The following is a 144,179-nucleotide window of genomic DNA, read 5'->3' as shown; positions in this document are numbered from 1 at the left end:
TTTTCTAACAGGAAAGAGATTGACGTCGTTGCCGTCTCCGTGTAGTGATGTCAGTTCGTCACCGCAAGCTGTGACACGAAGATGGATGCACCGTAAACGACTGCTGGATCAATTTTGGAGGCGATGGCGGAAGGAATATCTTTTGACGCTACGGTCGGCGCACACTTGCGGCAAACAGCAGGCTCGAAAGACCTCGGTGGGAGACTTAGTTCTCAACCACGAGGAAAAGGCGCCGCGACAAATGTGGAAGATGGGGAGGATCGTTGAAGTGATCCACGGAAGAGATAACCACGTCCGAGCGGGTGTTGTGAAGCAGCCCAACGGATCCACATTGCGACGGCCGGTACAGCTTCTCTATCCCCTCGAGCTGTGTGCGTAGCGCCGCCACTGCTGGGGCCGGGAGGTCGTTGTGTCTTCCTTTTTTTTCTTCTTCTTGGGGAACGGGGAGTGCGTCTTTCAAGAACGACGTCATTTACAAGTGCCTGCGTTTCTCGTCACCCGTGTGCCCTCCTTTACGTTTGTGTGTGTGTGTGTTTCCCTACGCCCGTGTGCGCGACGGGGGGCCAAAGGGGACCGGACAGTGCGGGGACGCTCCCTGTTTGAGCGCCGGTGGCTGGCCCGGGATCGGGTTTCATCGGCGGCGCCTGCGAGGCGGGTTTGGGCGCGAAACGGCCTGGCCAGGAAAGAACGGCCGGGCCCCCTCGGCAAGACAGTGGCTTCGTCGACGGCAAGAAAGAAAGACGTTTGTGTTGTGTGCTCCGTCCTACCACTCCTTTGTGTATATGTCCGTAATGTTAATTACAGTTTTCCTTGTTTGTTTGCTAAAGAATTCGTCTCCGTGTCTTCATTTATTTATTTATTTATTCAAAATACCTTACAGGGCCCAGAAGGGCATTGAGTAAGGGGGGCAAAAACAATGGATTAAGCAAGTAGTAAGAATAAATTAAAAACAACGCGTGATACAATGCAAAAATTAAACACAATTATAAATATACAGGGCAAAACGTACTAAAAGACATACATCACCGCGAGCAACAAAAATTAAATTAGTAGCAAGAATGCATCGCATGTGCCCAATTCACATCAAAAGAAAAAGCAGTAGCCATAAAAAAAAACATACAAATGGTTGACATTGCACAAGAAACCAAAACTTTGTAAAATACCAACGAGAAGAAAAGGGAACCAAGGACACAGAACAACCTGAAACAAGACACTATCTCGTTAAAGAAAATGTTTGTGCAGTTGGTCTTGAAATGATTGGTGGTTGCCGATAGATGCGATACAGTTGGGAAGATCATTCCAAAGAATAATGGCACGTGGAAGTGCAGATGAATTGAATGCTAAGGTTCTTCCGTAAATGCGTTTAATGCTATACTGATTATGTAGGCGGCGTGAAATGCGTGAAGGCTCTTCGAGGGGCAAGGGAGATGGCCTGGTGCTATGACGATATTTATGAAGTAAGCATAAAAGAGCGATGGAGCGACGAATATGTAATGGTTCGAGGGAGATATCAAGTTTAATCTTAGTGATACTGGACTGGGGGTGGTACTTTTGTGTGATGAAACGAGCGGCTCTATTTTGTACGGATTCAAGCATGTTGATCAGGTAATTTTGATAAGGGGACCACATAGGTGAGGCAAATTCAAGTTGATAACTGTCATAAATATTCACCATCGCAACATTCGAGTCCTCTCACATTTCGCAACATGGGGGTACTTTTTTGGATGGAGGCGCTGGCAATTTCCCGAAAGTTGTTGTCCAGGACGACAGCAACAGCGTTGGCAGATTTGGGGTAGGTGGTGGTGTTGATTGTTGAAGTGTTGAAAAACATTTATCGTGCATTAAATTTTTACAGAGAGGTGATTGGGGTAGCCCCCATTGGCCCTTTCCCCTAACAATACTAGGTGGAGCCCCTATTCCGGGGCCCCATTGGCAAGCAACGCCGCCCGCGTCTGGTGAACCAAGTCCATGGCGGCGTCTACGTAGACTACATTTCTTGATAGCCGGTGAATGCGGCACGAGTAATCTACTTCGGCCTTCGGGCGCTTCCCTTTTGGCAGAGGGGCTACATGAATGCGAGAGCGAAGATTAGTGTCGACATTCTGGGTGTCTTGGACTTGCCAGAGGTGTGCCAATTCATTCTAGAATGGATCTTCCGGCTTCAGTGTTGAAAATTCTTTCTTTCCGTGAGCCGATCCCAGCCTCACGGACCTCGGCGAAGGTGTTGGTCAAGCAGAGGTCCTCGAGGTGATTGTTGGACGTGGTAATCGGCTTGAGTATTTTTCGCATCCCTTCCTTTCGGAAGATACAAGCCTAGGTTGATGCCTTTTACGCATGGAATGCACACGCGTCTTTGCCGCTGGCGTATGCTCGGAATGCCTCTTGAAAGAAATCAAGGCAGGTGGCCGCCCTGGCGTGGCAGCCGGAGAAAGCTGCAAGAGGCTCAGGCGTACCGTACGTGCACCAGTTGTCGCACCGTCTGAGGAAAGTTGGAGGGAAGTGCGGTTTGGACGTCATATTCACTGCCCCCGAAAAGCTGGTGCGCATGGGCAAAGCCGTCAATGGGAAGAGCAAACCGGTCTGCGCCACTAACCACGAGTGCAAGTTCGTTCCGTGCACTGCTGGCGTCGTATACCGCATACCCCTCTCCCGCGGTAAGTGCTACGAGGGGCAGTCTGGACGCTGCCTAAATGAACGGCTACGAGAGCATCGCACGCTTATGGATTCATTGGCGAGGGGCGGCCATTTGGCCAAGCATTGTAAGCGGTGCGGGTGTTTGCCGGAGTTTGATGCCACGTGTGTGCTTGGTAGGGGAGGCACAAGGTTAGGCCGTGAGAGTTGTTAGGCCTATCACATTAACAGGGAAGGGGATAGCCATGTGAGCACGACAGCACTTGCCCTTACCAAAAAAAAAAAGAAATGTATCTCAGGAGCACTTTGCCACATTGTGATTAGTTTGTGGTCGTTCTAACCCAGCGTGCACATGTGCCCCGAATTGCTTTTGTGTACATGTTAGTCGTGTACATGTTACATGTTACTCAGTTGATGTTTAGCGCTTGTCCTGTCTCCTTCTATGCCTGTGTCCTAGTTTTATGCGCTAGTCTTTTAATTAAGGCCTGCAAAAATCCTCCGGGACTTCCCCCCTCGGATACAGAAAACGCGGCCAATAATATATGTGACGAGATACAGAAAACGCGGCCAATAATATATGTGAAAATTTTCGCAGGAGTTTCTCTGCACTTCCTGGGGATATCTGCATGTCCTTTCAAGATTTCGCAGGGACATCCCTTGGATGCCAGTGTTGTCACTGGGTTGTTGCCTCCGGCGGAGATTTCGGCCGTTGTTTCCATTAAAAGAACCGGATGCAGTCGTAGGTTCTGTGGTCTGTATTCAGCTGGGAAAGGTTGGTGAATATGCTCTCATGCATGGCATTGTCAAAAGGCTTTGTGCTTTTTTTGTCTTCTCAGTACTGAGTGCACACCTTAGCGCCCGTTGTGAACGCGCCGTTAGTGCAGCACGACGTATCGTTAGGTGTCCAACCACTTCGTCGAATCGTGACAGTCCATTTATCTTGCAAGTTAATGTCGGATGGCACTAGTGGAAGAAAAATTAGCGATGATTTAATACTGTTGAACCTGGTTGGAGAGCGAAGGCTGTGGTGTATCGGGAAACTAGACGCGACTTGACGTCTGTAACGTTAAGTGCGTTCTGGACAACTGCCAGCACCGGAGCTCATCGAAGAGACTGCGTCTTGATGACCGGCCCGGCGAGAGCAGCCTCGGTAGGCGCCTTTCAAGATCAAGCTGGAGGTCATGTCACCTGTTTAGCATTTGCAGTTGTTAAATCAACATACATGACTACTGACTAGTTACGGTAATTGGTTTGGTATATGGTAGTATGACGTCCCACAGCGACTCAGGCTATGAGGGACGCCGCATTGAAGGGCTCCGGAAATTTCAACCACCTGGGGTTCTTCAACGTACACTGGCATCGCACAGTACGCAGGCCTATAGAAAACTGTGTTTTTTAGGAAAGAAAACGGCGCAGTATCTGTCTCACATATTTCGGTGGACACCTGAACCGCGCCGTAAGGGAAGGGAGGAAGGTGTGAGTGAAAGAAGAAAAATAGAGAGAGGTGCCGTAGTGGAGGTCTCTGGAATAATTTCGACCGCATGGGGATCTTTAACGTGCACTGACATCGTCCAGCACACGGGCGCCTTTTGCGTTCCGCCTCCATCTAAACGTGGCCGCCGCGGTCGGGTTCGAATCCGCCTCCATCGAAATACGACCGCCGCGGCCGGGATCAAACCCGCGCCTTTCAGGTCAGCAGCTGAGGGCCATAACCACTGAGCCACCACGGTGGTTCAATTAAGGTAATTAATCTGTCTAAATAGTGTTAGTTATGCTAAACTTCCTCTTTTCAATTCTGTATTACGTGTGGACGTTCTTAATGAGGTATGTTTGCTACTAATTATGCTGCTTACTATACTATGACGTCATCATAGTTAGCAACACTAGCGAGTACACGCCAATATACTGTCTTAGTCTAGCGATCCAGTGGAGCTACGCCGCGGCGAAGAGCGGACCTCGGCGCAGCGACCACCTGTTTCTAGACGCATGTACGATTGCTAAGGGCGCCGTTGCTAACCACCGGTTAGGCGCCGTTGCTAACACGCCGTTGGGGCCGTTGCTAACACGCAGCGAAACTTTGGTTCGGACCGTTCGGATTAGCGTAGGAAAGCTAAAACCCTTCAGTCATATTGTGGTGGTGGTGGTGGTGAAAAACTTTAATTTGCAAATAGAGTTTGAGGGTTAAAAAACCCTGCTACATGGTCGGTATCCTTAGTCCGGGACACCGCACGACGAGGCCCTGTCTCGCGCCCGCTTTACTAGAGCCCTTTGAGACTCCAGTGTGGAGCAGTTGAGGAGGGCAGTCTCCCATGCCTCTCGGGTGGGGGTGGGGGAAGGGGGAAGGTGAGGATTCTGAGTACATGCCCACACCATGTGAAAGATATCGCAGATCTCTCCACAGTGGGGGGTGGTGGTGAAAACATTTATTACGAATGAGCAGGAGGTATGTTTGGATCAGCCCGTAAGGGACCGATCCTTACAAACACTAGGTGGAGGTCCCTAGTATGGGACCCCAGTGGCGGTTGCCGCCGCCCGGGCGCGCCCGACTAAGGCTTGTTGAGCCTGTAAGTCGTGGCAGCCGAGCAGGGTCGCCTCCCAGTCCTCCCGGGTTGGGTTGGGGATGGGGGGAATAGCGGGGTTGGAGGGGCAGGCCCACACCATGTGATAAGTGTCAGAAGACACTGCACTACAGTGTGGGCAGCTGCCGCTAAAGGAGGGGTCAAAATGTTTTAGCGCTGCCGGGCACAGCAATGTATTGGTGAGAAGGCGGAGAAGGAGCCGCTCATCCGCCTTCTTCAGGCCTTTACATGGGCTAGGGTAAAGGCGATGACAATTTTGATAATATGTTGTAATATCTTTGAATGTATAGACCGGATTAAAATCGGGCTCCTGATCGGACGGGGAGGAGAAAACAGCCCGGTGAGAGAGCGCGCGGGCGGCTGCGTCTGCTGCCTCGTTTCCTGCCAACCCCTGATGAGCAGGGGCCCATATGAGGTAACGGTGTGCGGGGTCCGTATCCCGTATGCAATTTTGGTATATTCGATAGGCTAGGAAGGGAGTGCAGCCTTGTTCGACGTTCCGACAGGCCCCTCGCGAGTCGGTGATTATGTATTTTTAACTGGAATGTGAGGCCGCGAGAGCAATCGCGACCTCTTCTGCTTGTGTTGCGCTGCGGGCTCTGAAAGTTAGGCCGTTAACTGTGTTGCTGTTGTGAACTACCGCGGCCGTGTACCATCCCCCGTGGTGAGGGCCGGAGGCGTCCACGTAGTATACACCTGTTTTGTTGCCATAATATCGGGCTAGCGCTTCCGCTCGTGCCAGGCGCCGACCATTATGGTCTTCATGTGACATGTTTGCTGGAAGAGGCCGCACGTGGAGGGCACGTCTCCACAGTTCCGGGATGCGAAACCTGTCTTCCATTGAAGGGGTGTGTTGGATATGGAGTCGAGCAAGAAGGCGGCGACCCGACTCCGTTAGCGACAAGCGCGTGTACTGGTTTGTAAGGTGCGCCTCCCGGAGTTCCCGGAAAGTATTCACCACCCCAAGAGCCATAAGCCGGCTGTTTGAAGTAGTGATGGGGAGGTCAAGGGCACGTTTAACAATTTTGCGAAGGATGACCTCAAGGGCGGCGTCCTCCTATTGTTTCCGTAGGTGGAGATAAGGAGTCGAATAGAGAATTCGACTAGTTACGAAGGCGTTTGCCAGCCGCAAGGCATCCTTACTTCGTAACCCTCCGCGTTTGTTGGAAACCCGGCGGACCATGCGGCCCACCTGGTCCCCCACCTTACGTAGTCTGGCCATTGTAGTGTCTGGCCGCCTGTGTTTGTGGATGTAGAGTCCGAGTACCCGTATCTCATCACTTTCGCGTATGGGACCACTCTCAAGAGAGAGAGATATTTTAGTTGTGCACTTCTGTGAGGGGCGGAGGTGCACTAATTCCGATTTTTGAGGGGAACATTGAAGACCGCAGCGGCGGGCGTAGCGGTCTACTATCGTCGCCGCTGTTTGCAGGCTGGTTTCAATGTCTCCTGTGCTGCCCTGCGTGGCCCACAGGGTGATGTCATCGGCGTACAGGGCGTGCTGCACGCCGGCGACACCACTCAGCTGGGCCGGCAGGTGCATCATGGCCGGATTGAAGAGCGGCGCTGTGAGCGCGCGGAGCGAGTGGACGTACAGCGCATCGTCTCCGCCAACTTTTGGCTGGAGCCACGGTTCCTCGGCCGGAACCCCGTCAACGCAGCCGCGTCTGTCTTTGCGAAGTCGACAGCTACCTGTGGACACCACTCACACACAGGTGGGGCAACATTTACGCATTTTAGGGCCGATCCTCACTTGCGTTTCGTGGCGACGGCGCTAGGCCTTACGCCTACGCCGACGCTCGGCCGTGAGTGAGTCGCCCACCCGTGTCAAGATGGCTGCCCAAAAAGTACAACGCGGCTACGACCCGGACGCCATGGCCTGGTCCGAGGTTCCTTCAGCTCCAACGCCTGAGAGTCCGGATTCTGCGCCCATCGAGAACCCGAGGCTCTTCAAACTAGTGGAACGCCGCTCCCGCAAGCGGGACGCCGCCTCCAAGAAAGCGGACGCCACGTCGGCAGGCCGCTCAACACGGGACAACGCTGCTGCGCGCGCTGCAGCGCTTCACGGAGGGGCCCAGTCTAAGACGGGACCCTCTTGGAAACCAAAGCCACTGCCGCGTCTTCATCCAGAAGACATCGTGATCATCATGAAGCCCCGGGTGACCGTCGCCCTGAGGGATGTCTACCAACATGGCGAGCTGGGAGCAGCGTTCGCGGCCTACCTGGGCGCCAAGGCTGCAGCATCCCTCAGCCTGCTCCCCACATGGGAGCAAAACCTCATCGTCGCAGGCACCAGAGAGCAGCACGTCGCGGACAAGCTTCTGCGGGATTTTCAACTAACATCACCGAAGGGCCAGCTCTCTATGTACGGCCAGTTGAAACTCACTGGAGACGTGTGCCGCGGCGTCATCACCGTGGCCAAGCACGAGACCAGTGAGTCCCTCCAAAACAAGATCCAGTGGCGTGCTGGAGAGCTTGCCGATATCCGCAAGCTTGGCAAATCCGACGTCGCGTTGCTCACCTTCGTGGGAAAAGTGGTGCCGCGATATCTGCATTACAACTCTGAGGTGACCCTTGTGCATGCGTACAAGAGAACCATTCCGGCCTGCGTGCGGTGCGGCACTGTGGGCCACCGAGCAGACACCTGCCCCTGCCCGAATGAAAAGTGCGGCCTGTGTGGCCAAACGGCGCCGACAGTCGACGGAGTCAAGGCGCCGCATGAATGTACTCTGTCCTGTGCAGTCTGTGGGCAAGCCCACGCTACCAACTCCCGCGACTGCACGGGAAAATTCCGGCAGCTCAAGGTGTATGGCCCCAAGGCTAAACGCCCAGAGGTGCCAAAAAACCAGAGACCTGGCAAGCAGCCAAGTCATTCAAAACCAGGTGCCGGTGGCGGAACGCCGCGTGGTGCTCACGGCACCGACCACAAGACATCGTCACCTTCTTCACCGTCGGTGAAGCCAGCGCCCGGGAAGAAGACGGCGCCTCCACCGCCCAGCGGCAGAGACACTGGCCACTTCCCGGCCCTCAAGACAATTGGCGCTGCCGACGCCCGGGCATCAGCGCCTCAACACGACAAACAGGTGAGCAGCTGGGCTGAGATCGCCTCCTCTTCCTCCCATCCCTCACCCTCCCCCGTAACCGTCTCCGCACTCGACGCGGAGTACAAAAAACAGATAGACGTGTTCCGGGCACAGAATGAGCTTTTGCTCACCAAAATTCAAAATTTAGAGTCAAAATTGGCGTCCGCCGCACCGAGCCCGCAGAACTCGGACGCAATGGAGAGCGACGCGGAGATCTCGCCTGCCCTCGTGACAGCCATCTCTGCGATGGAGGAGCGCTTAACATCTAAATTGCGATATATGATCGAGACCGCCATGGACCAGATCTTGACAAAGGTCAAATCTGCCGTCCCCGCGGTGGTCTCAAAACACATCTCGGACAACCCCCGCCTCCTCCGTCGGACGGGACCCATTAGGGACGTATCCCGCCCTTCAAAATTCAACCGTTTGATTATTGATTCGGACAATGAGGACAGCTGCCCCGCTCCTTCCGTCATCAACCCCTTGATGGCGCAAGTAGCTGGCTCTGAGGCAGCCAATCCCTCCTCCTCCCCCCCCCCCCCCGAGAATTTTAAATCATGGCGAGACACCTTAATCAAAGGAGTTCCGCCATATACAATTCGGCCATGTCAACTTCAATAACACAGTGGAACTGTAGAGGCTTTAAGGACCGCACTAAGCGGGCCAATTTCCGCCTCTACCTTGAAACTTTCGAGTCCTTACCAGCCGTGGTTGCCGTCCAAGAGCCAGGCCTGGGCGCCACAATTTCAAATTACACGACGTTCCAACAGGATCCCGCGTCTTGTCTTCTCGTTCACAAAGACTACACAGTCAACCTAGTGGATCTCGACCTCCAACTAGAGTACTCTTATGTAATGGTGACCCTCCTACCAGTCCGCCGCAGGGACCCACCGTTGCATATACTCAACGTATACTGCTCTCCCAAACTAAAGCGAGTGACTTTTGCGGACCTCTTCAGCCGCGCGCTAAGAGTAGCGGGCCGTGATCCCCTGCTGATTGTGGGCGACTTTAACGCTCCCAGTCAGCAGTGGGGGTATCGCAAGGAGGAGTCGCGCGGGCGTAAGCTGGCGGAGCTTGCGTCCACGTTGGGCCTCACCCTCCACACGGACCCTGTCCACCCAACCCGGCTAGGAAATTCCGTGACACGGGATACGTGTCCGGACTTAACCTTCACTCGCAACATACGACACACAGACTGGCTCAACACCGAGGAGACACTCGGTAGCGACCACTGCATCATTAACACTACACTACGCACACGCCCCCTCAATCGTCCCAGAACACAAGCCCATATCCCAGATTGGACGAAATTCAGGCAAAATTTTAACTCACTTGATAATACACCCATTTCCGCGCAAGGCTACACAGCATGGTCCCAACAGCTGCTGGCACACCTTTCCTCGCATGAAACACACATCCAGCTCTCAGAGGCGGTCACGGACGTGGATAACCACCTTCTACACCTCTGGGAAGCCCGTCGCAGCCTCGTCCGCCGTTGGCGACGCCAGAAACACAATAGAAAGCTTAAAGCTCGAATTGCCGAGCTTACCCAGAAAGCGGCAGAGTACGCGGCCCAACTCGCCGACTCCAACTGGGTAGATAGATGCAACACGGCCGCGCGACAAATGTCCAGCCGAAACACGTGGCGTCTCTTTCGAGCCCTAATCGACCCAACACAAACACGAACCGAAACACAAAAACATTTGCACCGAGCCCTGCACGCTTTTTCTGGCAACACGACTCAACTGGCACAGAAACTTCGGGACCAGTATCTGTGTACAGCCCAAGACCCCCGTGGATCTGCGTACTCTTATGCAGGCAGAGAGAACACGGAGCTGGATCAACCTTTCCAGCTCCATGATCTGCGGGCGGCTCTCGCCAAAATGAAACGGGGCACTGCGCCAGGACGGGATAAGGTCACCGTCAAGCTTTTGACGAACCTGCCCGACTTGGCATACCAGTCCCTCCTGGAATACGTCAATGCGATTTGGCGCGGGGACACCCCCCTGCCAATCGAATGGAAAACGGCTTTGGTCACTTTTATTCCTAAAGCTGGCAAACCAATTGACACAGATAACCTCCGCCCCATCTCTCTCACCTCATGTGGGGGCAAACTAATGGAGACGATGGTGCGGGATCGGTTATCTACATATCTTGAAAACAAACAAGTCTTTGCGAGCACCATGTTCGGATTCCGCCCACACAGATCCGCACAGGATGTCCTCCTGCAACTCAATCGGGAAGTCCTTGACCCCCTCGAATGCCCCCATAATGACCGGGTAGTACTCGCCTTGGATCTTAAAGGGGCATTTGACAATGTAACACATGAGATCATACTCACTAACCTAAGTCACACCGACTGTGGCCTCAATACATTCCAATACATAAGACAATTTTTAATAGATCGTCAATCCTACATTCGAATTCAAGATAGAGACCATGGTCCTTACCTACTCGGCACGCGGGGAACCCCTCAAGGCGCGGTACTTTCCCCGCTGCTCCACAGTGCGGGCAGCGCCCATCTGTGTTCGGATCGAAGTGTTTTGCTATGGCAGGACAGAGAAGAGTTCCTGTCTGCAGGCGCCGCAGAGTTCGCTCCTCCGCCTTACTCAGCCCCTTGGCAGGTACTGGGTAGAGACGGTGGCTGTCGCAATAATCCCAGTAAACCATAAAACGTACCATAGACATCAGCAAGATATTTACGCTGGACATTAGACACCTCCATTAGACATCCATGTTAGTACCGTTTACGAAAAATCTACGTACCTACAACATGAAAATTGGGGTCCAGTTCACGTTGTAGGTACGTACTGCAGACATCACGCTCTACATTTATCAGATATTTGTGAACATGTAAGTACGCCCAGTCTACGTAGCCTAGACGTCTATATAAAGAGAATATGACTATACATAGATCAATATCCAGGTGAAAATTTCTAACTGGTTCCAGTCCTACTGTTTTAAGAGACACATTTCCAGACTGGAACCAGCTGCAATACGAGATGCAGCTGACACCTGTTACAATTCCAGATGGAACGGAGACCTACTGCATCCCAGCCACAGACTTCCCTATGGAGTCGTCGGGACGTCCATGCACTCCAGCTAGCTCAAATACAGTTGAGTAAGCGAGTACATGGCCATCATGGGAGCCCAAAACACTGCAGATGACTTCCTAGTGCGTCAGTATTTTATTGCGCTCGGCGCTTTCACTGAATCTTCTCGTTGAGCATAATCGTCAGGTTAACAGCTGCGGTGGCATCGATACTCTTCTGCCGAGCCCAATAAGCCAGGGTTGCTGCAAAAGAAAGCATAATTGTTCACTTTTACAGGTGACAAGAGAATGGCACAGCAACCACAACAAACAAACCCAGTAATTTACGCCACTTTTACCGACGCAAGCCTATGAAGCGTCAAAGGTTGCCCTTGCAGCACTAAAAGGCAGTCGTGCTGAGCGGAGTGTGCTTGCACACGCACTTCGGCACACCATCCGAACGCATGCCCACATTTCGGTAGTAGAGGCCAGTTGCATACATCACCAGCCTATGTTTCAATAAGCGAGTTTGGCAAAACACCCAAACGAGTGAGCGTAAAAATATAACGTGCCGATAAATACGTTAGAATTTTTTCATTACGAACGCAGAAATAGCATAAAATACACTTCAATGAGTAAACTGAGACTGAGTACGCACCAAGAAAGGTCACGATCCCAGCCGGTGAAAACGACTTGTAGTCCTAATTCGTACTGACGGGTCCACTTCGCCGAGTAGTAAAAGCAAGCAAACTGTCTTCCTTCAGCTCCATCAAGGAAAGAACGGTTGAACAATCTCGCCAGCAATAATAAGGGAATAATTAATTCTGTGTCGAGGTTCTTCAAACACAATGTTGAACACGATAAAAATCGCACACGCCCTGCGCTCTACCACTGCCGCCATGGCTGAACCTAGCCTCGTGCGGATGTGCGAAACTGTCACATATTTTGTATAGTCTCTTTTTTGTACTTAGTAGCAGGCTTGCTGTGGCACGAAAAATAAGTTAATTATTTTTAAACTGTAGCATATTACTTTTTTCACAGCTGCAATCGCCATGCGCAGTTTGCGCTATTATTGATAAAATACGATACGAACTACAACGCGATGGCGGCTTAGACAATTCACCGCACTTTCCCCGCCGCCGCCCGTCCGCGGCATAGAACAGGCCTCCTGGAACAGGCATATGGGCAGCGCATGTTGCATGAAGGCAAGATAACCAATTATCGTTAGGGTAACGGGCTGGATTCAGAGAGAATGCAAGCACAGCAGAGAGGATCAGGGCAGGTGGGCAGATGAGGTTCGGAAGTTTGCTGGGATAAGGGGGCCGCCGCTGGCACAGGGTTAACTGGAGAAATTTTTGGCCTGCACTGGACATGATTGCAGTGTTGACATGATGATAAAAAGCGGGACTCAAGAAGTTTATTCTCAAGAAATATGAGGTCACACATTCAGCTACACAAATGCCTAAGCTTTCCTCAGCTCAACATTCTAATAGTTATCATTGCTAGCGCGATTAGCAGATTTAAGACATGTTTGAAAAAAAATAACTCACAAAAATTGAACTGAACCAATTCTTGTACTTTAAATAGTTGGATAAGTTGAATAAAACATGCTTAATCAGAAAAAATGGTTATTATATAGTCCTGGCTGCTAAATAACAAAAAAGTTTTTTAGTGTGTCCTCACTTTTCAGTGTGGTTGAGATAGCTTGCAGGCTGTAGCACAAGGTATAAATTGAATGTAAGAATAGTAATGAAATAACAATGCGAATCCTGACCAAAGTGACTGGCATTTCAAGCCAACTGCGTACAGTTGAGTCAGAAACCTGATGCGTGTGCATTCAGATTTGTCTTTACTACTTCCCGTATTTTTCTTCTTTCTAGGTAGGATAATGTTGCCGTGAAGCGAGCAGGAAAAACACAAAAACACAGGCAGCGCTGGTCATGCCTCCAATTTGTAGTCAACAGCGATTTCCAACTTTAAATGCAGTAAGGCAACACGAAATATCGAACGATTGAAAAATATGGAATTCTTAAATTATATATCTCGCTTACATACCCATGACGTGACAAGTAATATCTACGAGGAGTCTAGGTTAAGGCAGATATAATGTTGTGGGTACGTCTGCAGCTTTTCCACGAAAAAAGGTTGGTAGATTAGACGTCTGAGAGATTTTGGTTTGGTACATAGACGTTCAGACTTAATCTGGACATCTATGGGAGGTTTGTGGTTTGCTGGGATGAATTAGGATTTCGCGGAACCGCAGAAGCGCTTTATGAGCTTCTGAGCCAGGAGAGCTAGGATGAGGAGCCCGGTGTTTGAGCGCTCGGGCGGCCGCATCAGCGGCCTCATTGCCTCGTAGACCCTTGTGGCCAGGAGCCCAGATCACTTTTGTGCGATTTGGATCGGCGGGAGCGCGTCTTAGAATTTGGGAGGCAAGAGGGGATATTTCGCCTGCAAGATAATGTTCACAGGCCCGGCGAGAGTCTGTGATAACTGTTCTCGATTTTGGATCGGCGGCAGCGAGAGCTATTGCGACTTCCTCCGCTCGTGTTGAATTTGGGGCCCGAAAAGATAGGCCATCGACATTCATTCCCCGGTGGACTAGGGCAGCCGTGAAGAATCCCGTGGGCGACCGCCCTGTGATGTCCACGTAGTAGACGCCCTCTTTATATCCATACTGCCTCTCAAGCGTGCGAACCCGCGCTTGTCGTCTGCCTTCATGTGAAGCCATGTCCATGTTACGAGGGAGCGGAGCGACCAAGAGCATGTGGCGCCACAGCACCGGGATGTTCTCCGTCCCCTCTGGTATGCATGTGTGTTGGATGTGTAAGCGGTTTAGCAGGCGGCGCCCAGGAACCGTCTGCGATAGCCGCGTATATTGGTTCACGAGGTGGGCCTCCCGCAACTCCTGATAGGAGTTTACCACTCCCAACGCCTTCAGTTTGGCGTTGGAGGTAGCCACCGGGAGGTCCAATGCTCGCTTTGTTGCCTTCCTGATAATGGCGTCAATGCGCTCGTCTTGTTGTTTGGTGGTGCGTAGGTACGGCACGACGTAGAGGATCCGGCTGGTCACGAAGGCATGGGCGAGCCGTAGCGCGTCCCTGCCCCGCAGACCACCCCGCTTGTTGGAAACACGGTGGATCATGCGCCCTACCTGTTCACCTATGCTCTTGAGTTTTGCTATAGTAGAGTCCGGCTTAAGTTTGTTATTGATGAACAGACCCAGGATCCGGAGCTCTGCCACTTCTCTGATGGGACCGCCCGACAGAGGTATGTGTAGAGACGTGTTGTCCTTGTGGTTTGTCGTGACGTGTAGAAGCTCTGATTTGGCGGGAGCACATTGGAGACCACAGTCGGAAGCATATGCATCGACTATGGAGGCGGCCTGCTGAAGGCGGTCCTCCATCTCCCCAAGGCTCCCCTCGGTGGTCCAGATTGTAATATAGTCTGCGTAGAGTGCGTGTTTATGCCCTCCACCTGAGCCAGTCGGCCGGGCAGGTGCATCATGGCGATGTTGAAAAGGAGCGGTGATAACACCGCCCCCTGTGGTGTACCTCGTGTACCCATAGAGTACGGGCCGTATTCCTCGTCCTCGATCCGGAGGAGTGCCTGACGCGCAAAGAGGAAGTCTCTGACATAGGCGAAGACCTTCGCCCCGCAGTTAGTGGTGTTCAAGTTAGAGAGTATGGTGCCATGTTTAACATTGTCAAACGCCCCCTTAAGATCGAGGGCGAGAATGGCCTTGTCGTTTTGTGGCATGGCTGCGGGTCGTATTATGTCCCTGTGTAGTTGGAGTAGGACATGCTGTGCAGACATGTGCGGGCGGAACCCGGACATAGTGTCTGCAAAGAGGCCCTTACCCTCCATGTATGGAGAGAGGCGATCCCGAACCATCGTCTCCATGAGTTTTCCCACACATGAGGTCAATGAGATGGGTCTCAAGTTGTCCGTAGTCACGGCTTTACCTGCTTTGGGGATGAACGTTACAAGCGATGTTTTCCATTCGAGTGGGAGTGGACACCCATCCCAGATCTGATTTATGTATTGTAGCGAGTGGAGGTATGCAGAGTCGGAGAGGTTCGCCAACAATTTCACTGTTATGCGATCCCGACCCGGTGCCCCACCTCGACGCATTTTAACCAGGGCCGCCTTAAGGTCATGCAACTCAAAAGGGGCACCTAAATCCTGATTTGGCTTGCCGGAGTACGTGTACTAAGGCCCAACCGGGTCATTTGTGCGGCAGAGATACCTGTCGTACAAAGTGTCCGCAAGTTGCGCCGTCGTACCTCGGTACCCGTGCAGAACCCGCCGGAGCTGTTTTTGCGTCTCCCCTTTCGTTTGAGAAGGGTCGATGAGGCTGCTTAAGAGACGCCAAGTCCCCTTCGAGGTCATCTGACGCGCTGCCGAGTTGCAGCGTTCTATCCAATTGGTGTCTGTGAGCTGGGCGGCATATGCCGCAGCCTGCTCCGTAAGTTGTTCAATGCGAACTCTAAGCTTGTGATTCGTCTTGTGTTTCTTCCATTAAGCTCCGGCGCGCCTCCCACAAATGCAGGAGGTGATTGTCCACTGCGGGGATCTCGTCGGTGGTGTGAAGTGTTTGCGTGTGTTGTTTCTGTATGTTGGTGACCTGTGTTGCCCACTCCGCATAGCCGTCGGAGAATAGTACGGGAGGGATGTCCTGAGTTCGAAATTGCTGCCAATTGGTTATTTTCGCCTGTCCCCCTTTTTTACGGGCTGCCTTCGCCAAAAGCGTGATGCGGAGAAGGCAGTGGTCGCTGCCCAGGGTATCCCCCAGGTTCTCCCATGTGGCGTTTGTAGTGTTCCTAACCAGAGATAAGTCAGGACACGTGTCACGGGTGACCGAGTTGCCCACACGTGTGGGGCAAGACGGATCCGTGAGCAACGTAAGACGAAGGGTGGAGATGAGCTCCGCCAGCTTGCGTCCCCTAGCTTTCTCGAAGTGATAGCCCCAGTGTAGATTGGGTGCGTTGAAATCCCCAATGATCACCAGGGGTTCATTGTTAGCCGATTTGAGAGCACGATAGAAAATTTCGCTGAAAGTAACACGCGGCTTATGCGGGGGGCAATACACATTAAGTACATGTATTGACGGGTCGCGGCGCCTGAGAGGCAGAGCCCTCACCATGGTGTATTCCTGCTCAGTCTCCAGATCAAGATCGACTTGAATCGCGGTGTATGCTTTATGCACCAGGATGCAGGTCGAGGAGCCCCCCTGAAACGAGCTATACCCAGAGAATTTAGCATCATTGCCGGGCTCTTGCAAAGCAAGAAACGCCGGCATGTCACCAAGGGACTGCAGGTAGAGCAGGAGATGTGACCGTTTTTTGTAGTCTCTAAAACCCCTGCAGTTTCATTGAATGATTTCGAATTGGTCTAATTTTTTAGCTTTCTGGGAAGGTTTGCCAGCCATATTGATGTTTTTATTTTACGGTGCTGGGTAGCCACTCGGTTGGGGGGCCGGCGCAGCCCCAGGTAAGGGTTGCATCAACGCCGCGGCTATCGGGCCGGAACTGCTTTCTTCCGCTGCCTGTCGAGGAGCTATTTTACGTTTTAGCTGCGGGGAGTCGCAGGAGAGAGAATTTTTTATTTGGGAGCTGACCCAGGGCTGCACCGCCTTAAGGACAGAGTAAGTCACCTGGGCCGCAATGTCGGGAAGCATTGCAGCAAATGCGGACCTGAACATGTCCTGAAAGGACTCGCGGACCGCAATCATAATTTGGTTCGGGAGCGCTGCCACCAGCTCCTCCAACTGCTCTGCTTTACGCTCCAGGGCCTCGAAGCGGCTAGCGTCCGCAGGGGCCGAATCGACCACCGTGTCCGCGGTTTGCCGCGAGACGCTAGTTAGGCAGGATGACACTGAGGATCCGTCATCGCTTTCCTCTAGCTCAGCGTTCTGCATGGGCTCGGACTGCCCGGCCTGCTTAGCTTCTAATTCTTGAATTTTACGGGCGAGAATTTGATTTTGGCGCCTGAGCTCCTCTACCTGCCGCTGTAGGGCGGATTCGGTGGGGGAGGGAGGGGGGGGGGGTGGGCCCAGAGACTAACCCACTCCAACTGCTCACCTGATTTTGGCGCGGTACCAGAGGCGGGAAATCCTCGGCTTTCAGGACCGGTGGCCTCGTCGGGTTCCCGGACTTCAATAATTTTGGCGGCCCGGACTGGGCCTTCTTGGGTTCGGGCTTGGGTCCCGGAGCCTGCTTAGGTCCGGCCTTGGGCGTCTGCTTCTGCTATGGGGCGGGTGGGGGTCCCGGCTTGATGACCTTGCGGTACTTGCCCGCGCAGCCAGGCGCCCCGGTGGGATGGCTGCCTCCGCAGATGAGGCAGCACGGGGAGCACTGATGTTCTGCTTGGCCGCCGTCAGGAACAGCAGGAACCTGAGCCCCGCAGCGTTCACAGCGCCCAGGCTGCGGCCGTGGGCAGGCGTCGGCCCGATGCCCCACCGTGCCACAGCGTGGGCAGGCAGGGATCGTTTTCTTATAGAAGCGGACGGGGAGACGCTCGCAACTATAGAGCACGGTCCGCGGCACCCTTGTCCCCACAAAGGTGATCACAGCAGTCTGTGTTTTACCCAGTTTCCACACAGATATCACATTGGGTTCTTCACTCAGTTTCTTCCTCACGGTTTCGGACGTCTCGTCCGGGGAGACTGTAACGACGCCCTTGCAGAAGTCTCCAGAAAGCTTGGGGTGGCCCCGGAACAGTATCTTGCGGCCTCCTACTGGCAGCATGATGTCCCGGAGCAACTTCTCCGCAGCTTCGACAGATTGCAGAGTGCACACAAGAAGGTTCTGGTCCCACACGGGCCACACAGCAAGTCCCACACTTGCCTCGTCCCCGAGGATGCTGCGAACGGCAGCGCCGGCTTCGCCAGGACCTAAGGTAGCCTTTAGGTCGATGGTGTCGCGTGGCTTGAGCACCACGATAATTTCTTCTTTGCCGATGCGGGGCCTGTACTGTGGCCTCCATAGGGGCTGTTTGGCTTGTTGCGCATCAGCGCGCGACGCGTTCGCACCCTGCATATGCGCAGAGCACCCCGCCACCCTTTGCTGGCCGGCGTTCGCGTTGGCGTTCCTGGGGTGGTCTTCGTCTTCTTTCGTCCGCGCCATACGGGAACCATATCTTGAAGATGGAATCTCTTCGCTGGGAAGAAGCTCCTCAAGTTGCACGGTTTCCATATTGACGATCCTGAGGGAGGTTGAATCGTAGCCGGTGACTTGGCCTGGGACCGCCATAGCCGGGGAATCCCCGAACGCGGCCGGTGCAGGCATTGCCACCGTTAAGCTTAGCGCCGCAGAGGCATGGCGGTCTTCAAGGCTCTGAAAATTCAACAAAACCTCAATGAAATCACTTGAAATGGATGAGAATTAATGTAGGTGGAGAATGAAGTGCAGATGTGAATCGACGTTCTAGGCCACCCGCAATACCCTCTAAGGCCTTAGCGATGTCAGCAGGGGATTGAACGAGGGATTCAATATTGACAGCCGGTGGAATCACTTTACTTCTCCTCATAAAATTAAACAAGGCCCGTTTATTCCCTGACTGAGAAAGGAAATCATAATGACTTGTAATATGTTGACGATGAAGATGGAATATACTCCACTTGTAATATACTCCTCCTTCGCGCGGGAGATAGTGCGCTTAAATGTTGCTTCGACATACTTATAATGTAACCAATTTTTTGGGCATTGATTTAGGAGGAATTTCTTCCAGGCTGCTTTCCGCCGTCTATAGGCACGCGTGCACTCTGCATTCCACCAATTATTGGTGAATGCATCCTTGGATCCTGTGACAATGAATTGAGACTGTTGTCTTGCGCGTTCCAACACTGTGCATATATGTGTAGCTTTACATTCGGAATTTGTAGGGGTGTTTCGGTCCGAATCGCTTGTGAGAGCTGATTTGAGAGTGTCTTTAAAGCGACTGTAATTTATGAAGGTGCGCTGTTGTCGTTCGGGAAGAGTTAAGTTACACGCAACCCTGAAACTAATCGGTAGATGATCACTGTTTGTCGCGCAGTCAACAGGCGCCCAAGACGTGACAGAGACTCCTGGGGAGGGAAAAGTTGTCTAACACAGATCGGCACATACCACGTACAAATGTAGGCATTCCTGAGTTGTTGCAGACTATGTTGTTGTCGCAAACCCAATCAAATAGTCTAGAGCCGAAACAATCTGTTTTAAACCCCCACGTCAAGTGGTGCGAATTAAAATCCCCAACTAGCCGCCGCGGTGGCTCAGCGGTTATGGTGCTCGGCTGCTGGCCCGAAAGATGCGGGTTCGATCCCGGCCGCGGCGGCTAGAATTACTTTGGAGGAGAAATTCTAGAGGCCCGTGTACTGTGCGATGTCAGTGCACGTTAAAGAACCCCAGGTGGTCGAAATTTCCGGAGCCCTTCACTACGGCGTCTCTCATAGCCTTAGTCGCTTTGGGACGTTAAACCCCATAAACCAAACCAAAATCCCCAACTAATAAAACCTGAGATCTGCTGCTAGACATCAATGAGTCAAGGGGCCGAGTGTCATGCACACCTGAAGGGAAATATGCGTTAGCTACAGTAAAGGGCTGTTGACCTGGAATATTGAGATCAACCGCAAGTATTTCGCACTGACTGTCCGCATACTGAGAAGAAATCAAGGCCCTGTGACAAAACTTTAAGGAAATCAGCAACAACAGCCCTCCCCCTCGTGAAGACCTGTCTAGCCGGAACGAACGGAAATGTTTAAGATGATAATTAATATCTGTAGTAAGCCATGTTTCCTGTAACGCAATTACATCCGGTTGAAGTTGATTGCATAGGCATATTAAATCTGTTGAAGCTGAGGATATAGATCGGCAATTCCATTGGAGAACACTTAACGACCCTATCTTGACGGGAGTGCTGCAGCGGCAACTGCCGCTTCGAGAATCCTGGTCTTAGGATTTTGATTTGCATGACTTTTCTTGGACTTGGACTGGTGACAAGATGGATCCGGGACACTCAAAGGAGACCCACTTCGTTTTTGGGCGCGGGTATCGAATTCCATCTCAACACATTCATCACAGGATGCGTCCTTAACGCTGTTCGGGAGAGATTTTTCAGGAGTCATTTGTCGCTCATGCTGACTTTGGCCCTGTAGAGCGCTATTGATGTCCACAGATGGTGGAGGAGCAGCCGAAACCATAGAGGACAAGAGCGGAGCGGCGTGCGCTTGCAGCAGATTAGTCATCTGGGTAGCTACTACCTGTGAAATGCACGTGGATACAGTTTCCATAATGCGTTCCATTGCATTCGCCACTGCTTTTTCAACCGCAGCGGTAATGGCTTGTGTCCAAGAGGCGTCCATTGCAGGTGGACATTTGGCAGCCGCACTAGAATAACATGAGGCTCTATCTTTGACTGCGGCAAAGGCCTCTCGTCGCGTGCATCGACGTTTATCTATAATCTCTAGAACTTGCACTTCTTGAGCTCGTGCAGGACAATCAGGACAGTTGGCAGAGTGGGTACCACCACACAGGCATTTTTCTTGCTGTTCAGGGCATTCTTCTCTAGCATGGCTTTCGCCGCATGCACAGCATCGTGAGCCCGATTTGCAGGCTTTGGCGCTGTGGCCAAATCTCCAACAGTTCTGACACTGAAGGGGACGAGAGTTAAATGCGTCAACTCGAAACACCAGTGGCCACACTTTGATTTCTGAAGGGCACACTACTCCTGCGAATGTGGCTATGACGGACTCTGTAGGTATTTTCACCCCTCTACCATTCTGCTGCAACGATGGACCGCAATGACGCCCGCAGACGAGAGGTTCTCCAGCGTTTCCGAAGGGCTCAATCGAGAGTCGACACCTCGGACTAAGCCCTTGAACATGCTAGATGAGGCGGAATAAATGCGCTCACCGGGTGGTTGGCGAAGGAGGTACACTTCAAAAGGTCGGCGACACAATCCTTGTCCGGTGACCTGCACAATATCCCACCCTTGCCGAACTGCCGCACATCTGTGATTCGCATGTAGTGATCGAGGCGATGTAGTCTGAAGGGCCACCTGCACAGCTTCCGGGTTGTTCAAACGAATCGCGCCTCCATCAGCATGAACTAAAGCCACAGGAATGCTGGTTACTCCACTGCGAAAAAAGACATCGATTGGGAGCTGGTCCTGTGGAAGAGAGGCCGACCAAGGGGAAAACCCTTGGCCGGGAGAAGAGGTAGACATTAAGCCGTCGTCCCGCGCCCAATCACCCTATAACAGGAGCAGGCACAGAAAACAAGAAGGAGAAATTCGGCAAGCTAGCACAACACCGCCAGGTACTCAGCCGCTACCCCGCAGTTCACTTGCCCGGATTCGAAGCTAGGCCTAGGGGACGGAGCTCCACCACAGGGTCTCCTCACGAGCGATTCCCTCCGCGCTCAGAGCGATTCCCTCCGCGCTTCTTCCTCTTTGCCACCGATCGGCACTCCGCTAGCTGAAGATCACCTGCAAGATCACCTGCAGAACTGAAGATCACCTTGAGAAAAAACAGCGCTTGCAGACAAAGGACCAGAACAAGAAGGACACACAACTGCGTTGACTGACAACTTTTATTTCGGAAGGGGGCCGATCCGCGCCTTTTATACAAACTAGAGGGAATGTGCGCACGCGCACAGATCAGCAAAGTGGGAGCATGGAAAGAGCTAATACATAGAGAAATAACAGAGAAAGAGCTAATACATAGACCAACTATTCTTATCGTCACTGATAACCAACAACGCAGCCAAAACAAGCGAGAGAAGAAAAAAGAAGAAAGAGATAGAAACAACGGGGGAAACAAAGGCAGGGAGCGTAAAGAAACAATTCCAAAAAGTTCTAAAAAGATCCCGAAGAAGCCAACAACCTACACGGCTAAAGGAATGACGATGAAAGGTGACAAAGATGAACAGACAAGCATAAAAAGTGCAGGAAAAGCCTGCGGAAGATGTAAAAAAGCGGCACAGCTAAAAGATGACGGAATTAAAAGCGTTAAAACAGATACAAGCAAAAACCTGAGAAGCCGATGAGAATAAAAACAAGCAGGAAAGGTGGTCACTAAAACATGAAATTGAACAGACAACAGATCTCTAAAAACAAGCAATGAATCGTAAAAAACGTGTGGGCGATAAAACCTAAGGTGAAATAACAGAGAAGTTTTTACAGAAAAGTTTAAGATGGAAAACATCGCAAAAAGTGGGCGCCAACTTTTTTCTCAAGATGAATCCCAACCAACTCGCCCAGCAACACACCTTGCTGAAGATCACATTGAGTGGAAAATCGCAAATAACACACATGACAATATAACCCTGCAGTATTCCTCTTTTAATCCGAGTTGCGAGAGTAATGTAGCAAAGGAACACGCCGATTCAGCCGAATTCAGAAACATCTAACTTTGAATTGAGCGCGTGCTCTCGACCATGCGTACGTAGCGCCCCCACGTGGCAGCCAAGCGCAGTGCCTCGACGCGTTTCGAAGTGTATTTTGTTTCCAGCCGGCAGAGGGCGCGGTATAACATTCTTGCTAGCAGAACGAAGGCAGGCAATACGTCCAGCAACTGATAATCCCGCGTCAAGGCCGTTGGGGAAAGACGGGGAGCATATGGGAAGCGGATCAGCGGACCGGCCAGCCAGGACAGCGGCGGGAACAGCTGCTCTCGGGGCTCTTGTGCGCGCAGTCACGCGCAGTGTGCTCTTTGCTGCCCTGCGTCGCGAAGGAGATGGCCCTCGCATCGGCGCCAGCCGCATTCTCCAAGAGCGACTCGCCGACGCGTATCATGACCGTCTTCCGGAGCAAAAGCGACGATACGTCGGCGTCGTTGCTCGGCGAAAACGAGTACAGGGAGAAGCTGCTGCGGACAGTCAAGAAGGAGGTAAACATGCCGCGTGCAACAACGGTATGCGCGAGACGGGGCCGTTTTGCTCGAGGCGGGCTTTGGGAGGAAGAAGACGCGCGGCCCTGATTTCGTAGGTTACCATATTGCGCTTGGGGAGTCCGTCAGCCGGGCCTCTCCCGACAGCGGCGCGCTCGCCGCCTGTTGCGCGGGTCGATGAACCGCGTGCTCATCGGCCGGTTTCAGGCAACGCGTCCGCCCGCAGCCCTGGAAGCTGCGACAGACTCGCGGCTACTTCGAAAAGGAGGCACTGTGCTCGTTCGTATGCACTGCAAACGAGAACAACTCCTAGTCGCGGCAATGCGATTTAATTAGGACGCCCTACAACATCGTAATCATGCCCCGTAGTAATTCTTGTGCAGCAAGCAAGCTTCCAGTCAGCACACTGCAGCACCTTGCACAGAAATAAAAAATCGCGTGATATCATTGGGGCTCTTTGCTTTCAAATAAAGCCGGAAACATGCAGACTTTTTCTCCTTAGACAGATCATTAAAAAAAATAGAGGTGAAACTCGATTTTTTGGCGAAATGCCGCGTTTCTGATCGCATAGTTTGGCTGTGCAAATTATTGAAGGCGGGGTAAAGTTGGGCAGTATGGCCATTGGCACATAACTTGAACCAGTCTTAGAATGCCTATTCTGTTTTTTTTCTAGGATAAAAAACCTATTTACCCCAGTCATCCTACGTGTATAGTTTAATTCACAATGAGAATGAAAAGTTTCGGTTTGAAGGATCGCTGCAGAGTCGTCCAAAAGTTCCCTCGAAGGAGGTGTTGAATATTTGAAAGTGGTGCGCAATGTTCAGACAAGGCTTAATGCTACCAATGTTGCAACACATGGCGTATTTCTGATAAAATTTGTTTCAGCTGCTTCATAGCAGAGTACAAGAATTTGTCGAGTCTAAAGGTGTCATAAATACCCAGACACGCTTTCTGCTATGGTTGCCAAGAGAGGGCAAGCGTAGCAGGGGGTGGCAGAAAGTTAGGTGGGTGGATGAGATTAGGAAGTTTGTAGGGATAGGGTGGGGTCAGATGGCGAAGGACAGGGTTAATTGGAGAGACACGGGAGAGGCCCTTGCCCTGCAGTGGGCGCAGTCAGGCTGATGATGATGATGATGGCTTGTCATTTCTGCTAAGCAACTTTGCAGGAGTGGGTTCAGAGGCAGGGAAGATTGAGATACAATATTAGCAATAAGCACGGCAAGGAAGCTAACCAGGCCTCTTCGAGATTCGGACTGTTTGCTGACAGGCTGTGGCTTCCGCTCTGACAGCCAGTATAACTCATTATTGCATGAGCTGGTCATTCAGCAGTTGCCTGCGAATGTGCCACCAGAAGCTGGGCTTTTTTGATTGCGTCTGCTATCGTCTGCTCTTCGCCGTGTACTGCATTCAAGCTAGTTGTAACTGAGTTTACCTTCTTACTGTAGTCATTTAGACATGCACCTATGCCTGGAGTAGTACCAAAATTAGGCTAGTATGAGATGTTGGCAAAGAAACGTTGCCATAATGCCAGCCCTCTCCGTGCAAATGTGTATGAGTAAGCTACCTTGTCATAGCCATTGTGCGCATAGGTGTAGTTACTGGTGTTCAAATGTTGTATATGTTGAAGAATGGCACCACTTGTACTATTTATTTATTTATTTAATAGAGATACTATCAGTCCGGTCTGGACCAAGATAGGAGTCACGCAAGGGTAGTACAGATTACTAAGGCGGAACACAACAAACAAATCACCAGCACCATCCAGTCGGTGCCAGATTTTAACATTTCAAAAAATGGAACTGACCTGTATGCAACAAACAAACGCGCAAAAATCTTGCTGCAACGAAACAGAAAACAATGTGAGAAGACCATGCCCAACACAAATGCAAAACACATTATATCAGGCACTATACCAACCAATCACGAACTCCAGCAGAGAACACATCCACACCCGATGCGAGCACCACATTCTCTGGCAGTCTGTTCCATTCTCTCGCTGTGGACAGGAAGAAGGAATGCAGTGCTTAGAAAACTTTTGTTCTTTTACATGTCTGCAATGTTTACCCCGAGCGATACGTGAAGTAGTTTCGCTTATGTATTGCTGCTTATCAATATGTACCATGTTGTTCATAATCGTCCTTCTTGTGAGCAGAGTGCGACTTGACTGACTGCCTAGCGCTGGAGAATGCAAGCGTACTGCGTCTGCCACAAACATAGCCAACCACTCGATGTGTTGTCTGCAGTGGAGCACTGCACACCCATTCACATCTGCTCACTCACATCCTCCCATATTCACATCTACTCGCACTCATTCCGACTTTGGCATTCAATGTTTTTATGGGGACGGTGTCTTTTCAGAGCTTGTTTCTTCTTTTTCTGCTTTGCTGACAGAGAAAGGGGATGAGAGATTTTCTGCCGTGTTCAGCGAGGCTCGCAGGCAGAGCAGCCTTTGTCCCCCCCCTTTCCTCCCGAGGCGTGTATTCAGACCCCGTACAGATTTATTTGTTTATTTATTTATTTATCATCATACCCACAGCGCCATTGTCTGGCATTACAGTGGGGGGGGTTCAAAAAGAAAAAGTATGCAAATGCCACCTCGTGCAGGTGGTTACAGAAAAAGATAACATTGAGATAGAAAGAACACGGAATTATTATACATAAAAAATATCACAGCATGGAAGAAAATGAAGCATTTGATAATATGGACACTACTTCCTCAGGCAGCTTGTTCCATTCTGAAATCGTTTTGTGGGAAAAAAGACATTTTGAAAAGGACAGTCCGGCATCTGTATTCTTTGACTTTAAGTGAATGATCTCTCCATAAAGACACATAATCAGGGTTGACCATGTATTTGGTTCTGTCTATTCCAGTTCTTGAATGAAATATATCATGAAATAATTTTAGCTGCAGAACTTTCCTACATTTTTGAAGTGTGTCCCAACCCAAAGCTTTTTTCGCACTCGTTACACTGAAATATCGCCCATAGTTATTGAAAACAAAACGAACGGCCAAATTCTGAACTCTTTCTAGCTTTTGAATGTCAAGAAAGGATTTCGGATCTCAGACTGTGCAAGCATACTCAAGTATGCTTCTAACATTTGTATGATACAGCAGTTCTCTAGTCTTTAAAGGGAAAAGGGAAAGCAGTAAGGAGCCACTCGGAGGCTGTGTCGAGCTCTGTGGCCAATTTCCGTGTTGTTGCTGCTCGAAGGGTAGCGGCCACTTGTCACACGGACCCCCAACCCATTTGTCACGCCTGTGCTCCGCGCTGAGACGATGAAGTGGCTCTGTGTTGGGATTAGCGTGAGCTGAGAGGCTGAGTTTTTACACTCGGGGTGTTCTAGAGGGGGCGAGGTGTGTGTGTGGACTAGAACACTGCTAAATGGCTACTCTGGTTCCTATCCCTTTCAGGCACTTTATACACAATTGTGTAAGCGGCAAGCTTAAAGCTTTTTCTGAGAAACTGCAGCACTTAACAGTGATTTCATTATTTCAGTCAGATTGAGCACCCTACTCGTTGCAAATAAGTTGCTTTTTTGTACCGCGTAGCGAATGCAGTAAACAATATTTCACACAAGAGTGAGCTAGGTAGCACTTTGTCCACCGTTTTTGTGCAGACAGAATTTGCCGCAAGTGAGAACATCGATTGTTTTTGCTCAATTTCGAGCGTAATATGCATCTTCGAACCACAAAACGATTCCACGATCCCAAAGGTGTTTACCTGACACACGAGAACATTTCGATGTTACTACTTCTGACAAATCTCTCACTTTGTATGGAATTCTCCATATCGTTGTAAAAACTTATCTGTTGGTCTTTCACCTAACAGTTTCCCTTTCTTGAGGCCTGAATATATGACTTAGGTGAAAAAATAATTGATTTCAGTCAAACAAAAAATGGCGCCTGAAAGGGTTAAGGGTAACACAGCACCGCTCCACTTGGGAGGAAGTGTTTTTCGTGGTGATTTATTGGTGGAGTTGTGGTCAGTACGAGCTCGAAAGGAAATAACTGGCTATGGCTCAGCCAAGGGCGGGGACATCAAGACTGGTCTTGGCGAGATCTGGTACTAAATCCTGGCAGTTTATCTGTGAGTCAGTCTTTTGTAGATTGTTTTATTCTTACTTGTTCCGTTGTCCATCACAAATAGACAGTTAGCGTTCTTGCAAAAGTTCTCCCTAAGTAATGGGGTGAATTAACCATAAACAAATGCAGGTTAATGACATCGTAGTCAAAATCAAGAAGACGAAATGAGCTTGGGCTGGGTACGTAATGCAAAGGAAAGATAACCATTGGTCCTTAAGGATAAAGGAGTGGATTCCAGGAGAAAGCCAGCGTTGCAGGGGCGGCAAAAAGTTAGGTGGGGCATGAGATAAAATTGCGGGGATAGGATTGCCGCTGCTGGCGCAGGACAGGGTCAGTTGGGGAGATATGGGAGGGGGCTTTGTCCTGCAGTGGGCGTAGTCAGGCTGATGATGATGATGATAAACCTGCCATTTGTCATTAGGTCCTGCCATCGATGTACTTTCTGTCGACGCCATCGAGACAAAAGCTAACCTCTTGCACTCGGGTCCACTATCACTCACAGCAGGGCATACTCGTATCCAGTCATTTTAGCACCTTCACACACTCGCCGCTTACATATTCTCTCTGTCTGAGTTTGAGTGAGATGAGTGCAATCCTGAGTGTCATCCATGCTATTGTTGTAGCACACGAGTGGCCTCACTTTCCAGAGAGGTTCTACGCATCACACAGCCGAACACGGAGAAGCACCAAGTAAACAACACACTTCTAGCACCATCAAGTTGATCAACTTTGTGCTGAAGCGCCTGTGAGAGCATGTTGTGAATGTTATGACATTCACAACATGTCTAATAAGGACATGTCAACTAAGGACATGTCAACTAAGCCTAATAAGGACTGCAGGTATTGGCCTGAGAGTCATAAATAGCATTGAGAATTAGAATGGGGTGGGCATTATTAGGTCATGAATAACTGCTGACCAGTATCCCTCAAGAGTGAAGCGTGTTAGAGTTGTCACTTTAAAGTGCTCAGTTGTGAGGCAGTGACCTGAGGGCTTTAAATGGAGTTGGTCGTAATTCTGTTGTTCGCAGATGTCTATGGAGAGGAAAGCAATATTCCTAGAACTGGGGAGAGAGCAGAGTGGGTTATGGAACAAATGTGAGTGAGTGGGGAACTTATGCTTCCATAGGGATTCCACGAGAAGGCAAAAAGGGAGTCAGGTGGGCCGATGTGATTAGGAAGCTTGCAGGGGCAGGGTGGCAGGAGAGGACTAGTGGGAGGTCAGTGGACCCGGTTGGGATTGTGGGGATGATGATGATGATGATGTTTTTCACCAGCCCGTTTCCCCCCTTGCCCTTTCAGGTGAAGCAGATAATGGAGGAAGCCGTGACCCGCAAGTTTGTCCATGAAGAGAGCAGCAGCATCACCTCCCTCTGCGGTGAGTGAGCCCTTCCCGGCTACACACTGGGCCAGGAAAAGAGCACCAGAAGTGAAATTCGGAGGTCATGGGTTCGGATCCCACTGGCGGCATGTGGTTGTTTTTTCTCCTGCTTTTTATTAATCTCCCACTGACAAAAACTACCAAGAAGACATTCCCTATGCTCCGTGGTTTCAGTTGCTGTCATCATGTACGCCATATCAAGCACCTCTTTTTCCTTCACTTGTGTGCTTAACAGGATAAGTTGGCCACTTTACGTTGCTGTTCTGGGCCCTGGTTACAACCCATCCCTCAGAGTGCTCACCAGTTGCCCATAGCACCCGGTGGGGGCCAGCACTGAATATTGTGAGGCACTTGTGACCATTGAGAAGCGCCTGATTTGACGGCTCTCTTTTCTCGGTGTGGAGCCTGCAGCGGCCACAGATTAGGCCACGAGGTCGAGAGGTTCAGAATTGCACCACTTCTGGAGCAGCCATTAGTGCCGTCAAAGCTGTGCTGTTCTCACGTTGCCATAGTTGCATAACAGCTGTGCTTGAAAGCCGCAGCCAAAATTCAGTTGTTGTTGTGAATGATATTACTTCCAAATATACTTCCTAAGCGTGGTGATGATTTGCTAATGATGCCTTTCAGGCTCTGTAAGCCTTGTGCGTGCATGCGTGCCCCAGTCTGCCATACCTGATACGGCAGCTGAGACGGAGCATGGCTAGAAACACCCTTGTGGGTGGCTTTAAAGGGGAGCTGAAATTGTTTTTTGAAAGTTCAAGGTGATTCAACGATTTTAATATATGAAGCTGCCAAGTAGTTTGGCTCCAGCATTTAAAATCATGACGTAACTGCTGATTGAAACAGTGGTGCGGTTCGGGCTTCTCTGCACTGCGTCAGGGGAGTGTGGAGAAACTCGTCGTGACATCATTGTTGCTGAAAGTTCAAATTTTTTTTGCCTTCGCCCACAAGCTGCCATGCGCCATCTGATGCTGCCAAATGACGCTTTATGGGCTTTACCTTCTTCAATGGCACTGGTTTTGTTCCTTCAAGCAACTGCTCCTTTGATGTAAGCTCAGTGCAGCCATCGTTGTGACCCTGCCTGGCGCTATGCACTACGAAGAAGCCTGAACGCCTATTTATTTATTCATTTATTTATTTATTATACCCTCGGGGTACAAACGTACATTATAGAGGGGAGGGTCAGATACAGAGGCATACATATTGTAGACAAAAAAGTTATTAGTAAAAAATATACACAACCTCTGTAAAACCAGCACAAAAACAAAAGTGAGCACACAAATAGAATGAAAAAGAACAAAGGCATAAATGGTAAATTTTGAAGTCAGGAACAGTGTTAATAAATACAGAAAAATATGATAAAGAAAACAAATACAAAACAAGGAATACATGTGTGAAATTGTGTATTCCTTGAAGGAGTGCAGGGAAGTTTAGCTTGATGTCACGGAAGGTATGATTTCAAATTAACGCTGTCATCAGCCACACCCTTCCCCACACCTTAGATGCTGCCAAACAGCTCTTGGCAGGCTTTGCCTTCGGTGGCGTTAGTTGTTTTTCCTTCAAAGCAGTCATTTGTGCATTGGAAATGTACCGATACCTTCGATGACGTCATCATGCACCCCCCACTTGGCGTTGTGCACTGCGGAGAAGCTTGAAGGGCTTCCAGATTTCAATCGCCGATTACTTCACTATATCAGGTGCTAGCCCAAAAAGACTTCGCATGCTTCACCTGCAAGTTTGACACATTCGACCCTCTTAAGCTCGTGAATTTCTAAAACCTATGCAGTTTCCCTTTAATGATGTGCTGGCTTTGTTTCTTGTTCAAATTTTGTTAGCAGGAGACCTTAACTTTCTAAACTTGAACTGGTGTGATGGCATGCATTCAGGCAGAGCCTGTTAAACATTTTTTGATACGGTTGGCAGAAATGGGTTTGAACAATAAGTTAAGGATGAAGTGGTCGCTCCCTAAGGTTCCCATTGTATTTTCCCATTGGATATTCTCGTTTTTTGAGGCGGCTAGGTCAGGCGCGGTGTCTTTGCAGACGCTGCTTCCTATCCTCGTCGTAGTTGTGGGGTCGTTAGCTAACTCCATGCAGCATTTCTCCACGCTTTCTGCTATGCTTTTACCTTTGGCATTGAGTTTTGGTACCTCCAACAGGGGTTTGCCACATTTAAGTCTCCTAGGATCAACAGTGGGTTCTACCCTGCCATATCGCTGGCTTTTTTGAACAGCTTATTTATTCTGGGGTTCTTTTGTTTTGGGGGCTGTACACGTTTATGATGAAAACGCTGTCATCCGCTGGTTTTTCGGGTACAATTTCTAGTACCGTGTGGGGTACGTCCGTATCCGTTATGTTGGTTTTGTAGATGGTTGTAATTGACTCAAGTACTAAGGTGGCGTCCTTGCTGGTACCGTCTCTGTCATACATCTCATATCCTGTTGTGCTTGTTTTAGCCCTGGGCCTGTATTCTTGGATGGCAATGATGTCCGATGGTTTTTCTTGGTTCTTTATGAGATGAATTAACTGAGCTTGTTTTCCCTTTATTCCTCTACAGTTCCATTGCCAGATTTTCAAGCTTCCTTTCTTTTTTAGCCTTGTGTGTTCGCCGTTAGACATTTTATGTTCTTCCTTCCTGTTCGTCGTAATGGATTGGCCTATTGCTCATGTGTTCTCTCATGCGTTTGCTGTGTGCTTCCTTCGTTGTAGTCGCAACTTTCCCTTTGATGTAGTTGTATTTTCTGTCCATTTTCTCTAGGTCTTTACTGACTTTGACATGGTGTTTCATTATTGTGATTAAAGGGTCCCTGAAAGGGGTGTCTGAGGTTGGCAAAAAAATACTTGCATTATGTAGAGCGTAGGCCACTGAACGTTCATGCCGCATACAATACATCAAGAGCGAGTAGATAATTTATAATACATTTTCAAAAACTACCACTCTCGAGCCTCGCGGCGACCAGTGGCGGTGAACTTCCGCCCGAATCCGTACTCATTACGTCACTTTAGTACTCTTTACGTCGCCAGTGCAGGGCTATCATTGGTTCGCGGTGCCAACGTGAAATCACGCATTTAACAAACTAAAAGCTCTAGATACTTCACATTCTTACTCTTTTCGGGATCATTTCGCATTTCAGCGAGGAGAGTTATCGTTTGTATGCATGTTTACATGGTTATTGTGTGTTGGGTGTCAGAAATTAGTACTGCACTTTCGGTTTACCATGTTGTCGTCTGCTTGTACCGCTTGTGTGACTCCGCCGGCGCCGTCGTCGAACCGAATCGAGAATCGAGGTGCGATTTGGAGTCACTGCACTACTGATTTCTGTAGTGACCTCCGTCGCATGCGCAATCAAAATGGATTGGCCGTGCTGTGTCGTTGGTGGCAAAGCCAGGGTTCGGCACTGTCTGCCGAAAGATGGAAGCGAGCGAGCTGTCATCGTCGTCAGGATTCAGCGCCGGATTTCTGAACAGCGTGTCCTTATAAACTTGGCCCACGCGCTGCACCGATCGTCGCTTGCGAACTGCCGCCCAACTACAAGCAGACACACATGGAGCGGTGAGCATCGCTGCGCCGATCTACCCAAGCTACGCCCACAACCAGTGTCGCACTTCACCGCCGTGCAGCAGTACCTGAGTGCTGCTTGGGATGTTGTACAAATAGCACAAGAAAAGACAAGGTCGCCTTGTTATCAGAAAGACTGCTCGAGCAGCGACAAAGCATGCCTGCTTATGTTGCGAGCTTTCGGCAACGGCACCGCTCGCGGGCGCTCCGGGCGACGAGCTCTGCTGCTGCCTGGCTACCGTGGTCGTCGCTAGGCCTATAGCCTCTTTCGCATTGAAGCCGCAGCGGCCGGCACTTCGGAAGTCGCCTGAGCTATAATAAAAGGCTTGCTCTACACATCGCTTTACAGTCAACAGCATCATCTCACAATAAAATAATAGTATGGTCAATCTCCTCGACGCCTTCAGCAGCGAAGCGAGCGGCGCCAGGCGAGCCGGACCCCTTCGTCGGGCCAGCGGCAGGTGCGAGGCGGTTGTGGCAAGAAGTTTGCTCGTAGCACAGTCGTTGCCTTCACCAGCAGCTCAGTATTGTTCAGCGATCCTCAAAAATAACACATTTTTCACATTTCTTATACCAGGGTTTATTGTTTACGTCAAGAACACACTTTAGCTCGTTTTTATGACGCCGGCAGACAGGATCCGGGCTGGCCGGCTGGCCGGCATGCTCGGCGTACCTCACGTTCGCACAAGAAAATACAAAACAGCCATGATACCAGAAAAGATGCTTCCTATATTCGAGCAACGACAATATGCCTGTGCAAAAGTGGATCTTTAGGCGACGACACTGCCTGCGGCAACACCGCGCGACGAACTGCGCGCTGGTCCCAGGTTGCCCTAGTCGTCGCTAGGCCTATCTGGTTTCGCATCGAAGCCACAGCTGACAGCGTTTTGGAAGTCGCCTGCGCTATAATAAACGGCCTACTATTCACATCGCTTTACTGCAAACTCGTCCCATAATAAAAGATATGTTCGATTTCCACGACGCCTTCAGCAACGGAGCTAGCTGACGGCAGGCAAACCGCACCAAGTAGCAGCAGCACCAAAGTGGCTGTGGGATGAAATCTGCTTGTATCGCAGTCATCACTTTTGCCAGCAACTCGGTATTGGCCAGCGATCGTCAGAAATGATGAATTTTTGACATGCATCTATCTCAGGGCTTGCTATGGACGAGAACAAACAATGCTAGCGCGTTTTTCAGTCGCCGGCGGCCGCGCTCGTATCGGCTCCCGCTTCCCGTCGTTGCATTTGCTGCGCGCGGCTCGTCGTTGACATCCAGCAGGTTGGACGCAGGCGACGAGCTGCTATCGGTCGTTGCGACGTCGTTCGCAACGGCACGCCGCAGCGAATTGCACACACTTTTCGCATGTGTCCCAGCCTTAAGGCTGAAATCCCATTTCGGCACTCATCTGCAAAAGTTGTTCCTTCAGCTCGGGGTCCATAGTTCGAGAGAAGTCGCAGCGATGGTTGCGAGACACAGGTAAACACAGCAGACAGCTGGAAAGCGAAGGAGCGAACGAGCGCGTCAACCGGAAGTAAACAAACCGAACTCGTCGATGACGTATTTGTGGGCGGAGCATGGTCCCGGCCTGTAATCTTTATTTTTTTATGGTTCACTCCGGTGTACGAGTTGAGAGGGAAAAGGCTGGTGGTCATTTTTAATAGCCATTATCTCTGGTTCCACACAAGGTACATGAAAAATTTTTGCGGGAGGATGATGAATCGTTCAATGTCCATCAGTATTTCGACTTCTCTTTGCCTACATGGCCACCCTTTCAGAGACCCTTTAAAGTTGCTCTCACCATCTCCTATCTAGTCTTTGATTTCTTGTAGTTGGTTTTGTGCCACTTTTATGGTGGCCATTTCTGCGTATTCTGTCCTACGTTTGTACGTTTCAACTTGTTCGCCCTCTGTGATGGACATGGGTTTCCTGGCATGTTCGAGGTTTTTTAGGGCGTTCACGTATTGCGCTTTTTGTCTTCCGATTTCTGCCTTAGGATTCATATTTTGCTCCTCTAGCTCCTTGAATCTTCGATCGCTTTGTGCAAGCCTCTCTTCAAGTTTTACTATTGTGTCCTCAAGTTGCATTGTCTTAGAGTGTGACACAGTGGTTGCACAGTTATGTCCAATTGGCCAGCTCACCTCCTTCTCCGGTCTCTGCTGTGGCTTCTTGTTTTTGCTCGCCAGGCTTGGGAAGTCCCCTCTGCGTTCCTGGAACCCATTGTTTTCTTTGCGCGTTGTCGACCTGGATCTCGATCGCATCGCCGATCTTGACCTTGATCTCTATTCGTGCGCTTGTTGGCATTGCTGTAGAGTGTTGCATTATTGTCTTAGCTGAGGAGTTGCTTTGTTGCGTCTGCCCCTGTTTTTCTCTGGATCTGCTCGTGCGTGTAGTAGCGAAGTGTAGTTGTTTTCATGTTTCATTTGTACCTAGTGTACTCTGTAGCAATCCTTTCGCACCTTTTTCGCATTTCTGTTTGTGCACAGGTGCAGCTTTGTTATCTATTCTCCGTTTCATACATAGCAGGCAATGCAGCCAAAGCAAGCACGCCTGTTCGCGCAGGCTAAGTCCGCGTGCAAAAAGTAGTTTGCCGTACAACCAAAGCGAACACAAACATATTTCGTAGCGACAAATCTTAAGTGCTGTGACTGGAACCTCCTGGACTTTGTTTTACCTCTTGCCACATTTCCGTCCTGCGACTCGTCGAGAGTTCGAGAAGCAAAAAGTACACGTGGTGGTGTGATACGCGGTTGGTAGGGCCAATCACTCCTACTCAATCCGCGCCCAAAAAATAGTTCACACTCTGTGAAAATTATGGCCAGAGAGCCCGAACACTGAGCACCTGACAGATTCGACCGTTATTTTCAATGCTACCGCATCGTTTTATACCGCTCTTTATTTTCGTCCAAACACTGACCGGAGTTTCGAGAACGAATGATACGTGGCGGAGTAGTATGGTTTCCTGGACGCACTACTTCAGCAACCTCCGCAGCGTTGCCTGCTATGTATGAAATGGAGTGTAGTCATGCAAGGCATAACTGACCGGTCGATGGCGCATGCAGCGGCGGTCGATGCCTGCCTCTCGCATGGCCTCAAGCGGCGTGCCCTGGGCCTCTTCAAGACCAACTCCACCACTGCGCTGTTGCACAAGATGGCCAAGCACTTCGAGCCGGCTGCAGCCATTGCCCGGGCAGTGGCCCAGATGGAGGCCGCAGTCACCTCCGACTCCTCTGCAACGTGAGCACCGTTTCTTCGCTACAACCGCAGACAGTTTTCTAGTTCTATCAGCGACATGCGTTACTGATTTTATTGGTTGAGCCCTTGGATTACTAGCCCCCGAAGCATCATTTTTTTTTTAACTGCTGCATCCAGAGCAATTTTTCTTGCTCTAGCTGGAGCCCTAAAAATTGTCTTGAAATATTGACTTCACTCTGCTTTGTAACTGCTTTTAGCTAGTGTCAGGATTACAAGTTCCAGCATCTGAAAAGTGGTCATTAAATGGGTTTACAAGCAAGCTACTTGTGTAAGGTACGCACTGTATAGTCAGTTCTCTGGTACCTCTTCTCTCGTTGTTTGATGTAAGATTATTAACAGTGTTCCCTACTTTTCCAGGGTTGCTACAAATCTAAACAAGTACTTTTCATAAAACATATTTTGCAGCCATTTGGTATCGGGATTAACTTTGCTTTTAAATTTCTTGAATTGAATTGGATCACATTTTTTATTCTTTCAAATAGTGCTGCATTCATTCACTATCATTGGGTGCTTTGAGTTTTATTAAAATCATCGCCTGTGAATGCAAGGTTATGAAGTGTATTTAGTATTCTTGAAAAACACACTATATGCTGCATCAGGGCCAACCAAACAGTGTACTTGTTCCTAACACCTTTCTGCAACTGAGTTTAAAAGTTAGATTATTTTTCTCCATTTATAATTCTGTACTCTGTGGATTCAATTGTACCATGTGAACGGAAAGTGGGAGAGCGACAGTCTGACGACAATGATGCTTGGTTTCACAGATGGCAGCACTCTGGAGTGGTTTGGCAGTCTCGTGCATGGGAGTCTCTTTTGGTTGTTACTTTCAATTTCTTACAAGCTTATTTTGTGCTTGGAATGTTGTGGATGTGCTTTCTCATGAAGTTCCTCTGTGAGCTTTGCCCTGTAGAACAAGATGAGTGCAGGCTCACTTCCTGTTGATGTCTTGTAGGAAACAGGAGAAAATAGGTCATGTGCTTCCCCCCCCCCCCCCCCCCCCCTCCCCATCATGCCTATTTAGAGGGACCACTGCCCCCCCCTGTCTCTCTCTCTCTCATGGGCCAGGATGAATTTTTTTTCAACCTCTGAAGTTTCTGTGTAGCTTTCCTTTGTAGCTGTGTGGCTGCGCTAGGGCGGATGCCAGTGAGTAATTACTCCCTCATTTAAATGAGTATTTCACATTGTGCGGAGTTTTTGGACCAGATCAGATTTCTTGTTGCCTCATTGTCCCTTTCTGGGGCTGGCATTGGCCAGCATCTGCAAGCGGAACCCCTGCTGGCTGCGTTCTAGCTCATGTTCTCTGTCCCATGGTTGTGTCAACGTTGAAATGTCGTTATGGGGGTGGTGCTGAACTTGTACACGGATAGAGAGACAGAAAACACAGGTGAGCTCCGCTGTCACGGTATTCTGCCGCCATCTGTCCCAATCCACCATCCATGTCTGGATTTCAGGGCCCCTGTGCAGTCTTCCCTTGCACACTGTGTTTCATGCTCTGTGCAGTGGTGGTTTGCACTTGTGGTATGAGTGGCAGCCGGAAGGAGGCAAATGGCAGTGCTGCCACCTGTTGTGGGGGTTCTAGCAGGGCTGGTAGCACCACGCAAGAGGGGCTACAGTGTGTGAAGTAGAATGTTCTTGCGGGCTTGTTGGTTCATTGCAGAAAAGATTAGTACTGCACAAATGGAACAGGACAGCAGAACGAGGAACACAGATGCCTGTGTTGTTGTGCCCCTGTGTTGTCAGGCTGCCGCGGTGGCTCAGTGGTTATGGTGCTTGGCTGCTGACCCGAAAGATGCGGGTTCGATCCCGGCCACGGCGGTTGAATTTCTTTGGAGGAGAAGTTCCAGAGGCCCATGTGCTGTGCGATGTCAGTGCACGTTAAGGAACCCCAGGTGGTCGAAATTTCCGGAGCCCTCCACTACGGCGTCTCTCATAGCCTGAGTTGCTTTGGGACGTTAAACCCCATAAACCAAACCAAACCAAACCTGTGTTGTTGTCTGTGTTTCCTCGTTCTCCTGTCCTGTCCCATTCGCCCTGTACTAATCTTTTCTATAGTGTCTGATGGGGCTCAGTTCACCGGCAGCATTGTGGCACCCCTTGCCACCCGAGTGCCCTTTGCTGTTGTGCTCGCTGCTGCAGCCGTGTGCAGCTCTGGCACTTGCGCTTTTTGATGTGCCAGCACTGGATGGGTCACGAGTGAAAAAGCTGTGGTGTGCAGGTGATGTTTAAGGGGATTTCCCTCTCTTCACCTGCTGAGGTAGAAAGAGGGAAGCCTCCTCTCCTCCGCTCCTGTGGGAGAGGCTGGGGGAATGACTCTGCAAAAATGAAAATGACTCAGAATGGCTTGGCAGAATTTAAGTGTGTCATACATGGGGCTACTGAACAGAAGCACTGGCTTGTGGCAGTGGACGATCATCACCCCCAGGTGTGCATACAATGCACCCCCGTGCAGGGACAGCCGCCTGCGCAGCCAGTCCAGCCGACGGTCGCTGTGGGTGGCCAGTGGGCGCTACCTGTGGATCCGGCTGGCACTCTTTGAGAAGCAGCTGGCCGCCATCGTCGACCACCTGGTGCACAACTGCAGGTCAGTCTGACTTCTAGTGTATTGCTCCCTGCTCGGAGGACATGACAGGGATTATTGGAGCAGATTCACGCATTCAGTGAGCCATTTTCTTGGCATTTGGGCTTTATTCAGGTCGGCAAAGTTCTCAGCATGATTGTGAGCGAGGGAAAGAATGTTTGACATGCTTGTGCTGCTGTCACGATGATAGGAAGGCTGTACAAGACGGAACTCTTTTTGCTTCGTATCCATCAATGCTGTGTGGATACTACTGTTTCCTCCATCTGCCACTTGGGGAAACCACTCTCGTTCCAGCTCTGCTGCATTTGTTGCAGTTGCCTGCTTGCTGGGCTGGTGTAGGAGGTAACATAGAAGAACTTGTTGTTGGGCTAGTTGGTAGTTATTCATCATTAAAATCAAAGGCGCCAAACCATACACACACACACACAGGAGAAGAAAGAAAGAAAGACGAGACAGAGCGCCTCTGTCTCGTCTTTCTTTCTTTCTTCTCCTGTGTGTGTGTGTGTATGGTTTGGCGCCTTTGATTTTAATAGGAGGTAACAGTTGTGAGCTTTTCGGGGTTCTAGAAAAGGAACGAGTCGAGTGGCCTGCTGTCTTGGTCTTGCGTATTGAAGGCAGCCCACAGTAGTAAGCCTTGCCGCAGATGATCGGGATCATTTATGGAATGCCTAGTCATCTCAGGAAGCATACTGTGTGGTGTGCTTCACTCTGCAACACGTTTTATTGCCTTCCCTACCGGCAAGTGATGAGCTTGGAAAGCTTTTAAGGGCAGTGCTCGCATAAAATTCGCCCGTTATTTTCTTGATATTGCGAAAGACTCAGTGCACATTAAACCTGTTTTTGTTTGTTCTTCCGTGTGCTCCCATGGGCTGGCTTTCGGATCTAAAGCTTCCAGAGGTTTACTAGACTGCCCCAAGTACTCAGTGTGGGTGGTTAGTGTCATTAGACCGTGCAGCCTTGCACCACACATGCACGACATCTTTACCAATTTTGTGTCCATCAAGGTAGAAGGTGCTTTCTTCAAAAGTAATGCTTACAACGAGCACTCATGGTGACCAGGGACATGAAATGATGTGCAAAATTCTAAAAACTGCTAAGATGAGCTGGGGATTTTATAGGGTGAGGCTATTCAGCGTTCATGCCGTGTGCAAGTTCTGGGAAGCAAGCCAATGATTTACAAATAATTTTTTCCTACAGCTTGGGGTGATGTCTGTTGCCGGTTTCTCGTGAAATCCTGCCTTGCAAAGTCATGAGGCTTGCGCGACATCAGCCACAAGGCGCTCTGATTGGCTCACCCAAACTGCATTGTGTTCCACTCTCTTGGAACACACTGGCTTGGCACACCACTAGCTAAGCCTAACCTGTCTCACCACTGTTCTTTGGAACCAGCCTCTTCTTATCATAAGATGTCTAATTTTGTTACCACTAGTACACAGTAAATTCGACGGGTGTACCGATGGTAATGAAGAAGTTGGTGTAACTATTTTGTTAACTGACATCATTCGAATTCTACCTGCTTGTAAAGGAACCCTTTCTCAATATAAAGGTACTGCTGAGTGTAGTCTCCATCACAACCGATGCATTTGTGCCAGCATCAGTTCATCTACTCACACACAGTTTGGGTCAGTGGTTATAGTTGATGTTCTCCCAATGCATGGTTTGTCTTCAGCAGTGGTAACCCCGGTTTAAAGTTCTTAATCTATCTAAGTGCATCGCTCTTCTCAGTGGTGTCATGATCGTAAGTGTTCAGTCGGCCACTGTCCTTGCTTCGTCAAAAACTTTATGACAGCCCGCTGCTTCTCCTTGGGATCCAGTAACTGCGTGCAGTGAAAAAGATCCTTTATTTACTGGCAAAAAGAAAAAATGGTTATTGTAGAAAAACAGTTATTCTACGCCCACATAGAATTTGAACTCTGTAAGTCGGGCAATAAGGAAGTTGTGCCAACTCTTGCATTACTTTCGGGACAACCCTCGTGTACAAGAGTGCTATACTCTTGGATGTGATTTTCAAAATGATGCTCTGGCTGTGTGATATAAGCGATAATTTTATAAATCCACGTTCGATACATTTGGGCTCGACTCTACAGCCTCCATCTACGATGGCTGATCATTCCAGTAAAGAACAATGAATACATTATTTGAGCATGCTTTCCACATCAAAATTTAGCAAGGAATTGAACTGCAGTTTATGTAAGTTTGTACATTTTTGTCCTAAAAAAATCAGTGTTTCAACGGCACTCTGCACTAATGGAGGTTATCCTGTATTCACAGATTACTGCATTCTAATGGTAAGGACCGTGTTTTTACTGAGAGTGGAGGTTTTACAAGCTGGAAGAGCTGGAGCTCTTGGGGCAAGCTAACAGCAGTGGCATCGATACATTCTACAAAGCCTGTTTCATTATTGATGTCACTAGTGTGAATCAGCTGGCGGACAAAGATGTGCCAATTTTAAATCAATTCTTTCTTGGTAATGTGTTTTTGGAGCCGAACAAGAATCAGCATAGCCGCAAAGGACCAACCGATTGATTTCTACCAAGAACAGAAGGTCATCTGTGTCTCTCTAGATGTAAGGACACCACAGAAAGGCCGTTTTGAGGTGGAAAATTTTGCATTTGCTCAGCATAGGACGTGCGCTACAGATAGTATATAGCCTGACTGCAGCCCAACAGTGAAGAAAAGCGTCTCTGTGCTTCGCCACATCCCATTACAAGAATTGTGTGGCTGTGCTAGTTTCAGTGTATGGCATGTGCTTGTAATGTAATGTAATGCAATGTGATGAAATGCGAAGGCAAGATAACCGGTGGTCCTTAAGGGTAGCGGAGTGGATTCCAAGAGAAGGCAAGCGTAGCAGGAGGCGACAGAAAGTTAGGTGGGTGGATGAGATTAAGAAGCTTGCGTGGATAGGGTGGCCTCAGATGGTGAAGGACAGGGTTAATTGGAGAGACATGGGAGAGGCCTTTGCCCTGCAGGGGGCGTGGTCAGGCTGACGATGATGTCTTTAGTGCAGCTGGATTCACGTGTTCAATATCTCGAACCACGATTCCAGTTTGGAAATTTTTAAAGACTGGGCTCAACTTTGGGGTTTGATGGCCACTCATTCTGCACCGTAAAAAAAAAAATCAAATGAGCAGCAGCCTGTGGACACAGACAGACTTTCTCCAAGCATTTGTTTTGCTGCTGCACTCACTTGAGGAGGACCTGGGCCAGCCACATCACCGCTTATGGGCACAGCGGATAGAGAGAGAGTGCCTGGAAAGGGGCCTTGTTGACCACATTCTTAAAGAAGGAAATGCGACAACATTTGGAAGTTGGCCCACCTTCAAAAATTCCAAAGGGCCCTGCAAATTTGAAATGGGGCACATTTGAGTAATCAACATTCTGCTCCTTAGATTTTCAGATTTGATGGTGCTGATACCCCGCCGCGGTGGCTCAGTGGTTACGGTGCTCGGCTGCTGGCCCGAAAGACACGGGTTCGATCCCGGCTGCGGCGGCTGAATTTCGATGGAGGCGAAATTCTAGAGGCCCGTGTACTGTGCGATGTCAGTGCACATTAAAGAACCCCAGGCGGTCGAAATTTCCGGAGTCCTTCACTACGGCGTCCCTCATAGCCTGAGTTGTTATGGGACGTTAAACCCCAATAAACCAAAACTAAACCAAGCAGTGCTGATGACGTCGTGACCCCTTCGGCCAGCCAGGGAATTACAATACAGAGAAATCAGAAATTTTTTATGAGACAACAACCTAAGTGTTGTTGCATTAAAAGCACGCACTGTGGGCTCATAGCTGTGTCACAAGCACTGTGTGGCATGCTTTGATCTCTGAGCCGTGGTTTGTTTGCAGCAAGTACTACGAGAAGGACGCACTCGTGGCGGACCCTGTGTCGGGACAAATCCTGGCCTCCCTACTCGGTGAGTGGACCCCTTCCTTTGTTCCCTCCATGCTGGATGCTATTCTGTGCTCCCAAGGGGCGCTGTAATTTAGAGGCTTCCATTTCGTGGCAGTGGAAGGGGGGAGGCCTTATTCTCTGCAGCAGTGGCACCACTCAATGTCACAGCCCTGTGTGTAGTCACCAAGGCAGTGGAGCGTCTGCACTGTCTGTGGGGGCATGGCTTGTAGTTGTGGCAGTGTGATCAGGACGTTAATGAGAGGCAGAGTAATGCACAGCAATGGTACATCGAGGGAGAAAGGGGAGCCTTGGGAGCAATGCAGAGGGGGAAAGCAGCTGGTTATTTAACTAGTTAAAGGTGCACTGAAGAGGAATCTGAACTCGTCTTTTTGCCGCGGAAACTCAATCCACACGTTCCTAGCATTCTTAGAAACAGTGATTTATTGCCCTGTGTGGCCAATTTCCCTAATTAAATCGAATTAACGCCCGGCTCCCATCTCTTTTTTTTAATTCTCCCTCGTACGGTGGGCGGAGTCGACCAACGCGTGGAGTGCCTTTCACCCAGTCCCGTGGCGGCTTGCCGCTCTGCCATCGGCAGATACGTAGTAGCCTGTAGAAGCAAATAATCCGCGCGTATTTTTTATTTCTGCGGGCTTATTTTGTGGTTATATTATCTGCAAATGAAACTATTTATTCACGGAAACCTAAAAAACAAAACGAAGCGAAAGCAAAGCCTCCACGGAGCTGGCTGAAAGGCACTCCCCACGTTGGTTGACTCCGCCCACCGTACAAGGGAGAATTAAAAAAAAAAGGCGGGAGCCGGGCGTTAATTCAATTTAATTAGGGAAATTGGCCACACAGGGCAATAAGTCGCAGTTTTTAAGAATGCTAGGAATGTGTAGATAGATTTCTCGCGGCTAAAAGACGAGTTCAGATTCCTCTTCAGTGTGTAGATCGAGTTCCCGCAGCAAAAAGACAAGTTCAGATTCCTCTTCAGTGCACCTTTAAGGGGGGATGAGGGTCTTAAAACCAACTTTTTTATTTATGGCTAGAGTCTCATGAAATTTTGCACACTAATGCATTTTTCTCTTCTGATTCCAAATATGTAATCATAATTGATCTGGTGGTCTTAAATCATACGAAGTCTAGAATGTAATTAGGTTATTTCTTACTCAGCTTTGATGAACTTTTTCATTGCATTTTGTTGCTTTTATTTACATGAATTGATAGCCAGAGAGTTTCCGTACCGATGACGTTCTTCGTTTTTCTCTAAAGGCATGTCATTCTGACATACTATGTCGAGAGTAAGAGGTCGCAGTATTTGACACTGCAACTCGTTATGCTAATTGTAAATTGCTATATATATGTGTCTTAAACAAAAAGTAAGGATATCATCGGGTATGGGCTATCAATTCATGCGATTAAAGCAACAAAATGCAATGAGAAAGTTCATTAAAGCTGCATAAGAAATGACCTAATTACACTCTAGAATTTAAGATAACTTTTGGTCTAATACCAACAGCTCAATTATGACTGCATTTTTGAAATCATAAGAGAAAAACGCGTCTGTGTGCAAAATTTCACGAGATTCTAGCCTCAAATATGAAGGTCAGTTTGAAGACCCTCGTCCCCCCTTAACTAGATAATTAACTAGCTAATGTCTGTCAAAACAGGTATTATTATGGTGCAGAAGCCGCCTTTGTACCTCAAGAAGCCTACTTGAAGAAATTCTGGTTCACCTTCGGTGAAACATCAGATATATATGCTGCGATGTGTAATTTGCAACTGGTTACATGCGAGATTATGGTTACTATGCACTGGAAAAGTTGCACAGATTTGGTGTTTCAGACAGAATCTGTCATTTCCAATGTTTCATGTGTATCTGGTTCACTTTACTGATCACAAGACAGTTTTTGTAACCTTCAAGTGTACCATGACTGATATGCATGCGTAGAACGACTGTGATGCACTTTGTGTCATGTATCTACTACGATGCATCCATGCCATGCCATGACAATGCACTTGATATACCACTTTAATCACACGGAATTATAATGCATTGCAAAGCATGACCATGTTAAACATTGTAAGCAAAGATAAACAATGGGAAATAATGCTCACACCATGCCAGTGCACCTTATTTACATTCGACCTAACTGTGCAAATTGATCGTCATTGTTTTTTTCTGAGAACATGTTTCCCCTAGGCATTTTTATGGCCAATAGTACAGATGGTATGTGCACTCCTGCTGTGTGCAGTACCAATGCATTGTAAGAAAATGTGGTACTTTATCGTTTTGCTTTGTTTTTTCCTGTTTCACTCGTGCCATTTGTAGCTTGGCTAGTGTCACTCTGACTCCCTTCATGGAAGGCAGGCTATAATCCCACCTGATGTTGTCCTGTGGCATACAACACAAGGAGAGGCTGAAATGTGTTTGCGCTGTTGTACGTGCTTGTTTGTGTGACCCTTCTTTTTACCTGGTGCTCATAATTGAAGTAGGCCACTCCTAAGACCTCTGAGGGTACCTGAGACGGGCAGAGGAGCTAGGCAGCAATGCATGATGGGTGTAATACCAAAGGGCTGTGTAGTGCATGGAAAACTGCAGGTTGGCATTGGCATAATGTGCATGCTGCAGGCTTGCAGACAAGTCGTGATCGCCTCGCCTTTCTTTGTAACGATTGAAAAACTGATCGATTCAACTGATGTGGCAGAAAAGGTGTTAGCATTGTCTCCCCCCTGACGGTGGTAGGTGGAGTGATTCAGTCCGTCAGTCGCCGTGTGACGCACTGCATCCCCAATCCAATCTAGCAATCACAGTGTACAATGTTTTACCCCCTTGCCACTCTTTCCACCCCTCGACTCTGCTTAGCAGCTGTGGTTTCTCTCACACTGCCTGTTGCCTCCCACCGACTTGCCTGCTTTCCGCTTCCTCTGCCCTCTCACCCTTTCCCTCTCATCACTTTGCCTCCTCTTTAACCACCTGTTGCCTCCCACCGACTCGTTTCTCTGCCCTCTCATCACTTTGCCTCCTCTCCCACCGCCTGTCGCCTCCCACCGACTTGTTCCTCTGCCCTCTCACCCTTTATCTCTCATCACTTTGCCTCCTCTCCCACCACCTGTCACCTCCCACAGACTTGTTCCTCTGCCCTCTCACCCTTTCCCTCTCATCACTTTGCCTCCTCTCCCACCACCTGTCGCCTCCCACCGACTTGTTCCTCTGCCCTCTCACCCTTTATCTCTCATCACTTTGCCTCCTCTCCCACCACCTGTCACCTCCCACAGACTTGTTCCTCTGCCCTCTCACCCTTTCCCTCTCATCACTTTGCCTCCTCTCCCACCACCTGTCGCCTCCCACCGACTTGTTCCTCTGCCCTCTCACCCTTTATCTCTCATCACTTTGCCTCCTCTCCCACCACCTGTCACCTCCCACAGACTTGTTCCTCTGCCCTCTCACCCTTTATCTCTCATCACTTTGCCTCCTCTCCCACCACCTGTCGCCTCCCACCGACTTGTTCCTCTGCCCTCTCACCCTTTATCTCTCATCACTTTGCCTTCTCTCCCACCACCTGTCGCCTCCCACAGACTTGTTCCTCTGCCCTCTCACCCTTTTCCTCTCATCACTTTTCCTCCTCTCCCACCACCTGTCGCCTCCCACAGACTTGTTCCTCTGCCCTCTCACCCTTTCCCTCTCATCACTTTGCCTTCTCTCCCACCACCTGTCACCTCCCACAGACTTGTTCCTCTGCCCTCTCACCCTTTTCCTCTCATCACTTTTCCTCCTCTCCCACCACCTGTCGCCTCCCACCGACTTGTTCCTCTGCCCTCTCACCCTTTATCTCTCATCACTTTGCCTTCTCTCCCACCACCTGTCGCCTCCCACAGACTTGTTCCTCTGCCCTCTCACCCTTTTCCTCTCATCACTTTTCCTCCTCTCCCACCACCTGTCGCCTCCCACAGACTTGTTCCTCTGCCCTCTCACCCTTTATCTCTCATCACTTTGCCTCCTCTCCCACCACCTGTCGCCTCCCACAGACTTGTTCCTCTGCCCTCTCACCCTTTATCTCTCATCACTTTGCCTTCTCTCCCACCACCTGTCGCCTCCCACCGACTTGTTCCTCTGCCCTCTCACCCTTTATCTCTCATCACTTTGCCTTCTCTCCCACCACCTGTCGCCTCCCACAGACTTGTTCCTCTGCCCTCTCACCCTTTATCTCTCATCACTCTGCCTTCTCTCCCACCACCTGTCGCCTCCCACCGACTTGTTCCTCTGCCCTCTCACCCTTTATCTCTCATCACTTTGCCTCCTCTCCCACCACCTGTCGCCTCCCACAGACTTGTTCCTCTGCCCTCTCACCCTTTTCCTCTCATCACTTTTCCTCCTCTCCCACCACCTGTCGCCTCCCACCGACTTGTTCCTCTGCCCTCTCACCCTTTATCTCTCATCACTTTGCCTCCTCTCCCACCACCTGTCACCTCCCACAGACTTGTTCCTCTGCCCTCTCACCCTTTCCCTCTCATCACTTTGCCTCCTCTCCCACCGCCTGTCGCCTCCCACCGACTTGTTCCTCTGCCCTCTCACCCTTTATCTCTCATCACTTTGCCTCCTCTCCCACCACCTGTCACCTCCCACAGACTTGTTCCTCTGCCCTCTCACCCTTTCCCTCTCATCACTTTGCCTCCTCTCCCACCACCTGTCGCCTCCCACCGACTTGTTCCTCTGCCCTCTCACCCTTTATCTCTTATCACTTTGCCTCCTCTCCCACCACCTGTCACCTCCCACAGACTTGTTCCTCTGCCCTCACCCTTTCCCTCTCATCACTTTGCCTCCTCTCCCACCACCTGTCGCCTCCCACCGACTTGTTCCTCTGCCCTCTCACCCTTTATCTCTCATCACTTTGCCTCCTCTCCCACCACCTGTCACCTCCCACAGACTTGTTCCTCTGCCCTCTCACCCTTTCCCTCTCATCACTTTGCCTCCTCTCCCACCACCTGTCGCCTCCCACCGACTTGTTCCTCTGCCATCTCACCCTTTATCTCTCATCACTTTGCCTCCTCTCCCACCACCTGTCACCTCCCACAGACTTGTTCCTCTGCCCTCTCACCCTTTTCCTCTCATCACTTTGCCTCCTCTCCCACCACCTGTTGCCTCCCACCGACTTGTTCCTCTGCCCTCTCACCCTTTATCTCTCATCACTTTGCCTTCTCTCCCACCACCTGTCGCCTCCCACAGACTTGTTCCTCTGCCCTCTCACCCTTTCCCTCTCATCACTTTGCCTCCTCTCCCACCGCCTGTCGCCTCCCACCATCTTGTTCCTCTGCCCTCTCACCCTTTCCCTCTCGTCACTTTGCCTCCTCTCTAACCACCTGTCGCCTCCCACAGACTCGTTTCTCTGCCCTCTGACCCTTTCCCTCTCATCACTTTGCCTCCTCTCCCACCACCTGTCGCCTCCCACAGACTCCTTTCTCTGCCCTCTCACCCTTTCCCTCTCATCACTTTGCCTCCTCTCCCACCACCTGTCACCTCCCACAGACTTGTTCCTCTGCCCTCTCACCCTTTCCCTCTCATCACTTTGCCTCCTCTCTAACCACCTGTCGCCTCCCACAGACTTGTTCCTCTGCCCTCTCACCCTTTCCCTCTCATCACTTTGCCTCCTCTCCCACCGCCTGTCGCCTCCCACAGACTTGTTCCTCTGCCCTCTCACCCTTTCCCTCTCATCACTTTGCCTCCTCTCTAACCACCTGTCGCCTCCCACAGACTCGTTTCTCTGCCCTCTCACCCTTTCCCTCTCATCACTTTGCCTCCTCTCTAACCACCTGTCGCCTCCCACAGACTCGTTTCTCTGCACTCTCACCCTTTCCCTCTCATCACTTTGCCTCCTCTCTAACCACCTGTCGCCTCCCACAGACTCGTTTCTCTGCCCTCTCACCCTTTCTCGCTCATCACTTTGCCTCCTCTCCCACCACCTGTCGCCTCCCACAGACTTGTTTCTCTGCCCTCTCACCCTTTCCCTCTCATCACTTTGCCTCCTCTCTAACCACCTGTCGCCTCCTACAGACTCGTTTCTCTGCACTCTCACCCTTTCCCTCTCATCACTTTGCCTCCTCTCTAACCACCTGTCGCCTCCCACAGACTCGTTTCTCTGCCCTCTCACCCTTTCTCTCTCCTCACTTTGCCTCCTCTCTAACCACCTGTCGCCTCCCACAGACTCGTTTCTCTGCACTCTCACCCTTTCCCTCTCATCACTTTGCCTCCTCTCTAACCACCTGTCGCCTCCCACAGACTCGTTTCTCTGCACTCTCACCCTTTCCCTCTCATCACTTTGCCTCCTCTCTAACCACCTGTCGCCTCCCACAGACTCGTTTCTCTGCCCTCTCACCCTTTCCCTCTCATCACTTTGCCTCCTCTCTAACCACCTGTCGCCTCCCACAGACTCGTTTCTCTGCACTCTCACCCTTTCCCTCTCATCACTTTGCCTCCTCTCTAACCACCTGTCGCCTCCCACAGACTCGTTTCTCTGCCCTCTCACCCTTTCTCGCTCATCACTTTGCCTCCTCTCCCACCACCTGTCGCCTCCCACAGACTCGTTTCTCTGCCCTCTCACCCTTTCCCTCTCATCACTTTGCCTCCTCTCTAACCACCTGTCGCCTCCCACAGACTTGTTTCTCTGCACTCTCACCCTTTCCCTCTCATCACTTTGCCTCCTCTCTAACCACCTGTCGCCTCCCACAGACTCGTTTCTCTGCCCTCTCACCCTTTCTCGCTCATCACTTTGCCTCCTCTCTAACCACCTGTCGCCTCCCACAGACTCGTTTCTCTGCCCTCTCACCCTTTCTCTCTCCTCACTTTGCCTCCTCTCTAACCACCTGTCGCCTCCCACAGATTTGTTTCTCTGCCCTCTCACCCTTTCTCTCTCATCACTTTGCCTCCTCTCTAACCACTTGTCGCCTGCCACAGACTCGTTTCTCTGCCCTCTCACCCTTTCCCTCTCATCACTTTGCCTCCTCTCTAACCACCTGTTGCCTCCCACGGCTCCACTCGTTTCTCTGCCCTCTCACCCTTTCCCTCTCATCACTTTGCCTCCTCTCTAACCACCTGTCGCCTCCCACAGACTCGTTTCTCTGCCCTCTCACCCTTTCCCTCTCATCACTTTGCCTCCTCTCTAACCACCTGTTGCCTCCCACGGCTCCACTCGTTTCTCTGCCCTCTCACCCTTTCCTTCTCATCACTTTGCCTCCTCTCTAACCACCTGTCGCCTCCCACAGACTCGTTTGTCTGCCCTCTCACCCTTTCCCTCTCATCACTTTGCCTCCTCTCTAACCACCTGTCGCCTCCCACAGACTCGTTTCTCTGCCCTCTCACCCTTTCCCTCTCATCACTTTGCCTCCTCTCTAACCACCTGTTGCCTCCCACGGCTCCACTCGTTTCTCTGCCCTCTCACCCTTTCCTTCTCATCACTTTGCCTCCTCTCTAACCACCTGTCGCCTCCCACAGACTCGTTTCTCTGCCCTCTCACCGTTTCCCTCTCATCACTTTGCCTCCTCTCTAACCACCTGTTGCCTCCCACGGCTCCACTCGTTTCTCTGCCCTCTCACCCTTTCCCTCTCATCACTTTGCCTCCTCTCTAACCACCTGTTGCCTCCCACGGCTCCACTCGTTTCTCTGCCCTCTCACCCTTTCCTTCTCATCACTTTGCCTCCTCTCTAACCACCTGTCGCCTCCCACAGACTCGTTTCTCTGCCCTCTCACCCTTTCCCTCTCATCACTTTGCCTCCTCTCTAACCACCTGTTGCCTCCCACGGCTCCACTCGTTTCTCTGCCCTCTCACCCTTTCCTTCTCATCACTTTGCCTCCTCTCTAACCACCTGTCGCCTCCCACAGACTCGTTTCTCTGCCCTCTCACCGTTTCCCTCTCATCACTTTGCCTCCTCTCTAACCACCTGTTGCCTCCCACGGCTCCACTCGTTTCTCTGCCCTCTCACCCTTTCCCTCTCATCACTTTGCCTCCTCTCTAACCACCTGTTGCCTCCCACGGCTCCACTCGTTTCTCTGCCCTCTCACCCTTTCCCTCTCATCACTTTGCCTCCTCTCTAACCACCTGTTGCCTCCCACGGCTCCACTCGTTTCTCTGCCCTCTCACCCTTTCCTTCTCATCACTTTGCCTCCTCTCTAACCACCTGTCGCCTCCCACAGACTCGTTTCTCTGCCCTCTCACCCTTTCCCTCTCATCACTTTGCCTCCTCTCTAACCACCTGTTGCCTCCCACGGCTCCACTCGTTTCTCTGCCCTCTCACCCTTTCCTTCTCATCACTTTGCCTCCTCTCTAACCACCTGTCGCCTCCCACAGACTCGTTTCTCTGCCCTCTCACCGTTTCCCTCTCATCACTTTGCCTCCTCTCTAACCACCTGTTGCCTCCCACGGCTCCACTCGTTTCTCTGCCCTCTCACCCTTTCCTTCTCATCACTTTGCCTCCTCTCTAACCACCTGTCGCCTCCCACAGACTCGTTTCTCTGCCCTCTCACCGTTTCCCTCTCATCACTTTGCCTCCTCTCTAACCACCTGTTGCCTCCCACGGCTCCACTCGTTTCTCTGCCCTCTCACCCTTTCCCTCTCATCACTTTGCCTCCTCTCTAACCACCTGTTGCCTCCCACGGCTCCACTCGTTTCTCTGCCCTCTCACCCTTTCCTTCTCATCACTTTGCCTCCTCTCTAACCACCTGTCGCCTCCCACAGACTCGTTTCTCTGCCCTCTCACCCTTTCCCTCTCATCACTTTGCCTCCTCTCTAACCACCTGTTGCCTCCCACGGCTCCACTCGTTTCTCTGCCCTCTCACCCTTTCCCTCTCATCACTTTGCCTCCTCTCTAACCACCTGTTGCCTCCCACGGCTCCACTCGTTTCTCTGCCCTCTCACCCTTTCCTTCTCATCACTTTGCCTCCTCTCTAACCACCTGTCGCCTCCCACAGACTCGTTTCTCTGCCCTCTCACCGTTTCCCTCTCATCACTTTGCCTCCTCTCTAACCACCTGTTGCCTCCCACGGCTCCACTCGTTTCTCTGCCCTCTCACCCTTTCCTTCTCATCACTTTGCCTCCTCTCTAACCACCTGTCGCCTCCCACAGACTCGTTTCTCTGCCCTCTCACCCTTTCCCTCTCATCACTTTGCCTCCTCTCTAACCACCTGTTGCCTCCCACGGCTCCACTCGTTTCTCTGCCCTCTCACCCTTTCCTTCTCATCACTTTGCCTCCTCTCTAACCACCTGTCGCCTCCCACAGACTCGTTTCTCTGCCCTCTCACCGTTTCCCTCTCATCACTTTGCCTCCTCTCTAACCACCTGTTGCCTCCCACGGCTCCACTCGTTTCTCTGCCCTCTCACCCTTTCCCTCTCATCACTTTGCCTCCTCTCTAACCACCTGTTGCCTCCCACGGCTCCACTCGTTTCTCTGCCCTCTCACCCTTTCCTTCTCATCACTTTGCCTCCTCTCTAACCACCTGTCGCCTCCCACAGACTCGTTTCTCTGCCCTCTCACCCTTTCCCTCTCATCACTTTGCCTCCTCTCTAACCACCTGTTGCCTCCCACGGCTCCACTCGTTTCTCTGCCCTCTCACCCTTTCCTTCTCATCACTTTGCCTCCTCTCTAACCACCTGTCGCCTCCCACAGACTCGTTTCTCTGCCCTCTCACCGTTTCCCTCTCATCACTTTGCCTCCTCTCTAACCACCTGTTGCCTCCCACGGCTCCACTCGTTTCTCTGCCCTCTCACCCTTTCCTTCTCATCACTTTGCCTCCTCTCTAACCACCTGTCGCCTCCCACAGACTCGTTTCTCTGCCCTCTCACCCTTTCCCTCTCATCACTTTGCCTCCTCTCTAACCACCTGTCGCCTCCCACAGACTCGTTTCTCTGCCCTCTCACCCTTTCCTTCTCATCACTTTGCCTCCTCTCTAACCACCTGTCGCCTCCCACAGACTCGTTTCTCTGCCCTCTCACCCTTTCCCTCTCATCACTTTGCCTCCTCTCTAACCACCTGTCGCCTCCCACAGACTCGTTTCTCTGCCCTCTCACCCTTTCCTTCTCATCACTTTGCCTCCTCTCTAACCACCTGTCGCCTCCCACAGACTCGTTTCTCTGCCCTCTCACCCTTTCCCTCTCATCACTTTGCCTCCTCTCTAACCACCTGTCGCCTCCCACAGACTCGTTTCTCTGCCCTCTCACCCTTTCCTTCTCATCACTTTGCCTCCTCTCTAACCACCTGTCGCCTCCCACAGACTCGTTTCTCTGCCCTCTCACCCTTTCCCTCTCATCACTTTGCCTCCTCTCTAACCACCTGTTGCCTCCCACGGCTCCACTCGTTTCTCTGCCCTCTCACCCTTTCCTTCTCATCACTTTGCCTCCTCTCTAACCACCTGTCGCCTCCCACAGACTCGTTTCTCTGCCCTCTCACCGTTTCCCTCTCATCACTTTGCCTCCTCTCTAACCACCTGTTGCCTCCCACGGCTCCACTCGTTTCTCTGCCCTCTCACCCTTTCCCTCTCATCACTTTGCCTCCTCTCCCACCACCTGTCGCCTCCCACTGACTTGTTCCTCTCCTTCTTCCTCTCTCCCTCTCATCACTTTGCCTCCTCTCCCAGAGGCTTCACATGCTCTTTCTGCTAATGGGCGTTGTATTGCTAACGCACCAAGAGAGAAAGTAAATTTTGCCTAAATGTGGAAGAGCTCACGGAGGACCAGGCACGCACCTTCACTGGCCCCTGTCAGAACAGGTGCCTGGGAGGGTTCTTTTTCCTCTTCGGAACTGCATGTGAATGGAATGCCTTGCTTCTGCACATTCCAACAGATGGCCTCATGAGGGAATCGCTGTTTTTGTTGTGCTGCGCTCTTGCCTTGCACTGATGCCCGTCATTCAGAGTGGCTCACAGGAGAGATGTCCCTGCATTGCAGTCGGTCCCTGTGCCCTGGACTACTCCAAGATGAAGACGCAGGACCACTTCTGGACCGACCCGCCGGCTGACGAGCTCGTGCAGCGCCACCGGCTGTCCAGCGGACTGCCCACCTCGGCCAGTGCGGGGGGCTCTTCCTCAGCGGGCACCCCTCCGCCCACACGCCGGCTGGGCCTCCAGGTGAGCGCTCACTTCCCTCCATCACCTTAAGGGCCCCACTTTCGAGATTACTGCTTACAGGAGCTCCTTCGAGTGATTATGTTCACCAAGCTTGATGAGCATGTAATGGCAGCCACATTATGGGAAGCCTAGGTCAGTTGCAGTGCAAAGATAAAAAGGAAGCGATGGTGTGGGTGCGTTGGCAAGGAGCCTGTAGTGGATGGCTGGTGCAATGTGACATGCGAGCTGGCGGGGTGTGGTAGGACGGTGTACCAAGCAAACTGCGAAGCAAACGGCAAGGAAGCTAATACACTCTGCACTCACAAAAAGACAAACTACTATGAAGGGCTTCTTTAAGCCATCTTGAGCAGTCTCCTGTTAAGACCCTGGTCTTTGAAAAACAATTTTTATTAATGAAGTCACAGTTATGCAATTTCCAGGCCACATGTAGTTTTGTGCGCTGATTTTGGATATGTCATTTAATTTTGTGTAAAACAATTCCTTGAGCACTTGTGAAAGTTTTATGCAAGTATTTTGGGAAAAGTTTTGCAGAAAATTTGCTGCAGGAAACTCGCTGAAATGCATGCCATTGGGTTCTCTTGACACCAAAGAATGCAATAAGGGTAAAATTATCATCCTGGCTATCATAGAACTTGAGTTATAGAGTTTTGAAGTTGTCGCTTCAGAAATGAGAAGAAAAGTGTGCATTCTTGTTTCTGCAGTGGCAGCTTCAGTACCCTGTAACTCAGGTTCTATGATAGCCAGGATAATAATTTTACCCTTATTGCATTCCTTGGTGTCAAGAGAGCCCAATGGCATGCATTTCAGCGAGTTTCCTGCAGCAAATTTTCTTATATGCTCTCTCCAAAAGACTTGCATAAAAATTGCACAAGTGCTCAAGGAATTGTTTTACACAAAATTAAATGACATATCTAAAATCAGCACACAAAAATACATGTGGCCTGAAAATTTCATTACTATATCTAGATTAATAAAATTTTTTTTTCAAGACCAGGGTCCCCTCTTAATATGCATGAATGGGTTTAAACGCACTCATGTAATGATGTGCAATAAACTGTGTGGCCCGTACAGAGGTGTGGCCCTTACACGCCTTTATATGGGTTTACTGAAAATGTCACGTGAATCTAAGCTAAGGTAAAGATCCTCCGAAAGTCCGGCACTTGACTGACAGCAGTGATTCCTTGGCGTGCGACCAGCAGCAGTGTTGGGTGGCATTTGATTGGTCTGCTTCTCCGTGTACTTCACTGTTGAAGGCCTTGTGCACATCACTTGTATGTTCGTTGTAATGTGAGGCTATTGTGTGATGGTAAACTGGCAACGAGGTTATACCATTAATGAGAGACTAGATTCAAAGCATTTTCAGTGTGTCTTTGATGTGAAGCATGCTAGGCCTAGCAACACTGGGTAAACGGTGCACTGCTACGGCATGTATTGCCTGAGCCTGGCGCTGTAAGGGGATGCGCTGCTAGCGTGGGTGCACCCCATTCTTGTTTTTGTGCACCAAAACATTCTGCCATTTGTGGGGCGAATGCCGAGCGCACAGGATGGGTTAGCAGGGTTGAGGCACCATGGGCTCACATCCATGTTCATAGGGAATGTCTTAGGCAGTTATCGTCCATTAGCTACCAGTGGAACATACCACGAGGGAAAAAAAATTATGCAGACGTGAAGCAATTCTTTTGGCTGATGTATTTTCGAATTACCGGCTGCCAAGTTCAGGGTACAGCCCCTCGCAGTACATATGGTAACTGTGGTTTTCCCTTGAGGTCTTAAGGTCTGACGGCACTCTATAGTCTGTATGTGGGCACCCTTTTGCGTTCACCCTGTGTTCTTTCTTTGCCTAGCTTTAGTGAGGCGTGCTTAACGCCTATGCTATTCGCTGTCTGCTTACAGGAGGTATTCCGGGGCCTGAAATGGGAACAGTTGGGGATAAGAGTTAATGGAGAATACCTGAGTAATGTGCGATTTGCTGATGACATTGCCTTGCTAAGCCACTGAGGATGTGAACTGCAAAGAATGATCAATGAATTAGACAGGCAGAGCAGAACGGTGGGGCTAAAAATTAACATGCAGAAAACCAAAGTAATATTCAACAGTCTAGCAAGAGAGCACCAGTTTGCAATTGGTAGCTGGCTGCTGGAAGTGGTACGGGAATATGTCTACTTAGGGCAGGTAGTGGCAGCAGATCCGAAGCACGAAAGCGATATAACTAGAAGAATAAGAATGGGGTGGAGTGCATATGGCAGGTTATCTCAGATCATGAATGGCAGTTTGCCAATATCCCTCAAGAGAAAAGCATACAGCAGCTGTATCCTACCGGTACTCACCTATGAAGCAGAAACGTGGAGGCTAACAAAGAGGGTTCAGCTTAAGTTAAGGACAACGCAGCGAGCTATGGAAAGAAAAATGAGAGGTGTAATGTTAAGAGATCGGAAGCGGGTTGAGTGGGTGAGAGAACAAACGCGCGTTAATGATATCCTAGTTGAAATCAAGAGGAAGAAGTGGATTCCGAGAGAAGACAACCATAGCAGGGGGCGGCAGAAAGTTAGATAGGCAGATGAGGTTAAAAAGTTTGCGGGGATACGTTGGCCGGAACTGGCGAAGGACAGGGTTAGTTGGAGAGACATAGCCTTTGCCCTGCAGTGGGCGTAGTCAGGATGATGATGATGATGATGATGATGCTGCCCTGGTGCAGTGCCGTCGGGACCTGCGGGCAGCCACTGGTGGGAGCTCCTCGGAGGAGGGAGGAGGGGCCCCGGTGGGCCGTGGCGGGGTCCCCTCTGCCTCGGGCGAGCGGCTGGCCCGCGACTACGTCGAGTCCCTGCACCAGAATGCCCGGTCGACCCTGCTCTACGGCAAGAACAACGTGCGCGTGCAGCCCTCCCGCTGCCACTCGGGGGAGCCCCTGCCGGGCTACCTGTCCCTGCACCAGCTGGGGGCCGCCCAGCTGGTGCTCAAGTGGACCCCCAACCAGCTCATGAACGGCACGGCCAGCGGGGACAGCTCCTCGGGCGACTCGGTGGGCAGCAGCAGCCAGGACAAGAGGTGGGCACTCTCACTCGGGTGCACGGGAATTGGGGGGGCGAGGGTCTTGAAACTGACCCTTTTATTTATGGCTCGAATGTCATGAAATTTGGCACACAGGTGTGTTTTTCTCTTCTGATTCCAGAAATGTAGTCTTAATTGAGCTGGCGGTCTTAGACCAAAAGTTATCTTAAATTCTAGAGTGTAATTAGGTAATTTCTTACACAGCTTAAATGAACTTTCTCGTTGCATTTTGTTGCTTTTAACTGCATGAATTGACAGCCAGCGCATTCCCATACCCAATGACATTCTTACTTTTTTTGTTTAGGCCACGTATAAATAGCAATTTACAATTACCTTAATGAATTGCAGTGTCAGATACTCCGACCTCTTACTTTCGACATAGTATATCAGGATGACATGCCTTTACAGAAAAAGAAGAATGTCACCGGGTATGCAAACTCTCCGGGTATAAATTCATGTAAGTTAAAGCAACAAAATGCAAGGAGAAAGTTAATTAAAGCTGCGTAAGAAATAACCTGATCACATTCCAGTCTTTGTAAGGTCCAAGACCACCAGCTCAATTTTGACTACATATTTGGAATCAGAAGAGAAAAATGCATCTGTGTGCAAAATTTCATGAGATTCTAGCCATAAATAAAAAAAAGGTTAGTTCTAAGACCCTCGTCCCCCATAATTCGGAAGTCCGGATGACTCGGAACTGCTGCCGTTTCTGCGACCAACGCCCATGTGAGTCTGTTTCTAATGTGAAGGCTGCAGGTCTCGCAATCAGGTAATTTCGGAGGGAAGAACAACGTGAACATAAGCAAGGCGGGAACGCACACACTGGCACCACAACGGCGACAATGCTTCTTAAAAGGAAAAAGAAACCACCATGGACACGCCACCCACCGTTTGAGAGCGGCGAGAAGCTGGGATTGGACTACTGGCGCATGTGTGGGTCGACTGCTGCCGCTGCCACAGGCGAGCGTCTAAGCTCGAAACCGAAACTACACGGCAGACTATTTTTTGGCCTAGCGACAGGGGGGTCTTTCGATTGTTGTCACGCCAGTCGTGACAACGCTCGCCATGGTAGGTGTGATTTTTACATGATCATTGGCCTGCTGCGATGTCTCAACTCGCCCCTTCGGGGGCCACATGTAAAGTTCTGCAAGTGCGCTTTCCCGCGTATCATGGTTGAGTCGGCAGTCCTCGCACTAAGAGAGTTATGAAGGCGATAGGACGAATGCCATGGCATTATGTATATAACATATTACGGAAGGATTAAAATATAGCATTCTAAATTTGTTACGCATATGTCTAACAGTGTTGCACTCTGTGTAGTTATTCTTGTTGGCGTGCGTATGCTGTTTTTGGAATCGTATAAACCAAACCAATTTTTCTAACAGACCTCCTACCTTCATCTTTGAATATGTTCCACAGGAATTCCCTATTTAGGTTGCCCTATGTACCGCTTATACCCATGAAGGTTAAATACAGAGGCCTGTTTTCTGTCCTAGGTATTTTTATGCACTGGGTAAGCATGAATAGGCTATCATCTAAGTGCCTACTGGTTCTGAACCTGTCCCTAAGTTCTCCTGGTATCTTATTGATGCGAAAGCATTATGTGGGTCTCTTTCAGGGTCACGTCCACAAAACGCGCCCACAGAAAACCATGTGACATCACAAGTCATCATACCAAGTCACGTGATTGGTGTTATGTGCCGTGAGAGGAAACTTGTGACTGGTGTAATGGGTTGTGAGAAAGATGATGACATCACATAATTAACACTAATCAGCATCAATAAATTAACCCCAATTAACATACCTAATTGATGTAATTAGCTAATGCAAAGACTGATTAGTAATTTGTGATGACATCATATGAGTGTGACATGAAACCAAGTCACGTGGCAAGATGTAATGAGATGTCATGAAGTCACGTGACAGTGATGTAATGTGACGTGAAACCAAGTCACGGGACAGCGATGGAATATATACCAAGCCACATGGCAGATGACTGCAGAGGACATGTTTTCGCATTCCTCCACGTAAGCAGACTTGAGTGCCCTAACTATGGTCGCCTGCTGTCTTAATTTCACCGCCTGCATTGCCAGTGTGTGTGTACCAACCAAATTTTTCCTAATCTTTTGGATGTCCCTGCTGAACCTCGAGGGGTGCTAGGTTGGTGTGCCTCATTGCGGGCACCCGCATTCGCAAACTGACAGAAGCGGAATACTGTCTCTCATGGTTGCATATGTGTCACTAGAATTGTTTCAGTCTGTAGCAAACACATTTTTGCGAGCGTCATTTCGTGTCTGCCTTGTTGCACTAGCACAGCCCTGGACAGCCATGCTCTTCTTGACGTTTTCTCGCAGTGTGTACTGGGACTACGCCCTGAGTGTCAACATGGAGGACATTGTCTACCTCCACTGCCACCAACAAGGTGAGGGTTCCCCTCCTTGGAGTCTCTCTGAAAGAAAGGGAGGGAAGGGGGGGGGGGGGGGGGGGGGGGGCTGAGAACCCGCAGCTGACAGCTTCCAGCCGCTTGCAACAAATTTTGACCCCTGGCTGCTATGAACTACAACACCGCAGTGTCCCTTATCAGTGACTGGTATGGAGCATAATTGTGTAGCACACTGATCGAGGATTAAACAGCGCACTCAGGACGAGGACACAGAGAAGAAGCGACAAGATACGAGCGCTCGTGTCTTGTCACTTCTTCTCTGTGTCCTCGTCCTGAGTGCGCTGTTCAGTCCTGCCATGCACCAGCTGGCTCAAATCTCCGTACTTCTACACTGATAGAGCTTGTGCAGCAGAGTTTCGGACTTGTTTTTTTCTTTTTGGATAATTTAATATGGTGCGGTGAATCTGAAATTAGTGAGCTTCTGCTGTTTGAGGAGCTCCGTAAATTTGTGAAGGGCTTGTTGAGCCCATGGGGGCAGCCAGCATGCATGTGAGTGCTGTCCCCGATTAATGGGCCTTGACCTTCAACGCGAGTGTCGGTGCTGTCCATGGCTGCTCTGCCTTTTCTTCATTGCAAAGCCCCTGTGAAGCTGGCCTGCATCACAGCTGTAGCCCTGAGTGGCCCCAGCTGGTGGCAAGGAGTGTCCCTACTGCACACTTGATGTCCTTTTCTGAGTGACTGACGGCTCTGTGACCACTGTCAGCCTTCTGTCAGCCTTGGGTGTACCTTCCGTAAATGGTTGCGGTTCCTGTTGTGTCCGTCCGGCGGAGTTTATTCAACGCACTAGCTTCAACGTTTTTTTGTTCTCACTTTGGAGGTGTGGGTGTTACCACTGTACTTGTTTTATATTAGCCTGATTTGAATGGCTTCATTGTTTTACAGTTACCATATTTACTCGCATAATGAACCAACTTTATTTTTCGGAAAAGTTTACGTCACTTTGGGGGCAGGCTTCATTGCACTGGAAAAAAGTTTCGATAGATATCTTTTGCAAGAGTTGAAATTTTGTATCATAGCTTTGTCATCAACAACAAAAGCATGTCATCAGTTGCATTCATGTTGGCGGTGTTTAGCATTGTTTCCTTCAAAAGGTGATTGTTGTATTACAGCATGATTCAACGATCTTGTAATAGCCAATGGTACCGGCCAATTGCGGCAAGATAAAGCAAACATACTGAACACTAGCCCTGAAGGTCAGTTGTGCAGTTTTCATGTGAGGTTAAAAAAAGAAAGAATTGCTCAACAGTTACAACAAAAAAAAAACACTGGTAATGGTGTAAGAAAGGAGGACACGGAAGGCACACAAAAGACAGGACTGACGCCAACTTGCAACTGGTTTTGCACCAAGCCTGCCTTTTGTACTACAACAGGAGGCCTGCCATTTGTACTACAACTGCCTGTTGTAGTACAAAAGGCAGGCTTGGTGCAATAAACCCCAGTTGCAAGTTGGGGTCAGTCCTGTCTTTTGTGTACCTTCCGTGTCCTCGTTTCTTGCACCATTACCAGTTTTGTTTCTTTTGACATGAACCAACGCACCCAAACTAGAGTTTTACTCAACAGTTACAAGTGTGTAATGCGAACGTTAAGTGTTAGCTGTGCTGTGAGAGGAGTTTCGCATATTCGTTCTCGATCGTGAGCTCGCCAAATCACTTGCTGGCCCTGAAGGTTCTGCTTCCTCCATAGCATTTCAGTGTAGGGGATATTTTATAGCATTCCTGTTTGAACTGGCTGTCAACGGTGCACTGTGTCTTGGTGGTCTGCCAAGTTCACCGAGCGTGCCACCCCTATTGGAGCTCTGCTCAAAAGATGCACCTGCCATGACATTATTGGCGCCCAGTATCTTGGCATGCTGTGAAGGTCTGCGCTGCTCTCCATTAAGATGCCAAGATGCCTGAAGAAAAAAAAAAGTAAATTCTCAACAACATCAAAAAGGGCCCCAACAGCAGCTTGGGCTTGTTGGTTATTCATCTTCAAGTAACAGCACAAAAACACACATGGGACACATAGCATGAGAAGACACGAGCGCTGTTGTGTGTTCTCGTTCTATGTGTCCCGTCTGTGTTTTTATGCTGTTACTGGAAGATGAAAAACAAAAAGAGGGCGGGGATGGGGAAAGGTTTGTTATGTGAGTGGGTTTATTACAATTAATTCAAATTGAGTATTAGTTTGTTCTGCTTTGCATGCCATCATTGAGGGCAACGGTGCATGTGTTGCTGGAAACAAAGGGTTATCACAGGATGTGCACTGTGGAGAACGGATGGCTTGCAAGTAGTCAAGTGTGGAGAGGACACAGGAGAGGAGGGCTCTTTGTGGCTAGCGATGACAGTGATGTTCAGAAGCAGGGGGCAGTGTGCAGCACTCGTGTACAGGAGAGATGAGCACAGTAACAAATGGTCAGTGGGAGCGTACAGTTGGGCACGAAAGTCTCTGGACCATGTGTTTCGTTTTAATTGAAGCAGATAGCTTTGTTATAAGCTGCCAGCTGAAGACCACTTGTGGAGACGAAAGAACAGGGTTTTGACTTTCACCTCCACGACTGTAGTCCGCAGCCGGTGAATAATAAGTCTCTGGACAGTACACGTGGTCCAGAGATTTTTCTCGCTCTCTGTACATCCACGTACCGCTGGCTTTCCCCACTGGCCTGGAAGTAGTTTCAAAGAAAAGTTATATTTTACTAATGTCTGATCGTTATTAGAATATACTTGTGTGTGCTGGGGTCCGTATACTGCCGAACTTGTTGATGCAATTGAGAAGATACAAAACAGGGCAGTGAGGTTTGTTCACTTTAATTGGAGCAGAAATCTTAGTGTGCGAGAAATTAAAACCAAACTGGAATGGCAGGAGCTGAAGGAGTGCAGGAAAGATGTGAGGTTAAAATTTTTTCATAATATGTACTACTGTAAAACCGGTATCAGTAGAGATCTGTTCATAAGACCTCGATCATGTATATCAAAAAGGCGTGACCACTCTCTGAAAGTTTGTGAACTTTCTTTTAAAAGTGGCGTCTTGCGTTATTCTTTTTTTTTGCACGTGCGATTAGAGACTGGAATACTTTGCCACCAAATGTTGTTTCACTGCTAGCAAATTATGCTTTTTACCATGTTTTGCGCATGTGATTTCGATGTGATTTTTCTTACTACGAAGATGTCCCCCCCCTGCTGTAATGCCTGAAACAGGCGATGCAGGTAATAAATGTGTGGTGTGGTGTGCAGCGGGTGACTCGGGGGGCACCCTGGTGCTGGTGGGCCAGGACGGGGTGCAGCGGCCGCCCATGCACTTCCCCCGGGGGGGACACCTGCTGGCCTTCCTCTCCTGCCTGGAGAATGGGCTGCTGCCCAACGGACAGCTGGACCCCCCCCTCTGGACCCAGCAGAGCGGCACAGGTGATGGTACTGCAGGCACGCATTTCGTCGCGGTGAATCTTAATAACCCTTTCAGGCGCTTCGTACACAGTTGTGTGAGCGGCAGACTCACAGCTCTTTCTGAGAAACTCGAGCACTTGACAGTGACTTCGTTATTTATGTCAGATTGAGCACCCTTCTCGTTGCAAATAAGTTGCTTTTATTGCGAAAGCAGTACTACTGCCAAGAACGGCCTTTCGCGTAGCGGCAGCCACTTCGCACGTTAGACCTTTAGAATGACCCCTGACGTCATACCATGCCTAGTGAGGTCACAGCGTCACGTCATACCAGGAGCGAGAGACAGGCTACCAACTCGGCTCGTCGGGTAACGGCGGCCGCTTGGCACAGTGCGCCACACTCTTCCTACTAGAGGCACTGCATATGCAGTATAAAACACCTGCTTTCGCAACCCACCAGGCTTAACCAAAGCTAAGCCCCCGCCAATGTTTTTTGTACCATGTAGCGAATGCAGTAAATAATATTTCACATAAGAGTGAGCTAGGCAGCACTTTCTCCACCATTTTTGTGCAGACAGATTTTGCCACGAGTGAAAACATCGATTGTTCTTGCTCAATTTCGAGTATAATGTGAAACTTCAAACCACAAAGTGATTGCGAATTGATCAATAACTCGAAATGGGAGCAACAGTGTTGGCCAAATATTTAGGGGAATCCCCCAAGGTGGAGTAGATTTGTAATAAGGGAGTAATTACTCATTGGCATCCACCCAAGCGCAGCCATAAGGCTACAAAGGAAAGCTAAACAGCTTTCTCAGAAACTTCGTAGTTCGCGTTTGGGTGGATGTCAATGAGTAGATACTCCCTTATTACAAATCCTGTCTAATATGGCATTGCCGGTGCACTACTTCTGCAGCCTCCGCAGCGTTGACTGCTATACATGAAATGGAGTATGTAGACAAGCTGACAGAATTGGCACTCACTGGGATGCCCTAACACTCGCAACCTTTGGCTTGTAGCTGCAAAGTCAGCGGAAATAACGATTTTTTTCAGTCAAATATTTTTTCAAATACTTCAACCCTTTGATGATCAGTGAACACCAACTCGCCCAACAACTGGTACTGTCAAACTTGCATAAATACTCTAAGTCTTTTTTGGGCGGTGGCCCAACGAAGGTTGGGCATTTTGATGAGTTACATGTGCACTGGAGGGGTTGCTTTGCCTGCAAGCTTCTCAAAAGCACATGTATTTTGGCACAATGTAGCCAAAATCGGTTGGGCCACAGTGCCTAGGGCAACTGCATTTTCGAAAGACCAAAAAACTGTCATGAATATTACTTGCGGTGGGCTACACACCGCTCAGTAAATGAAGGGACTAACAGTAGGATGGTTCCACGTAACGTCGAACAAAGGGTGGCCGGTCAACCTCTTAAATTTATTACTAGGTTTTGCTTTGCTGATCAAGTTCCTTGATTTGTGCAAGCCCCTGTCAACTTTATGCAGTGAAACTGGGCATTGACATCACGCAGAGGGCACCCAAGGCACAGGGCTGCTTGTGGAATTTTCCCAGCATTGTCGTGTTGACCCGCAGGGACACAGACTATGAGACGCAGCGCAAACGATCACTGGTAACACTTGTTGGCATTCATGATGAAGTTAGTGCCAAAAATGAGGAGCAAAGTAGGAGAGAGCACTTTAATGGAAGAACACATGATATATATATATATATATATATATATATATATATATATATATATATATATATATATATATATATACCTACCTCGTGAAGTAAATCAAAAGAAAACATACTTGATAACGTCAAGGTAAACCTTAGAGGGCAATGCATCTGAAGAGTGCTGGGTAACATAAGTGGTGCAAAAACAGGAAACTTCATGGCCACAATCACTCTTTTGGGCATTTGGGTTTGCTCTTCGTGATTGTGACCATGAAGTTTCCTGCCTTTGCACCATTTATGTTACCCAGCACTCTTCAGATGTATCGCCCCCTAAGGTTTTTCTTGATGTTATCATGTATGTTTCTTTTGATATTCTTCACGAGATGGGTATATACGTCATGTGTTCTTCCGTTAAAGTTTTAGTTGAGAAAAAGCGCTCGTGTTGTGTCTTCTCTCCTACCTTGGTCCTCGTTTTTGGCGCTAACTAAATCGTGAATAAGATTCAACTTGCCCTGCTTTCCACGTTACTACTTGTCGGCAGCTAAAGGTGCAGCTGGCACGAGTGACCAGGCAGCGCTCAGTTGTGGTGTGCAGATGTGTGCAGTGTGAATGTCCTTGTGTGCTGCAGGCAAGGTGTTTCCCCGGCTGCGCCGCCGCAGGGCCACCCAGGGGGAGGAGGAGGCGGAGGAGGAGGGGAGCACGGACTTTGTCTTCCGCGTCATGGCCTCCCTGCGGCCACACTCCCTGGGTGAGGGTCCCTGCTCTGTGCTCTCTCCCAAGTGGTCTGTTGATTTCATAAGTTTCATGATAATTTCATAAATGGTCCAAATAACCGAGCAGTCTGAAAAATCCATGAACTTACAAAATACAAAAACAATAATCTTCCTGCGAAAAATCGGTTTTAAAGATCACGAACTTTGCCACTCTTCATGTTCCACTTGCAAGAGATAATATTACACCCCTGTCAGCCGGCCGTTTTGGAGGCCCTCGAACTGATAGTCTTATCGACTCAAAGGCGATTGAGTGCTGCTACACGGTCAGTTTTAATGGCCATCGAGGCAGTAGTCTATTTAGTCAACGGAGCAACGCGCAACTCTATTGAGATTTTGAAAGCCTTCGAGGGTTGCCCAATGTTGCTAGCATTGCTTCAAGCGGCGCCAACGTGCACTTTCATGCACAATACATGAACATGAACGAACATTATTCTCTCAAAATTTAATGCAAGCATTTAAGTATTAGTCTGCACAATAATTCAAAAATTGTATCGGTCTGGTTTAAAGCGCATTACCGTATTTACTCACATAATAGGCGCACTTTTTTTTTTTTTTTTCAGAAAATCCGGCTCCAAGTTCGGGGTGTGCCTATTATGCGGGGTAAAATTTTCAGAAATTTTTCGATTTGCAAAATTGAACATACCGCATAAACGCACCCATGTACGGGCCCCATCCTGTTTTCCCGAAGGAAATAATTTAAAAAAAAATATCCATGTAAGCGCCGCACCCTAACTTTCCACAATCCATGCGGGAATAGGCTTCGAAATGCACGCGCCGTGGCCTCCGCGATCAGCTCCGGCTACGAAGCCACACACACGCACAGGAGCTTCCAGGCGCTGCCCACGGATGGCGCCCAAGGTCAAGCTTACCATCATCAACATTTTGTCCGCCGCGAGCAGCCGCGAGCTTTCACTATTCATATCGACATCAGCATCACCAGCTCCAGTTTTTTTATGGCTGTCAAAGGGCTGGTTTCTGTCGTATCTTGTTAGTTCATCGCAGTTGTGGCTTTCTTGCGCTGCCGCCGAGCGTTGCTATTTTAGCACGACGGACAAGCGCCTTAATAGCTACACGGCTGGGAGTTAGATCTCGGAACACGGCAAGCGTGCTGCAGGCCGGAAATTTGACGTGGACGAGAAGTGCGGCAGTTGCGACAGCGCCGTGCCTAAATTTTCGTATGCGACTCCTATCGCTATGGATTTTGGGGTCCTAAGTCGGGAAGGTTTACGGCTGATGAAGCGTTCCAAACAGACATTTAAAGTGAGCATCCCTGAAAACTGTGTGTGGCTGTTCCACGCGATGTGGTTATACGTGCTGTGGGTCAGCAGCATCTGCGACGGCAGCAGCACTAGTGAGGACTAGTAATATTTTCAGCAAAAACTTTTAAAATAAAGATTGTGGGGTGGGGAGGCATTGGCTTGCAATCGTGTAAATACAGTACTGTTCACAGTGCCAAGTTCGGGGTGCGCCTATTATGCGCGGAAATAAAAAAATCTGATTTTCGCGACCAAACTGGGGGTGCGCCTATTATGCGAGTGCGCCTATTACGCGAGTAAATATGGGCTCCATCACAGAAGCCGAAAACATCAGCGTTGTCAGTATAGCCAGAGCCTTACAAAATTGCGACAACAGGTCGTACAAAATGCTGAGTCTTTCCAAGACAACGCAACTTGCCTTTAATAATAACTAAAAACCTCCTATGACTGCAAAAAAACTGTATTTCAACATTTAGTTAGGTTTTATAAAAACATTTTTGTTATTTGTGCGATTGTGGCACCACATGCGATTGTGGCACCACATGAGCCTGGCGTAAGACGCATGAACCAGTTCAGTGGCCATTGAAATTCGCCGCATAGCAGCGATGCACCGTCTTCCAGTTCGGTTGAGACTTTCTAAGGCTTTTGACTCAATAGCCATTGAAACTGTCCATGTGACAGGGGTATTAGACTATCTAAGCCACAGTCATGGTTTCATCATGTTCACACCACCTCGCATCTCGATAGAGTTGCTCTATGTCACGATACCAGACAGTGCTATCTGGCCGCAGGTCATGCTGCAAACAATGCAGTTTTTCAGAAGAGGCGAAATACGGGCTGGTTGGTACATGTTTGAAGAATTGGATAAAACAGCGCAGCGGAAGACGAGACAAAGAGAAGGACAAACACCAGCGCTGTCTCTTGTCTCGTCTTTCATTGCGCTGTTTTGTCCAATTCCTCAATGCAGCTTTTCAATGCAATTGAACCTGTTGTGGTGGCTCAGTGGTTAGGATGCTCAGCTACTGAGCCGAAGGTCCCAGGTGCGAACCCGACCGCGGCGGCCGCATTTCGATGGAGGCGAAACGTAAAAGGCACCTGTGTGCTCTGCAATGTCATTGCATGTTAAAGATCCCCAGGTGGTCGAAATTATTCCAAAGTCCTCCACTACGGAACCTCTTTCTTCCTTTCTTCACTCACTCTCCCGAGATGTGCGAGACAGATACTGCGGCATTTTTTCTCTAAAAAAAAATTCGTGAGGCTTTGTAGGCCATCTCGATAGCAATGAAGAGCGTGCCATTATCTCAACTGGCAGCCATAAAGGACAAATAGCCAAGCCTGTCCAAGCTATTGGCTCCGTTTAAATTCAAGATGGCGCCTTTCATAGCGGCAGGGGAACCGGTTGGTTGCGACAGCTATGCTGGCTTGCGTCTTTTTTATGAAGCCGAATAAATGAATTTTTAGTTGAAAAACGGTCTCCACAGTATTGCTGCCGTCTATTTTAGTGCGAAAAATCGAACTTTTGGACACCACAGAGTCCGAAATATCGATAGTGAAAATGTGCATGTTCCTATGAGGTACGTAACGATTCCTCAGCAAGGTCCGAAATGTCGCACAAGTCCGAGTTATTGCAATTATTGTTGCAGAAACGCTGCACTTGAGTAATAGCTCGCCGGTGTTGTTTGGGTAAATTGGCAATGACGATGAAATAGTTAGACTTGATTTAGAGGAGGTGAGTAACATGGTTGAGATTTTAAAACGATCATGAAGAGCCTGGAACAACTCACTTTGCCTTGAGACGGTTAGCACACCTGGGCGTTGGCAGCAACAACAGATGTCTATGGTGTCCACCTGGAAAAAGCCTGCTTTTGCACAATATTTTGTGCTTAGCAATGCTAAACTGCCATCAAAATTTTTTGGCGCTTCACTTCTTTGCGTCTAGGCAGTGCAGAAAAGCCACCGTGGCGGGAGACTGCGACTGCATTCCCCCCTTCGGCCTGTTGTAATGTTTGCATGCTTGCAGTTAGTTGTTTAACATATGATACGGCCAGAATGAACCGAAATTTTAACATAGTAGCCAGTAAATTGTACAATATGAACTGGTGGGCGAGTTGGTCTGACATATCTTTACTTTCTGCTGCTCTCTGTTTCTTTGTTTTTTCTAAGGTGCAAAAGAGTATATATATGCTGTTAGCATCCGGAATAAACATTTGTTGTCAGTTCAGCGCTGTGTTTGTCCTCTTCTTCCCTTGGCCTTGTGCCGTTGCGCTGTTTCACTAAGACAGTAAATTGTGCTGTCCGGGGACACATTAACTAGAAGAGAAGCAGTGTAACTTTGTACGACATTTTTATTGCCTGTGATTTTAAGCGTATGAACAGGGATCATATCAATGAGACTTTACTGTACTTTTTTTTGTCTTGACTGTAGGCAACATTGGCTGTACCTGTCACATGCCAGTCGGCTTCTGTCACCGTGTTTAACTGATTTATATTCAGGAAGTCTTCTACACATGCTCTGAGGGCCTGCAGTGTGGCTGCATATAGGTGCACACGACCAGTGTTTATGTCAGCCTCGTCGATGTGAGCACGTTTTTTTCCCATGGTCTGTGTCAGCTTCATTGCCTTGAAAGTGTGTTTTAGAAGAATAGCGTTGCAGACGAGAGGGTGAGGCCTATCAATGTGATAGCATTAGATGCTCATCAACATGAAAACCCAGAATCGCCCAAAAAGTGGCGTCATTACAAAACTCGCGATTGGTTGAAACTAGGGGAGTGTTTCGAATATCAGAGTGAATAATGCGGTATTCAGTTTGGGCTTCGAAGCCAATAGCAATACAGTCAAGCCCAATTATTATGGCTGTAATTATAATAGTGTAGTTAAAAGCTAGGCCTAGGTAAAAACCAGATGTATGCGCTAAAAGACAAACAGGGCAATGTCATCAGCAATATGGATAAGATAGTTGAATTAGCCGAAGAGTTCTACACAAATCTATACAGTAGCGAATGTAATCATCGAGTTACTGAGGGAGGCAGTCGAGCACACCAATGGGACATCCTGCCAGTAACGAAGGAGGAAGTAAAGAAAGCCTTAGGAGCAATGCAAAGAGGGAAAGCAGCTGGTGAGGATCAGGTAACAGCAGATTTGTTGAAGGACGGAGGAGAGATTGTGCTACAAAAACTAGCCACCCTGTATACGCAATGCCTTGTGACCTCGAGAGTACCAGAAGCTTGGAAGAACGCTAACATTATCTTAATTCATAAGAAAGGAGACGTCAAGGACTTGAAGAATTACAGACCGATCAGCTTATTGTCCGTTGCCTACAAGGTATTTACTAAGGAAATCGCTAATAGAGTCAGGACAACCTTGGACTTTAGTCAACCAAATGATCAGGCAGGCTTTCGTAAAGGATACTCGATAATAGACCATATTCACGCAATTAATCAGGTGATAAAGAAATGCACAGAATATAACCAACCTCTATACAGTCGACGACCGATTTTTCGGACTCACTAGGGACCGCGAAAACGACCGAGAAATCAGGCAGTCCGGAAAATCAAATTTCACCGAAAAAATCACGAACTTATTACCAATATGCCGGAGGAAGCGGCCAGTTGTATTGCACACATTCTAAAGCTTCCCATGACTAATTTCGTCGCGCGACATACCGTATGAAGGCGCATAAGGGCCACAATTTTTTTTTTTTTTCCCGATTTGAGGGCCAATTTTCAGGGTGCGGCCCATACACGCGATGTGCGAAAAAATATTTTTTTTAAGTAAAAACACACCAACCAGGGAATGAGCGACATTTATTCTACCTTCAGTCGTCACTCGCGCACGCTCATCCAAAGAAGCCGCGTAGCATGTTCGCTGTCAACGCATAGCTGTTGTTCCGCACTTCCATCACAAAGCAGCTCTTCTTCCAGTTCGGGAAACTCGCACGGCTTGCCTCGGAAAGCGCGCTTTTTGCAGCTTGTGTTTCTCTTTTGGTTGCACCATCATCGGACGCACTTATCGGCCACGTCGAATTCCCTGCCCGCCGCACGCTTGCCGTGTCCGAGAGCTAACTCCCAGCCGTGTAGCTATTAAGGTGCTTGCCCATCGTGCTAAAACTGCAACTCTCGGCGGCAGTACGCGAAAGCCACAGCCACTACTATTACTGCAAACGTGCTAACAAGCCACAAAAGGCTGGAGCTGGCGATACTGATGCCGATGTGAGTAGCGGAAAATCGCGGCGGAGAAAAAAGTTGAGGATGATGATCACGGTCTCAGGCGCCATCCATGGACGGCACTTGGAAGCTCCTGTGCGCGTGTTGTGGCCGCCGTGATCTGCTCCGGCAGCAAAAGCGCGCTTCAATCGCGGAGGCCACGGCGCGCGCGTAGCCTCCGCGATCAAGCGCTCCGCGATTGTATTCGCGTTCCGTATTCGGGACGAAAGAGTCGGCATAGATGGGTTCCGTGAACTGAGACTGTGGATCAAGTTCGTGCGGCGGAAGCCATTCAAGAACAGTACGAATTCGAAACCATGCGAGTGCAATGTGCCGACTCGCGCAGAATTTCAGCATCTTAAGTTAAGAGGCTCCCTTTAAGCTAGAATTTCATTTTGTTTAATCAAGTTTTCTATCTCTACTGCAGTTTGAGCTAATGAGGTTCCACTGTACACATTATATGGCGGCTTGGGTACTGGCGGCGAGAGCGAACGAGGTCCGAAAAATCGGGTGGTCAGTTGCGGTGGGTCCGAAATTTCAAGCGCTCTTACACATCGGCTCTATGGGCCATGTCGCGGGGCCGCGAAAAAGTCCGAATAATCAAGCTTGTCCAAAAAATCAGGCGTCCGAATTTTTGGTCGTCGACTGTATATAACCTTTACTGATTACGAGAAAGCATTTGACTCAGTGGAAACCTCAGCTGTCATGCAGGCATTGCGGAATCAGGGTGTAGAAGGGTGTTACGTGAAAATACTGTAAAATATATATAAATTGCACAGGTACCATAGTCCTTCATAAAGTCAGCAATAAAATTCCAATAAGGAAAGGTGTCAGGCAGGGAGACACGATCTCGTCAATGCTCTTCACTGCCTGCTTACAGGAGGTATTCCGGGGACTGGAATGGGAAGAGTTGGGGATAAGAGTTAATGGAGAATACCTGAGTAATTTGCGATTCGCTGATGACATTGTCTTGCTAAGCCACTCAGGACAAGAACTGCAAAGCATGATCAATCAGCTAGACAGGCAGAGTAGAACGGTGGGGCTGAGAATTAACATGCAGAAAACCAAAGTAATATTCAATAGCCTTGCAAGGGAACAGCAGTTCGCAATTGGTAGCGAGGTGCTAGAAGTAGTAAGAGAATATGTCTACTTAGGGCAGGTAGTGACCGCAGATCCGGATCATGAGAGGGAAATAACTAGAAGAATAAGAATGGACTGGAGGGCATATGGCAGGTTCTCTCAGATCATGAATGGCAGTTTACGAATATCCCTCAAGAGAAAAGTATACAACAGCTGTATCCTACCGGTACTTACCTATGGGGCAGAAACGTGGAGGCTAACAAAGAGGGTTCAGCTTAAGTGAAGGACAACGCAACGAGCTATGGAAAGAAAAATGATAGGTGGAACATTAAGAGATCTGAAGAGGGCCGAATGGGTGAGGAAACAAATGCGGGTTAATGATATCCTAGTAGTTGAGATCAAGAGGAAGAAGTGGGCTTGGGCAGGGCATGTAATGTGAAGGCAAGATAACCGCTGGTCCTTCAGGGTAATGGAGTGGATTCCAAGAGAAGGCAAACAGATAGCAGGGGGTGGGAGAAAGTTAGGTGGGCGGATGAGATTAAGAAATTTGAGGGGATATGGCGGCTGCAACTGGCACAGGACAGGATAGATGTCCTCATTGTGAGCAAGGAGGTACATTATTCCATACCCAGCAGTGCGTTCGCACCAAAGCCCACATTGGAAGGTGGGCTTGTCCAGCTCACCTGTACAGAATGCACCTGTGCAGTGTCTGTCTCCGGGGGGCCTGGAACAGACAAAAGAAACCAAGAGCGACCCATACTGCTCTCATTGAATAAAGTTTACTCTCCTTCTTGGCTCTTTGATACGTATCCCTCATTTCCCCACCCCCGGGTACTCATTAGGTAGATAGGAAGAAAGCCAGGAACTGCAGCCCTTGTCGTTCAAACTCAGGTTCATGATATCCTGGTGGAAATTAACTGACACGAAACAGGAAGAAGAGGGAAGGTGAGGTTTGAAGATGTGCTAAGCTTGGGCAGGGCTAACTGGGACACAATGCCTTCTTCTGGATGTGCAGAGGACCTGCTGGAAGGGGGCGGCAGTGCCAGTGGAGGAACCACCCCCCGGACGAGTCGTCTGCTCGAGGCACGCTCGTCCTCCTCCCGCTCGAGTGAGTCACCCCCGCCCGAGGAGGAACTGACCCGGGGGCAGCAAGGGTGAGTGATGTGTGCAGCCACAGTTGTTATTGCGGCCGAGTGAAAACTGATTCCCCATCTCTCTCCGAGTAGCTTGATGTTAGTCCTGCAGCAGTGTATGCCCATTTATCGCTGAGAGAATTGCATTTAAGAACTGGCCTGCAATTTACTCCTGTTGTCCACACTGAGAGGGACTGGTTGCCATAATTTTGATGTGAATGGTGCTGTAGCATGGCCTGCGGGATCCGAGGCTTAAATTCAATGTCAAAATGTGGGGTCTACCTGTGAAATCGGCTGTTAAAAGCGCCATTTTCAGTACGATCTCCATTGGCCTCTAACTGCTGGCTTTGCGACTGTGTAGGAAAGCGTAGCAGGGGCCGGCAGAAAGTTAGATGGACGGATGAGATCAAGAAGTGTGCGGGGGATACTGTGGCCGCTACTGGCGAAGGACAGGGTTGATTGGAGAGACATGGGAGAGGCCTTTGCCCTGCAGTGGGTGTAGTCAGGCTGATGATGGTGATGGTAATACATGGTGGAAAAAACAGCGCAAACTTAGACAGAAAACACAGAAAAGAGGGGAGACACTACAAGCGCTGACTCGCAACTAAGGTTTATTAGAAAGAACAGAACACAATATATACAAAAACCACCCACGACTGCGTACGTCATAACAGAATACGTGCAAGTGTGCAAGATAATCTAAACAGAAGCATCGCGCGTGTGTACCCGATTACTTAAGTACCTAAATTCCAATTCTGACAAGGCCACTGAAGGATCACTCACGCACCGTTTGCCGGTTTTTCGGATAAAGAACGCTTCCATCAGCTCCCGGGTCACCTTATCTTGGAAAAAAAGCACGTCAGCTTTCGGGAAAAGGGGTGTGCATTTGCAAACCCGGCAGTGTGCGGGAAGGTTGTCTCGTGAGTCACTGCCGAGTAGGCTGCGGTGCTCAAAGAGCCTTACATTTACACAGCGCCCCGTTTGCCCGATGTACACCTTACCGCAAGACAGTGGCAACCGATATACAACACCCTTTTTGCAAGGAATGAAAGGCGCCACATGTTTTGTTGTAAGCGTTCTTTATCCGAAAAAACCGGCAAACGGTGCGTGAGTGATCCTTCAGTGGCCTTGTCAGAATTGGAATTTAGGTACTTAAATAACCGGGTGCACACGCGCGATGCTTCTGTTTAGATTATCTTGCACACTTGCACGTATTCTGTTATGACGTACACAGTCGTGGGTGGTTTTTGTATATATTGTGTTCTGTTCTTTCTAATAAACCTTAGTTGCGAGTCAGCGCTTGTAGTGTCTCCCCTCTTTTCTTTGTTTTCTGTCTAAGTTTGCGCTGTTTTTTCCACCATGAATTCACACCAACTAGCCCAAATGTCTGCTTTGCTACAGTGATGGTAATACTTGACTGATGGTTGACAAGTAGCAACGGCCACAGATAAGTTGAACAATAAGAAGCAATGATCGTTGAAGCCCGCAATGCATGGTAATGACTGGATAGATTCGGGGTTAGAAGGAAAAACAAGTTCAAGAATATTGTTTTGACGAGTTGGTCCGTCAGCTTTTTGAGTAAGGTTGAGAGTAAGCACAAAATCCAAAAACTGTTTCGATTCGGCGCTATGTTCAGTTAACTCCGACCAGTTAATATCAGGGAAGTCGAAGTCGCCGCAAAGTAGATAAGTTGCACAGGGAAAGCGGGCCTTGAGGTCCAGTGGTATTGAATACAGTTCGTCAAGAAATGAAATGTTGCAGTCAGGAAGATGGTAGCATGCAATTAAAATGATTGTATTAGAAGGAAGCGATAATAGCTATAATAGCAACAATTTCATGATTGCTGGTCGCTAAAAGGGAGAAAGATGGCACATTCGATTTCACCAAAACAAGTACACCGCCCCCCTCCGCCCCACTCTGTCACGCCTGTAGACCGTAAACGATAATACATCATTCAGAAGCTGGTCATTCAAAATGTCCGAGGTTAGCAACGACTCAATAAGTATAGCTATATCTGTACCGCTATCGTTTAGGAAGGCTTCTACAGCGTCTTTCTTGGGCAGATAGCTGCGAATGTTGGCTAGTAGGACGGCTAATGTCTGATAAGTCGGTGCGAAGTGATGCACGCATGCGGACTGTGGCGGGGGGGGGCGTGGAGGGGGCCTGGAAGCAGGCGACAATGGCTATAATTGCACTTTCTCGACAGAATTCGTGTTTGGGTTGTATCTAAATTGCCTGTCATACATGACAAGCTTGTCGAATCTGATCTTCAAGTTGGAGCTTCTTCCTTGAGCGTAATTGTAAAGCATCTTCCTGGCTGTTCGCACACTTGCAGAATAATCATCACGAATAGCAGAACATGACTTCTTTGAGCTTCGGTCCCACAGACAGAATCCTTGATTTCTCCTTGAAGCGCGCAAATTTTACAATTACTACGCGATTTTTTCCTGTCCAGAAGCGCCCTAGCCTGTGTGCTTGTTCAATTGGATTGGCGGAGGCGATTTTCTTTATGATCGCATCTATCGGTAAGAGCTTATTTCCGCAGAAATTTTTTCCATACTTGTTTTCAGGATGCCAGAAGAATGCAGAATGGCATTGTGGCGTGCACACCGTGCCGAGCACACTGTGCAGTCAAAGCTCATTAATTTGAACTTCAAAGGGCCAGGAAAAATATCCGGATTATTCGAAGGTCTGAATTAACGAACGGTTCCCCTAAAATTGCCAGACTGTTCGCATCGTAGTAAATTTATTTGGCAAAACCCATGGCAGCAGTCAGCTGCTTCTGGGGTGAAAACTGCGCAGCAATGAAGATTTTTCTGAATAACGTTAGTTGCATACTGCATGCATACTGTCGGGATAGTTAACACAGGACTGCTCCAGGATATGAATAGTGGAGGTGTCTGAGGCTTCTTCATTGTGATGTGGTAGTAGTGAAGTCTCCTCACTAGCATTGTCATCGCATGAACTGTAAAAGTACCAATAAAACTACGGAGAAACCATGCGAGTGAAACCGAGAAAAACGCATTGGTGCCAGAACGGCAAGATGCCTTAAGGTTTCGAAATGAAAAGGCCAGTGACACACTGCACAAAACTCGACTCAGCTGGCTTGTCAATGAGCGGCTGGGCCACCATTTCACTGGGGTCCAGAGTAAAACTTGGAAAAGGGAAACCAAAACTATTTAGCCGCATGATTTTTTGGCACCGGGGCCTTCCAAACCTCGTCACGCCTGCCGTTACCAGACAGAAGAGGCGCATGGGCATTTCTCTGACGTCATATATATGACATCGTGCAATATTGTCAAGTAGTGGTGACCGCAGTCTAGCGAACAGGAAAACAGCGAGATTGGCTTCCGAACGAAACTCTTTATTTGGGCTGACTTGCGCCCGCAAAGAACTGAATCACTCAGTGGCGGCGTAGCAACAAGCGTGCTCGGTGGTCCTCGAACAGAATGCCCGCTGCTCTCGGCTGTGCTGGTTTTAAAGCTGATAGTGAACTTTCGAGATAAAGCGTTAAAGGTTATTAGAACATTCTGGAACAATGTAGAAGCAGCTCTGGCCAGATTCAATCAATAGAGATGAATCTGGTTGCTTCTTGCATCATAAACAAAGTGATAAAGCGGTGTGCCGGCAGCTTTGCAGAAGGAACAAGAAACGGTGTGCTGGCAGCTTTGAAGAAGGAACAAACAAAAAGTACTAAGATTTGCGGCATTACTCTCCTCTCAAAGAAGCATCGACCCGATGCTTTAAAACTTAAGGTGCCTAGAAACAAATGAAACTGATTGTGCAAAAATAAACACTGAGTGTGGAAACACAGCGTCCTTTAACACGCATTATACGGTTTTAGGCGGATGACATGGACAACTTCTGGTTGTATGAGGCGTCGCTGGGATGCAGTCATTTGGTCAGGAATGACTTCATAGTCCAATTTACCTAGCCGACGAAGAACCTTGTACGGGACGAAATAACGGCGCAAAAGCTTTTCACTCAATCCTCGGCGGCGAATGGGCGTCCAAACCCAGACTCGGTTTCCTGGCTTGTATTCCGCGTTGCGTCTTCGTAGGTTGTAGCGTCTGGCGTTGGTCCGCTGCTGGTCTTTGATCCGTAATCGGGCAAGTCTTCGGGCTTCTTCTGCGCGTTGAAGGTAGGTGGCGACGTCGACGTTATCTTCCTCGGTAACGTTCGGCAGCATGGCGTCGAGCGTGGTCGTAGCCTCTCTGCCATGGACTAGCCTAAAAGGCGTCATCTGGGTGGTCTCCTGCACTGCGGTGTTGTAGGCGAAGACTACATAAGGCAAGATGACGTCCCAGGTCTTGTGCTCGGCATCGACATACATCGCGAGCATATCGGCGATGGTTTTGTTGAGGCGCTCGGTCAGTCTGTTGGTCTGCGGATGGTATGCAGTTGTTCTCCGGTGGCTGGTTTGGCAATAATGGAGGATGGCTTGCGTCAGTTCCGCCGTGAATGCTGTTCCTCTGTCAGTGATGAGCACATCGGGGGCGTCGTGTCGCAGAAGAATGTTCTCCACGAAAAATTTGGCGACTTCTGCTGCTGTTCCGTTCGGTAGGGCTTTTGCCTCGGCGTAGCGGGTCAGATAGTCGGTCGCTATAGTGATCCACTTATTTCCAGATGTCTACTTCGGAAAAGGGCCAAGCAGTTGGTCCATGCCGATCTGCTGAAAGGGCCTTGAGGGGGGTTCAATGGGGTTCAGAAACTCTGCTGGTTGGGTGTGAGGGGTCTTTCGTTGCTGACATTCTCGGCAGGTTTTCACACGGTCATACATGTCCAACCAGTCTTCTATATCTTTGTGTGGTTCTCCATGGAAAGTGGGTGGCTCCCGGGGCTGGCGAAGCACGACGGGCGTTGACTGTGCACCAGGTTCCATCGTGAGGGGCATAGCTGGATATAGTAGGTCAGCACCTCCACCAGATGTCATGTAGTGATGACTGCAGTCCGGCGAACAGGAAAACAGTGCGGATGTCTTTGAAGCGGAACTCTTTATTTGGGCTGACTTGTGCCCATAAAGAATTGAATGACTCTGCGTTGGCATAGCAACAGGTGTGCTCGGCGGTCCTCGAACAGAATGCCCGTCGCTCTCGGCCGTGCTGAATTTATAGCTGATAGCGAACTTCTGAGATAAAGCATTCAAAGTTACTGGAACATTCTAGAACAACATAGAATCAGTTCCGCCTGGATGCGATCAATCGAGATAAATCTGGTCGCTTCTTGCAACACAAAGTGATAAAGCAGCGTGCTGGCAGCTTTGAAGATTGAACTAACAAACATTACAAAGATTGACGGCAATATAAGCACTATTGCTCGCTGTAGGAGAGTTGGTCTTGAACAAATAAACCAATCAAACGACGAAGGACAGAGGAAGAGATGAGGCACACACTGCCAGTGAGGCTAATAACTGTGCTTTATTGGAACAAGGCCGTCTCCCAAGAAAACCAGCCATGTATGCGCAGTACTACAGCTAAGTCACACACCACCAATGATGGTTGGCAGGTATGCAAGGCGCTAGCGCCGTTACGAAAAAAAACTTATTTGCTTCTGCGTCGAAGGGATAGACGACGTGCTGATGGAATTATCCCCTTGCATGCTGATGTGATAAGCTTCGAGAAATTCGTGCTCCATCTTGCCCTTGCCTCTGCTTAGAAGACTAGCAGCCGCAATCCCGGCAGTGGCGAGGCAGGTCTGCTCCTTCAAGGGGTTCAAAGAGTTGTGGTGCTCTTGCAGCCTGTCAGTGTTACACCGGCTTGTTTGGCTGATGTAAAATTTTTCACTAGTCGGGGGAACCTTATACACCACAAGTGTTGCACATGTAATGACTACACAGGTCACACACATGGGTCTGGTTTTGCCACAGACATCATCATCATGGTCAGCCTGACTATGCCCTTTGCAGGGCAAAGGCCTCTCCTATGTCTCTCCAATTGACCCTGTCTTTCTCCAGCCGCGGCCACCGTATCCCCCAAGGACTTCTTGATCTGTCGTGTTTGTCTCTCTTCTGTCCACGTTTTTTTTGCGCCGTTTTCCTCCTGGATCATGAACCAGCTAGCCCAAACTACAGTTCTTCTTAATCTCATCCGCCCACCTAACTTTCTGCCGCCCCCTGCTACGCTTGCCTTCTCTTGGAATCCACTCCATTACCCTTAAGGACCAGCGGTTATCTTGCCTTCGCAAACAACACATGAACAAAGGCGTATAAGTTTGCATGCCGCAGAAAAGATGATGTTAACACCCTGCCTCACATCAGCTTTTTTGATGTTGTGGGAAACTGTATGCACATATGGCATCACCTCAAATTTTTTCAGTTCAGTTTCTGTCCACTCAGCCATTTTCACATCTTGGTTCTTAATCCTTTGCAGCAATGTTTCTGCCACTGTGTTCAAAAGATCCTTTGGAAAACCTGTGTCGTCCGTACAGTGACATTGGGTGTGAGCCCCGCAGCATCCAAATTAAATACTGTCTGACACCATGGAGTTACAAGAGTGTTGGCCAGGACCATGTTGGCAGTCCAAATTATCATGGTTTCTGAATTAATGGGAGCAAATTAACGAGGTTTCACTGTATCACAGTGTAACAAACGTGCGGTGATAAAATTAGTCTGAGGCAAATGGCGATCGAAGGCGATAAAATGCCGCATCTTTCATGCCTTCCACACCCGTGTGCATCCTGACTGGTGAACCACACGGCTATCAGCCTGTAGTTTTGGATTCTGGAATTGCTCTGGAGGTTATCAGGCTGTTGTGCTATGCACTGAAAGCAACTGCCGGCACATGTAAATAACTACAGCAGCATGCACTACAAGTTTTTCTTGTAGAACAGAATTGCGTACAATTTAACGTTTTATTTTTTCTTTTTTTTGCACTTAGAGCTGTGTGCTGCTCAGTGGAGCAAGCTTCCAGCATAAGGTGCACGCTACCCGTGGCTGAGGCGAAAATACTTTAAACCATGAAGATAGGTTTCGTCTGCACATAGTTTGGCTCCTCTCATTTTCAGATGGCCACTTTTGTGGGGGAAAAAAAAGGTAAACTTATAGTACGCGGTGTTATATGCTAATATGGCCCCAGCCCTGTGTTCATCATTGGATGGCCCTTGCCATTGAAGAGAGCGCCCTGGCATCACTCTTTGTGGGCTGTCCCTGTGCGTACTGGGTGTTTCACCTCAGATGTTCTATTTTTTAAAAATAGGCCTTTTCAGTTGGAAGAGCTATTTTTTCGGCATAGCATTGTCAGCAGTGTAGCATATCGGAGTATAGCTAAGATGGCCGAATTAGTAGGCTGGTGAACTGATATCGAATGGTAAGCTTGTTAACTATTTATTTAGTGAGAGGCATGTAGCCCACCGTAAGTTGTAGCCATATCAATTTCTAGAATTTCGAAAATGCAGTTGCCCTCGGCGCTGTGGTCCAACCAATTTTGCCTTCATCACACCAAAAGTCATGCTCTTTCGAAAAGCTTGCAGCCAAAGCAACCACTGCAGTGTACGTAACTAGTTGAAATAGCCAAAATTTGTAGGGCCACACCACCGAGGGTATGCGTTTTTGAAACTCTAAAAAGTGATGTGGATATTACTTATGAATAGGGAGGCTAACAGTAGTAGTTAAAAGTTAACTACTCAGTTTAGTTAACCAGCCTACTAATTACACATCTTAGTTGCATTCTGATGTGCCACACCACTGACAATGCTGCATTGAAAAAGTGCTGTCCTAACTCAAAGAGCTTGTTTTTGGAAATTTCAGAGCATCTTAGGCGCGAAAACCAGTTTAAAAAAAAATGCAGCCTGAAATGAGCTGACCAAAGCGTGGCGGCGCATTTGCTCCCGTGGCATCTCTGCTTGCTGCGTGCTCAGCTGCAGGGGGTGTCACCTCTGTGCAGGCAGTCGTTGCGGCTTCTGTGCGACACCATGAAGAAGCAGATCATCTCGAGGGCCTTCTACGGATGTGAGTAGCCCCGTATGTGTATGTGGCAGGCAGGCACGTTAGGCGGTGGCTCTCTGGTGCAGCAGCAGTCAAGGCTGAAGCGCACCAATCACCTGACTAGTGAAGCTTGGTTTCACTGCTTGGACGTGGGACAACCAGAGTGATTAGGTGCGATACGACCATGCCACCGTTTGACCTAGGCATGTGGCTGGGAGTGCAGTGTATACCAGGGGCTCTTAGCTGGGTCCTGCAAAGCCCTCGGGTTCCTGGGGCAACTCAATGTCTACCTTTCCTTTCACCTGCTTTGTTTAGTGACTGACTACACATCATCATCATTATCATCAGTCTGACTACGCCCACTGCAGGGCAAAGGCTTCTCCCATGTCTCCCCAATTAACCCTGTCCTTCGCCTGTTGCGGCCACCGTATCCCCGCAAACTTCTTAGTCTGATCCACCCGTCTAACTTTCTGCCGTCCCCTGCTACGCTTGCCTTCTCTTGGAATCCACTTCGTTACCCTTAAGGAGCAGCGGTTATCTTGCCTTCGCATTACATGCCCTGCCCAGGCCCACTTTTTCCTCTTGATCTCAACTAGGATGTCATTAACCCGCGTTTGTTATGTCACCCACTCTGCCTGCTTCCGATCTCTTAATGTTACACCTATCATTTTTCTTTCCATAACTTGCTGTGTTGTCCTTAACTTAAGCTGAACCCTCTTTGTTATCCTTGGCCATTTTTTTTTAGAGCCTCTGTCGTGTTCATACCAAGGTTGTACAGCATGGCTCAGGCAAAATGGGCCGACTTTATTCCACGATGACTTGAACCAAGAAAAAACAACCCAGTGGCAGGGTCGCACGCTTTGAGAACGCTTCACGATATGGAAGCCTGCTCTCACTTTTGTCCAATTTGTTAGCTCTGAGAGCCCTTGGGAGGCCCCTGGTGTAGATTTACGATGCTCAGGGACAGACAGCACCGCTTAGTGTCCTGTGAAACCAGCGCCTTGCATGGAGCACCAACGTCGTCCAAAACGTGGCATTGTTACAAGAGTTGCAATTGGTCGAAACGGTGTGACATCATCAAAGGCAGGAAAATACCAACTGTTGACCAGTAATAGTACCTACAACTGCACCAGCTACAAAGGAATGGAATAGAATTATAATAGGACTGGAATAGAATCGGGATTGCATTGCAATGCCTTCTCATTACTCGCAGTACGTAAGTTCCTTAATTGCCCCTGGTATTTTTGTTGCGAGTGCAATTTCAGTCTCTTATTTTGACAAATAAAGATGCTTTTCAGGTACAGACAGCAGAAATCTGGAGAAACTGAGGAGAGAACAAAGAATAACTGCGCAAAAAAGGACGGGACAAGAGAAAGAGAACCAACTTGCACCTTGCAAGTTGTCGCGTTTGTGCAATTTAGCGAGAAAAGATAAGCGAAAGAAGGTTGTGTGTGGCATTAACCACAAAACGTAAATTCCAGTTCTCTTAAAAAGCGAGTTCTATTATGTGCACTATGACGTGTTACATCAATGCAAATTTTCAGGTGTGCAGTTGTTTTACGCACGTCACCGAAGTTACCTCTTTTCCTACGGTAATGAAGGAGTTAACTCTCCGGAAATGACTTCACTGGGATGTTAATTGTTATTGCTTAACAACTGTATGAATTAACCGAAAAGGAAATGCAATTTTGAAATTAGCATAAAAGGTTGGATATCTGTGCCAAATTTGGTTTCTTTTAATGCAGAAATAATGGAAATTGTTTTAATTTCCCTGACCCCCTTCCACTGCTGTGTCAGTAAAAGGCTAAGACATGTTTATACTGTTTTGTTACCATTACCACTGGAGGATGGAAAGCTGGGCGAGTTGGTTTTCAATTGTACCAGTCGTACTGGCAAAGCGCGAAAGACAGACACAGGGGAAGATGGGACAACACGGCGCTGAATAACAACTTGAATTTTTTATTCAGAAAGGACTGCCTTTATACATCAGAAATAGCACGAACAAAAAGTGTACACTCATGGAAAAAATGCCAAACCCAGATATCTGCTCGAGATTAGAGCTTGCCCCAACCCCCTCAAGGAACACAGCCAGGTGACGTTTGTTAGAAGCACACTCAAAAATTCATTCTCGTGTCTGAAATTTAACAAAACTTTTGTTTGGTCTAGATGGTGCATAGCTTATTTTGAAGTGAATTTAAGCGCACAGGAACACGCACACAAGAAGAGGAAACACACAGGACTGGCGCTAATATTTCATCGGATTTATTTGCAGTTAAGAGAGCAAAAATATATATATATAAAAGGAGACATGCGCAGTAAAGGAACACATCGTCAGTTCACAAAACGTGCTCAGGATACCTGTACTCTGCCTGCATAGCGCCTGTCCTGTGTGTTTCCTCTTTTTGTGTGCGTGTTCTTGTGCGCTTAAATTCATTTCAAAATAAATCATGTCAGAAACACCGTCGGCAAGAACGCAATCTCATTACCAGCCATGTGCTTTTATTCCATTGAAGTAAGAGACAGTATGTAGCAGTGGTTCCCCCCCCCCCCCCCCCCCCAAATGATGTGCAGGGCTGGCGCACTGCCGGCACCTGCGGACGGTGCGCACGCACCTGTCGGGTCTGGTGCACCCCACCATGGTGTCGGGGGAGGGGGCGGAGGGGGGCCTGACCCGGGACGCCTGGCAGCACCTGTCCGCCTCGGGCTGCCTCGAGGACCCCCAGGAGCTGCACCGGCTGGTCTACTTTGGCGGCATCGAGCATGCTGTGCGCCCACAGGTGGGGGTGCCCCATCATCATCATCAGCCTGACTGCGCCCACTGCAGGGCAAAGGCCTCCTCCCCCTTCTCTCTACAATTAACCCTGTCCTTCGCCAGTTGCAGCCACCGTATTCCTGCAAACTTCTTCATCTCATCCGCCCCACCTAACTTTCTGGCGCCCCCTGCTACGCTTGCCTTCTCTTGCAATCCACTCCGTTACCCTTAGGGACCAGCGGTCATCGTCTGCCAACTGTCACAGGCAGTGTACGCGAAGTGGGTCTCACAAGCCCACCAGTCGTGTCTGGCACAGGCATCGGCAGCCTCGAATGCTGTTGCATTGCAATGCCAACACGTAATGGACGCCGCCGTGGTGCCTGAGTTGTTATGCCGCTCGGCTGGTTTCATTCATTTATTTGTCCCTTAAAGGCCCGGAGGCATTACTTAATGGGGGGCATACGTATAGGTTGGAGGGTAGTGGCAGAAAACAAAAAAAGAGAGGGGGAAGAAGAAAGAAAAATACACGTGGTACAAAATGAGTACAATAATATACAAACTAAAAGCAAGCAATAAACAAAGAAAAAGAAAACAGGGAACAGTTGGCACTTCAGTCGCGCAGTATGAATGGTGTTTATGAGAAGTGATTAGCCAGTTTCTCACGGAAAAGGTGGCGATCGGAGCATGTTATTATGGTGACCCAAAAGGTTTGATCCCGGCTACGGCGGTCGAATTTCGATGGACACGAAATTCTAGCGGCCCATGTACTGTCCGATGTCGGTGCACATTAAGGAACTCCAGGTGGTCGGAATTTCCGCAGCCCTTCACTTCATAGCCTGAGTCGCTTTGGGATATTAAACCTCCATAAAAAAAAAAAAGCACTGAATGGAATTAGGTTTCTGTGTGAATTTTTTAAGGACGTCCCTTAGGTGCGGTTTGGGTGTCGACTGAGATATGTGAAAAAGTTACTGTATTATTTTTTTTCCCTCGAAACCAATTTTCAATTTTTTTTTCTCAACGCTGTTTCGGTTTCGTCAACCAAACAATGCCTGTGACGTGTAGTTAGTTGTTATATCTCAGTTGTTCCTTGCAGCAGTACCAAAGCAGCGACGAGTGCACAGGTGACGCTCCGATACATTGCCAGCATAAAAAAGCATATGGATACATCATGGGGTAGCGTGCTTTAAAGTACGAATTCACCAGACATTACTGCACATCGAGTTTAACGTATGCTCGCGTTATGTGCGCAATTTTCCGAGTTTAGCTTGCACATACGTTCTTTGCGTATGTTCAGACATGATTTTCAAAATGGCAGCCCCCTTTGAAGCTGGACCCCTTGGCTTGGACTGAATTCGTCGTTGTTGCTGCTGTTTTCATTACATGGAAGGAGGAGGGTTTGACGAGAGTGGAAGAGTCCCCAACCGGGAGAGGGTCACCGGGAAAGGAGGAAGGTGTGGTGAAAGCATGGGAAGGTGCAACGAGACCATGGGAATCGTCTGAAAGGTGTTTACCGTGGGAGGAGGAGAATGTGACAGAAGCGCAGGGATCGCTAACCGGAGGATAGTTACTGTAAAAGGAGGAGGGCAAGAGGACAGCATAGCTTAACGGGAGAGTGGTTGCCGTAGAAACCTTGGAAGGAGGAACGTGTGGTAAGAGCGGAAGTGCTTGCCACGGGAACCACTCTGAGGGCAGTTGCCCTGGAGGATTATCGTGGGAGGAAGATAGAGAGTAGGAATGCATGACCTGGTTACCATGGTTACCAGGACTGGAGAGGAGAGCGAGGCGCAAAGTGGGTATGTGTGGAAAAATAAACAAGCGGTCTAAGCTATATTGCCACATATCGTTGTAGTGTTTGTTCGTTCACGCTCAAGGCTGCAGGAAAGGGTCGTTATCACTTTTGTTCGTGACGCGAGAAGCGACCAGACTAATCTCGATTGATTGCAGCCATGAAAGGCTGCATCTAGGTTTTTCCAGATTACTCTAGATGATCTTGACCTGTTATCTGGAAGTTTCCTTGCCACCTTTAAACTGAGCGATGCCGCGAGCAGCGGACATTCGTAGTTCGACGACTGACGAGCCCGTTTGTTGCTTACGCCGCCGCCGAATGATTCAGTTCTTTTGCGGGCGCAAGTCAGCCCAAATAAAGAGCTTCGTTTCAAAGTCTTCCTGGTGTCTTCCTGACCGCTGGACTGCCGTCACTACAACGTGACAATATAGATATTGTTACGAAGAAGAAGAGGGCAGTGGCGCGGGACGGAGCGCTCGCGCTAGGCCCACGGCCATTAAACCATATTATCATCTGTCATCATGTCGTGCTTTTCCTTGGCTTGCCACCTCGTAACATTTGGTGTGAGGTGCGGGTTCCTCCTCGTCATCTCGGACCCTGGAGCATCGCCGCCTTCTGCTCGCCTTCGTCGTTGGCCGCGGGGACCTGGACTCCGCCGCCGGCTCAACCCGAGCCCGACCAGACCAGAACCGACCAGCCGCTTTCCCCAGCCCCGTCCCCAGCCCCGACCACACGACACGACGACCAGGACCAGACGAACTATGACCCGACGACGACCCGAATGAAGACGGCACCCCCGCCCGGGCTGTGCGGCGAGTCCTTCATCCCTGACCTTCGGCTGTGGGCGACCGACCGCTGGACCTGAAGCTCCAGGGACAACCGTTCATCGGATCACCTCGTTCATCTTGGTGGCAAGCCTTTCATCTTCTTCTATCCTTTGTGTTCATGGTCATCGCCACCTCATCTTCGAGAATTTAAGCCATCGATCGGGACGATCGCTCGGAGGACCCGGGTAGTGTTACGAAGAAGAAGAGGGCAGTGGCGCGGGACGGAGCGCTCGCGCTAGGCCCACGGCCATTAAACCATATTATCATCTGTCATCATGTCGTGCTTTTCCTTGGCTTGCCACCTCGTAACAATATGAAGTTGTTTTCATATTCTCTACCTCAGCATATGGTAAAATACAACACTTTAACAGCTGTTGCTCTGTCTTGCGTTACACAGTGGTAACCATACTGTCGATGTAACATCATTCTCTTGATTCCTACTTCAAGTCTAATGTGTGCTGAGCTGCAACGGTAGATTTGTGGTTGTAGCTCTCGGCTGCTGACCCGAAATACACGGGTTCGATCCCAGCTGCGGTGGTCGCATTTCAATGGAGGCAAAATGCTAGAGGCCCATGTACTGTGCGATGTCAGTGCACGTTAAATAATCCGAGTTGGTGGAAATTATCCAGAGCTCTCCACTCCAGTGTCCCTCATAGCCTGAGTTGCTTTGGGACCGCTAAGCACCATAAAGCCAACGAAAACCAAAACCTAATCTGTACTCTTACTCGTTACACTGTGGTATCATCGAAGATGGGAAAGCACTACCATGCGCATTGTATTGCGGGAAAATGAGGGCTGTTCTTACGGCCTCTTCCCACATTCTGGGCCAAACAGTCAAGTAGAAACCGGGCCTGCGCATGTTGAACAGGGCCACAAGAAGTAGAGATTTTTTTGCACCACCCCTATTGATGACCAGTGAACTGCACCCTGTGCACTGTCCTCTCTGACCACCTTCTTCCACTGACTATCCTTCGGACATCTGCTTAAGACGCATTCCGTTTTTATCGATCTGGGTTGTTAAAATTCTGCTCAAACTACTGCCCTATATGGCTCGAACACTGGCCACAAGGTAGCTTATGATGGTGTATGTTTTTTGATAAGTGATTTGACGCTGGCACTTGACTGCATTGTCTGGAATCGTCGGAATAGTCAGCTGCAGAAGAATTTGCATCAAGGTGAGCAGGGCAGGTGATTTGACAGGCTGTGCCATCGGAGAAATGCGAGACCTGCCCGTGCTCCCAGGTTATACCCCTGTCACACGGGCATTTCGAAGGCCCTCGATCCAATAGTCTGTCAACTCCAAGGCCATTGAGCGCTGCTACATTGGCGGTTTCAGTGGCCATCGAGTCAATAGCCTATCGAGTCAACAAAGCAGCGAGGAACTCTATCGAGATTTCGAAGGCCTTCGAGTGTTGCCCAATGTTGCTAGCTTTGCTTTGAGCATGCACTTGCATGTACAGTACAAAAGCATGAACAAATATTCTCCTGAACTTTAATGCAAGCAGTAAAGTAATAGTCTGTACAATAATTTAAAAATTGTATCGGTCTGATTCAAAGCGCATTAATTTTACACTCTTCAGCGCAGCAGACGGAAACACCAGTGGCATCAGAGTTGCCAGAGCTTTACAAAACTGCGACTGGCCTTTAATATGAAATAAAAACATCCTATGACTCTAAAGAAGTGTATTTTGACATTTTGTTCAGATTTATAAAAACATTTTTGTTAATTGCGCAAAATCAAAAAGCAGTGATTGTTGCACCACAAAAGCTTAGAGTAAAACTCAAGAACCATTTCAATGGCCATTGAGATTTGCCGTGTAGCAGCAACACAACTCCTTCAAGTTCAATAGTGATTGAGGATATCACAGGCTCTCGACTCAATGGCCACTGAAACTGGCCATGTGACAGGGGTATTAGTCCCTGCGGTGGCTCAGTGGTTATGGTGCTCGGCTGCTGACCCGAAAGACGTGGGTTCGATCCCGGCCGCGGCTGTCGCATTTCCATGGAGGCGGAATGCTAGAGGCCCTTGTATTGTGCGATGTCAGTGCACGCAAAGAGCCCCAGTTGGTCTAAATTTCTGGAGCCCTCCGCTCCGGCATCCCTCGTAGCCTGAGTCGCTTTGAGACGTTAAACCCCATAAAACCATAAACCAAACCCTGCTCCCAGAGGCATTGGTTGCCTTGCAGTTTGCCAGATGGCGCATTCTGTCAAATCACCTGCTCCGCTAGCCTCAACGCAAATTCTTCCACAGCCAACAGCAGTTTTCTGCTGGTTCCAGACAATCCAGTCAAATGCTGACATGAAATCACTTGTCAAAAAACGAAACCCATCATAAGCAGCAAGCCTAAATAGGCCAGTAGTTTGAGCAGAAGAATTGTTTACAAGCTGGATCAATAAATATGGAACACGCTGTACATACATTGCCTCTATTGGCTAGGGCTCCCATCCACAGTCAGCACCTTGTGTGGTGCGCACAAGGAATTATGACCCTTTCTTCATGGCTCCGGTTTCTTTGCCATTGGACCAGTGTCTGTCTACTTTGTGAGGGTTTTCAGAGCCCCTTGATAACACTGCACTGCGGAAACTCTAAGCGACCTGCTTTTGAAAAGTTTGTCCTGAGTACAGAGACAAAGTTTAGTAACAGGGCATTTTTAGGAGGAAAAAGAAAACAACAGCATCCTTTACCAATGTTGACTGTGCAGAAAAGGCATCGTTTACCTCTGGGTACTCGAAGACATGCTCTTTTGACAACTGAGTGCACTGCTTGGTAGAACTGTCAGGGCAGCTTCTGCAGTTGCCTGGTTCCAGCCTTCTGCACATCTGGGGGTGTGCCTAAAGACCTGCGTTTTGAGACTGCTCCTTGCATAAGGTTCAGTGTCTATGCATACGCTTAGATTGTTTCGCTTTTATGCCCTTTCCCTCATTAAAGTTTAAATCTCTGCAGTGCACACTGCTGTAAACCCTGTCAGGCCTTGCTGCCTTTATGAAACTTCTGTTTGAGAAAGAAATGAATTTAAAACTTATCAAGGCGAGTAAAGCAGTAGGCCAGCATTTAAAGGGGCTCTGAAAGGGGCTGTCAGTAAAGTTGCATTATGCCTGAGTCGTTGAGGGACACCATTTCACAAATATCCTTCAGCAGGAATATTAGTGTGCCAACACTTAGGCTTTCTGATCTCCAAAAGAGCCATTTTTTGTTTGTCTGAAGCCAGCTGGACTGCAGAAATAAAATAAATATGGCTGCCACCGTGTCGTGTGCTTGGGTTTCAAACCCATCATCATCATCATCATCAGCCTGACTACGCCCACTGCAGTGCAAAGGCCTCTCCCATGTCTCTTCAATTAACCCTGTACTTCGCCAATTGCCGCCACTGTATTCCCGCAAACTTCTTAATCTCATCCGCCCACCTAATTTTCTGCCGCCCCCTGCTGCGCTTGCCTTCTCTTGGAATCCACTCCTTTACCCTTAAGGACCAGCGGTTATCTTGCCTTCGCATTACATGCCCTGCCCAAGCCCACTTCTTCCTCTTGATTTCAACTAAGATCTCATTAACCCACGTTTGTTCCCTCACCCACTCCGCCCTCTTCCGATCTCTTAACGTTACACCAGTCATTTTCCTTTCCATAGCTCGCTGCGTTGTTTTTAACTTAAGCTGAACCCTCTTTGTTAGAGGGTTTCAAACTTGCAGCGGCGTAAACAGACCGACTTCGTTGGACACTGCACGAGAGCACTATGGTACCTTCACAGCCGATCATCCCCTGCTTTTAAGTGGCACGCTCTCGAGCTGTGCGTTGCATGTTGTCATCTTCATCAAGTTCTGTCTGTGCGCAATAGATCCAGAACAGACGGCTATCGCAGTGCCCTCTTAGGGTGTGTTAAGTGACTCCAAAATTTTATAGTGCACTGCCACTAAGGTCCCCGTCACCGATTTGTCGATCTTTGCCTCAAGCCTGACCTTGGAACCCTAGCCTTGAACTGAAAGCGAAATGAAACACGACATGGTAGTGCACATACCTGAAATTTGGCCAAGTAATCTAAATCGACTGTAATTTTCTTTTAATGCGCTTTGTAGAAGCTGAGTTGTCTGTAGTCAGAATTGAAATTTTAATCACGATGAAGTTAACACCAAAAACGACCAAAGTAGGAAAGAAGACACAACACGAGCGCTTTTTCGCAACTAAAACTAGAGGACTAAGGGTCCAAGACATGCCATACTTCGGGATTCATCCTGTGCAAAACGGGTGTGGTGTATGAACTGCCTGTTTCCTGTGGCAAGACCTACATAGGTCAGACAAGGCGTTGTGTAAACGTGTGGCTAAAAGAACACAAGAAATCGCTCTTTGGGTCAAAGTCCTTGCATTTGGTGGACCATTGCCAGGGATGTAGAGAATGTAAGCCGGATTGTGTGCTGGAATGTGGGCCAGTGTGCAAGAAAAAATGCAATCCCCTTTATGTGCCGACTGACATTCTGTCACGTAATAAAAAACGACTTCAGCGCGAAATTACGGAGGCTTTTTATATTTCGCGACAGGGAAATACATGCATAAGCGCACCGTCAATTCCTTTAACAGCAAAGGAGCTGGCATACCTGGACCCCATGTGTAATGAATATCCTTTCCTTGCCTCCTTTTTGTTTCTGTTGGGTATTTGGGTTTGCTCTTCGTGATTGTGACCATGAAGTTTCCTGTTTTTGTACCATTTATGTTACCCAGCACTCTTCAGGAGTATCGCCCTCTAAGGTTTATCTTGACGTTATCATGTAGTATGTTCCTTTGATTTACTTCACGAGATCGGTGTATATATCATGTGTTCTTCCATTAAAGTGTTTAGTTGTGATAAGGCGCTCGTGTTGTGTCTTCTCTCCCAGTGTGGTCCTCGTTTTTGGCGCTAAGTTCATCGTGAATAAGATTCAACTCGCCCAACTTTGCTCCTTACTACTAAATTTTAATATCTCCGTGCCTTTCCCTCTTCTCTTGTCACTTTTTTCGTGCCGGAAGGTTGGCACTCCTCCATTGGCCCCACCGCTGATGCGTGTGCGGGAATTTCCTTGGGGGGGGTTTGGGGTTGAGCTTCTTGATCCACCGGAGCAATGCGGCTGACTTGCGCCCACAGCCATGGTAGCTGCCTGATGTGTGAAAGAATCTAACCAGTGGCCATCTCTGAACACAAGAAGCAAGACGGAGGAGGACACGCGTGTGAAAAAGCCACTGGAAAGGGCTTGCCAATTTTTGTGCTCGATTGTGGGTTCTCCGCTGCATGTAGCAATGCATTGTTTGGCTCGGGTGTTCCCACTCCCTAAGTGTGCATGATATGGGACACTACCCAGGTGTGGCCCTACCTGCTGGGCCACTACCCGCTGTCCAGCGCCCCCGAGGAGCGTCGCGAGCGGGACGCCAGTGCCCAGGCCCAGTACGAGGCCACCCTGTCCGAGTGGCTGGCCGCCGAGGCCATGGTGCGCCACCGGGAGGGGGCCAAGCTCTCCTCCGAGAGCACCACCTCCGAGATACCCCTCATCGGTGAGGGGGGGGATGATGGGGCTGGGTGGGGTGGGACGGGACGGGAGGGGACTGACCGGGCTGCTCGCTCTTCGTAGGCCCCAAGGATGCCCACCTGAGCAACGAGGTGTTTGAGGACGGCAGCAGTGATGGGGAGGCGGAGGCAGCCACCCAGGAGGAGGAGGAGGAGGAGGTTGCCTGGGAGGTGGACAGCAGCCACAGCCCAGCCCACACGGGTAGGTGGGCTGCTAGCCAAGAGGGCTTGGCTGGGGGAGACAGCTGCACCATTTTGACACAAGAATGCGATTCTGTGCATCTTACGTGTTAAAGGTGTATGTACTGAAGGGGAATCTGAACTTGATCAAGGTGGGTGTTTTGGCGAGTTGGTTGCTCATGATGAAAAAACTGTAGCGCTCGAGGCAGAGACACAACAAAGATGACAACACATGCGCTAACTTTCAACTGAATCTTTATTCTTTATGAATCTTTTTTCTTTATTCTTTCTTTGCTATGAATCTGAACGCATCATTTTGCCTCGGGAACTCTGTCTACATGTTCCGAGCATTCTTAGAAACTTGTAATTATTGCCCTGTGCAGCCAATTTCCCTAATTTAAATCGGATTAACGTCCAGCTCCCGTTTTTTTTTTAATTCCCCACATACGGTAGTAGGAGTCGACCAACGCATGGAATGCCTCACAGGCAGTCGCATGGAGACTTTGCTTTCGCTTTTATTTTTTTCTTTTAGGTTTCCATGAATAAATAGGTGTAGTCAGAGACTACATAGCTGCAAATTAGACCCATGGAAATAAAAATACACATGGACTCTTTCGCTTTCGCTGATCACTACGTATCATTCCACCGATGGCAGAGCGGCAAGCCGCCACGGGACAGGGTGAAAGGTTGGTTGACTCTTCCCACCGTCTGTGGGGGAGTAAAAAAAAAAAGGCGGGAGCCGGGACATTTAATCGGATTTAAATTAGGATAATGGGCCACACAGGGCAATAATTCGAAGTTTCTAAGAACGCTCGGAACATGTAGATCGAGTTGAAGCGGTAAAAATACGAGTTCAGATTCCTCTTCAGTGAGCGTGTTAAGTTGCTGAAATAGGGGGAGCTATGCCAGGCATGTTGAACACAGTTTTTCTTGGAGTGTGTTGCAACTTTTGGGTAACACAACTCTGCCACAAGTGATTCTGCCATGGAAAGCTCTAAAGCACATACAAATAAACTTTGCAATCTCTGCAGAATCATCACTTTACCCATTCCCTGTCTTTGTCAGCCGCCTCCTATCGCCAGCTATGGCCTCGGCAGGTGAAGAATTGTAGAAACTTGGGGAGCACCCCCTCGCTCAAACCATTGTTCAACCTTTTGCCCCTGGAGACATTGCGCGTGCAGTGGTCAGGAGCGGCATATTGTGGCCCCTTTGCCCCTCGCTTGGCTGATTTCAACTAGCCTTTGTCTGCCCACTTCCTGGAACCTGTAACCCCCCCCCCTTTTTTTTTTCAGTAATGCTGGTTCTTATTTCTGTGGAGACATGTGAGATGTGGAGATGTGATAACCATGAGGGGTTTTGTTTTCAAAATGTTGACACTGGTGCATCCATTCGAAGTTTTGCCTTCTAGAAAGAACTCGGCTGTAAAATCTATAAAACTCTGTGGTCTCGAGTGAATACCTGAGACTGACGAGCACCTCTGGAACAACTTGGCTGCCCTTGGCATGATTCTGAAGGGAGGCATAGCATGGCAGAACAGGGACAGGACAGGGATACAGGACGAGTGCCAACTTACAGCTCAAATTGAAATGGAAAATGCATGCTCGAGGAAGCAAAATTCGCATGCCCAGCTATATATTGATTGAAAAGGCAGTAAGATAAAGGTCAGAGTAGTGTACCAAGATACTAATGCGAGCTAAGAAACGATCAAAGGGCCATGAAAAAAAATTCAGGGGGCGGCACTTTGTTGACCTAAAGTGCGGTGAGGCAATAGCCTTAAGCGTGGTGTTGCTGCTTGTGTCACTGATGTGTGGTTAAGGTGTTAAGCTTCGGCTCTAAGAGTAGGACGCGACAGCATCTTGCAACGCTGCCAGGGAGTCCATAGAACGCCATCGCCCATTCGGTTCTAGGCCTTGCTTATCGGTAAATTGGTTTTTGAGGAAAGGAAATGTATCTCTCTCTCTCTCGCATATATCGGTGGACACCTGAACCTCTGAAAGGGAAGGGAGAAAGATGGAAGTGAATGAAGACACCCTATTAAATCACTAGAGGAGCCTTTGTTCATTCCAAACCATGGCATGGCAGAGTGGTTAGCGTGATCGTCTGGCACTCTGGAGACCCTGGTTCGATTCCCCAACTCGACCAATGCCTTACTCGGTTTTATTTATTTATCTGGTCTGACTAGAAAGGTTAATTAGGCTAATTGGGTGATTAAGCAATTCACTAAACTTAGTCCCACTTGGAGCATCACTTTACCATCCCTTTAATTGGTTGTGTGGTTAGTAGCCAAAGTACAATTGGCCCCGTTTGAAATTCGTGCACTGTGACGTCACGACCAATTGAAAAGCGTGGCATTTCTGTCGACAACTCCTGCTTACAACGATGCGGCCTTAATATAAAAGGACTCCCGCCCCACCCCTTCTTATCATTCAGTTGTGTTCGTCATCTGCCCAGGAGGGGTTAATGACACCAGAGAGAGGAGGCCTCCTTGTTGTCCCCTCCAGGTGCAGTCTTGCCTTTCTCTCTGTGCAGAGACGGCTGTGCCTGGGGGCAGCGGCAGCCAGCCTGAGGAGGGCGCCCGTCCGGACCCCCTGCAGCAGCTGCTGCAGCCTCCGGCCATGGATGACGAGTCCAGCTGTGTGTCGCCAGCCTCGTCCAGCGGAGGAGTCTACTCGGTGAGCAGAGCCATGCTCTCGACTACTGGCTGCTTCACCAGGGTAGCTCTTGCATGTGTCAGATGCCAGCGTGTGAAAAAGTGTGTGTCAGATGCCAGAGCAGTTTCCAGTGGATCACACTGAATGTGCTGTGTTTGCCTAGTGGGAGGGTTGAAATCTGGGTTAGCTGGTGCATACTTATGAAAAAACCAGCCAAAAGGACGGGGACAAAGGAGAGACAAGGCACACACAACAACTGGACTAGCAATTGTGATTTATTGAAAAACAGTCAGTCTCCCAGGAAAACTAACAGAACATGCACCGCTCAACGGCAACGCAAAACCAGCACAAAAGACCGCGATGCTCGTAAGATAGTCAAGGCTGCAGTGTCAACAGGACAGGTAACCTAGTTCCTTCTGCATCAACGTGATAGACACTGTGCTAATACAGTTATCTCCTTGATTACTCACGTGATATGCTTCGAGGATTTCGCGCTCAACCTTGCCCTTGCCTCTACCGAGAAAGGTGACATTGGAAAAGAACGGGCAGCACCCGCAATCGCGGCAATGGCAAGGCAAGTTTGCACCGTCAGCCGGAGTCAGAGAGTTGTGGTGCTCTCGTAGCCTTTCATTTATATACCGGCCAGTTTGGCCGATGTAAACTTGGCCGATGTAACCAGTGGAAAGGTTGTAACCTGGACGGTGCTCCTCTGCAACCGTTGCCCTGCACCTTTGCAGAGTGACCTCCTGGACCTGTTCTCGCTCAACCTGCACCGCATCGACAAGGATGTGCAGCGCTGTGACCGCAACTACCCATACTTCACCACCACCAACCTCGAGAAGCTGCGCAACGTCATGTGCACGTCAGTACTACACTGCCTGTTTCTCCTCCTGAGAGCAGCATGTGCTGTGGGGCCGGTTTGTAGCAAGAGCAGGCACGATTGCACAGTGCTGACAGCCCCCCCCGGTTCAGAATTTAGAAAAGGGGCAAGATACTTTACTTTTGACCCCAACTGTATACGAGGAAAGAGAGTCTGGTCCACATTGTCTTGGCAGGTAGGACTCTGCCTGACTCTGCCGCATCAGTTTCACAAGGAATGTGCATCTGCATACAGTGGAACCTCGATTATACGACGTTCAGGGGACCGCGCGAAACCGTCGTATAATCCGGGTGTCGTATAATCGAAAATCAAAGAATGCGGCCAGTGGCGCTCGGCCTTGCGCCGAAAACTGTTGACCGGCTTCAAGCCCGCGGTAAGTACGCCAATCAGATTAAAAAAGACAAAACCCAGCATTTGTTTGAAACAGATTTGCAAAAAAATCTTTATTACCGTTTAAAAAAAATCGGTAATTTTTTTTTTTTTGCACCTTTGCCCAACCTCGGCGCATCAACTTTCTTTCAAGGGCTGCCACGTCCGGCAGTAGGTCGCCAACATCGTCGCGCGCGCAAGCAAAGCGCCGGATGTTGTCGACGCTCTGCAACACGTCCCCGTAACTAGGAATGGGAGCGCAAACCTCTGCATCGTTGTCCACTTCGGAAGTTTTATCGTGGAGCACAAGCATCCATTACTTCCATTACAAAAAGCGCCGTGGACGCCGCTGTCCTCCCTTGGGCGAGCGCGGCCTCGCCCGCTTATCTGTTTTTTCATCAGCGTCGGCTCTTGCGGACGCATCTGTTGCTGGGACGCGCGTCTTATCTTTTCTCTTTATCTTTCCTCTGATCTTTTAACTCTCCTCGGCAGCGGTGGTGGCTTGGCTCACGCCAGTAGGCGGGCCCGTGCGCTTTCCTTTTCATCCTTCTCTCAGTCGCAACAACACGCAGGCCGCGCCTCCTTGGGACTCCGACAGGCTCGACGAAAAAGAGAGCAAGTGCACTTGGCGGCCTCGGCAACGCTCTCTTCCGCGCAAAAACGGGGGTGCTTAGATTCGCATGCAAAGTTTTTTTTTTTTTTCAGAAATTTTTTTCCGAAAATAGGGGGGGGGGGGGTGCTTAGAATCGCGAAAATACGGTACATCCCGGCCTGCGTTTGCTGAAGACCTTTTTTGACGGACGGTACGAGCCAGCCGTCGTACGAAGCGGGGTCCTTCTAAAATTTGCGTCGTATAACCGAGGTTTTTAATGCATTGGCTCTATGGGGGTTTTGCCGGGACCGCACAAATTCGTTGTAAAATGCGGGTCGTCGCATGACCGGGGGACGTATAATCGAGGTTCCACTGTAGTTCCATTTCTCTGGGCATGTTATAGCTCATATAGGATAGCATTAAAATAGCAGGATAGCCGCCACGATGGCTCAGTGGTAATGGTCCTTGGCTGCTGACCCGAAGGACGCTGGTTCAATCCCGGCCGCAGCGGTCGAATTTCGATGGAGGCGAAATTCTAGAGGTCTGCGTACTGTGCATTGTCAGTGCACATTAAAGAACCCCAGGTGGTCGACATTTCCAGAGCCCTTCACTGCAGCGTCCCTCATAGACTGAGTCGCTTTGGGACATTTAACCCCATTAAACCAAACGAATCAAAATAGCAGGAGATGAAGTCCAGTCCAGTAGATTAATGAGTAGAGCACACCGGTTACTGCCTCATGAATTCTAATTGATTATTGATCACTACAGTCTTGGTGGGGTGCATAAAGCTGTGTGAATGATATTAATTAACACATGTGAAAATCACTTTCACCACCAATAATTTGAACTGAATAATTTGAATTTGAATAATGTCACTATCCCCACTTCTGCCAGCTTCAGTGGAGGTTGCCTTTCTGGCCCAATGGTGGCTGGCAGAAGAATTTCCAGCAGGGTGACTGCGTTGTTGATGTAACCAATGGCGCCATCAGTCAGTGATTGGTGCAACTAAGCCAGCCGCCCGTCAAATCCGATTGCACTCCAGCCAGTCCTTGTGCAGCACTGGCTGTTACAGTGAAACCTCGTTAATTCGTAGTTGGGGGAGTGGGAAAAACATCCTAATTATCCGAATGCCTTCCTCCTAAAAAAAAAAATACCTGCCAGAAGCCATCCACATGAAAATAAAGTGAATTTATTTAGTGAGAACCTGGGCATTCGTCATCTCCTTTTAAAATTAAAACTGCATGACTGTGCCAATTTCTAGCAGTTGCGTCAAATGCTTTAATTTGTTCACCCTGTGGGGAGTGTTGGATGGAGAATTGCTCCATAACGGTAAGGGTCTTCTTTCAGTGTGCGACGCGATAGCATTGTAGCTTGTTCGCATATGATGTTGCGCGGGACTGTGCTTCACCTCAGAAAGGTGAACAGCTTGTGACGAGTGTAGATTTCTAGCGTGCTGCTGAACGGAAATACCACACGTGCAGGAGTGAGGGAATCACGCATCGGTGCCGGAGCGGCAGGGCGCCTTCAAAGAACAAACAAAAGATCAGCAACAAGGAAACCACTTTTCTTAACAACGCGCAGCGATAGGCTCGGCTAGCCGGCTGGCTGATATGCATAGCTGACAGCTACGGGCTGGCAGTGAAGTTCCAGGAACGAAACTGTGCGGCTGGGCTCTGCCGATCAGCGGTGGCCTGCCTATCACCAACACACATGCCGTTGCATGCATGTCAGAGGGGCACGGTAATATGCAGGTCAGGCGTTGTGACAAGTATCTGGACAATCACTTGCCATGCCTGACATACCTCGACACAGCACCATTTGGGAGTCCGTCCGAATGAACCGATGCCAGCACCCGGAGTGTGACTAAATGAGCTTCCGACACCATGGACTTGCATGGGTGCTTGGCAGGACTCGAGTGGCACTCTGAATTAAGGGGGGACACTGGTCTTGGACCTATTTTCCTTATTTTTAGTCCAGTCTTAATGAAACTGTGCCACCTTGCTCAATTTTTTATACTGATTTCTAGGGGTGTGCGAATATTCGATAATTTCGAATATTCGATCGAATAGCACGGTATTCGATATTCGCTTCGAACCGATTTCTCGGTATTCGAAATTTCGAAGTATTCGCCTCGCGCGAATAGTGTTTCTGGGGCGCTTGCCCGCTTGCTTTATGTGGTTTCAGTTCCGAGTATTGCCGCATAGATGGCTTTTTTTTATCGCGCTTTCAACGCTCGGGGGTCAGTCAATACACGAATCACAACCAGGTCGGGGTGCGAACCCAGCTACAAACGAAATAAAGGTGAGGGCGACGCGTTCTTGCGGAAGATCCTGCGTTCTGGCCGTCTCCGAGCCTCCGCACTAAGGCTGCCATAAGCCGCGTCGCTGCCACCGTGTCTGCAGACGCAAAGAAGGAAGAGCACAGCCATCAGTCGTCTAAGCTTCAAAACAAGAAACCTCAGTTTACTGTTGTTGTTGTTGCGACTGAGCGAAGGATGAAAAGGAAAGTGTACGGGCCTGCCGACTGGCTCTAGCCGAGCCACCACCGCTGCCACGTGCAGATAGAGGAGAGTTTAAAGATAAGAGGGAAGAAAGAAAAACGAAAAAAGACGCGCGTCACACAACGCAACAACCGCGTCCGCCGCGGCAGACGCTGGCTGGAAGATCAGATAAGCACCGAAGCCGCGCCCGCTCCACCGCCTATCGATTTTTTTTCCCGTTAGAGTTGCGGAAAAGATTACCAGATAGGACAGATGCGAAGATAAACACGCAGCCCTACCGCGCTATCGCTTCACCCAGTCAGGTGACGAATCATGCGTACGGAACATGAGCGACCGTTCTCGGCAGCTTTCAAGCAAGCCATCATATTACCGGCGGAGGCGCGAAAAATTCAGCGGCAGCGCGGGGACTCGATGTCGCCGAAGTGTATACTTACGTTAATGGGAAGGGCGCCTTTAGCGTGTGATAACGCTAAGCTTATTGTGCACCCGTGGAGGATTACTGCCGTTAACGCTCGGCATCTACGACTGGCGTCTTTTCTTGCTATTCTGACTGCTTGCGCGTTGATGGGAACGGAACGCCGCCGTAATCAGGGCATTGAGCCATCTTCGGTGGTGTGCCGAACTCCGTCGCCGCAACTCGGGCACTCCGGTACGTTGGAGGCTGAGAGCGTTCTTGATGGAAGCGCGATGCTGAGTGCTGCTTGGAAGTACTACCGGGGACAATTTTGCCAGGCCGCGCGAGCGGTGCGAATGACGTTTCGCTTGCGGCGCGAGTTTTGTACAGCCGTTTCCATTCTTGCTCAAGGGAATGCTAGTCTGGGAATGTAAAAGTTGTTCTTCCAGTATAAATTGCCAGTAAAAATTGTTCTTCACTCTAGGTGTTAAAATTTTGAAGTGTGGTTTTAAATAAAGCCTCAGTGCAGTGTGTAATGGCATCGTGTGTTGGGAAAATAAATGGTTTTGGAAATGCCTACTGTCAATCAGCCTCTTTTTAGTGCCAGAAGTACTATTCGAACTATTCGCTTCGAAATTATTCGAAGAAAATTGCTATTCGCTTCGAATTTGCTTCGAATCAAAAAACCACTATTCGCACACCCCTACTGATTTCAACTATGAAATTACCTTTCTCATAAATTAGTCAGTTCCCAAGATAATTAATTTTAATTAGTCATTCATTAGTACCTTGGTGCAAAAAAAACTGCTGAATAAAAAATCATTTTTAATCCATGGGTACATAGTATGGTGAGTAAAGAGTATAATAATCAAAACCATTCTTCCATTTTACCCTCATTAGTAATTTTACACCACTTGGAATATTAATGTTCAAGGTGCGAATGTAATGCATCAATAAACTGTACAATTATAAATTTTTGAAGTGCATTTGAACAAACCTGCTTCAATTATTACACCTTCTGTGCCTTCAGCTTCCCTTAAGCAAACAATATGACATCTCTATCTGCCCTAGATGGTGAGATGTCGACATCCTAAGACAGCCAGATGTCCAAAATTTCCATGCCACTAAATTGTCTGCTCCTTCATAAATTCAGCCCACACGATTATCTGAATTTAATATTGTGGTCAGAATGTTGATTTCTTGAAGGAAAAAATTGGTACAGTTGAAAAATAATACCTGTAGAGTCCACAACTGTCATTTTTTGAAAATTGATTTTTGGTCATTTTTTGGTCTCAAAGACCACTGTTCCCCTTAACCAAATTTCTTAATTAACGAGGGTCGAATTAAAGGGGTTTTACCTGTAATGGATGCTATGCTTGACCTTGAGTGTGTGTGTGTGTGTCAGTACACGGAGTGGTTGTGCAGCTACTCAGTCGTTCTTCTGTCAGCTTGTGAAGCAACGTCCCTCAGGCGTGCATGACAGTTGAAGGGTGTTTGAAAAATGTGAGGAATGTCAGCAGCAACAGAAGGAGTGGATGCACGGAGGGCAAACATTTGCTGCACTATCTGAAAATGTCGGGGTATCGTCAGCATTTACGGCTGTCATTGCTCTCCAAATTGGGTCTCCGAAAAATGTGCACCACATTTTCACATGGTCCTTTGTCACTCAGTTTCTGGAGAGTAGTGCTTAAGGGGGGAAGCTGGTCTCAGAAAAAAAAATTTTATTAATGAAGTCACAATAATGGAATCTTCAACAAACATCTATTTTTGCATGCCGATTCCAAATAAGCTATTTAATTTTATGTAAAAGAAGTCCTTGTGCACTTATGCAATATGTTATGTAACTTTTTGCCGAGAGTTTTCAATAAATTTTGCTGCAGGAAACTTGCTAGGACGCATGCCATCGGCTTGTCTTGACATCAAACTATGCAATAAGGCCAAAATTACTATCCTGCTTGTCACTGAAGTTGAGTTGCAGGGTTTTGAATTTGCCACTTCACAAAGGGGAAGAAACTGATGATTTAAATGTCCTATAACTCGCCTTCTATAACTGGCAGGGTGATAATTTAACCCTTATTACATCCCTTGATGTCAAGAGAAACCAATGGCATGCAATCTAACAAGTTCCCTGCATCAGAATTTCTTTCAAAGTCTCAGCAAAAGTTACCTAACAGATTGCATAAGTGCACAAGGACTTGTTGTACATAAAATTAAATTACATATTTGGAATCAGCACGCAAAAATGCATGTTGCCTGAAGATTTCCTAGTTGTGACTTCATCAATAAAAATTTATTTCTAAGACCCTCTTCCCCTGTTAATTGGCTTGCCCATGCATCTGTATGGCTAGCGATGGTTACTGTAACACACGTGTGCCTGGCGTCCTACATGTAGGGCACCGCTTTTTTGTGCAGTAGCTCTAGAAGTTTTCTATTTCTAGAGCTATATTTTCTAGAGGGCCTAAACTTCCCGTGCAGGAGTTGTTTTGTGTGCGTTCAGTTTTGTGCACTGTGTGCATTGAGAAAGATCCGCCAGTCTTCTCTGGACGCCATTTTTTAAATTTGACCCCATCGTCTATATTGTAACTCTGTAAGAAGAGCATATAAGCTTTGTGCATTTTCATGAGGAACCCACCATGCATGATGCGAAATGTGATTTTGACATTGATGCCAAATATTTGAAGCTTTATACACGTAACAGGTTGCAAGTATGCCTAGTATCCTACATTGTAGGATGGCTCAACAATCAGTGTTCAGGAAAATATTTCCCCCCCCCCCTACAAGGATGATTCTGAATTGTGACATGCCCTGCCGTGGTGGCTCAGTGGTTACGGCGCTCAGCTGCTGACCTGAAAGACGTGGGTTCGATCCCGGCCGTGGCGGCCAAATTTTGATGGAGGCGAAATTCTAGAGGCCCATGTGCTGTGCGATGTCAGTGCACGTTAAAGAACCCCAGGTGGTCGAAATTTCCGGAGCCCTCCACTACGGCGTCCCTCATAGCCTGAGTTGCTTTGGGACGTTAAACCCCAGAAAATCAAACCAAATCTGAACTGTGACATGAAATAAACATTTTATATAGAAAATTATTGTATTATTTAAAAATTTCTAAAGTTTTGGCATATATGGGGTAACCTTTGTCTGGCTTTGCCTCTTGTGCTGTGGCACCATCTTTTGGTGGTAGTTCAAGAGTAAAAGCACCCTGATGTTGCTGTGCATGTGTGGGAAGAGCCTTCCTGTGCATTGGCTGTTTTTTTTTTCTTTTGTTGGTGCTAGTGTTGCTTCACAGTGAGGTCAGAATGTGGGCAGCTGCATTGTTTCCCTGGCTGTGTTGTGCATTGCAGCTATGTCTGGGAGCACCTGGATGTGGGCTACGTGCAAGGCATGTGCGACCTGGTGGCTCCCCTGCTGGTCATCTTCGATGACGGTGAGTGGGACAACGTGAGCGGAAGCTGTGTTTCTGGGCACTGGGGCACAGGGGGGCTGGGCAGTGCTGACTGGCAGCCAAAGACACTGTGTTGTGTAGACTGCTTCCTTGAAGTGGTTGGCAAAGGAATGCACGGAAGACCAGTGGCACAGGGGTAACCTGTGTTCCATTCTGCTTTCCTTAGCGCAAAAGGAGCTGGGGGTTGCAAACCTTGCTTGGACAGGACTGGGCTGGTCAGTGATGGTGGCGCAACCTGAATGTATTCCTGATTGTTTGGCATTCAAAATCTCGACGTACTTATCTCAAGCAGATAACAGTTCTGCAGTGCTTGCTTTGTGTCAACATGTCTCCACCGCAGCACGCACACAGCCGAATCCCTGACATCGTGGACTGTTGAAGGTTTGTGTTAGTTCGGTGCGTGCATGCGAGGAACCTCTCAACACAGTTGCTGGGTGGAGACTAGAAAGGGTTTATTGCAGTCGAGGGAGATAGAGAGGGAGAGTGTAAAAAAAAAGCACATCCCCTGCTGTGGGAGTGCAGACGGTCACGGTATGGTGCCTAGTCAGAGGGAATGGGGAATGCATCATTCGACGGGGCCGTAGGGGTCAGGTATCGTCGAGGGATATGCCTATTAGTTTTTGTGGAAGCGGCCTGCCGGTGCTAGTTTCTTTGAAGCAGCCAGCTTGTATGTGCGATGGAGGCAAGGGCTACTGGAGCGGACTTGCGTCGCTTGCTCAACGAACATGACATCCCTTCCTCTTTAGATTTGGTCACCGTATCGGTCGGGTGGGTGCCGTTCACGCTGGGGTCTTAGCACTTGCTATTGCGGGGACCCATTGGGTAGGCCCCCGCAAGGTTGTGTCGCACGGTCGTCTAGACTGGCCGCAGGTTCTCCATGTTCGGAGGGGGGTGCTGTAGGCAGATCGAGCGCAGGCAAAGTTTTCACTGGCAGCGTGATCACGTACGGAGCCGGCATCATGTATTGTTGTTCACTTGCTGCTGGTCCGTTCGTCCGATCGTCTGGTGGCGGATCTTCCGTTGGGTAGGCTGCTGCACCTGGCTTAATGTGATCAAGGTGCCGACGAACTGTTCTATTTTTAGACTTGATTAGCCAACATGAGTGCGGCTGATGTTCTCCCTGTCATTGCTGAAATCGTTGTGCAATGCTTCCTGCCATTGTTCCCTCCGTCATATGCTGGAAGATGGCTGGCGCAGCAGATATTCCGAAAGGCAGTCGTTTCACCCTGAAAAATCCCTTGGTGGTGGTGACGGGGAGCAGTACGGCTGTCTCGTCGTCGACCTTTAGGTGTTCATAGGAGTCCAGCATTGAGAAGACGGTACCACCACGCAACTTTGTGAATACCTCCATGGTTGTCGGTAGCGGGTGCGCCATCTTCTTGACCACTGCGTTAACAGTGCTCCTGTAGTCGCCACAAATGTGAAATGTCCCATCCCTTATGCGCACCCACACTAAAGGTGTGGCCATTTCGGCATGTTGCATCGGCTCCAGGATGCCTTGCTTTTGCAGATAGACAAGCTCTTCCTCCATTGGCTCTTGGTAGGTTAGAGGTACCGGATGCGCCTTACAAAACTTTAGCGTTGCGCCTTCTTCCAAGTCCAAGTGAACCAAAGGTCCCACATGGCTGTTGATGTCTTGCTTGAATGCATCTGGATGGCCTGCTAGAACCTCCCGAAGCTCTTCACTTGGCTCAACGACCTGGTTAATTCTGTGCGCGCAGATGTGCAGCGCCGAAAACCAGTCATGTCCTAGCAAGTTGCAGCGAGTTCCTTTCATCACCAGCAGAGGTAGCACACATTGCTTTGACTTAAACTGCACACGAACTTGTGCCGATCCGAGGGTGTGAAGTTCCTCTCCTGACCAAGTGCACAAGTCAAGGGGTTCTCTCGAAAGCTTCGGGGCGTACATTGGCCATGTTTGGTGGTAAACAGCCTCACTAATCAGTGAACATGATGCGTCTGTGTCGACTTCGAATGTTAGGTGCTTTTCCTCGACTTCAACATCAACAAGGAATTTGGGGCAGGGTTTTCGCCCACTTACTGCGTGAAGCTCGTAGCATGGATCGCTGTGTGTAGTGTGTTGCTCGTGGACTGCGCTTTCACACTGTACGTTCCTTACCTGGTGTGGGACTTGTCTTCCTTGCTTTTCTTCTTCTGGGCAATGCAAGCGTTCTCAATGTGACCCATCTTGAAACAAAAAAGGACATGGCGCCGTCCTGAACTTGCAGGTAACAGCCTCGTGCCAGCCATTACATAGATAGCAACACCGTTGCTGCGGTGAGTTTTTGCATACCTTTGTATGTTGTGAAGTCTTGTGCACTTCTGTGGAGCTTGTCGCATCCTTGAGTCCTCGCTGCTGCCTTGACACACTTTCTGATGACAGGGCCAGATCCAAAGCATGGTGAAAAGTCAAGTCTTTCTCCGCGAACAGTCCATGTTGGAGGTGCTCATCGCGGATCCCGCAGACAAACCTGTCGCAAAGCATGACGTCCTGGGGCAGCACGGTGGGGTTCGTTACAATGGGTGTATGGCTTTCTGTCGTCGGCGTCGATGTTGCACACGTTGTCGTTAGCACTCCAAAGTTACAATCGGCTGTCAAACTTCTGACGGCTGCGACATAGCTGCTGATCGATTCCTTCGGCAGTTGGTCACGTTGCTGGAAAATGTACCGACTGTACAGCTGTGATTTCATTTCATTTCATTTATTTCATCCTTAAAGGCCCAAGGGCATTACATAAGGAGGGGGCTACAATTCATATAAAAGAAGCATAAAAAACACACGCACAATGAACACACACAACAAACTTCAAAAGCTAAAGAGAAAAAAAAATAAAGGAAAAAAGATAAAGGGTTTACATGTGCAGTGAAAGCATACAAAGAAAAAAAATTCGCTTGCGGCAGCGAGCACAGATGAAAGTCAGTGATCAACACGTGGTAAAAAATGACAAGGAATTCACTTATTCTGAAGGTGACGGGCCAGTTCTGTACGAAAAGATTTTGAATCGTTGCATAAAACTATGTCGTTAGGTAGGGCATTCCAGAGTGTTATTGCATTGGGGAAAAATGAACTATTCATTGCTAATGTACGGGTCTTGATACCGGTTATGGGGTGGCTATGGCTGAGGCGACTTGAAGTTCTTATCGGGGATTTTAGAAGTGGGTGTCTTGAAGCTGGATGATGGAAGAAGTTATGAAGCAGGCAAAGACGTGAAATTATGCGGCGTGATTCAAGTGATGGCAGGAAAAGAGAGCGTTTGAGTGCAGTGATACTAACTTCTTTGGAATATTCAGAGGAGATAAACCTGATGGCACGATTTTGGATGGCCTCGATTTCGGCGGAAAGGTATGCTTGAGATGGATGCCAGATAGATGATGCGAATTCAAGTTTGGGGCGGACGAATGTTTGATAAGCCAGTTTTTTAACATCTGGAGATGCTGATTTCAGGTTTCGCCGGAGATAACCTAGGACACAAGAGGCATCGGAACATATCGTTTGGACGTGAGTTACCCAAGATAGTGTCGATGTCAGATGCAAACAAGGTACTTGTAGGATGTTGTTGGAGCAATCGGAACCGTGTTAATGCTGTAAGTGTGCTGGATTACAGTGCGCTTGCGAGAGAATGACAATAGTTGACATTTTTCAAGGTTTAAGGGCATGAGCCATCGGTTGCACCATGTAGCTATTGCATCAATGTCTTTTTGCAGGAGGTGACTGTCAGTGGGATGACGAATGGGGCTGTATATGACACAGTCGTCTGCAAATAGTCGTAGCTTGGCGTTTATGTTAACTGGAAGATCGTTTATGTAAATTAGGAATAGCAATGGTGATAAGCCTGCGCCCTGGGGGACGCCTGATGTAACATTAGTGAGGGGTGAGTGGTAACCATTGCTTGAGGTAAACTGCTTGCGTCCGTTAAGAAATGTCTCAATCCAGGAGATAAGGTTGTCAGGAATGCCTAGGGAAGAAAGTTTAGTGAGCAGGTGTGAGTGCGGAACACGGTCGAAGGCCTTTGAAAAATCTAGAAAGATGGCGTCGATTTGAAGGTTGTCGTCCATTAAGCGAAGGATGTCATGTGTGAATTCAGCCAATTGCGTTTCACAGGAGTAGTGTTTACGGAAACCGTGTTGGTGAGGATAAAAGAAGTTAACTGAATCCAGATGGTTCATTAGATTGGACGCTATAACATGTTCAAGTAATTTCGAAGGAATGCTCGTTAAAGAAATAGGGCGATAGTTAGAAGGATTTGTGCGGTCACCTTTCTTAAAGATTGGTATGATTTCGGCTATCTTCCAGTCGTCGGGGATTTCTCCGGATTCTAATGATTGTGTAAATATTAGGTGCAGTATCTGGCTTGAGACTAGACTAGTGTTTTTCAGGAGTTTACTGTTTATGTGGTCACAGCCAGATGATGAAGAAGTCTTAAGAGAACTGATTAGATTTTCTATTCCTGTCGCGGTGACTGTGATTTGAGGCATGGGCATTGTTAAGGTGGGAGGGGAAATATTCGGACTGCAAGCAGCAGAGGAGAAGACTGAACAAAAATATTTATTTAGAATTGTTGCGCACTCTTTACTGTCTATTGGATCACGATCAGCGTCTAAGAGTTCAATTTGGTTCGTTCGTAATTTAGGGGAAAGAATGCGCCAGAATTTATTCGGGTTTGGATTTGAGGATAGAATGTAGATCGGTAGAAAAAAACTTCTTTTTGGCGGAGGCTAATTTATCCTTATATTCATTCGCGCATTGGTGGTACCGTTCCCACGCTACGGGCCGGTTATGCAAGTTAGCAGTTCTATAAAGCCGTTTTTTCCTATTAACAAGCCTTTTCAGTTCTCTGTTAAACCATTCGTTGTTAGAATCGGATTTTATGCAAAACGACGGAATGTGCTCATTTTTCAACGAAAGGACAGTGGTCTTAAAAAGTTCCCAGTTGGTATTAACCGAGCGAGTTTGATAAGCAGTCTGGAAAGAGCTGTAAAATTCAGATAAAGCATGATTGATGGCATCGAAATTAGCTCTTTTGTAGTCGGTGATTACTTTTTTTGATGAGGACCGTTTTGTAATGGGTAAAGAAAGACGGATGTGAAGTAGATTGTGATCGCTAATGCCTGGTAGAACGGTTATACCTTTTACGTCGTTGGGGGAAGTTGTCAGGAGTAGGTCGAGAATGTTGTTTTCTCTTGTTGGGCATGTAATGACTTGGTGTAGGTTGAGGTCAAGTGTTAAATCAAGGAATTGTTTTGAATCGTTAGAAGATGACCTATTGAGCACTGAGAGTAAGGGCCAGCTAATGTTCGGGAAGTTGAAATCCCCAAATAAAAAGATAGGGGAGTTAGGAAATTTATTTTTGATGCTGTTTAAGGCACGGCCAAGCGTGTCACAGAAGGATGAGTCACTATCCGGTGGCCTGTAGCAAATGCCGAGAGCAATTTTCCTTGACTTATCGTTCAGGCATACCCACATGAGTTCGAGGGTGTCGTCAGTGCTGATGTGAGACGATGATAATATGTTCTTAATAGCTATGAGGACGCCACCACCTTTTCTGTTTTTCCTATCGTGCCGGTATATTGTGTAGTGAAGATTAAGGGAAAAGATTTCGCTGTCTTTGATATCCTCTTTCAGCCAGGTTTCCGTTAGGAGCACAGTATCAGCGTCAATATCAGTAATGAAGCTCTCAAGTGCGTCACGTTTTGGGATGACACTCCGGATATTCGTGAATGCAATATTAAGATCAAGGCATAGCGAGGGACTCCGGATGGGGACGGATGATAGTACCTGTTTTTTAGTGGGTCATGTCGTGGTTCCTGAAGCGCTCTCGGCGGGTGGTCCTATGTTACGTCGCGCGCTAGCTGCTGAGTTAGGGGTTTCCAATACGCTAGCAGTGGCAGGGTCATAAAAATAGCATTTATTGCCAACATAAAGCTTATCAAAAGCAAGTTTAAACGTGCACTTTTGTGGTCGGATGAACTGAAGTAGCTTTGAATGTGCTTGGCGAGTAGGAAATTCAAAGTCTTCTCTGATGGCGTAGTTTGTCCCCTTAAGTTTTCGCCCGCAGGACAGTATGGTCTCTTTGGTTTTGAACTGTGCGAATTTTACAACGATGGGGCGTTTCTTGCCATCGGAGTGGCTTCCCATTCGGTGAGCACGTTCAATGCTGTCGCTGTCGAGATGAAGATCGATTTGATCAGGACACAGGGTCACAATTTTTTTCTCCGATTCTGCCCATGATTCGTTGTTTGTGTCATCGAGGCCTAAAAAAAGCAAGTTGTTGCGGTGCATTCGTTTCTTGGTGTCAATGTTAGCAGCTTTCAAGACAGCGATTTGGCGGTGTATTTTGTCTGTTTCGTTTGAGGGTTTGCCAGGGTTCGGATGATGGTCTGATGATTCAAGTTTCTCTAGACGGTCACTTAAAGAGGCTGTTTGTTTTTTGTGCATGGTTAGAGTGACCTTGAGGTGATCAACTACAGAGTGGATTGCTTCAAAACTTTCTGCTAGCTGTTGCATGCGAGTGTCAACGGATAAGGGGTTGTTATTTGAGCCAGGACAGGGGTTTAGTTCGACGTCACCGGATAGTGACAGCATCAATTGCGACAGGCAATTGAACGCTAGAGCGTCACTGAATATGCGAAAAACACCGCGCCACTTCGAGTCGTAGGGGCACGACACCAATACCAAAAAACGGTTGCTACTTCGATATGCTTTACAACGGTTTAGGTAACCAACCTGAAACGTCAGGAGTGCGGTGAGCATTCTGCGCGGACCGGTGTAGTGTGGGATTTGAGTGCTGCTGGAGAACTGTGACTAGGTCTTCATAGCTGACCTCTCCGGGAGTCTTTGGTGTGGCCAGTGTGCAGGCAGTCTCAAAGGTGTCGGCTCTATATAGCATCAGCCTGAATCCACAATGACCAATTCTTGCCGTTAAAAGGCTCGATGACACCGTGTAGTCCTCCCGTAGCTATCGGCGACACTTCAAGCTGCATACGTTTTAAATCCTACTTCTCGCCGTGACGATTTTTGTGCTGGTCGCGTTCCGTGTCTCTGCAAAGAGCAATTGCACTGCTGGCTGTTTCACTGTGGCAACCGCGACACAGTGACATCCTGCCACCGCTCACCTTTGCAACAGGACTGACATTTCAGCCAATCAGGTGAGGCCGGCTATGACGGTTTTGATTATGACACAAACTCAGAATATGAGCCTTGGTGGGCAGGGGTGAAAAAGGGAGGGTGCCACCTTGGTAGCACCCTGTGGGAGCATGCTGCACATTCTCTGGGAGGGGAGCTCATGTGCACTTGTTGTGCTCTGTGCAGAGATGCTGACGTACAGCTGCTTCTGTGAGCTGATGAAGCGCATGGCTGCCAACTTCCCACACGGGGGAGCCATGGACCACCACTTCGCCAACATGCGCTCACTCATCCAGGTAGCCTCCCGTGTGCTGTAGTCATACTGCAGTGAACAATGATTCCAGTGAGCATTCACCCTTTAACCACTATCCCCCTGGTCTGCGCTTGTCATGGGAGATTGTGCCAGTGTCACCAATATGACAAGTCACACTCATCCAGGCCGATGCTGCGTGTCTGCCAAGGACAGGTTGAAGTTGGCAGTTGCATTGGTAGCAATTTTCCACACTAGAGGGACAACAGGGGGTATGATAGCCGGCGCTGTCTTCATAGACTATACCAAAGCCTTCGACAATATTAATCATTGCATTCTTTTTTCTAAACTCGAAAGCTATGGTATTACAGGCCCGGCGTTGACCCTGATCAAAAGTTATTTATCCGACAGGTACCAGAGCGTGTGCATTGAAGGTGTATTGTCATCTCCTAGACTAATTAATAAAGGAGTGCCCCAAGGTTCAATTCTGGGTCCCCTCCTTTTTCTAACCTATATTAATGACCTTCAGACTTACTTAAATACAACCCAATGTCTCTTGTACGCTGACGACACAACCATCATGGCAACTGGTAACACGTCTTCTGAATTAACCACAAATCTTGACTCGTTGCTGCTATCTTTAGAGAACTCGAGTCTCGCTAACTGTATTAAAATTAATCCGTCTAAAACCAGTTTTGTGGTATTTCACGCCCCTCAAAGAAAAATTACTTCACATTTATCAGTAACTATCAATAATGTTTCCATACCGCAAACACATTCTGCTACATTTCTAGGTGTGATAGTTGACTCGAACCTAAAGTTTAATCATCATGTTGCCTGCGTTGTTAATAAAATTCGTTTTGGAATAAGGGCTCTTATCAGAACAAGGCTGTTCTTTAGCTTACATACGTTGCTTTCAATCTATTACGCATTCATACACGCCCATATTAATTACTGTATCACTTCATGGGGTAGCACATACAGAATTCATCTTTCTATACTCATTTCTATGCAAAAACAAGCACTTAGAATCATCACTTTCTCTTCTTTTACCCAGCCGTCTGCACCTTTGTTCCATTCACTACATGTCCTGCCCCTTGAACATCTACACAAATTTCAGGTCCTGGTTTTTCTTTTCAAAGTCGTCAATAAGTATATATGTGTTAAGTTTGTCCCTGAAAATATAATTACTAATAATAACGCCACGCGTTTTGCTTTGTCGAACAATTTATTGTTGCCAAAAGTACGAACTAATTATGGAAAGCAAACTATGCCATCTCCACTTGGAATAATTTGCTCCCTTCACTGGAATCCCCAATGTCATTGTACAAATTCAAAAAAATGTTAAAACACCACTTGTTTGAATCCTTAGATGTTTAATAACGTTTTTGTGTTTGCAATCACTATGTAACATTCATTTGCTGTACACTTCTTTCCTTTTTGTCGCTTTATTTGCCTTCCTTTTTTTTTTCACCTCGGATTGTTGTGCATGCGCCGCTTTATGTATTCTGTTCATGTAGCCATAGGAGGCCCTATTTGCAGTCTCGACTTTTGGGCCTCCTGATGTATATACCCCATAAACCATGTACTGTAAATATGAAATAAACTTGATTTGATTTGAAAAAAAAAAAAAGTGAATGAATCTGCAGCAGAAGTTAGCAGAAAGTGATTGGTTGATTGGCGGCTCAGAAGCAGTGCAGTGACGTAAAGTTACGAGTTGAAAATTAAAAATTGTATTTGAACAAAAATGGCAGACTTATAGATACAGATAATACTATTAAGTTGCTTAACAATAACAGCATAGTGGCCACTGCCACCATCCCGCTTGAGAGGGGATTCTGCTAAATTTCATACATCCATCCGTTTTGTACCTCTAGCACGTGTTTCAATCCTTACAACTGTAATTTTTGCCAAAAATCACCAAGCAATTTGCCGATTTGAAATCATTTTTCGGAATTAATTTGGCGGCTAAAGGGTTGAAACTGCTGTGGGCTGCTGCATAATAAAAACAATGAGGGGTGTACGAGTATTGTAAATTCTGAATACGAATTGAATATGTTTGATATGCGATTCGTGTTTGTATTCGAGAAATTCATATTCAAGAATTTCCGAATATTTGAAAATTCCTGAATACCGTATACAGTGACCGTATACCATGCCGGGCTTTCATAAATTAGACTGTGGTAAAACCATAATATGTTGGGCAGATTATCCAATGATCGAGTTTAAAGTTCCAGGAAAGCAATACAAAGGTGATATTCCCTTTCTCCTCTGTCGTGTATCTCGTGGATTGACCGCGTTCCTACACTGCTAGGCTTGACCTCTAATAAGGGAGTAATTACTCATTGGCATCAGCCATATGGCTACAGAGGAAAACTATACAGCTTTCCCAGAAACTTCGATGTCAGGCATGGCCTCGGGCGAAAATCTGCAAGTGGGCTTTCTCACATATCACACGTTCTGTGAACAAGATGGCCGACGACCTGCTTCTAACAATCGCGATGCGAAAGCAAGTTTTTTTTTTTTAGATCCTTCCGTGATATGTTCTGTAAAGCCCACACCCAATGCATTCGTCCTGTAACCTTCGTAAACTCTCTTAGCGTGAGGTCTGCCAACTCATAGTCAACCATGATATGTGGGAAAGCCCACTTGTGGAACTTTACATGTGGCTTCCGAAGGGGCGAGTTGAGGTGTCACAGCAGGCCAGCTATCGTATAAAAATCTCGCCTCTTGTGTGGTGCATTGTAACCCGTGCGCCTCTTAGGTGGGCATAACGGCTGGCTTGACAGCTGTTGGAAGGGCCCTGTCGCTGGGCCAACAAACAGCCTGGCCATGCAGTTTTGGTTTCGAGCTTCGCTGCTCGCCCTTGGTGACGGCAGTGGTTGGCCCTTGCAACCTGCTTTTTTTTCTAATGTCTTCTTTCTTCTTAATGATTCGATATTTGGACAACGCAGTGAGCTGTGGAAAGAAAAATGATAGGTGTAACGTTAAGAGATCGCAAGCGGGCGGAGTGGGTGAGGGAACACACGCGGGTTAATGACATCCTAGTTGAAATCAAGAGGAAGAAGTGGGCTTGGGCAGGGCATGTAATGTCGTTCGGTCCTTAAGGGTAACGGAACGGATTCCAAGAGAAAGCAAACGTAGCAGGGGGCAGCAGAAAGTTAGGTGGGCGGAGGAGATTAGGAAATTTGCGGGAATAGGGTGGCCGCGGCTGATGAAGGACAGGGTTAATTGGAGAGACATGGGAGAGGCCTTTGCCCTGCAGTGGGGGTATTCAGGCTGACGATGATGATGATGATTTGGAATAACTTGCGTTATGGACAGTTTTGCTTGGGAACAAAAGGCAAGTGTACATACGCTAGTGTGCCTGGGAACAAAAAGAGGCGCTGCAGTTATATCAGCTCAGGTCTCCTGCCCTTCCTTGTGGGTTGCCCCGCCGGTTCTCCATCCACTGCCGTAAGAAGTGGAGGGCAGGCAAGAATGCACAAGGCACGGGCATTCAAAGGCAGCACATTGTTACTTCATCTCCTGGCCTGCTAAAGCGGCATACAGCGCATTTTGGAGTCGGACATGTCAGGGCAGAAAATTTACTGCAATGGTGAAGCTGCCCCCGGACAACAGGCCGGTGGGCTCGTTCCTTGGGCTGACTGAGAAGGCAGGTGGCCGCTGAAATTGGCAGAGCCGCGGGGCTGGGCAGGGCAGTGAGGTGCTTTGAGGGCTCCGAGAAAAGCAGCGCATTCTTGGTAACTTTTTTGACCACAATTGATGATTTATGGTTCAAATGGATAAACATCCTAAAGAGACTGGCTATGAGGGACGCCGTAGTGAAGGTCTCCGGAAATTTCGACCACCTGGGGTTCTTTAACGTGCACTGACATCGCACAGCACACGGGCCTCTAGAATTTCGCCTCCATCAAAATTTGACCTTCGCAGCTGGGATCAAAGCCGAGTCTTTCGGGTCAGCAGCCGAGCACCGTAAGCAGCTGAGCCACTGCAGCGGCTGACCACACTTGAGCAAATAAACTTATCACTAAAAGGTGCTGACGGAGTTTCCTGCCTATAGTCGTGGGCAAGATAGCTGTAGGTGTTCATTCTGTCCTTTTTACTTTTGAAAGAAATGCAGCACAGGAGACAGAAACTCGGTGAGAGGATTGGTTGTTCGGTCCAACCGCATGACGGCTGTCATTTTTGTTTTCGAATCTTTTATATCAGTTTTACGTAAACCTAAGTTTCTCATTTCCAAGACTGTTCTGCCTCTATCTAGCAAGCTCCCTGGTGAGGAAATTCATCAGCCGCAAATCACGTCAGCCTCTGGCAAATTAGAGTAGGGGATCGAGAAAAAAAAAAATTCTACTCGTGCTTTGCTTTGGCCGAAATGCTTGCTCAAACGCAGGAAAGCATTATGAAGCTGCTTTGAGCTTCTTTATTTGAGTGCACTCTCCATTGCCCGGGGTTGAAGTTGTTTTCATACAAGCGAGACGTAAACACCCTGGGAAAGTTAGGTCCTGGCAAAAAGTGTCGATAATTCAGCGCATCTATAATGAAGTCCGTACTAACGAGGCACAACTGTATGTGATCCTGAACCACAATTATGGTGAAACGCCATGCTATATTTGATGAATGTATGGTATAGCGTTGTGCTAAAATAGGCCAATGGGAAAACAACGCAAATGTATAAGAAGGTGTGATCGGACGGTCTGACTAATACCATGCGACTGGCAGGCGTGTCTAATGCACAAGCGTTGACTGATTCGGTTGCTCCGTAAACAGCGTCATGTTTTCCAGGACCATTTGCTGAAAAAATATATTCCAGATGCCACATCACACATAGTTTACCTACGAGGTGTACTTTTTGTAGATGGGCTAATTGTGGGTGAAAAATTTGTGGTTGATGTCGCACAAATCTATTCATTCATTTTATTTTATTCACTCAAAATTAGTGAATGGAACCAATTACAAAGTGATGTTGTGGAGTGCAATTCATAGGCGCGCAGTTCTCTTCTTCCTTTTTGGGTCCAGCAAGTGTCCTGTTTTTAGTTTGCGATTTTTGTTGCCATATGTTCGTCATCATTCTTTTAGTAACATAGCATAGTGGGCGAGTTGGTATTGCATCTTCAAGGAACAAAACAGCGCAACTAAAACGAAGGACCAGAAAAAGAGAGACACGAACACGCGCTGACTTACAACTGACTGTTTTAATCGGAAAACCGTATATAAATAATCTCTAATCACTGCGTCACAGCCTCACGTCATCATCGCAAACTATACTAACATAAAAGGAAGGGAAATAACAATCACTTACATTTCGGCAGTTGTCATTTTCCTTTCTTTTTATGTTAGTAATTTGCGATGATGACGTGAGGCTGTGACGCAGCAATCAGAGAATATTTACATGTGGTTTTCTGATTAAAACAGTCAGTTGTAAGTCAGCGCATGTTCGTGTCTCTCTTTTTCTTGGTCCTTCGTTTTAGTTGCGCTGTTTTGTTCCTTCAAAAACCTTTCTTTTCTTTCCCTGTCTGTCTCTCTTGTCGCATGAATTAGGTTAGCAAGCTTCTCTGCAGGGCATCGGCAGCATTGTCCATTTTCCTTCAGGCATTCTGCAACATGGGTCGCACACTCCCTGCTGGTGGCTGTGATAGAAACAACCACCTGCCAGTGCAGTGTGGCGTATCTCTTCACCACTGTGCTAGTAGTGATACAAGAACTCACCACCAGCTGTGAATGTCGAGAATGACTAATTCTGCATAAATGGGCATTGACCCACAAAAGATATCGTGTCATACCCTTCAAGCGGAGCTCAACTGCCCCCGTCCAATTGAATAATGAACACCGGCTTTCGGACGTCTACTCGGATTAACTACGTTAAATCCCTACCAGTTTCTTGCTTCAGTTTTTATGTAGCGATTTAGAAGCGGCTCTGGAAGAGCTAGCAGTGGCACTGCTTCAGTTGTGTGCACCCCTAAGTAATAGGTGCTGGTGTTTATTCTCGTTGAGCGTATGCCTTAAAGACATAGCTTCACCAGCGAAAGTACGAGACACCAGGAGAAGAATGCATCTCACTAGCAAGGAAGTTAATTTCCTAAGCAGAAGTGTGCGCGTGCAAGTCTGGTAGGCAAAATATCTGTCTTTTAAGGCGAAAGCCTTTAATGCCTCATACTGTCGTTAGCAGACGCGTCGGCAGGAATGTCGACAGACGCGTCGGCAGCCGTGTCGACAGACGCGTCGGCATGAGTGTCGACAGACGCGTAGGCACGAGAGTCGACAGACGCGTCGGCACGAGTGTCGGCAGACGCGTCGACAGACGCGTCGGCAGCCGTGTCTACAGACGCGTCGGCAGATTTGTCCGCCTTTCGGTGTCACTGCTTAAAAAGAAACTGCGTAGAAGCTGGGAATCGAACCAGCGCCTCTGGCATTTAAAGCGGAGATGCTACCACTCCGCCACGAAGGCTCTAGGTTCCAGCATGAATAAAGGCGCATCTAGTGAATGCATGGCTTTCATAAATAAAATAAAAGGAATAAAGTCAAGAAAAGGGAAATAAAAATAAGAAAATAAGCAAAAATAAAAACAAAATAAAACAGGATATGCAAATAAAAATAAAAGGAATAAAAACAAGAAAAAGAGCAAAAAAAATATGAAAAATAAAAAGTAAATAAAAACAAACAGTGCGCCAGGAAACGCTTTCGCCTTGCAGCACTTTAGAGAGCCAATGTGCGTCCTGAATTTTTGTTGTTTGCCAGTGTTGGAGTGTGTATCCACTCCTTGGTGATTTGCCACTTAAGTATTTGTTTTTTTAGTGTGTCTGATGCGCATGTGTCTTCTGGTGACCTATGTTGGCCGTTTGTAGATTAAACTTCAGTTGTCAGTCCAGCGTTGTCCGGTGTTCTTCTTCTCCTGGTGTCTCGTACTTTCGCTGGTGAAGCTATGTCCGATGTACACCAACTAGCCCACGTGTGTACCTTGTTACATGCTTTAAAGGTTCTCAGCAGATGGTGCCGAACTTGTGTTGAGTGCAGGTTGGACACTTGTGGCAAACGCAGCGGATGTTTCTAGCCGAGAGCTTTAGTATGTGTCAGGTCATGCTGGGCTAACTTTTCTGGCACTACCCCCACTGTGGGGAGCTGTGCCACTGAGCAGTGCTGCATCCTGCAGATTCTGGATGGGGAGATGTTTGAGCTGATGCACCAGAATGGAGACTACACCCACTTCTACTTCTGCTACCGGTGGTTCCTGTTGGACTTCAAGCGAGGTGAGTATCCTGGGTGGCCACTCGAGGGCTGCTGCATGCAGGGTGTGCAAGTCAAAGTACCCAAGATAGCCTCGAAGGTCATGGAAGTGTCCACTGGCTGTGTTGTGAACCCTGAGAGGGGAAACCATTGGTGTCTCAAAGTTGGAAAAACGGAGAGAAAAAGACTCGGTGACTGTTACCACACCTGTGTAACGTGACATTCTGCAATAGCTGCTTGCGGTGTTGAATGTATCTTTATTGATTTTACTTTATTCGCTGTAGAATATTCTATGACGTCAGTCAGGGTGCGACCACTTGGACTCCATTAGTTTGTGCTTCTGTGTGCAGAAGGCACCACAAATCTGTGGAGTGGCCGTGCTCAGTGCAAGCATTAATCCGTGCTGCTCGTCGGTGCATTGCCGCTTGCGTATCCTTTGTGTTGTGATGCTGCAGAACTGAGTGACGAGCTCTCGCTGTAAACAGAATTCGCAGATATGTGAACTAAGCACTCGGAATTTCTAGCCTTCTACTCATCGTATGTTAGCTTTACTTTGCAGTGCTAACTCCACTACACAAACCAGGTGCTGAATTACAATTAAGGCTCCTAGTTTTCCGTGATTGCACGAAAAAATCATGCATTTCAGCATTTTTTGCTGAATTGGATGTTAGCAACCAGATTCTCTCTTTTTGTAATACGTATTGCATTTGTGGACATCAGCAGGTATAACACACAGTGGTAGGAATGTGATTAATTATCGTCTGAATTCTCTTGAAACATGGGGTCTGGTAACCAGCTAAGTTCTGCTGATGCCTTGACTTGCTTGCTTCCTATCGGTTCAATCACTGCAGCTGTGGTAGCAGTGCACACCTGCATGTGTGGGATGAGTCGCGATGCTGGTGCCAGCCTGTCAAAATGAACATTACTTTATGTGCACAGTATCGCGTGTTGCATAATCGTAAAAAAATTATCTTGGCATAATGGCTGCTGCCTTGCAGAGCTGGTGTACCAGGATGTGTTCAGCGTGTGGGAGACCATCTGGGCTGCCCAGCACGTGGCCTCGGGAAACTTTGTGCTCTTCATTGCCCTGGCCATGGTCGAGTACTACCGGGACATCATCCTCGAGAACAACATGGACTTCACCGACATCATCAAGTTCTTCAACGGTAATGTCGATCAATTTCCTCACTGTTTTTCTTCTGCTTTTCTGCGTTGTACTGGGGAAGCTCGTTAAGTCGACACCTGTCAATTTGGAAAGTCAGGGAATTCGACCTGTGCACCTGTCCTTCAATTATATACGATTCTGTCGGGTAAAACTTGTTTTTTCGGACAAATTTTAACGCCCATCAGTTAATTCGACCTGTCTGCGTAGCCTACCAGGTCACTGTGGAAGGAGCTGAAAAGAGAGGAACAAAAAAAAGAAAAGACCTAGAGCAGTGCTAGTGCAAAGCTGGAAAAAAAAATTGCAGCGTAGGCAATCCATATAATCATCATCACCAGCAGTTTGAGGGAGGCCGACAGAAGCGGGGTTGGAGACTGGCAAAGGCTTTGTTGCCTTTGCGCAGTCGTTTCTCTGTAGTCATGTTAAATCTGTCTTCGGCAAGTCTCGCTTTGGCGTGTGTTGCTAGCGTGTGTTTCTCGCTACTATGGTCACAGTTATTTAACCCTAAGGTGCTTTTTCGGTCATGCGCACTTTTCCAGCGTATTTAGTGTGCTGCTTTTTAGTGTGTAGCATGCTGTGCCTGTGCGCCTAGCCATTGAGTGGTGCTGCGATGGTGTCAGCGGCAAAACAGGCAAAGGACCTAGCCATGAAAGTGGAAATATTAAACACGTTTAAGTATGGCGTTTCGTGCCTCGACTTGATGGACAAACTTGATGTGAAGGGAACAACCTCGGCCACATGTGTCAAGAATGAGGAAAGCATTATGGAGGCGTTCGACAGTCAAACCTAAAAGAAAACGACTTCAGACGGCGGCCTGCCTGAAACTCGAAGCAGCCATGCTTTGATGGATTGCAAATGCTTGTGAGGCCTACCTCCCTGTGGGTGGGCCAATAATTTGTCCCCAGGCTGAAAGGTTCACCGCGGAAATGAGCATTGAAGAGTTTAAAGCGTCCATTGATTAGCTCGCTCGTTTCAGGAGCAGTGGACCATCGAGTTTCGTAAACTCCTGGCTGCGTACAACAATCTGAATATGTTCAACGCGGATGAAACAGTGTTTGCTTTTAAAGTACTACCAAATAAAGCAGTCACCTTCACACGTGACCCTTGCACAGCTGGTAAACGAAGCAGGGAAAGAATTACAGTAAAAGCTCGTTAATTCGAACTTCACGGGACCGGGAAAAAAGTTCGAATTATCCGATGTTCGAATTACCGAATGGCCGTGAAAAAACCGGCAATAACCATTTGCATTATGGTATATGTACCGTATTTACTCGCGCAACGAACCCACTCGCATAATGAACCCACCCACCCCCGATCTTTGCCAAAGAATTTGAAAAAAAGAAAAAAAATGCGTCCCTCAGTTTCGCGCCATGGTCCACAACGCATTTCTTGGCGGCGCGCCAAGATGCTGCGCAGTGATAACATCACAGTGTGTTTCTTTTGACATCAGCTTTTAGCAAGGGGGGGAAGTGAACTTGGCAGAGTGCCAACGCTTGTCCGACTGTGCAAGCCTCGTTTTCAGTGCGTTCGCCTTATCGTGCCATGGGCGATTGTAGCGTCTACTGCCACTCAATCATTGGGACGCGTGATAGCAGCAGCAAACGCCTTCTGCAGCGAACTAAAAGCCGGCGTCATGATCGCGGCTGACCACAGCGTGCTTCCGTTGGCGACTGATGGGTGGAAGGATGGACGACACTCGCAAAGAAAAAAAAAAAGTTTTTCGCGCATAATTTGTTGTGCCCGTCCAAAGCCATAGCCTTCATGGGCTTTGGCTGGGACCGTGCCGACAGTACTTATCTGTATTTCCGAATTAACAGGGCTCGAATTAACGAGTATTTAGTTGGGAGTTCCGGAGGTTGTGTGGAAAAGAGGCTAGGCAGCCGCCACCGCAGCTGCCAACCCCTACCCTTCGGTGCCACCGGCCGCCGCGCCGGTAATGGCGCCATGTAGGCTTTATCCACTCATCCATGGTTTTATCTGGTTCCATCGTCTGTCCCCGTTTAGGATTTGCGCAGCCTCTAGCTATGCGGAGATACTTTTCTTTTTTTTTTGGCCATGTGCTGTGCACCAAGCCGCCCAGGCGCGGCAGCGCGTAGTTCGAACTATCCGTAGCGGAACCGACTCGCTTTCGAATTAACGGGCTTTTTTATACACAGATCTCTATGGAGCTTCACCAGACCAAGCAGTGTAATTCGAATTGTCGGAAATTCGAATGATCGAGGTTTGAATGAACGAGCTTTCACTGTACCATGCTACTTGCTGCAAACATGACAGGAACACAGCGTTGGTGCTCATAATGATGGGAAAGGCGCTGAAGCCGAGATGCTTGAAGAGTGTGTGGCCTGGCTGCATCAGCTGGACCGCTGTTTTGGAGTTGAGATACGCAAGGTGCTCTTGTTTGTGGACAACTGCAGAGCTCGTGGCAAGGTATCGGGTCTGGAGTAAATCAGGCTCGCATTCCTTCATCCGAACGTATCCATTTAGCCCGTGGATCAGAGCATGAATCAGCACATGAAGGCAATGCATGCTTCGTCATCATCATTATCATCAGCCTGACTTCGCCCACTGCATCGCAAAGGCCTCTCCCATGCCTCTCCATTAACCCTGTCCTTTGCCAGTCCCGGCCTCCGTATCCCCGCAAACTTCTTAATCTCATCTGCCCACCTAACTTTCTGCCGCCCCCTGCTACGCTTGCCTTCTCTTGGAATCCACTCCGTTACCCTTAAGGACCAGCGGTTATCTTGCCTTCGCATTACGTGCCCTGCCCAAGCCCATTTCTTCCTCCTGGTTTCGGATAGGATGTCATTAACCCACGTTTATTTTTTCACACACTCTGCCCGCTTCTGGTCTCTTAACATTACACCTATCATTTTTATTTTAGCTTCCTGCATTGTCCTTAACTTAAGCTTAAGCACAGGCTTCTGTGTATGCAGACTTGGAAGAAGTACAGCCATACGCTTCTCAACACTATGAACATTCGGTACCTGAATGGGCCAATACGCCCGCAGCCATCATCACAAACTGCTTCCAGCACAGCAGTTTTGTACCGTTGAACCGCTGCGTAAAATTTCCAACCGAAACAGCTGACACAACAGCAGTCACAGAATACAACAGTTGTTTTGACAACGTCTTGTTTGCTGCCATGCAGCTCGCTGATTGTGTGTCCATCGATGATGGTGCCATAGTCATCAGGCAGCTGACTGGGAATGAGCTAAGTCGAGAAGCGTCAGGTACCAACAACAACGATTTGTCGGACGGTGACAATTCTGAACAGCTGCCCTAACCACCAATGTGAATGGTAAAAGGAGCTGCAGAAGCCCTACTCGTGCTGGATGACTTCTGTGAACATGTTCCTCATGGCAGGCATGCCACGGAGAACCTGGCTGCAATTTGGGCTGTTGTCGCTGTCCAAATTGACTCGAAAAAACAACTGATGATTACAAACGTTTGGCAAAATAGAGTTGTCTCATGCTGGGTCAAAGTCTGTGTTTTTTGTTGTTCATTTGCTATTTCAACATTAGGATAATGCGACAATATTTTGCAGTCCTCTCAGGGCCGAACTAACGAGCTTTTACTGTATTGTTAATATTGCGGGGGAATAAAATGAAACACTCAGGTTGAAAGGCAACTGTAACAAAAGCACTCCTTGGAAATACATTGCTGTTGATTTTACTGAAAGCGTTTATTTACATGAGCGAGATGATTTATTTTTTTCTGCATCTCTGTCTTAAAGCTAGAAGAGTGAGCGTGCATTTGATGATCAGCATCTTCTGGGTGACCCCTGAGTCCAGGTTCCTAGATTGCATTATACCGTATTTACTCGCGTAATAGGCGCACTCGCATAATAGGCGCACCCCTAGTTAGGGTGCGAAAAATCAGATTTTTTTATTTCCGCACATAATAGGCGCACCCCGAGCTTGGCACTGTGATCAATACTGTATTTACACGATTGCAAGCCGATGCCTCGCCACCCCCCGCTTCCCAATCTTTATTTTAACAAAGTTTTTGCTGAACTGACTACTAGTCCCTACTAGAGCTGCTGCGGACCCACAGCACGTACAACGACATCGCATAAAACAGCCGCACACAGTTTTCAGGGATGCTCACTTTAAACGTCTGTTTGGAAAGCTTCATCTCCAGCCGGAAACGTTCCCGACTTAGGCCCGCGAAAACCTCGGCGCTTGGAGTAGCGTACGAAAATTTAGGGACGCCGCAGTTGCAACTGCCGCACTTCTCGGCCACGTCGTATTTTCCGACCTGCCGCACGCTTGCCGTGTTCGAGAGCAAACTCCCAGCCGTGTAGCTGTTAAGGTGCTTGCCCGTCCAGCTAAAACAGCAACGCTCGGCGGCAAAGCCATAAACCACGATAACTATCGCGCTACCGCAAATCCCGGCACTTGACAGCAACAACAACAACAAAAAAAAAACGAGCTGGAGATGCTGATGGCGATATAGATAGCAAAAGCTCGCGGCGGAGGAAACGATGATGATGATGAGCTTGGCCTTGGGCGCCCTCCGTGGGCCGCGCCTGGAAGCTCCTGTGCACGTGCATGGCCTCCGCAATCAAGCGCCCGTTGCGCGCAGCCGGAGCCGATCGCAGAGGCCTTGGCGCGTGCATTCCAAAGGCTATTCCCGCGTGTGTCGGGGAAAGTTTCGGTGCGGCCCTTACACGGATCTTTTTTTTTTTAACATTTTCTTCGCGAAAACGGGGTGCGGCCTGTACACGAGTGCGTTTACGCGGTGTGTTAAATTTTGCCAGTCGAAAAATTTCCGGAAATTTTACCCCGCGTAATAGGCGCACCCCGAACTTTGAGCCGGATTTTCTGGAAAAAAAGTGCGCCTATTATGCGAGTAAATACGGTAATTGAAAGCGTCACAATCGGCCACAGCAGCCACACCTGACTGGTCAAAACACTGTAAGTGGATGTGGTGGTACGAAACCAGACAGTGATGTCACACACATAGCATACGCTCCATAGGAAATTCTGAAGGACCCCAATGAGATAACAGCCATCATGGCGGCACACTCTGAAATGGAGCCTCTCGCTTCAGAGTGAACTCATTGGTGTTACTGTGTTTTTCGGCAGGCTATAAATTGGGTACGGGGTTTTCGCTTCATCTCATCTCACCTATAGCAGATTGGAGGGGGGCAATAAATGTGGCCTCGTCTTTATTTCTTAGGACGATTCGATAGATCCTAGGCTTGACAACAAGCACTGATTTGCTGGAGAAATTGTCCACTTCAGGCGATCCAGGAGGCGCCACTGTCACCAGAGCTATCGTCGCATCTGCATTTGTGTACATTAAATGATGTAACATAGAGCAGGATGTTCCGCAAAATGCTTGTGTTTACTGTGCGCAAACATGCCTTCACTGTTCTAAAACTCTCGCTTAGGTGTTGAAACATCATGATCATGTGCAGTATCTGGCTGCACGACCCTACTTATCATGTGCACTGAGGATCAGTTGCTTACTACACCCCCATGTTTGACATGCCAGAGATGGTTTTTCGGCACCCCTTACGGTTCTAAATTGTTGCGGTGCTGTGACTCTACATTGAGCTCACGAGTAGCTCGTAAATTAGTTTTCAGGTGTCAATTGGCATGCGTGCGCCTCCTGTGAACCTCTGAAAACTTTGTCTGTGAAGTCTCCCATCACACACACATGGAAGAGAATTACAGCAGGAAGCTTTATTTAGCTCATTCCTTCTAGTATTTATTTACTGTAGAAAGATGAAAGACCTAACAGGGGCAATTCTTGCAGTGCCTGCATAGAAGGAATGAAAAAATGTAAATTGCCGTCTGCAGAACCGTCCGATCACAACAGCAACTTATGTTTAGAGGTGTTGCAGATGGGAAGTTGTCACGGTGTCTTGATGGTGCACAGATTGTGCAATGAGTGAGTGTACGCTACAGATCTCCACTCCTTTTTCCCCTCAGGATAAACGTGAAAGGTGTGTTGTGCGAACAAGCTCTCTTTTTTTTTTTTTACCATTGGTGATGAGCGCCTCCGCCATATGTGAGAGTAAAGGCATGCGTAGTTGCATGCAATAATTTCTTTTTTTAAGCACACATCCGGCGTGTACAATGCATAAAAGCGTATATGAAATATAATTCCACTGGGTGAAAGAAGTAGCTTCTGATTACCTCTTTACAGTGGGATCTGATGTGCAACTAAAATTTTGGCTGAATTGTTCTGTCGCTCTAGTCACGTTCCGTGTCTCAGCAAAAAGCAATAGCACTGCTGGCTGCTTTGCTGTGGCAACCGTGACACAGTGACTTCCTGCCGCCGCTCACCTTTGCAACGGGACTGACATCCGCTTGCGGCATATCGATCAATCAGGTGAGGCCGGTTGTGACGGTTTAATTATGACATAAACTCAGAACATGGACCGTGCTTGGGTGACTTTAGCAGAGAATCCTGTCCTGCAGTAACACCTTGTTTTCACACGCACTGAAAGTTTTCACCTGCCTTGTAGCTACCCTCCCGTTAGTGGGGGCTGCAACATGAGTGGATAGGGGAATAAGTGTCTGCCGTAACGCGTCCCTCGGTTCTGTTTGCAGAGATGGCCGAGCGCCATGACGCCAAGGCTGTGCTGCAGATTGCCCGTGAGCTTGTGCTACAGATCCAGACGCTGATTGACAACCGATAAGGAGGGCCGGTTGCCGACTGGACTGCCCCCCATTGTTTGGAGGACGCTGAGTGGAGGACGTTGGGATGAGCTGCACGTAGCCTCACCTCGGCCAGCTGCTGGCACACGTGCCAAATGGAGGCCTGGCCCTGTGGGGCCACCAGAGGCCCCTCTAGTCTGCTGCACAGGCATTGCTGTGCTGACCACTGTCCTTTTGTTCATTCAGTAGTTTCCCCATGGCAGTGATTTATAGTTGTGCCACACCGGGCCTGAGTATTTTGTGTGCGGAGAGGGGGGTTGTACTATTGTGAGACATTCCAGTGGCTAAAAAGACAGGGACGAAGGTAGACAAGACAGGATGAACGCCATACTTCAACTCATGTTTATTTCACAAACAGCTATTATATACAAAGGGGGCGCAAAGAAAAGTAATCCGTGACAAGATAAAAACCCATAATCCAAAAAATACAGAAGGCGCCAGTGCCATGCCACTCATGTTTGCCACATCGGCGCACCTTCTATTTATCGCTCTCTTCTGTTTATTTCTATTTATTGTTGTTGAGGCTCGCAATGATTTCAATGAGTTTTCAAACGTGCACTGTTTCCGCTCCTGCACCAATCACGCCATTCAGCCCCAAGCAAGGTATGCAGCAGCATCGTGATAAAAGTGACCAAAACTGCACCAAAATGCCTCTCTTGGCAACTGTGATGGTAATGGTGGGAGGTGGGCTTTGAGCTGCCTGTAGCGGCTGCATTGAGCCCGATGAACAGCTGTTGGTGCTCAAATTGTACCCCTTCATTTCCAGAATCAGGCTGCAGGCTATCCTTTTCAGATAATGCCTCTACTGGCTCACTGGTTGAATGCAAAGACATCATCATCATCATCATCAGCCTGACTACACCCACTGCAGGGCAAAGGCCTCTCCCATGTCTCTCCAATCAACCCTGTCCTTCTCCGGTTGCATCCACCGTATCCCTGCAAACATCTTAATCTCATCCACCCGTCTAACTTTCTGCCGTCCCCTGCTACACTTGCCTTCTCTTGGAATCCACACTCCATTACCCTTAAGGACCAGCGTTTATCTTGCCTTCGCATTACATGCCCTGCCCAAGCTCATTTCTTTCTCTTGATTTCGACTAAGATGCCATTAACCCATGTTTGTCCCCTCACCCACTCCGCCCTCTTCTGATCTCTTAACGTTACACCCATCATTTTTCTTTCCGTAGCTCGCTGCGTTGTCCTTAACTTAAGCTGAACCCTCTTTGTTAGCCTCCACGTTTCTGCCCCATCCCCAAGAAAAGAAATCAAGGTCTGATGAGAAATATTTGCATTATCTGAAGAGGTGGCAAAACTTTAGAAGCTAGCAAGAAATTTTCCTTAACCACACACAGCACTGTTGCATATGTTGAACAGGGTTCAACTGCTCTAGCAGGAGCTTGCACATACACGTGCTGGGGTCGACGTCAGTGTGGATTTGCCAGAAGCTTGGTTATGGCCATTTCAGCATCCGCAGACTACGCTAGCACTCAGTGTTTCGCAGAGCTCATTTCTGCTCGCCGGCACAGGTTGCCCAAAAAGGCTCGCCTTTGTGCACACGGTGCAGTATGGAACAAGGAAGAATTCATAGCTTAAAGCTCTGTGCTTTTGAACGCATTGGCTTCCTGTTTGAGCACGCCTTCAGGTTGGCGTTTAGTCTGAGTTCTTCTGTGTGGCGTTTTTGTACCGTAACCATGCTGCTGCACAAATTTCGCAGTAAAACTTGAGCGGTAAATTTTGAAACTGCTGAAATATACCTTATTTACTCGATTGTAATGTGCACCCGTTTTCAATGGCCAGAAAAAAAAGAATGCAGTGACTGATTGTAACACACACCAGATTTTCATCTTTTGAAAAAGAAGTGAATCATCTCTCTTGGAACAACACACGTTTATTGTAACTGATTTTACGTCACGTTGAAACAAACTGTGCTAGCATTTTAGTCGCCTTCTTGGCAGACTTTTGCCTGGTCTCCTTGGAGCCAAAAACCTATTTCTTTTCACAAAATTCATAATCAAGCACCTGCTGGCTTTGAGCTCTACTCACGTTAGTCCTTTCTGCCTCACCGACTGCATCCTCCACTCATGCACATAAATTTTAGGAACGCCCAATGCATGTGAGTCTGCCGGTTAATTTTCGCCTGTCTTTGTACAAAAGATTACTTTATTTTAAAACATTGGCATATCTTTGCTTGTTCCTTCGTGCCATTGTTGGCGTTTGCAGTGCAGACCTTGGCAAAGCGCCAAACTGCCAAGACGCAAGATGCTTAGGAACCCTCCTCTGCACTCAAGGTCGCCTTTCATTTCAACCCGATATGGTGGTAAACTCAGCACTACTTCATAGCTGTTGGTTCAGCTGGGTGTCTTGCTCATGGAACACTTCAGATGCTTGCCAGGCCCATCTCTATCCACGACCATGGTAGGGTAGGCAGGCAATGTCGATAATATTGCCACGAATGTTTGTAGTTTGTTCATTCTTCAAAGCTGTCGGCACACCGCTTTATCGCTTTGTTTGTGACGCAAGACGCGCCTAGATTTATCTCATTTGATCGCATCCAGGCAGAGCTGACTCTATGTTGTTCCAAAGTGTTCTAGTAACTTTCCAAGCTTTATCTTGAATGTTCGCTATCAGCTTTAAAAAGAGCACGGCTGAGACGGCGGGCATTCTGTTCGACGACCGCTGAGCACGCTTGTTGCTACGCCGCCGCCGAGTGAATCAGTTCTTTGCGGGCGCAAATTAGCCCAAATAAAGAGTTTCGTTTCGAAGACGTTCTCGCTGTGTTCCTGTTCGCCGGACTGCGGTCACCACTACGTGACAATGTTGACGGGCAAGAAAATCCACGCTGTCATTTTGTGAAGCTGACGACAGTAGGGCGTTGCTGGCATGGTTTCATCTTTGTGGTGTATTCAAGCATGCGTGTCATTTTTCGAGCGTTTTTTTTCTGGAAAAAAAAAAGGTGCACGTTAGAATCGAGTAAATGGGGTAAGTGTCAGCACAGAACTAGGCTGACTTGCATATAGGCTGGTAGCCCCATGGGGCGAAACGACAGTCCACTTCTTGTCTGGTCAACAGTGCTCTGGCTGCCCACCAGCTTCTTTGGTGAAAAAGTGGTGCAAATAGTTTCGACGGGGGAATCTCAGAATGAACTGGCGTTTTGAGTGCACCCATCGCAAATTTTCTAGGTTATAGTTGTGTGGCTGGCCGTGTGCCCATTGTTATCGAGAAGGTGAGTTGAAATCTGGGTTGGCTGGTGCATACTTATGAAGAAACCAGCCAAAAAGAGGGGTACAAAGGAGAGACGAGGCACACACAACGACTGGACTATCAACAGCGCTTTATTGAAAAACAGCCAGTCTCCCAGGAAACCTAACAGAGCATGCGCAGCTCAAATGCAACGCAAAACCAGCACAAAAGACCGCGATGCTTGTGAGATAGTCAGGCTGCAGTGTCAGCGGGACAGGTAACCTATTTCCTTTTGCATCAGTGTGATAGACGCCGTGCTAATGCATTTATCTCCTTGATTACTGGTGTGAAATGCTTCGAGGATTTCCCGTTCAACTTTACCCTTGCCTCTACCGAGAAAGGTGACATTGGAAAAGAACGGGTAGCACCCACAATCGCGGCAATGGCGAGGCAAGTTTGCTCCGTCAGCCGGAGTCAGAGAGTTATGGTGCTCTCGTACCCTCTCATTAATACACCGGCCAGTTTGGCCAATATAAACTTTTTCACATGTCAGCGGAATCTTGTGAATCACTCGTGTCACACATGGAACATAGCAGTTTTGATGCTGCGTCGAACAAGCAGGTAGTCTAGTTCTGCCACGCGCGACACATGAACAAAGGCTTGAAAGTTTGCAAGGAGCAGAAAAGACAACACTGACACCTTGTCTTGCAGCAACTTTTTTGGTGTTATGGGGAGCCCCATGCACATAGCTCAGTCGTTGTGTGTGCCATTCATTGTCTCTCCTTTGTCCCCGTCTTCTTGGCTGGTTTCTTCGTAGTTACCAAGAAGCGTCCCTTCCGAAATCGGCTCTTGTTCTGTTGCCAGCAAGGTGTCCTGTGTGGCAGTGTCAGCACTTTCGGGGCTTGTGCCACAGTGCATAAGAAACGGGCTTGAAGATATATCCATGCTGGTCAGTGCTTTGCTGCTCCTCTCGCATGGGAATGCTGACGTTTTGGTGACAACAAACACGTAGAGGATTGAGGAAGTCGTGGAATTGCAACCATCGGTAGCAATTGCCTGATATAAACAGGGCGTAAAGTGGTTCAACAATGATCCTTCCAAGCAGTCCCTGACGAGGCACTTCCTTGAGGCAGTTGGCATGGCTTGACTTCTTCATAGTATAATTGTCTGTTACAAAATTGCCTGCCTGATGGGCAAGTAACCTTGAGAAATGGAGCACAGCAGCTCCAAAGTGCACCAGAATGTGTTTCTGGGCGTTGTGAAATTTCCTCCAAATCAGGGTTAAGCAGTGACGGCACAGAATGTGGCCATTTGGGGCAGTGCCATTTCTTTGGCACTTGACTGCCTGGCACAGTATAGCATCTGCCAGGTGAAAACAGCTCTGTCAACCAGAAGCGACTGCTGGCCAAGTAAAATTCATCTTGCGAGCCTTGCGAGACGTGCTAGTCACCATTGACATTTTGGAGTGCTTCGCCCTGTCGCAGTGATGCGCTGCAGTGAAGCCACTCTAGCACTGTGCCTCTGTTATGTGCCTCCAGGCTTGTCCTAGCTGAATGTATTATATGGTGAGATTTTGATCAAGTTGTGGCCGGGCAACTCTACGGAACATTTTTATTGCGTGCTATTTTGAACGTACGAACCAAAAAACCACGAACAAATTGACAGCATTTTACTGTATGAGGAGTAAACAGTGCACCAAGGCCGCAACTTTTTTTTTTTTTTACTCTCCATGGGGAGTTTTTTTTTTGCCGAAATCGCAGCAGTTTGTCTCACGAAATAAATAGAACCCACTTCTTATTTCCTCTCAATTCATGGCTGATTCGATGAAGTTTCAAGGTTACATTCTTTTGCTTCTATTGTGATGGGCCTTGAGATCGGATGTGGTACACAGGATGGCTTGCATCACTTTCGATCGCCTGTGTTGCGCACTTTGCAAAACCCGCCAAAAACAGTCAATATTCTTGCCTCCTGCTGCAGATGACCAAAATTAGACTTATTGAGACGTAGTTCCTATAATTTGTTTAAAGCAAGCTCTGGAAGACACAGAGTGAAAGGACAAGACACATGAACTCCAGCACTGGTTTTAAATGGTGTACAACCAACCTGCCCATCAAGCCACTGTGTTTAAGTTTATACAGGTTTAGATGGGTGAAGGAAGCCAGCATACATGGTGCGTTTTGCACTTTTGAAAAAAAAAAAAACAAATCTTTAGACACTTCCCAGGGTGAAAGCGCCAACGGCACACGTGTGCAAATGTGCTCCCCAGTAAAGGGCAGCACGCATTTGCAACGCCAATACCCGCAGCATGCAAATACCTGTTGTGATGGTTAGTGAATGCAGTGCAGAAAAGGACATAGGTGACAAGAGCGAGAGCATTGAACTTCCCACAGTTCCCAATCGTATGTAGGCTGTGAGGTGACCAGTTTGACACAAGAATGAATGCTGAAGCCATGCTGTCAAGCCTGAATCTAGTGATTTGTTCTGGTTCAGTTATTGCATGCATGATGTGTTTCTTTTTAAAATCATGACAGTGCCATCAGTGTACGGCCACTGGTCCAACAATGCATAGCAAGAAGACCAGCTTCCCCTTGGGCGTATTTTTGACATTGCTTGCATGCTGCCTTGACCTTTCTTTTAAAAGGTACTCCGAAAGTGGCTCTAGTAAAGTTGTGGCATGCCTGAGGTGTTGCTTCACGAATATCCTCCAGCGACAATTTTTTTTGATGCGGCCTGTAGAAGCTGAGTTATCTGCAGTCAGAATTTGGATCTAACCAATAGCCAATCCAACCAATCTAACCAATAGCCACCTCTGAACTGGTATACGCACGAGCATATGACAGAGGAGAATGCGAGCATGAAAAAGTTACCGTAAAGGGCTCACCAACTTTCACGTGTGATTGTGGGTTCTCTGCTGCATGTAGAAACATAATATTTGGCTCTGGTGTTCATGACAACAGAGTGCAGTGATTGAGTGGGTTGATGTGCTCTCCTCATAAGGCACTTCAGAGCACATCTCCCAGTTTGGCTGACATACTACTTGGTGCTGCTGAGCAGAATTTTCTAAACTATGTCTTCTGCTCAATCAGCAGATGTTTTTTCTGCATTTTTGTTACTTAGTCCTCATTGGCACCCATTCTGTAAAGCTTCGATAGATTATCGGGTGCACTAAGCATGGCTTTCACAAGTCTGACCACTTTGCCACCTTTCTCAGGTTGTGTAACAAGTCTTAGAATGTGTGGCTGCAAGGCACTTGAGTGCTAACCTTGTAAAGAAGTTCCTTGGCACCTAAAGACAAGGAGGCGTTGAGGGTATCCGGCCAGCACTGAGCAGTCTTTCAACTTGATGGCTGAATCCTGCGTTGATGCAATGCGGGCAAGTTTTCCGCAGAGTGTTGTTGAGGCATGTTTAACAGTGCCATGAGAGTTTTGTTGGCAAGCAGTTCGTAGTACTAGGAGGGGCCATCAGATCTGAAATACAGCCAAACATCTAATGTCTTTTGGCTCTAGAGTTTAACAGCCTGCTGTTCACATTGCAGAATAATCACTCATTAAGAAAGCAGTACACTGGATTTTTCCATGACAACAAGAAAGGCAACAATCAGAGTCGTCACGAACATGGTCACTAAGAACGGGCGAAATGCAGGAGCCTAGGCAAACATCTGCGAATGAGTCATTCCTTTGTAAACTGAGTGCTAGTCAGCTGTAGGTAAAAAGCTTGCAAAAATGTTGCTCAGCGTTGCCCCCCCTGTCCTCTGGATGGCAACGATCTGACTAGTCAGTGGACCACTTAGCGCATTGAAGCAGGAGGTCATGTGGGACAATGTAATGAAGATTCTTGGCGTGAACTGGCAAGGCTTGGTAGCTCCTCTTAGAATTGAAAGAAAAAGAAAAGAGGGTGGGGGGGTGTCCAAAAGTTTGTTGCACTATTTTTACAGCTCCAGCTGTTCTTCTTGAGCACATCTGTTGACCGTCGTGGAGCTTAAAAAGAGTGTTTTGTCTGTTTTTCATGTCCACTGTCTCAGCCCCACGAGGAACAAAATGCAGCATTCATGCAGGCTCTGTCGGCACCGCAGGGTCTCTGAGGGGCACACATGGTTTGCCAGTGACATGCGGGCTTTGAATCGCAGTGAAAGCTGCCTACAAGCTTACCTGCTGGAGTTGTGTGCTTTTTTGCATGCCAGTTGCAATGCCTAGGTGAGGCCTTCTGTCACAGAAACATGGCCGCTCTTGGCATTCTTGGTGGACCAAGCTGGGTGGCGAAATGCCTGGCACATTGAGTGACAGTCCATTGAAATGGCGGTATTGCTGCAGAAAAAAAATATGGAAGAAAATGTTGGGTCTTTCCTGTGCTGGTGCTTGGCTTTTCTTCCGCTACCAGTACCCTCTGTTGCTTTCATCCATTCCATTTTATCATAAGCTGATTATTGTCTCACTTTGCAAAGGTAATGCAGTGACTGTGATGTCTCTCAGCTGTTTAAGCACCAATTTCGACTTTTGCTGCTGCGTTTCCTTTTCATGATTACATGCTCCTCTCTCCGGTCGGGACAGTGCTTTACGAAAACGATTGTTGTGTTTCTGCAGCCCATCGCAGGGACAAAAAAAATCTTACTATGCTGGTTTGTGCCATTTTTATTGTCTCCACCCATGATCTGTGTATGGTGCTGTTAATGTCTAGTAATGGTGACTGTTTGAAGATTTCAACGCATTGTTGCTTGGCCTGATTTTGATCAATGTGAAAGTGACCACTTGGTTGCTGATGTGGTGGCTTTCAGTGTGTGCATCACCTTGTGACAACAAGTTCTCCTTTCTGTCTTTCTTTCCTTTTATTGTTATTCTTGTTGTTAGCTGTGGAAAAGCTTCCTTTTCTGAGTAATAGTGAGCAGCCTTTGTGATAGCTGTATAAGAAATGTGCAGGACACATTGGCAAGCACAACTCATGCATGTGCTTTCATTCAGGATGAATGGTAGTCTCTTCCAGATGACAAATGCTTGTTGCTGTTCAGTGCATGCATTGCATTGCAGTTTTATATTATTTGGCTGTGCTCTAGCCTAAATTCCTACAGGCAATGCTCTGGAGTGAGGATGGCTGTGATGTTCTCAAGTATGCTCACCTCTTGCCGGGAACTGAAATTGTGTGCATTAAAGCGTGACGTGGTGGTCACACGACAATGATGTCTGTTGCCTGAGCCTCGTCTTGGTTGTCACCATGTTGTATGTGGAGTGCATGAGCAGCTCTTCAGAGGTGTCATCATCATCATCATCATCAGCCTGACTACACCCACTGCAGGGCAAAGGCCTCTCCCATGTCTCTCCAATTAACCCTGTCCTTTGCCAGCTGTGGCCACTGTATCCCTGCAAACTTCTTAATCTCATCCGCCCACCTAACTTTCTGCCGTCCCCTGCTACGCTTGCCTTCTCTTGGAATCCACTCCGTTACCCTTAAGGACCAGCGGTTATAAAGTTTATAAAAATGGGTGATAGCAGCATTGGAAATACTGAAAAGTAATGTTTATGAGTACGTTGTTTTTTCTTAAGCTGCCTGATTAAGAGATCTGAAACAAACTTGTGGCCGAGTCCGTTCGATACTTCAGGCACTTCTCTATCGCAAGGTGTCTTGTGGTGCGTATTGGACCTTCTATTGCCTTTGGAATGTGTCCATCTGCTTTTTGCTTGGCTTGGTCTGTGCACATGCATTGCAGGCCTTTTGTACAGCATGCCTTTTTGCGTAAACCATGCTCTGTTTCATATAGTATCAGGTGTAGTGCTCTGGAAACTACGGAAGTAGAACACGTGAAAAAAGTCAAGAGAGGCATATTACTCCACATTTATTTTTTGGCCAAGTGGTCTAAGGCATGACTTTGGAGAAGGTGGCAGAAAACTTGGCTGCGTACGCTCGAATCCACCTTCCATTCGTATGTTCGAATCCACCTTGCAGCAGATTTTTTGGAGGCTTTGTTTTGTTCTATGGCATTCGTTGCTTGGGAACATTTTAATTCAAAATGTTATTCTGCTCATATTGGACTTGAATATAATGACATGCAGAACTGAATGGCACGTATTGGTTCTTTTTATGCGTATCGTGTTATTATGAGCCGCCCAAAATCTGCTGTCTAAATTCAAAAACTTTATGTCCTTTGAATGTGCTTTCTGTACTGTCGGAACTTACTGTTATGTAATGCATTTGTAGCCAAGAAAAAACACAACTGAGCGAGTGTTGCGAGATATTCGCTTCGGATATTCGAGGTATTCGCTCTCACATGGACGCTCCACCTTCGCTGAATATTCAGTATTTTCTGGACAGGCTTTTAGGAAATGGATCCTTGCACGGGTGTAGTCATTCGCAACCACTTGCTGCGTTTCGGTTACTTTGCAGTATGAATCATCGAAAAAATGCTAGCAGTAGAATTAACCATTCTTGCGAATGCTGCCCACAACAATTAAGCAAATAATGAAATAATGATGCACATCCTCTTCTCCAATCGTCATCTTATATCCTAAAAACTTAAGCTGTGCTGGGCACCATCTTGGCGAAACTGGTGGGAGCCATGGAGGCGAAAGAGGAACCATGACGTCACACGGCCAGCCTTCGCAAACCAAGTGCTGTTTCCTCCCCCGGCTTTTTGCTCTGCGGTGTTGGTATGTTTTTGAGCACATACCTACAGCTAGGAGCTTGGTCTGCAGTCAGTTTGCCACACTGGTCCAAGCACTATCCGGTGGTCGAACCACGTGGTGGACCGACTCCTTTCTTCTTTTTGTGGCTACGCTAGGTTTCCATCAATAATTTGGTCTAGTCAGAGACTACATAGCTGCAAACTAGGCCCACGGAAATAAAAATATGCATGGACTCTTTGCTTTCGCCAATCACTACGTATCGCTTTGCTGATGGCAGAGCGGCAAGCCGCCACGGGACTGGGCGAAAGGTTGCTCTACTCCTCCCACCGTCTGCGGGGAATTTAAAAAAAATGGCGGGAGCCGGGGCGTTTAATCGGATTTAAATTAGGGAAATGGGCCATACAGGGCAATAGTTCCAAGTTTCCAAGAATGCTCGGAATGTGTAGATCGAGTTCAAGCCATAAAAGTACGAGTTCAGATTCCTCTTCAGTGCACCTTTAAGTGTTCCCTCAATTTTTTTTGCTCACCTCAAGAAACGCAGTACTTTTTGTTTTTGTATGTAGAGAGTGCAAACACGAATGCTAGCTTCGACATCGTTGCACCTATTGCATGAAACGTAACATAACTGGGAGTGCAGTGTTTACACATGTGGCTTCGTAGTTTGAGTGGGGTTTTTGCTCTGTTGTTATTTCTGGAATGAGTGAGCCAGTTCCATAATTTCAAGGTGATCAAGCAGAGCTGGCAGCCACACCACATTGGTTGCTGCTGCAACGCGGGATTCACTGAATATTCTTTTAGACATCGGTGTGTAGGAAGCTTTTTAAATTAAGATACAAGGAAGGCCTATGCGAGAAGCTGCCATTCTATATCAGGATGAATGAGACGCCTAGCACAGACTGCCAACTCATATGTGCGTATACACCTAATGCTGAGACTGTTATGTCTGCACAAACTCCTTGTGTATTACGTAGTTATTATTGGGACGACGCAGTGGCTTAGTGGCTTTGTCATTTTGCTGCTGATCTTGAGGTCACAGGTTCGATCCCACCAGCCACGACGACCATATTTCAGTGGAGGCAAAATACCAGAACGCCTCTGTGCTTTGTGGTGTCGGCAAACGTTGAAGACCTCAGGCAGTCTAGATTAATCCGGAGCCTTGACCTTTGGCGTCTCTCATAAGCCATGTGTCACTTTGAAATGTAAAACCAGACAATTTATTATTTCATAATCGTGAATGATTGCGTGGGATTTGCAATCATGGATTGCTGTGAGGATCTGGTCTCGTATTACAATGATGCAAAAACTTGCCCACTGTGCCAAACCAGCCCTGCAGATAACGGCTTTTTCAGAGATTACATTCATTGGATCTCGGTTTCCGATGAGTACATCAGAGTGAAAGCTGGAATGAATAGCTCTCCTGCAAGGGATCTTTACGAAATCATAAAATGTGTGATTGAGAAGAGGTGTCCATGCACAAAGTAGAATGCAGAATCTATGGCACTACTGGTATTCCTATACTGATAAGTGAATAGAAGTCGAGTACTTGTTTTGCCACCACGGTGGCTCAGTGGTTATTGTATCGGCTGTCACAGTCGATAGAACATGACAACACGGTTGCAGGGCAAAGGAGCCTTCGTGCTTTATTGCGCGCTGGTTTTATAGCCACCACTGGAAAGAAGGGCGACCTCCTCTCCCCAGAAGCCGACTGTGTGCGCATGTCCCGTGGCTTCCGGGACGATGACTTAGCTACCGATACATCCTCCTTCGTTTGGAAAAAAAAAAAGAAAGAAGAGGAAAAGAGAAAAGAGAAGAAAACTCTGTTACAAACAAATCTGAATGGTGTATGGCCCTCGCACAGACGCCTTGTTGACTTCACTTGCATTGGAAATTTAGGGCACCTGTACAAAGTCCTTGTTGTACGAGAGCCGCCGAGGTGGTGCTATTTGTCTTGTTGATCTCCTTAGTGCTGGTGCTGGCGAGGCAGTGCGCGGGGGATCCTGCGTTGGAGGCGCTGTGCCGAGCTGTGGCATGATAGTACGCGACTGCGGTGGACCAGTGCGGACCGAGGTTGCCGAATTGTCCGAGCTGTTTTCGTCATCGACGAAGTCCGGCAGCTCCCGCTCAAAGGGTTCACTGGTCGGTAGCAGGTGCCGCCGGTTGCGTCGCAGAACTCTTCCACCTTCGGTGAGTACGTCGTACGACCTGGGAAACCTGGACTGACGCAAGATCCGAGCTTTCGGTGACCACGTGTTCTGCCTCACCCGAACGACGTCACCTTTCTGCAGTGGAGCCAACGGCTGCTTGAGGCTTTCGGTCTGGCGATGCTTGTACACCTGGTAGTTGGCACTACAGCGCAAGTCCGGCAATGTGGTGCGAAGCTCGCGGCCTTGGAGGATCTCTGCAGGGGTTCGACCGCACTCTAGAGATGTGGTCCTGTAAGCAAGAAGTCCCAACCAAAAATCTTGTTTAAGTTCGGTGGTTTTCTTTAGGATGCGCTTTACAATTTGCACACCCTTCTCCGCGAGACCATTTGATTGAGGGAATCGTGGACTCGAGGTGGTGTGTTTGATATCATATCGCTTTGCAAAGGCAGCGAAGTCGTTACATGCGAACTGCGGACCATTGTCTGTGCATACCTCCATTGGTATGCCGTATCGTGCAAAAATGGAGCTAGTTGACTCTATGACGCTCCTCGCTGACAAGTCGTTAAGCAGTTCTACTTCGGGGAAGTTTGACAACGCATCGTATAAACACAAGTAGGATTTCCTACCATACTGGAAGATGTCGATGCCCACTCGGTACCAGGGCTTTTCAGGCACAGGACGCATTTTCAATGGCTCTCTTGGTTGGCTGTAGGCGTACTGCATACATACGCTACACTTCTTGACAAACGCCTCAATGTCTGAGTTCATTCCAGGCCAGAAAACTAGACGCCGTGCCCTGAGTTTGTTCTTATTAATGCCCATATGACCATGATGTATTTTTTCTAACATTTCCCGTTGTAAAGTAGTTGGTATTATAACCTTGCAGCCTTTTAGCAGGACGCCTCTAACTTCGGACAGTTCGCCCTCGCTTGACTTCAGCGGCCCTTCGATAGGAATACCATTACTTAGGCATTTTAGAACGGAGCTCAGATAAGGATCGTTCCTCGTCTCTACGGCCAGTCGCTTCCACGTGTCGTCGCTGACAAGTGAGCAAACCACACTTACGGCATGAACTTCCACGTCATCGCTCTGGATGCTCTTATCGTCCTCGGCGGGGGCCCTTGATAGCATGTCGGCGAGCAGAAGTTTTTTTCCTGGAACGAAGAATATTGTGATCTCATAACGCATCAGCCTAAGAAAAAACCGCTGCAGCCTTGGCGGCATATCGCCAACTGCTTTTTTGTGGATGGCAACTAATGGGCGGTGGTCTGTTTCCACAATAACCTGCCGGCCGTAGACGAAGTGGTGAAACTTTTCGCACCCGTATACGATAGCCAGTGCTTCCTTCTCTATTTGAGAGTACCGCTGCTGCGCGTCAGTGAGCACTTTGGAAGCATAAGCCACGGGTTTCCAGGAATCGCTATGACACTGCATTAAAGCTGCAGCAATCCCATTCTGTGATGCATCACAGGACACTTTTGTTGGTTTTTTTGGGGTCAAACATTGACAGGAGCGGTTGTTGGCTCATGCTATGGCATAGCAGTTTCCATTCACTCGCATGGTTATCTGTCCATTCAAAAACTGCATCTTGTCTGATTAGGCTCCTGAGAAGAGTCGTTCTTTCCGCCAGCGTGGGTAAAAATTTTGCAAAGTAGTTTGCGACCCCCAGCATTCGCAGAACTCCCGATTTGTCAGAGGGGGCGGGCATTTCCAACATACTTTTCACTAGTGAAGGGCTCGGTTTTATACCTTCTGCACTGATAACGTCGCCCAAGAACTCAATTTCTTGAACGCCAACTGTGCACTTCTCACGATTAAATGTGAGACCGGCCTGCTCAGCTGCTTGCAGAGCTGACCGAAGGCGTATGTCGTGCTCCTGCCGGGAAGTGCCCCAGACTAGTATGTCGTCGACGTACACTTTCACGCCGGGAAGAGATTCAAAAACTTCATTTAGTGTTTTCTGAAACACTTCAGATGCCGACGAAATACCGAAAGGCATCCGTAAAAAACGATATCGACCGAACGGTGTTGCAAAAGTACAAATCCTGGAGGTTTCTTCGTGCAATGGGATCTGATGGAACCCCGAGTTTGCGTCAAGTCTGGAGAACACTGTTGCGCCCGCTAGCTCGGATTCTATATCTTCTCGCCTTGGCATTTCGTAGTGTTCTCGCTTAATGCATTCGTTTATCTTTCTAGGGTCCATGCACACTCGGATATTGCCGTCTTTTTTGCGAACGATAACGAGAGGACTCACCCAGTCTGTGGCTTCTGTGACTTTTGTGATGATCCCAGCCTTTTCCATGCGTTCAAGTTCTAGCCGAAGCGGTTCTCGCAGAGCCAGAGGTACCCGTCTCGCTGTTTGGACAACAGGTGTGGCGCCTTCGCTCAGGGCCATGCGGTATTCGCGTCGAACACAGCCTGTGCCGCTGAACAGGTGTTGGTAATCGTGAATGACTTTATCAGAACTGTTCACTGTTACGTTGTGAACTTCCCGCGGCAGAAGACCCAGTTCTTCACTTGCTTCAAGACCAAGGATTGCTTGATTTCCTTTGCGCACTACAAAAAAGTTGCAAACGCTCTTTCGGTTATTCAGCTCCACTTGAGTTCTGAGGACACCCATATGTTTGATAATGCCGCCGCCATACGATCTCAGGATCACACTACTCGGCATTAATGATGGCTTGGGATTCATCTTCCTGTAAAGACCGAAGGGCAACAGGTTAGCTTGGGATCCCGTGTCCACTTTCAACTTCACCAGCAAACTGTTCATGCATACTTCAACGGTCCATTCACGTCGACTGCTGACGCTGCTAACCGACACGTCGAGTACGTTAAAGTCTTCTTCGGATTCTTGCAGTGCGTCCACCTGATTATTTGCCTTGCAGCAGACCGCGAAATGGTTCCTTGCTTGACACTTTCTGCATGTACGTCCGAACGCTGGGCAGCTTCGCGGCGCATGAGTTCGGCCGCATTTTCTGCACTTGAATTGCTTTGATTGCGCTTTACCCAAAAACGGGCTTTCCTTTCGCACCAAGTCCACCGTTTGCTGCTGGCGCTCATTCCATATCTTTTGGTGTTCAGCTGCGCTCTCAGCGGCTTTGCAGATTCCTTCTGCTTTTTTGAGGGTGAGCTGGCTGTCTGCGAGCAACTTCTCTTGTACTTTGCTATCACTGGTGCCAAAAACTATTTGGTCTCTAATCATTGACTCCGTCAATGAGCCGAAATTGCATGAATGGGCTTGAGTCTTCAAATCACGCAAAAAATGTTCAAAGGGCTCACCGGAATCTTGCATCCGTTTCCTGAAGATATACCGCTCGTGGACTTCGTTCCGTTGGGCAGCACAGTATTCTTCAAACTTTTTCACCACCGTCGCATAGTCGAGCTTGTTCTCGCCATCCGCAAAGGTAAACGTGTTGTAGATTGCGATGCCTTCCTCACCTGCGATGCTCAAGAGCAGCGCGGCCTTCGCAGACTCTGGTCGAGGTTTTTCGGTTGGCTCCGATGCAGTCAAGAAGAGCTCAAACTTCTGTTTAAAGAGCTCCCAGTGCTTGCTGATGTCCCCTGTCACACACAGCAGCTCCGGTGGCTTTAGGAATTCCATCTTGTTGGTCGGTGGCATCCCACTTCTGACACCATGTATCGGCTGTCACAGTCGATAGAACATGACAACACGGTTGCAGGGCAAAGGAGCCTTCGTGCTTTATTGCGCGCTGGTTTTATAGCCACCACTGGAAAGAAGGGCGACCTCCTCTCCCCAGAAGCCGACTGTGTGCGCATGTTCCGTGGCTTCCGGGACGATGACTTAGCTACCGATACAGTTATGGTGCTCGGCTGCTGACCCGAAAGACGTGGGTTCGATCCCGGCCGTGGCAGTCGAATTTCGATGGAGGTGAAATTCTAGAGGTGTGTGTTCTGTGCGATGTCAGTGCACGTTAAAGAGCCCCAGGTGGTCGAAGTTTCCGGAGCCCTTCACTATGGGGTCCCTCATAGCCTGAGTCGCTTTGGGATGTTAAAAACCCCATAAACCATGACCACTTGAGAGGTGAAAAAGTCTACTATCATGCGATTTAGTCCGCTGATTGCAAGGGATTTTTCCATGTGATGTGATTCCATGTGATTCCCAGCAGCAAAAAAAAAAAAGAATGAGAAGCAAGCAGGGAAAACAACATATTGACTCGGGGTATATGGTAAACATAGGCAGTGAGTGATGCATGTTACCTCGCCAACAACTCAATTGCTGGTCTGAACAGAATCCCTTCTTCCAATGTTTAGGAGCTATTGCTCCTTGTGCAAGCCACCATGCTTTCTTGGTGGTGTCATAAAAACTGTGGAGCTGTTTTCGGGCCACTTGATGCAGTTCACGCAAAAGCAGGGAATAGCAGTAGCACAGAACACCGGAAGCACAGCATGCACATTCACTATGCTGTGCTTGGGAGGAAAATGGCGCCAGTAAAAAACTAATTCCAAGGGCGAAGGCACAAAGAACCAGAAACCAGTCCACATGGAAAGAGCACGCAGGAGGCGAAGAGGTCGCATGGCGGTGGCAGAGTTCAAAGTGTGGTGGTACTTTTAAATTATCGAGGGACTTTAAGTTGAAGTACATTCCATTGCGACTGGCCCTCACCAAGAAGAAGCCTGATGCATGCATGCAAGCTTCCAGATTCCGATGAACCTCTGAGCACTCTGCGTGCAGGTTATGTGACACTTAAAGTATGAGCGTTACCAGCACAGGGGGCACCACAGCCCTCGATGCTGTTGTGTGCAAGCCTCGCGGCTCCGCAGCATGCAATGCAACCGCCTTTTGTGACTGCTGAGCATACCCAGTGACTTGCTTTGATTGAGCGTGGGTGAAAGTTGTGGCATGTCATTGTTGTGTGTGCTTCATTTATTAGCAAAGTTGACTGTTAGGCCTGTTGGTGTAGCGTTCTGGAAATAAAATCTCATGAGCAGGCAAGAGAGGCCAAAGCTGGACAGGAGGCACTGCTAGCGGCTGGATTCATTGGAAGCCCTTTTTGGTGAACAAGCCCACCTGTGTGGTAGCAGCCAGCGTCGCCTTGGACACACCTTTGGAGAGAGAGAGTGCACACGTCCGAGGTGGCCTGGTTCACCGGAAAGGGCTTCCAATGAATCCAGTCGCTCATAGTTACTGTTCCGCTGTCCCTTGTCCTCTTGTGTACTTTGCATTTCCAGAATGCTCCTCGTATTGGTTGCTTTGTATCTGGTCAGAGTAAAATTCTGTGGAGAATTTGCTTGCCATGGCCTAGCTGGACCAGTCGCTGAGCTGCTTCTTGTCTTTGTCACTGTCGTCGCAAGCCATGCTAACCAAGAAGTGTGCACTGTGGCGTGCCTCAAGGTATCTGTGACCAAGTTCTTTCTTATATAAGCCTGGGTTGCGCTCCAAAAAACTGTGTCACTTGATCTTCATCTTGAGAGTAAGGTTTTGGTGTTAACAGTCTTCATCTTGAGAGTAAGATTTTGGGTGCTAACAGTGTGTGCATAGGTGATGTGCATTTATTCACTCTTTTCCTGACAATGTCATGTGTAGCATTACAATGAAGGGTAGGGTTATGCAGATCACAAAAATGTACATAAAAGCAATTATAGTTTTTGATAATATTAATGCAAAAGGAAGAAATGTTCCATCTTTGACCAGTTTGTGGTAAAAAAGTTTTGAATAATTTAGCTCTAGCTCTGAATTTGCGCATTTTATTACGATTAACATGCTTGGATCTGTAGTACGTTCCATGTTACCACGATATACTGCAGTGTACAGTTTGCTCACTGCAGTGCATTCTCCGAAGGTACTGATTGAGGAAATTTTCAGTCTATTTGTGGTACATTTCATGCTGTTCAATAGCACCACTACATTACAATGGGTGGTTTCAGTAATTGAAGCAAAAACAGCAGTAAGTGAAGTGGGTGCCCTCCCAGCAAACCAAGAACCTCTTAGAGACGTCTAGCTAGACGTCTCTGAGAGGTTTTTGGTTTGCTGGGCTTATGGCACACCAGGTGTGTGGCACCTGGTTAATGCTCATTTTTATGCCCTGTGGCTAGAAAAAGCAGCAGTGCCTCGTGGCACAAAGGCACGAGCAGCTGGATCTCACTAAGTGGCACCACAGTGCCATCATTTGGGAATGAGCTGCATGGTCTGTGTCGGTGCAGTCGAGGCATGGAGAACCCAGCCAGTGGGCCTTTCTTCCCAGCCTTAAGCGTAGAAAGCTGGGTTAGTTGGTTGCTGGTACTATTCTGAGACATTCCAGCAGCTAAAAAGACAGGGAAGAAAGTAGATGAGACAGGACGAATGCCGGAAATCCAGCGTTCATCCTGTCTCATCTACCTTAGTCCCTGTCTTTTTAGCCGCTGGAATGTCTCACAATAGTACTTCCCAGCCTTGCCAGATGATGTTGAGATGCAGTTTGTCCATGGCTTCCATTTTGGCCAGAGCTGTTGTAGAGCAGAGTCTTACCATCACCCATAGCCGGGGCAGCAGCTGGTTAGTGCGTGGTGTTGCTGTTGATGGAGGGCCAGATAAACGCATGCAGTCCATTTCGCCTGCTGCCGTCATGGTGGGCACTACGCCACAACAACTGTTGGAGAGGCCCGATTATGATGTAGCAGCAACTGTCTTGCATGCCATCATGCCTGACATCGGGCAAGACCTTGCATTGCATGCAGTTGAATGTGAAGCAGGTCGACGCTGGGACAAACACGAGCTTTGCTGCCAGAGTCTTAAGCTGCCAGGGCCCATGAACGCAGCAAGGCAAGCAAAAATAAACAGAGCTAAGCAATGATAAGCAGGTATAGCGAAGCTAATTAAAGCCAAGATGACCAAAGCTACAAGTCGGGCAGAATGAGCAGAAAAGCAAGCCAGGCAGCGGCAGACCAATGTTAAGCAAGCTCCCTGTCACAGCTTTTGCTGGAATAAGCAGCGTTAAGCCATTAGTGTTATCGTTTGTGAATTCTTTCTGTTGGTGCCTGCCTTATGCCACCATGCCTCAGCTATGGTAAAACTGCCACAGCGAAACGAGATTGTCGTGGTGGTATCTGAGTCCAGTGGTCGAGGTTTGGTGAAGAGAATTTTCCTTGGCATCGCTGCTTGTGCTCACTTCTAGCCTCTCTTGTTGCCAAGGCTCCTAACTGGACGGTTTGATTACTGATTTTCAGGCAACTTCACTCGCACAAAAGAAAAAAAAAAGACATAGGCCAGAGGGCAAGTGCAGGACACTCGCTACACCTGCCATTCAATTTTAGTACAAAATGGTTTCCTCCCGTTTAGCTGCATTTCTGTTGTATGGTGATTATGGAGAACAACGAAATAAAAAAAAGGCAGGTGACCAAGTGAAACAAGTGCAATGCGGTAACATATGACACACAAGCATGAGTACGGGGCACAAGCATGTGCCCTGTCCTTGCTGTCTCTTCCGCACCAGTTTCATGCTAGTTAATTAAGATGCCTGAAATGCTTATTGGTTGCAGGCCTTGGAAGTTCATTTCTTAATGGGGGTGGCTAACTAAAGCAATTCTGGCTTATCTGGCCTCCAATTTTTTTATTCGCCAAAATCTGGGGCTCGAGGGGTGTATGATTGCTGCTGTGACCTTGTAACAGTGCAACAGGCATTTGCTGTGTTTCACTGTAATTCATTCGAGTATGCAGGCAGAACAGTGCATATGATAAAATACACTGCATGGCAGCGGAGTAGCAGTGACAGGGACCAAAAGTGACCGCAATGTGCTTTGTCAACTATTACCTAGATTTGTCTGTCAGTCTAGAGCTTGCGTGTTCGGAATACAATGAGTGTGGTTATGTCATTGATGCAAGTGTTGTTTGTTGACATATGTGAAGAGAGTGGGAACGCCGTTGCTTGGGAAAGTCGAGTTGTGCATCCCATAGCCTAGTCAAAGAGTGCTGCGGTAGTCTGAGCACAGCAGGTGAACCACAACAGGCATTCTGATCCTACGAGTGGTCATATTAGGCCTCTGGG

General features: G+C 48.4%; 1 protein-coding gene across 3 annotated transcripts; it reads left to right on the top strand.

The window, feature by feature from the left end:
- Positions 1 to 22,905: 22,905 nt before the first annotated feature.
- Positions 22,906 to 129,250, top strand: LOC149325843 (small G protein signaling modulator 1-like). 3 transcript variants are annotated; one of them, XM_089562655.1, is made up of 22 exons: positions 22,906 to 23,193; positions 28,577 to 28,652; positions 35,273 to 35,447; positions 37,915 to 38,046; positions 41,884 to 41,951; positions 52,867 to 53,045; positions 55,741 to 56,090; positions 58,448 to 58,515; positions 61,749 to 61,919; positions 64,199 to 64,318; positions 71,897 to 72,035; positions 79,895 to 79,959; positions 82,507 to 82,712; positions 90,625 to 90,814; positions 90,892 to 91,029; positions 93,537 to 93,679; positions 94,396 to 94,520; positions 101,732 to 101,814; positions 109,142 to 109,251; positions 116,356 to 116,452; positions 117,428 to 117,595; positions 124,155 to 129,250. In XM_089562655.1, the coding sequence occupies exons 1-22, from the start codon at positions 23,041 to 23,043 to the stop codon at positions 124,241 to 124,243; spliced, it is 3,045 nt and encodes a 1,014-aa protein (XP_089418781.1). In that variant the 5' UTR covers positions 22,906 to 23,040; the 3' UTR covers positions 124,244 to 129,250. The 3 variants fall into 3 exon arrangements, with proteins under 3 accessions (XP_089418781.1, XP_089418780.1, XP_089418782.1); XM_089562654.1 differs by having other exon boundaries at positions 61,749 to 61,925; XM_089562656.1 differs by lacking the exon at positions 64,199 to 64,318.
- Positions 129,251 to 144,179: the final 14,929 nt, after the last annotated feature.

This window comes from Amblyomma mixtum, chromosome 10 (assembly GCF_055824585.1).
Source record: "Amblyomma mixtum isolate Tamu chromosome 10, ASM5582458v1, whole genome shotgun sequence".
Lineage (NCBI taxonomy): Eukaryota > Metazoa > Arthropoda > Arachnida > Ixodida > Ixodidae > Amblyomma > Amblyomma mixtum.
Note: the sequence above shows the minus strand (reverse complement) of the source record. Positions and strands in the feature narration are given on the sequence as shown.

Bases quoted from the DNA above. Each gene is read 5' to 3' on its own strand.
- LOC149325843 (XM_089562654.1), top strand. From the start codon at position 23,041: ATGGCCCTCGCATCGGCGCCAGCCGCATTCTCCAAGAGCGACTCGCCG. The intron at 28,653-35,272 runs GTGAGTGAGCCC...TGGCGCATGCAG, and splicing joins CAGCATCACCTCCCTCTGCG to CGGCGGTCGATGCCTGCCTC. The intron at 82,713-90,624 runs GTGGGGGTGCCC...GACACTACCCAG, and splicing joins AGCATGCTGTGCGCCCACAG to GTGTGGCCCTACCTGCTGGG.